The 144,179-nt window shown below is 38.8% G+C and overlaps 5 protein-coding genes across 6 annotated transcripts; 2 read left to right on the top strand and 3 right to left on the bottom strand.

Moving 5' to 3' along the window:
• Positions 1-5,146: 5,146 nt before the first annotated feature.
• Positions 5,147-44,021, top strand: acsl1b (acyl-CoA synthetase long chain family member 1b). Its single transcript, XM_062990057.1, has 20 exons — positions 5,147-5,232; positions 13,627-13,839; positions 13,946-14,060; positions 15,566-15,630; positions 18,635-18,736; positions 19,721-19,820; positions 22,281-22,456; positions 23,719-23,751; positions 23,878-23,929; positions 25,231-25,304; positions 28,006-28,083; positions 28,230-28,364; positions 29,200-29,334; positions 30,553-30,648; positions 33,293-33,365; positions 33,439-33,644; positions 36,245-36,388; positions 36,612-36,713; positions 37,014-37,085; positions 40,698-44,021. The coding sequence occupies exons 2-20, from the start codon at positions 13,645-13,647 to the stop codon at positions 40,836-40,838; spliced, it is 2,094 nt and encodes a 697-aa protein (XP_062846127.1). The 5' UTR covers positions 5,147-5,232; positions 13,627-13,644; the 3' UTR covers positions 40,839-44,021.
• Positions 44,022-46,852: 2,831 nt separating this feature from the next.
• Positions 46,853-50,663, bottom strand: LOC134312319 (coiled-coil domain-containing protein 81-like). Its single transcript, XM_062994212.1, has 7 exons — positions 50,547-50,663; positions 50,189-50,337; positions 50,027-50,105; positions 49,003-49,235; positions 48,511-48,609; positions 47,983-48,075; positions 46,853-47,230 (listed from the first exon to the last, which is right to left on the bottom strand). Exons 1-6 carry the CDS (start codon positions 50,661-50,663, stop codon positions 47,991-47,993), a joined length of 762 nt encoding a protein of 253 aa, XP_062850282.1. The 3' UTR covers positions 46,853-47,230; positions 47,983-47,990.
• Positions 50,664-57,511: 6,848 nt separating this feature from the next.
• On the bottom strand, positions 57,512-72,269 carry myoz3a (myozenin 3a). Its single transcript, XM_063000713.1, has 6 exons — positions 72,200-72,269; positions 71,642-71,755; positions 67,146-67,306; positions 65,918-66,008; positions 60,934-61,114; positions 57,512-58,258 (listed from the first exon to the last, which is right to left on the bottom strand). Exons 2-6 carry the CDS (start codon positions 71,715-71,717, stop codon positions 58,075-58,077), a joined length of 693 nt encoding a protein of 230 aa, XP_062856783.1. The 5' UTR covers positions 71,718-71,755; positions 72,200-72,269; the 3' UTR covers positions 57,512-58,074.
• Positions 72,270-76,356: 4,087 nt separating this feature from the next.
• On the top strand, positions 76,357-106,065 carry LOC134312387 (soluble guanylate cyclase 88E-like). Its single transcript, XM_062994335.1, has 18 exons — positions 76,357-76,476; positions 78,464-78,604; positions 78,721-78,860; positions 80,065-80,199; positions 80,369-80,492; positions 80,578-80,697; positions 87,569-87,653; positions 87,758-87,844; positions 88,071-88,188; positions 89,476-89,605; positions 92,230-92,376; positions 92,466-92,612; positions 92,737-92,893; positions 95,085-95,194; positions 95,661-95,750; positions 101,803-101,949; positions 102,073-102,210; positions 105,931-106,065. Exons 1-18 carry the CDS (start codon positions 76,357-76,359, stop codon positions 106,063-106,065), a joined length of 2,271 nt encoding a protein of 756 aa, XP_062850405.1.
• Positions 106,066-117,928: 11,863 nt separating this feature from the next.
• LOC134319508 (uncharacterized) lies at positions 117,929-134,166 on the bottom strand. Of its 2 annotated transcripts, XM_063000736.1 has the most exons (10): positions 134,044-134,166; positions 131,119-131,208; positions 130,941-130,991; positions 130,823-130,849; positions 129,539-129,784; positions 126,293-126,382; positions 123,927-124,172; positions 121,600-121,698; positions 119,524-119,599; positions 117,929-117,948 (listed from the first exon to the last, which is right to left on the bottom strand). In XM_063000736.1, coding segments are annotated over exons 1-10 (975 nt in total). In that variant the 5' UTR covers positions 134,093-134,166; the 3' UTR covers positions 117,929-117,947. The 2 variants fall into 2 exon arrangements, with proteins under 2 accessions (XP_062856806.1, XP_062856797.1); XM_063000727.1 differs by lacking the exon at positions 117,929-117,948 and having other exon boundaries at positions 119,397-119,599.
• Positions 134,167-144,179: the final 10,013 nt, after the last annotated feature.

The following is a 144,179-nucleotide window of genomic DNA, read 5'->3' on the forward strand; positions in this document are numbered from 1 at the left end:
CAGGTGCATAGGATAAAAAAAAAGAACAATAATAATAGACTGCCAATGCATTGCTATGCAATATGTGTGATAATAATATGCCATTCTATAGTTAAACCATCTGGTAAATCTGCCATGTCTTATTGTCTAATTTGACCAACATGAGTCGTTTTTTTTTTTTTTGCAATCACGCCACTAACACAATGAATGTAAACACACACACACACAGCTTATCTGGTCTTCTGATTGGTCACAAAACTCACGCTACACAATAAATTGTTTTGCAAAGGACACTGTTGTGATAACAAACAATATATTGTGCAGCCATATTGTACATAAGTGAAAAGCCTTTTGTCTCCGTGTTAGCAATGACTCCTGTAACTGACCTTGGTAAAATGTCTGAGGAGAAGAAGGAAACAAGTTCATAATGTCAGGCTGAATCAATATAAGAAGTGGGCCGTATGGACTTGGATTTACATTAGAACGTTATCCTTATGATCCGGATGATAGTAAGGATAGTCCTGTTTAGCAAAACAGGAAGAAATTAAATACAATTGCATTATAACGTATACCATCCTATAAATATCCTGCAAAACTTACACAACCCAAAATCTTTAGCCAAAGGTATGTGGACACACCTAACTACAAATGTTAGGGATGTCCCGATCACGTTTTTTGTTCCCGATACCGATCCCGATTATTCATTTTGATCCCGATCCGATACCGAGTCTCAAACCGATACTTGTATTTTCTAGATATTGTCTAGATAGGAACTGGATAATACTGTTCACATAGTCAAGTCAAGTCAACTTTATTTATATAGCGCTTTTTACAATATACATTGTCTCAAAGCAACTTTACAAAATCCAGGACCAACAGATACAAAAACCCCTTATTTAAAGGATACTTTAAATAAATACACGATTTACACAAATCATACAAACACAGAATTGAATGATCTAAAAGTCATACAGTGGTAATAAATAGATAAATAAACAATTAAATAATAATAGAGTTGTTATCCGCTCTAGTCTTCAATAAAGTCTGTAGTGATTTCTTGTCGTTGCAATTACTCCAGACCCGTCACATCTGACAGGAGCAGCATCGTTGTCCCGGCAGTCTCGACTTTAATCCTTAACCTCGGCGGGTAAACAGGTTTCCATCAGAATGCCCTCGGGGTAAAACAACAGAGAATGTAGTTAATAATGTACAATGCTAGTTGACAAACAGTTTTACAGAGAGTTTTAGACTCCGGCAGCCCTAATTATTACAGCATAACTAAAAGGGAGAGCGAGCAGGTAACAAGGTCATGAAGGCTTTCACAGGACATCAGCGCCCACCTCTCCTACCCAAACCAGAGTGATCGGACAAGAGAGGCAGAACGACAGCAACCCAACATCCCTGATCACCACAAGTTTCTATGACCAAGAACCCCCAAGCTCTGCGCCTTTGTCTATACTAATCAAAAGCCTGAGAAAATAAATATGTTTTCAGTTTAGACTTAAACATTGAGACTGTGTCCGAATTCCGAACAGAGGCAGGAAGATTATTCCAAAGTTGTGGAGCTTTGTAAGAAAATGCTCTTCCACCAGCTTTGGTCTTTTTAATTTTAGGAACTATAAGTAACCCTGCATCTTGTGAACGAAGTGGACGCGCTGGGTTGTAGTAATTAATAAGCTCACTCAGATACTGTGGAGCCAGACCATGTAGCGCTTTATAGGTTAGTAAAAGTATTTTGTAATCAATGCGAAATTTAACTGGCAGCCAGTGTAGAGATGATAGAACAGGAGTAATATGATCAAATTTTTTAGTTCTAGTTAGCACTCGAGCTGCTGCATTTTGAACTAACTGGAGTTTGTTTAAGGATCTACCAGAGCATCCAGTTAGAAGAGCATTACAATAATCTAACCGAGAAGTTATAAACGCATGGATCAGTTTTTCGGCGTCATTAACAGATAGTATATTTCTTATTTTAGAGATATTACGCAAATGATAGAAAGCAACTCTAGTAATATTATTAATGTGTGTATCAAAGGAGAGATCTGAATCTATTGTGACACCTAAGTTTTTTACATCTGGGCTGGGAGTAACAGAGAACGTGTTTAAGTTTAGCACCAGGTTAGACAACTTGTCTCTTGCAGCTTTAGAGCCAACAAGTAAAACCTCAGTTTTATCTGAATTAAGTAAAAGAAAATTACACGACATCCAGTTTTTTATGTCGTTTACACAATCTTCTATCTTACTGATTGTGTCAGTATCATTTGGTTTGGCTGATATATACAGCTGTGTGTCATCTGCATAGCAGTGAAAGTTTATGCCATGTTTATGAATAATTTCACCTAGTGGAAGCATATAGAGTGTAAATAATAGCGGTCCAAGTACCGACCCCTGTGGAACACCACACTTTACTTTTGTAGTTTCTGAGCATTTATTATTTACATAAACGAATTGAGAGCGGTCAGTCAAATATGATTGAAACCAAGAGAGTGCGAGTCCTTTAACACCTACTGTATTTTCTAGCCTCTCCAGTAAAATGTTATGATCGACCGTATCAAACGCTGCACTAAGATCTAATAGAACAAGAAAAGAGACACATCCATTATCAGAAGACATTAACAACTCGTTAACTACTCTAATTAATGCGGTTTCGGTACTATGGTTGGGTCTAAATCCTGATTGAAATTTTTCATGAATACAATTTTCATTCAAATAAGAACATAGCTGTTTGGAAACGACTTTTTCTAATATCTTTGAGACAAAAGGAAGGTTTGAAATTGGCCTATAATTAGATAAAACATGTGGATCAAGATTAGGTTTTTTAATCAGGGGTTTAATAACAGCACTTTTAAACAATTTAGGTACATACCCAAGGCTAAGGGATGCATTGATTAATGTAAGCATGGGCTCTACAATAGCTGGGAGTAAATCTTTAAGTAAACGAGTTGGAACAGGATCGAGTATACACGATGATGACTTCGATGATTTAATCAACACAGTTAGTTCCTTTTGGGAGATTGGATTAAAGGAATTTAGTTGGATTAACTCGTTACTATTATCACCAATGCTGCTCGGAGTGAGTCCATACTTAACATTGGCAAGTGACACACTCTGACTCTGAAGTCGTATTTTTTCTATCTTGTCATTAAAGAATTTTAAAAAATCATCACTGGTACAGTCAGGCGGTATATTAGATTCAGTTTCATTGACGTTTTTAGTTAATTTGGACACTGTCTCAAAAAGGAATCTGGGATTGTTTTTATTTTTCTCTATTAGGGACGAATAATATGAAGATTTAGCTTTAATAAGGGCATGTTTATACTCAGTTAGAGCATCTTTCCAAGCAATCTTATACACCTCCAGTGTAGTGTGACGCCACTTACGTTCTAATTTCCGTGCTGCTTGTTTAAGTGCGCATGTGTGGTCATTGTACCATGGAGCAAGTTTTTTCTCCCTAATCAGTTTAGTTTTGAGTGAGGCTACGTTATCTAAGGTTGTGCGCAGTACGGTCTCTAGGTTTTGAGTTGCCTGATCTAGTTCTTTAGGTTCTGATGCTGATATATTTGGTAATTCTGGTAGGCAGTTTATGAACGCTGCTGCAGTTGCAGATGTAATAGTGCGCTTACATTTAAAACGATTTGGTTGCTGTATATTATTGGACAGGGACACTTCATATATTAGTAGGGAGTGATCAGAGATTAAGTCATTCTGTGGTATAATTTCCAGGTTGTCTATGTTTATACCATAAGTAAGTATTAAATCTAAGGTATGTTTACAGCAGTGAGTGGGTCCTGTTACATTTTGGGTGATGCCTAAGGATTCTAAAATAGAATCAAACGCAATTTTGAGTGGATTACACTTATCCTCATAATGAATATTAAAGTCACCAACAATTAGAGCTTTCTTAGTTGATAGTTGATAGACATAGTGCACACTTCAAGTACATTACAGTTATTCAAATTAATCCAATGTACATGTTTAACAACTGAATAGCTCTGCAGTGCTGTAGGGAAAAATGCTGCATCCAAGCTATTGCTTAATGTTTTGTATTTTTACAAAATCAATCAAAATGAGCGAGATAATTACAGTTTTACTTTAAACTTTACATTCGAAGAAAAAAAAAAATCTGTTTAATGCAGTGATACACTAAAAATGAACAGAAATCTGTGTAGCAGCTTAACTTGAATATACTGTATATATTGACAGTGGTTTGATGGACGTTTCTATGCAAAGTGAGTGTGTTTTGACCCTTTGGGGCTTCCATAGTGCATGGAATAGCGTGCTTGACTCTAGCTGTCCGCTATTCGGTACCGTAACAGAAGAAATTAATAAAGTGTCAAATGCTCCCGACAATATGTGAATATACTGTGTATTTATATCTTTATTAAACGAGTGCATCACTACGTTGTTTTGTAAACCGGAGTTATCCTTGACTCACACACCATATAAACAGTAAAATTCTACAGTAATGAACGCAGCTCTGCTCCCACCGCCTCGTGAAACGCTCGCATTACAGACATTACACTTCGCTGCTGGACTTGTTTCACTTTCCAATTGAAAGTATTTCCACACAGCAGACATGCTGATGTAAAACAAAAGATCGGGATTAGGATCGGGTTTAGTAAAGCCGATTCCGATCAGTTAAAAAATGCCTTGATTGGCCCCGATCCCGATCTTTGAGATCGGATCGGGACATCCCTAACAAATGTTAATTGTTTTATTCACACCCATTGCTAACAAGTTGTATAATCCAAATTCTGTACCAGCATGTTGCAGCAAAGTCAAATGCATATAAATAATTTCATAAAATAAGTGTTATACAATAACAATACAGGTTGAGGCAAAAGATCTGAATTTGATTATTAAGTACACAAGTGCCCTTGTAGTCATATAGCTTGTATATCACTACGTGTCTTAAACAGCAGCTGACATGTTTCTTCACGTTATCGTGTTTTACGTTCACTGTTTAAAATAGCAGACTGTGTGGTGGGATGAGGGGGGTTGTGGCTTTTGCCTGCTTGGCTGGCCCCCATTGGGCGACTGAGCTTGGGCCCTATCATTGGTCTAACCAATCTGACAGACCAAGTTTAGACAGCCCTGGCCTGCTCAGGTTACCTTTGCCCTAGAAAGCTTGAAGCAACATGTGATTGTGTGCAGAACTTTAGCAGCTGCCATGCTGACCTCTGAGCGGGTGTGATCACACAAGTGGAGGTCTGCAGGGTGATGATGGAGTCACATTGATAAAATCACTCCAAGGTAATCAATAGAGTATACAGCTTGGGTGTTTGGCATGAGCAACTGAGTGACTCATTGATCAGTTGAGTTGATAAGGAATTAATAATGAAGATGCAAATGATCAAGGGTGAGGTTAGGTGATTTGCATAATGCTAGAACTTGATGTGTTCTGGGCCTTGCATGCGTTTTAACAGCCATCAGTTAATCATAGAATCTGAAAGTTACCTGTGACCCAGCATTGGCTGACGAGGCACATTTTCAAAGCAACTCATCCAATGTGCATTAAGAAGGGGCAAGTCCCAGTTTGACCTTCGGATTTGCATGGTCTCCCGCCAGCGCACATAAACTCAGCCTGCTCAGTGCTTCCTGTTGTCAGTAAATGCAACCTGTACCTGCTCAGACCGTCCAGGAATTTCTAATCCTCTTTTCTTGTGCTTGTATTTGGTGTTACCGTGTCTCTTACAACTCAGGTAAATATTATTTACTATTTTGTGTTTTGTGTGGATTATGCAGTGTTGAAGGGTTAAAATCACATACAGTTGGTTGTGGGTGTTTCTGTTTTGGGTCACATTGTCGCCAAACCAAACACTGACCAAATGATTGTGTGTTTGTTAGTATCTATGGTGTAGTGTGTATGTGGTGTATGTGGTGTATGGACTTGAGATAATCCAGAATCCTGCTGTAGTTCTGCATGTTCTGATTTAGTTGTAACTGACTGTGGAAAAGCTTTTAGTTATGATATCTACAAGCTAATTGGTCTAAATAACCAAATAATAATGATTTTAATTCAATTCACATTTATTTGTATAGAGCTTTACAGATTCTAGTACCAGAAACCACTAATAAGTAAGCACAGGGCAAGGAATAAGGAAGGAACCTTGATAAGTGCCAGACTTAACAGTAACCTCCATCCTCCTTGGGTGTTCTAGAGGATATTTGGGGAAAATTGGAATTAGAATAAATAAACAGCTACTACTTAGGTACAAAGTTAACAAATAAAAAGCATAGTGAAAGTAATTACAATTCATTATCCTTCAGTTTTGTCTGTGGAAAAACAAAGTCTAATAGTGAGTCCTTGACATTGTAAGTGCAGTCACTTCAGATTCCCATCACATCCAGCAGGAACAGCGTTATTAGCATGACAGAAACAAACAAACCAACCGGCTTTACCCTCAGGTGGGTGAATTCCTTTTAAAACCACCTTGGCAGGAAAACACTAATTTGTGTTCATGATTTATTATTATTATTCAGGCTTCTGCTTATTAAACTTGTGACATTGTGAAACGTTTTCTTTATTAGCAGACCAGCATGATCAAACCCCAAGCCAGACTGTCATAGTAAAACTAGGTGAATGGTTAAAGGGGTACTGTGTACTGACTAGGTCATATTGAACCCATGTTTTGTGTCAACACACACTGTCCTAGGTGACATTAAAGCGTTTGACTTTGTGTAACGGCCACCGGACTGACTTGTTCCAGATCCCAGTTTTTGGCTAGTTAAGTTTTCTTTTACGATTGTATTTGATAATCTGGTTTATTTAGTTAGTTTCTGTTGTGTTTGTTAAAGTGTAACAGCAATTTGAATGCTACAGTTGGGTTTATAAGTTGATTGCCTGGTTATCTGTAATTTTATGGGTGGTTTATCTGGCAAAGCCAAATGACACAAATTAAATGTGATTTGTGGCTGCCGGCCAAGCAAGTATAAAAACAAAGGAAAATATGTAATAAGTAATGGAAGAAATGTTTGACAGTGTACTGATAAAATAGCTAAGACGGGGATCTAATGTTAATTTGAAACTTTAAACTAAAACATTTTAGTGACTTTTAGTCGGTTTAGCAAGCTTCAAGGGTGTAAAAGCTTGGTGTAATATTTTTAAATGGGACAAAAACACTAAACATAATCTGCATACAAAATACAAGATAGATTGCCACTCTAAAAATCCTTACAAGTTTAACACTTAGTGAAACTAGATTAAAATTAATAAGACCTCATTTGCAAAACCTCATTTGCAAAAAAAGTTGGGACACTTACTAAAAATACAATAAAACTTTTTACAATTAACTTTTATTTTACTGATAAAAGTACAATTTAACTAATAAAACGTACAAAGTATCATTTTCAGTTTTCACTGGCAAACCTAATTGTACTTTGTTAATACAAAAATAATAAAATGTGACACCTGTAACACTTAAAGTTTGGACAGAGGGAAACTATGACCGTATACATGTAACACTGTTCTGAAAGGTTTCATAATTAGTAGTTTAACTGGTAACATCTGAGATCATTAAGATTGAGTATACATGGAGCATCCACCAAAGTCTTAGTCTTTGCAAACGAGGATGGGTCGTGGTTCAACCCTTTGTGCCAAACTTTGTGAGGGAATTATTAGTCAGTTCAAAGACATAGTTATTCAGCGCAAGACTACAAATACTTTAGGTCTTTCAACATCTACAGTTCATAATATGATGAAAAGATTCTGAAAGTCAGGTTTGCTGAATGTACGTGACCATTGAGCCCTCAGGCGGTATTGTTTGATTAATATAGTCATGCTTCCATGATGGACATAGCCACATGGGCTTGGGAGTACTTTGGAAAATCATAGTCACTCAACACAGTTCATTGCTGAATCAAGAAATAGAAACAGAAACTGCCCAAAGTCATCTGAGATAGACCAAAGGACAGTGGATACTTGTTCTGTGGTCAGACAAGTTCACATTTTAGGTTGTTTCGTGGGAAGAACTGATGCTGGATTCTCTGTCCCAAAGATGAAAAAGACTATTCAAACTGTTACCAAAGAAAAGTGCAAAAAACAGCATCTGTGATGATATAGTGGTGCATCAGTGCCCCTGGCATGGACGACATTGACGGCTTATTTTGCTGTTTTGGAGAGACATGTACTGCTGTCAGGATGACGTCTTCTCCCAGGAATTCCATGTCTACTTTTGCAGGACAATACCAGGCCTTATTCTTCATGAGATCTACAGCATGACTTCTTAGACGTGGCGTGGGTATGCTTGACTAGCCTGTCTGCAGTTGAGAAGACACGAATCAGACAATGTTGACTGTTGAGTAGCTTAAGTTTGGTATACAGCAGGAATGGACAAAAATTCGATTAACTTGAAGAAAAGGTAATGTGGCATTCTTTAATTAGAGAAAGATAAAAGGACATGTAGGTGACCGAACTAATAAATATCTCAGTTGCTTATTTCTTAAGTACAGTGCAAGTGCTGATTAAATTTAGTGTTTTGATGATTGACTTTGTTGGCTTTACGTTGTCACTGAATATAATCAGGAACTGAATCGAAGCATCTCAATCGTTGCAACTTTTGGGGTTGAACAACCAGTTAAAGCACTGGCGCTAACTGATTATTTGAAATGATCACGGTTACTTGGTGACTTATGATCAAACTGCTGTGTCATCATATTTTTATCTTTATTCCCAGTCAGGTATTTGAACTATGAACTGTGTGTGATTAGGGTTTGTTGGGTAACAGCATCTTAACACTGTTGTTAAAGCTAGCTATAGTAGATAAGGAGTTTGAATTGTTTTTGCCATGTGACACTATTCATGTCTGTTATATTTTGCTACAGAGTAATTCCTGTAAAATGCATGTAAATTTATACTTTTATACTCCACTTACCTTATAGAAGCACTTTATAGTTCCACAATTACTGACTAGTCCATCTATTTCTCTACATACTTTTTTAGCCTGCTTTCACCCTGTTCTTCAATGGTCAGGACCCCCACATGGTCACCACAGAGCAGGTATTATTTGGGTGGTGGATGATCTCAGCAGTGCAGTGACACTGACATGGTGCTGGTGTGTTAGTGTGTGTTGTGCTGGTATGAGTGGATCAGACACAGCAGCGCTGCTGGAGTTTTTAAATACCGTGTACACTCACTGTCCACTCTGTTAGACACTCCTACTTAGTAGATGTAAAGTCCACCTTGTAGATGTAAAGTCAGAGACGATCGATCATCTATTGCTGCTGTTTGAGTTGGTCATCTTCTAGACCTTCATCAGTGGACACTGATGCCTACGGGGCGCTGTTGGCTGGATATTTTTGGTTGGTGGACTATTCTCAGTCCAGCAGGGACAGTGAGGTGTTTAAAAACTCCATCAATGCTGCTGTGTTTTATCCACTCATACCAGCACAACACACACTAACACACCAGCACCATGTCAGTGTCACTGCAGTGCTGAGAATCATCTACCACCTAAATAATACCTACTCTGTGGGGGTTCTGTGGGGGTCCTGACCATTGAAGAACAGGGTGAAAGCAGGTTTAAAAAGTATGTAGAGAAACAGATGGACTACAGTCAGTAATTGTAGAACTACAAAGTGCTCCTATATGGTAAGTGGAGCTGATAATATGTACAGTGTGTGTAGAAACAAGGTGGTTTTAATGTTATGGCTGATCAGTGTGTAAATTCTTTATCAGAATAGAGTATGTCAGAATGACACTGTTGTCAGTGTGCTCAGACATAGTGATAAGCTCCTTTTAAAACGCAACCAGAGTTGTTTTTACAAAGACTTTTTGTATGTTTACACGCTGCCTTGGGAATCATTTTACTTAGTCACATGTTGGTGACTGGTAGTCCTACAAATACACAATGAATAAATAGCCTGAGGTTAGCTGCATCTTGTCCAACTTGTCCAGGTATAGAGCATTTGTTTAGTTCCTCTTTGTAAGTTTTGTGCCGCATCGTTGCTTTGCAAATAATTGGTGAGGCGATGTCACAAATTTACATACATATACAACTTGTACTTCTTTAATGGACCTCTATGAATAACATTAGTTTAAATGATTTGTTATTATTGTGCCAAATTAACAGATGAACATTTTAATGATTGGTGATAATTTACCATGTCTCAGTCAAATAAATAGGCAGATTTGATGCTTTAGTTGCTTTAGGTAAATACTGGAAGGAGCTTGAACAAGAAACTACAAACCATTGCTTGTGTGGTGCAACTGTTAGTACTCAAGCCCACCACAGCTGGGACACAGGTTTTGGCACCACAACAGTGACTTCTACTGTCTGTTCAAGGTAGCAAAACAGCAGAGAAGTATTTGTATGCATGTTCCTCTGTGTTTATTATGATTCTATTTAGGAATATTTTGCTGCCTGTTTAGAAAAGGGCCAGTTGAGGTCAAGTGTGTTGGAGGGGGCATGTGCTAGACCAGCATAAATATTTACATTTACATTTGCGGCAGTTAGCTGACGCTTTTATCCAAAGCAACTTACAATTATGACTGAATACAATTTAAGCAATTGAGGGTTAAAGGCCTTACTCTGGGGCCCAACAGCACAACTTGGTGGCAGTGGGGCTTGAACCCAAAACCTTCTGATTACTAGTCCAGTACCTTAGACATTAAGGTACCACTGCCCTGTGCATAAGAAATGCAGACTTCTTGCCGCTCAGGTGGCGCAGCGGTAAAAAGAGACGCGCTGCAACCAGGGCTGGATTCTGAGAACGTGGTATCGAATCCAGCCTTGCTTTACCGGTTCGAAGCTGAGTGGCTATATGAGCAACGATTGGCCGGTTGCTCATATGGGGGGTGGGACAAAGAACCGGATGTGGGTCTCTCTCTGTCAGAATGCGATTGTGTCCTCTGCCGGCTGATTGGAGGAGCTTACACAGAGATGGGAGGGGGTGCCCTTAGGGTGTGTCTCTCCGCATGCAGCGCTGGGTGGCGCCAAAACTCGTCAATGTGTGGGTGGCAAAGATGCATCTGGCTGCTGCTCGTGTTTCGGAGGGGATACGGGTTAGCTTCAATCACCTCCGTCAGGGCAGGGTTCGGCATAGACAGAGAGGAAGCACGATGCTAATTGAACAATTGGATGCGCTAAAAGGGGAGAAAAAGGGGTAAAAATAAAAAATAAAATAAAAAAAAAAGGAAATGCAGACTTCTTATACAAGTTTATTGGAATGTGACGACAAATATTTCTGTATGACAAAATAGATGACGATTGTATTTCTCAATGACTGAAAACACAATAAGTTTTCTTTGTCTTTATACTTTATTATTTTTTATTTGTGTATTTGTAGTTTTGTCAGTTTGTATAATTAGGTTTTAGCCCCTTTCCTCCAAAAATCCACTATATTGGTTAATACTAGTCCAAATATTTATGTCAAAGGTGAAATACTACATGAGAAGGACCGAAAGTGTGACGGATTAAGATAACCTTACAAAACACCTGATAACTTAATCAGTAATGTGACCCTTGCTCACTGAACCTTAACTTCTGCTGAAGGTTACAGTCGGTCACAGATATACAGATCACTTCTGGTAGGTTGCAGGGCCACCCTGGTCTTGTATGCCAAGAAAGAAACAGGAGTAATTGACCGGTATTAAACCTTAATGACACACTATGTGAGAACTGAGAAGTGTGTGAATGTGTATTGTGTTTCTGCATAATCACACTGGTCACTTGTGAGATTTGATCGTTCCACTCTTAAGTTTATGTATAATGGCTCCTAAAATACCCAAAACATTTTGTTTTGTGGAAAAGTATCCAGTTTGTCCATTATTGTCTAGAATCTATAGGTCAGAAAATAGTGTGGAAATGTTTTAACCAAGGAAATTATTTAGCTTGTTGCTAACTAACTAGCTTAATTAGCAAGCATGACTGAGTTTTATAAAAAAAATAAGCTTTACATGACAATGGAAATGTTTTAACTAAAGAAATAATTTAGCTTGTTGCTAACTAGCTTAATTAGTTAGCATGACTGAGTCTTGTGAAAAGCTTTAAATAGTCGTGAAAATGTTTTAACTAAGGAAACTATTTAGCTTGTTGCTAACTAACTAGCTTAATTAGTAAGCATGACTGAGTTTTATAAAAAAGCTTTACATGACTATGGAAATGTTTTAACCTAGGAAATTATTTAGCTTGTTGCTAACTAGCTTAATTGGTGAGCATGACTGAGTCTTGCAAAAAGTTTTAAATTATTGTGGAAATGTTTTAACTAAGGAAAATATTTAGCTTGTAACTAACTAGCTTAATTACCAAGCATGACTGAGTTTTATAAAACCAAAGCTTTAAATGGTCGTGGAAATGTTTTAACCAAGGAAATAATTTAGCTTGTTGCTAACTAGCTTAATTAGTGAGCATGGCTGAGTGTAGCAAAAAGCTTTAAATGGTTGTGGAAATGTTTTAGCCTGGTGTTTACTGTTAAATGCAAAGCAGCTTTTAAGTCATTATTATTATGTTTTTCTCCTCCTCTGCTTTTAAGGGCTGTTTTGAACTATATACAACCACACTACATAGTTTGTACTGATAACAGCAGTAGAAATACAAACTGAGGTTATATTGCTGTTATGTGTGTGCTAAGTAGTGTAAATACAGGGCTAAAATCCAAGTGTCCTCTGGATAACTTTCTTTATTGCAGTTTGTTTTGGGGAATTTTTCATTGTCAGAGATAAACTGCAATAAATGTGGAATGTAATAACAAGATGACTCACATTGAATTTATTTATTCATTTCATGTGATTGTTAAAAGACTATTTCAGCATTGTTTTAATTAATACAAAAAAACCTTTGGGTGCTCGGGTGACACAGTGGCAAATTATGCTATCCATTTACCACTGGGATCCAGGTTTTGAATCCCCAGTGGTGCTATCGGCCAGTCGGGTGTCTACACACAGATATGATTGGTTGTGTCTGAGGGGGAGGAAAGCGGCCCTGTGATGGATTGGCGTTCAGTTACTGCATTGCACCCAGTGATTTCGTTAAAATCCGACCCATCACAACCCTGATCAAGAGAAATCAGTGCTAAAAAAACCAACACAAACCATCACTGTCTTTATCATTTAAATGGTTGCAAAGTTTTTCATTTTAGAATGCACTTTGACTGAAATAAATGATTTTAACTTTTGAGTAGATTGTTATTAAATAAAAATAAATAAAACTAGCATTAAAAGCAACTTGTAACAACAAGCATAGCCAGCAAAATTAAGACATGCCTACTTGTAGTCTGCATAGATGTGATCTAAACTACTGTCCAAAATGTACAAAATATTATGTTTTAAACTTTTGGCTCGGTCACCCATCTATAGTGCTGACCTCACAGCAAAAAGGTCCTGAGTTTGGTTCCCAGTTGGAACTGTCTGGGTCCTTTCTGTGTGGAGTTTGCATGTTCTCCCCGTGTCTGTGTGGGTTTCCTCCGGGAGCTCTGGTTTCCTCCCACAGTCCATGCAAGTCATGCAAGTGAAGTGAAATGGAAATACAAAATTGTTCATGACATGAATGTAAACAAAGTGTGTAAATCATGACATTAAAATCTTAATAAAATAAAGAATAATAAAATATGATAAAATAAAAATAAATAGCACTGACCTATACAAGCTTGTTAACTTTGTATATTAAAATCAATAGTGTGCCTAATGTTGAACCTTGTTGCACTCCACAGATTCATTAGCATAGAAACATGCAGGCCCAGGAGCTGTTGAAGCACCTGCGCGTGCCTGAGCTGACTGAAGTAAGGGATTACATCCGCAACCTGTCCACTGGCACTCTGGTGGGCGTGGGGGCCTTTGCAGCCCTTACCACCTTCTGGTACACCACACGGCCCAAAGCCCTCAAACCACCATGCGACCTGCGCATGCAGTCCGTCGAGGTGCCGGTAAGTCAGTGCTAGGTTTGAATAGAAAAAAAAAACCTCTTTTAATCTCTGAGCCGTTAAAAGTAGACATTTTTTGTTCTGTTCTGGTTTTTGTGCTGTTATTAAGGGAGGAGAGTTGGCGCGACGTTCAGTGCTAGTGGATGCTGACAAGCTTTTGTCATTTTACTATGACGATGCTACGACGATGTACGAGGCCTTCACGAGGGGCCTGCGGGAATCAAGTGAGTATAAAGTACTACTTTTGTTTTAGGACTGATGCTGATCGAGGCTCTAGGTGGGGCGTTTTTGTCAGAAAATAATAAGATTTGAACATGGTCTCCTGACATAATACACTGGTAATTATGTTAAATAGGTAAGTTTGCAGCAACAGCTGTTTTAGTAGATGGACAAAGCACCACAGTAGAGTGCTTTATTTATATTTCCACAGACCATGAGTTCTAGGAAAAAGTGGAGTTCTTTTTGTACTTCCTTGTGTGCTATTGTGTTAAATATTGTTTTGTTTAATGTGACCAGCTGTTTTAGGTTTATTAGGGGAATTATATACGGTTGATGTCAAATATTTGCATACACTTATAACGAACAAGTATAATTGCACTCCTTTGATCTTAATAGTTAAAATTTAATTACAAACACATACTTTCTGACCTGAATATTAATCTGCTGGGTCAAAAACTACTTGCATTATCAATTTGGTGGTAGAAAAAGTTGTTATTTAACTGTCGCATGGCCTATTAATTCCCTGATTAAGGTTGACTGTAGCTGCTGACCTTACTTCAGCCATCAACCTAAGCCTAAATATTAAAAAAAGACTCTACAAAGCTTTGTACTAATCTTACAACTCATGCATTCTACTTGGAGCCACTTTTAAGCAATTTAACAATTGTTTATAAGTACATGGAACAGTGGTCCCTATTCTGAAGTTAGGGGAAAAAGCCCAAACTCTTCCCTTATGCAGCACCAGGTACAATTTGTTCAGATTGTCAAAATGTATGTAAAGAACCACCAAAAACCGATCTGCCATGAGTTACAAAAAATGCTTTTATTGCTGAAAAATGGATGTAAGTGTCCAAATGAGTTTAAATCACCATAAAGACTGCTGTGCAGGAAAGGATTCCCTACTCTACATCGGTACTTTTTTGTTGCTGAACTCAACAACACTGTAGCTTTTGTTAAGTGTGGTGGTTATGGTGGTGTTCTGCTCTGCTCTGGAATAGGGTTCCTTTGCTGGCAAAAAATGACCAAAAACACCCCTAAAATTGACCTTGCAATGGCTAAATCAGGTTAAAATAAAGCCTTTGTGATAACCTTTTCAGGTTCTGTCCTCAACTCAACGGATATGAGGTTAACTGTCCTGAAATGATAAGTGCATTGTAAAACAAATTTCGTTACATTTTGCCAAGAATAGTGTTTATGGATTCAAATAGTTGTACCAGAAGCTTATTTATGTCTGATCAATGTAGATTAAAGCAGCTGATCAATGTAATAAACAAAAATCAGGATATACACAATCTGATAATTGTCATTTTCAGGTTAAATTAAATAAAACTATGAAAACTTTAAATACAAAATGTTGGTCTAATTAAATGAACCCCTTGTCTGCCTTCCTCATGTGCTGTACTTTAAGAGGAGTTGTGTCATCATAGTTACAATATCAACTAAAACAATAGATCAGTGTCATACTTTTGTTAATAATATATCTTTTGTTTTTCCTTCATCCTTTCTTTAGATAATGGGCCTTGCCTCGGGTTCAGAAAGCCAAAGCAGCCTTATGAATGGCTGTCCTATTCAGAGGTAAGAAAGCTGGAGATGTCTCCGCTTTTGTTTACATAATTACTCTCATTCATGCTTTTTTTCCACCAAACCCTACAACTGAGATTCATTCATTCTCAGCTTAACATGATGTGTGCCTAATCCAGTATATAACTAATCGCGTTTGATTGACATCCACATGTTCCAATTGTAGACACTTAATATGACACGCCGTAAAACAGTGTTTTTAGATGTGGCAGTAGTAGTAGATGATTTTTTAAAATGCTAAAAGTTTAAGTAGATCAGTGTGTTTTAATTTCTGAATGGCCTTATTTACATTAAGTGTTATTTATTTTAAGCAACAGTATCGGATCGGATTACACGTTTTTTTCCTTCTGATATCCGATCCAGTGATTTGGGCCAATACCGGACCGATACCGAGTATCGGATCGGTGCCAGCCTTAGTGCAGATATATAACCCTTAAATAAACGATTTTTGTCAGTAAAATAAAATTGCATATTTTCTAAACCCTATTTTCACTTTGTAATTATTGGTGATTGTGTGTAGATGTTTGAGACAAAAATGAACTCGATCTATTATAGAATAATATTATATATAATATAACTATTATATATAATATTACTATAATATTATATATAATATAATAACTATAAAAATTATTATAGTATAACGTAATACAATGTGGAGAAGGTGAAAGGGGTGTGCCGATTTACAAATCCCCTTTTCATAAATGTTGGGACATAAAAATATGCAAAATATGATGTGAACAAGAATCATTGATTTGTTAATTCTCTGACACATACAAATAAAAAAAAAGCTTAAATGTGTTTTGTAAATATGAACACATTTCATGCCTGCAACAGACAAAGGCAAAAATGACTAAAAGGTTTATATATACAGTCATGGCCAAAAGTGTTGGCACCCCTGAATTTTTTCCAGAAAATGAAGTATTCCTCCTAGAAAATTATTGCAATTACACATGTTTTGTTATACACATGTTTATTTCCTTTGTGTGTATTGGAACAACACAAAAAAGCAGAGAACAAAAGGCAAATTTGACATAATTTCACACAAAACTCCAAAAATGGGCCGGACAAAATTATTGGCACCCTTTCAAAATTGTGGGTAAATAACTTTGTTTCAAGCATGTGATGCTCGTTTAAACTCACCTGTGGCAAATAACAGGTGTGGGAAATATAAAAATCACACCTAAAACCAGATAAAAAGGAGAGAAGTTGACTCAGTCTTTGCATTGTGTGTCTGTGTGTGCCACACTAAGAATGGAGAACAGAAAGAGGAGAAGAGAACTGTCTGAGGACATGAGAACCAAAATTGTGGAAAAATATCAACAATCTCAAGGTTACAAGTCCATCCCCAGAGATCTTGATGTTTCTTTGTCCACGGTGCGCAACATAATCAAGAAGTTTACAACCCATGGCACTGTAGCTAATCTCCCTGGACGTGGACGGAAGAGAAAAATTGATGAAAGGTTGCAACGCAGGATAGTCCGGATGGTGGATAAGCAGCCCCAATCAAGTTCCAAAGAAATTCAAGCTGTCCTGCAGGCTCAGGGTGCATCAGTGTCAGCGCGAACTATCCGTCGACATTTGAATGAAATGAAACGCTATGGCAGGAGACCCAGGAGGACCCCACTGCTGACACTGAGACATAAAAAAGCTAGACTGCAGTTTGCCAAAATGTACGTGAGTAAGCCAAAATCCTTTTTGGAAAACGTCTTGTGGACAGATGAGACCAAGATAGAGCTTTTTGGTAAAGCACATCATTCTACTGTTTACCGAAAACGGAATGAGGCCTACAAAGAAAAGAACACAGTACCTACAGTCAAATATGGTGGAGGTTCAAAGATGTTTTGGGGTTGTTTTGCTGCCTCTGGCCCTGGGTGCCTTGACTGTGTGCAAGGCATCAAGAAATCTGAAGATTACCAAAGGATTTTGGGTCGCAATGTAGGGCGCAGTGTCAGAAAGCTGGGTTTGTGTCCTAGGTCATGGGTCTTCCAGCAGGACAATGACCCCAAACATACTTCAAAAAGCACCCAGAAATGGATGGAAACAAAGCGCTGGAGAGTTCTGAAGTGGCCAGCAATGAGTCCAGATCTAAATCCCATTGAACACCTGTGGAGAGATCTTAAAATTGCTGTTGGGAGAAGGCACCCTTCAAATATGAGAGACCTGGAGCAGTTTGCAAAAGAAGAGTGGTCCAGAATTCCAGTTGAGAGGTGTAAGAAGCTTGTTGATGGTTGTAGGAAGCGATTGATTTCAGTTATTTTTTCCAAAGCGTGTGCAACCAAATATTAAGTTGAGGGTGCCAATAATTTTGTCCGGCCCATTTTTGGAGTTTTGGAGTTGAAATTATGTCAAATTTGTGTTTTCTTCTCTGCTTTTTTGTGTTGTTCCAATACACACAAAGGAAATAAACATGTGTATAACAAAACGTGTAATTGCAATAATTTTCTGGGAGAAATACTTCATTTTCTGGAAAAATTTCAGCGGTGCCAACACTTTCGGCCATGACTGTATATATTTTTTGGCTGCTCCCGTATTCAGGGGTTGCCACAGCGGATCTAGTCCGCATACCAGTTTTAAGCTGGATGTCCTTCCTGACACAACTGTCCCAATTCTATCTGGGCTTGGCCCTTTCAATCAATTAAAATAGAAATATTTAAACATACAAAATTAAATTAAATTAAACATACAAATTTTTTTTTTAAACAATTTGACTTTTTTTTTTTTATCTAAAGCAGGTTACAACTGATACAGAGTATAGTTCCAGCAGCCGTGGGCAGCTTGGCCGTAATAGTTCAATAGTCCAGTGCTTTAACAGCTGAGCCATTAATTTCCCAACCTCATCATAAATCATAATGTGATTTGTAATATGTCTATTATTATGTTTCTGTCCTACAATAGCCATGATACTGCTCTACTAGGCAAAATGCCAGGGAACACATGTCCTTGTGTAACAGTCAGGTGTACAGGTTGTTTATTTTTGTTTTTGTCCTCTTCTCAGGTTGCAGAGAGAGCTGAGAACCTGGGCTCCTTCCTGCTGCACAAAGGCCACTCCAAAGACAAAGACCAGTTCATTGGCATCTTCTCTCAGAACAGACCCGAGGTGAGAGCAGCAGTGCAGATCAGATGCGCAGGATTTAAACTTGTTAAATGAAAATGAAAATGTGCATGGCAATGTTATTTCATAACAGTTGTGCCTCCATGCACTGGTCAGTGATATACTGGGTTATACTTGGTAGTTACTTGTAGTACACATGTTGAATGCAGCAGATAAGATCAGCATAAAGACCCGAGTGACTTGAATAAGGGCCAAATTGTTATGGTCAAACCTTAAGGTTGAATCAAGGGGTACACAAAGACAGCTGAAGTACCCACCGACAGTAGTCCAAGGATAGACAAGCCACAAACCACCAAAAGGTTGAAGAAGAATGCTTTTATTTGTCATATATACAAATACAAGTGTAAAGTACAGCAAAATTCTTTTTTGCCAGCTTGTTTGGAAGCTAGGGTCATAGCTCAGGGTCAGTCATTGTATGGTGACCCTGGAGCCGAGAGGGTTAAGGGCCTTGTTTAAGGGCCCAACAGTGGCTGCATGTCAGAGCTCAGATTTGTACTCTCAACCTTTTCATTGATAGCCCAAAGCTCTACCCACTAGGCTACCACTGTCCTAGGTTGCTACTGCTGGGAGTTAGTGATAGCAGAGGACCTGAAGACTATGGTGTCTGATACAGACTAACAGAAGAGCGACTGTAGCGTACATTGCAGATCATTGTAATACTGGTAATGAAATAAATGTGGCAGATGCACAGTGAAACAAACAAAACCTGTGTAAAATGTGCCATAGGATTGGTCAACCAAACCAAAATGTATTCCCATCTTTGGAGTCTCATTATTGTTGCCTTCTGTTGTCACCAGAACCAAGGTTTTGTTCTTAGACTCACATAGCTCATGAATGGTCACCTGTGGCTCTGTACAGGAATAAACAGAAACCCATAATTTGTTTGTTGGGTATTTTATAATGTATGTGCAGTAAGAATTGTTAGGTTGACATTAACAGCACTGTTGTTTATTTCTCATTTTTCTACAGTGGACTATCTCAGAGTTGGCTTGCTACACATACTCGCTGGTATCGGCGCCTCTTTATGACACACTGGGAAACGAAGCCATTGATTACATCATTAATAAAAGTAAGTTATTTTAATCAGCAGCTGTTTTTATCTCTCAGTTTAAATGTAGTTTGCAGTTAAGTTTATGATTTGTAAAAAGTTTAATATTACACTGGCACATAATGCCAGTACATGTTTGTTTTTTAGGGGGTTTTATATGTAATTCTCTACTGGTGCTTTAAACCTGTTGTAGCTGACTGGGAGGTTTATAGCTTTCCATTGATCATTTTAAAGTGCAGACTGTCTGTAATAGTACAAATATTTAAACCTTCAAAGTCTTTCCTCAGAAGACATTGTTTGGCAACATAATACCACTGGAACATTACCAGCGAAGAATAGCACAAGTATGTGTATAAAATACACACACTGGCAGGTTTATTATGAGGGTTCTTAAAACTCTATTTATTAAGAATTTTAAAAACAAATGACATCACTTGTCTACATAGTCACCTTCTGATGCATTTTTCCCAGCGCAAAAAATGTTTTTGGTTGAGCGTGTAGCCACTGATGCACCGCTGCTTTCACATCATCGTCACATGAAAATCTTCTTCCCCTTAAAGCTTCTTTGAGCGGTCCAAAAAGGTGGAAATCAGATGGCGCTAAATCTGGACTATAAGCTCTCTCAGTCTCTCAGACACGACCAATTACTACTCCTCCCACCCTCACCGTTTCCAACTAAAATCTAAAACTGTGGAAACTTTTTGAAGATCCCTCCTAAAGAGCACCATACTAATTCTGTATACTCTGCCACTTTCTTTGTGGCATGAATTCCTCAATGTTTTGGAAATGAAAGCACACTGAACTTATAGTCATGGTCATTCCAACGTTGATTAATCAGTTTTGGAAGCATGTGCATGCACCAAGCAAACATTCCACTTACCATTATGCCTCTACCTCAACCAACTCGAACTGTTGACACAAGCAGGTTGAGTCCATCAGTTCATTCTGATTATGGCATTGTTGTAGCCTGGATTGTAGTCTAGATGCCCCAAGGTTCTATGTATTGTGTGTTTAAGATGCTTATCACCGTTCATCACGGTTATAAGGAGTAGTAATTTGAGTTACTACAGCCTTGTCAGCTTGGACCAGTCTGGCCATCCTGTTCTGACCTCCATCAACAAAGCTTTTCTGCCTGAAGTTTGCCAAGAGATCAGCAGTTTCCCTTCTTGTACCAACACACATACCATGATCAAAGTCACTTGAAAGGAATTTTTCCCATGTTAATGCTTGATGTGAACACTTGCAAAAGCTCTTGACTCTTTCCATATATGTTTACACATTGTGCTGTTGCCTACTGACTGACTGATTTGATGATTACATTAATTAGCCCGGGTAATATTTTATATTTGAAAATATTAGTCCCTGAATCACAATGATCAATTTTATATTGAGCCTGACTCTAATGCTTGTGTGGAGTAACAGCAAACTATGTGCAAAGTCAAAAACCACAAGTCTGTTTATTAAAAGAGACGGTGTGGTTTGAGGCAAGCTTGCAGTTTGCTGGGTGAACCTATAAGCTTCCCTAATTGCTAGCTGTGTCAGCGTTGTTGGCCTTTGTTAGCAGAAAACTTTTTGGCTGGATAACTACATACACCGATCAACCATATCATTAAAACCACCTTCTTGTTTCTACACTCACTGTCCATTTTATCAGCTCCACTTACCATATACCCATCACCCGGACCCCCACAGGACCACCACAGAGTAGGTATTATTTGGGTGGTGGATGATTCCTAGCACTGCAGTGACACTGACATGGTGGTGGTGTGTTAGTGTGTGTTGTGCTGCTATGAGTGGATCAGACACAGCAGCGCTGCTGGAGTTTATAAACTGTCCACTCTATTAGACACTCCTACCTAGTTGGTTCACCTTGTAGATGTAAAGTCAGAGACGATCGCTCATCTATTGTTGCTGTTTGAGTTGGTCATCTTCTAGACCTTCATCAGTGGTCACAGGACGCTGCCCACAGGGCGCTGTTGGCTGGATGTTTTTGGTTGGTGGACTATTCTCAGTCCAGTAGTGACAGCAAGGTGTTTAAAAACTCCATCAGCGCTGCTGTGTCTTATCCACTCATACCAGCACAACACACACTAACACACCACCACCATGTCAGTGCCACTGCGGTGCTGAGAATGATCCACCACCCAAATAATACCTGCTCTGTAGTGGTCCTGGGAGAGTCCTGACCATTGAAGAACAGCAGGAAAGGGGGCTAACAAAGCATGCAGAGAAACAGATGTACTACAGTCAGTAATTGTAGAACTACAAAGTGCTTCTATATGGTAAGTGGAGCTGATAAAATGTGGACAATGAGTGTAGAAACAAGGAGGTGGTCATAATGTTATGGCTGATCAGTGTATATTACATGAATAGCCCGATTGTTAATTTTTTCTGGCATGTCTTTTTTTGATTTAACCATTTGTCTTAATCAGATGTTACAGTGAGGTCCATAAATTAATTAACCTGTGTGTGTGTGTTTAGCCGATACCTCCACAGTGGTGTGTGATGTGGCAGAGAAGGCCTCTTTGCTGCTGGACTCTGTAGAGGGCAAACCGCACACACTGAAAACACTGATTCTGATGGAAGAGTTTGACTCTGAGTTGGTGGCTCGAGGGCAGAAGTGCAACATAGAGATTATCAGTCTCAAGGATGCAGAGGCAAGTCAATTCAAATAATGTATTTTTTTATGTAATAATCCTGTATAGATAATCATATTAAAGCTGCAGAGCATAATGTTTGGGGATTTGGAGACCTCTCTGGCAGAAGCATACATTAGAATATTAAAATACTGATGTTTAGGAGCAGTATAGTCCATCTTATGCACGTTTCTTGAACATGGCAGTAATTATATCAATACATGGGGTCATGCTAAACTTACAAAACATTTGTCAGGGGCATAATATAGTTTCTATCAGAATACATCAACACACACAAGCTTTACAGTATTTGTGACCTTATCGTCCACGCCAAACCAACAATGCATTGCAACTCTCTCTGCAGAACAGACAATCCCTGCTGGTCTTATAGCCCAATCCACCTCTTTACCCAGATACTTGTCCTTTTCCTCCTTGCTTTTACACTGCATATCAGCATTCAAACAACTTTGATCGCTCGCATCTTGTTGACGTGCATTTTGGACATGGTATCATTACACCCCTCGTCACTTCTCATGTGTGTTTGGGAGACTGGACAGACTCGTCTGTGATTCCTCCTGGTGATAGATCATGTAGTGTTTGACCCCCTATCGCTGATCAATTGTGTAGTGTGAAAACCACAACGACTTTAAAGAATGACTTTGGTTGAAGCATCTACAAAACAGCAAGGGATGCTCATGGGCAAGCCATATGTAGTATCAACCAACAGTGGTTCATGCTTCCAAATTTGTGACAACAGTTTGAAGAAGGTTCCTTTCTATTCCATTACTGCATTACTGTGCTCCTGTGAATGACCCAGTTCCATAAAAAATGTGGTTTTGTGAGTTTGGTTTTGTGGAACTCCAGTGGTCTGCACAGAGCCCTGACCTCAACCCCATTAAACACCTTTAGATCGATTGGATCGTTGATTGTAAGACAGGTGTTCTTGTCCAACATCCATGTCTGACCTCATAAATGCTTCCTCTCAGGTGTCCACATAGTTTTTGCCATGTAGTGTATTCGTGGAGTACTGTGTTTACCAGACTACTAGAGGAAAGGTTCTAAACTGAGAGTTTGTTATTGCTGGTTGTCTTCAGACTGCATTCTAAATCGCACATAAAGGCAAATCAAATGCAAAACTTACTCTCAGTACAGCTGTGGCTTTCACTCTGACTCTTTAACGTTCTGGTTTTCCTTTTTCATACTTGCACAGTAGCAGACAAATGACTCCTTACCTCAAAAAGTTACTGTAAAAATGACTGTATCTGTATGTCTTGTTTTCTCAGGCTCTTGGTAAAGCACACAGACAGCAGCCGACAGTGAGTTTCAATATCTGTTCCTGTCTTTGATCTCCCCTGTTGTCTGATCACTGTTAAATTTGCATACTTTCATCAGAAATCTGTTGTTATAATCATGCATTAAATATTTTTCTTTTTCCTTTGTAGCCTCCTAAATCGGATGACTTGGCTATTATTTGCTTTACCAGTGGAACGACAGGTAAAATGTGTATAAGATTTGTTTTTAAGTATGGGAATAGGTGAGGTGTGTAAGTATGTGTATCTGTGTGTTTGTCTTCATAAGTGTGTCTGTGTGTATCTGTAGATGTGTGTATGTATGTATATGTGTTTCTGGGTAAGTGTGTGTGTGTGTGTGTGTGTATTTGTATATCTGGGTAAGTGTGTGTATCTGTGAAAGTGTCTGTGCATATCTGGGTAAGTGTGTATATCTGTGTCTGTGTATATCTGGGTAAGTGTGTGCGTATCTAGGATAGTGTGTTCGTGTATCTGGGTGTGTGTTAGTAAAACATGTATGTGTATCTGGGTAAGTGTGTACATGTCTGGGTAAGTGTGTTTGTGTATATCTGTGTTGGTGTGTATCTCTCTGTGTGTGTGTGTGTAATGATGTGTATCTCTGTGTGTGTGTGTGTGTGTGTATCTGTGTGTGTGTGTGTGTGTGTATCTGGGTTAAGTGTGTGTGTGTATCTGGGCAAGTGTGTGTGCTTATCTGGGATAGTGTGTGCACGTATGTGTGTATGTAAGTAAGTACATGTATGTGTATATAAGTGTGTGTGCATATCTGGGTGTGTGTGTGTATGCGCAAGTGTAGGTATGGGTATCTGTGTGTGTGTATCTGGGTAAGTGTGTGTGTGTCTGGGATAGTGTGTGCGCATCTGGGTAAGTGTGTGTATCTGGTTAATTGTATGTGCATATACAGTATGTGTAAGTGTATGTGTGTACCTGGGAAAGTGTGTGTGTGTGTTTTCCGTGTATCTGAGAAAGCATGAGCACATATCTTCGTGTGTGCATGTGTCTGGTTCTGTGTGTTGTACATATTTGGGTAAGTGTGTGTGCTTATCTGGGTGAGTGTGTGTAAGTATGTGTTTCTGAGTAAGTGTGTGTGTATCTGGGTAAGTGTGTGTGTATCTGGGTTAAGTGTGTGAGTATCTGGGTAAGTGTGTGTATATCTGGGTGTGTGTGTATCTGGGTAAGTGTGTGAGTATCTGGGTAAGTGTGTGTATATCTGGGTGTGTGTGTATCTGGGTAAGTGTGTGTATCTGGTTCATTGTAGGTGCATGTGTGTGCGTGTGTGTGTGTGTGTGTGTTTTCCGTGTATCTGAGCATGAGCACATATCTTTGTGTGTGCATGTGTCTGGTTCTGTGTGTGTACGTATTTGGGTAAGTGTGTGTGCTTATCTGGGTGAGTGTGTGTAAGTATGTGTATCTGGGTAAGTGTGTGTGTGTGTACATTCATATTATTCTGTCTGTACTCGAAATTTACAGTCATTCTGTCTCTCTCAGGAAACCCGAAGGGGGCGATGCTCACCCACAGAAACATTTTGTCCAACGTCTCAGCCTTTATCAAGATTACAGAGGTGAATGCAAACAATATGCCGCGTCACCTCCTCTCACACTCCTCTACACTCTTTTCTTTCTGTGCTTCTTTATTATCCCAGTCTGATTGGCAGAGTTCCACATTGTTTTCCGGTGACCAACAGCTATGACGTTCTCATGTATTCATTCTGCAGAGGATTTTATAAAAGAGATTCAAGTGCTGCACATTTTATTTGACCTGAAACGTGTGGAAAACATTTACTGTCCACAATTCACCAAACTTTTGAAAATGAGAACATAAACAAAGGAAGAAACAACTGATGGCACATAAAATGCTAAAAACATGCTATGAACAATTTTTATATTTATATTTGTGGATTAACATGGTCAATAAATAACAACTTTTATTACTTATTATTTGATTAGCTGTAAGAATACATTGTTTCAACTATTTCTAGTGGCTTTTCTAGCCTCTGCCACAATGTGTGTGCACGTTCTTGAGGGTGCCGAGGTGTTTGTTTAGGATTGTTTCCAATTCACTGTGAGCTCAAATCTTTAGAACTAAGGGATTTGAAGAATCACCACAGAATCTTCTAATATTTTATAATGACTTTCTTGTACCCAGTGCAACTTTAAGTATTCGATAAATAGATATAAAAACAATATTTAGCAGAATACACAAGTAAGGTTATGCTGTATCTACTTATCAAAGTAAAATATACAAATTAAGGGTGCAAACCAGACCAGAGGAATGTCATTATCAACATTGCTTCGTGTAAACAGGGGTGTCCAATCTTTCCTTGTTGGGGGCCAGATTGAGTAAAAATATGCAAACACAGGCCAATTACACTTCCTTTTTTAAGTGACTAAACAATTATATTTGACAGTGTTGTGTAAACTAAGATTTTGCCAATTTCACTTACCAGTTCATAATCGATTTAAATTAAACATACACACTTTTGTAAACTGTACCCACGGATTTGTAAAGTGTACCCACAAATTTGTAGTGTACCCACAGTTTAGCAAAACTATACCCACAAATTTGTAAACTGTACCCTTAACTTAGCAAAACTGTGCTCACGGTTTTGTAGATAGTACTCTCAGATTTGTAAGTCTGTGACCTTCATGAACAGCTGGTTCTTCTAAGATTTCAGTGCATCCGTTGCCACATACATATGTATAACACCCTAATATTTGATGATGCGTGTATTTTTTTGGTATAGATTTATTATTGTTTACGGATTTATTAACATTAGACCACTATAACCACCATGCGAAATTGCACCATGCAAATTGTTTTGCTAAATTGTGGGTACAGTTTACAGATCTGTGGGTACAGATTTGCTAAATTGTGGGTACAGTTTACAAATCTGTGGGTACAGTTTTGCTAAATTGTTGGGTACGGTACAGTTTACAAATCTGGGTACAGTTTTGCTAAATTGTGGGTACAGTTTAAAAATCTGTTGGTACAGTTTTGCTAAATTGTGTGTACAGTTTACAAATCTGTGTGTACAGTTTGCAAATCTGTGGGTACAGTTTACAAATCTGTGGTAACAGTTTACAAATCTGTGGGTACAGTTTACAAATCTGTGGGTACAGTTTACAAATCTGTGGGTACACTTTACAAATCTGTGGGAACAGTTTACAAATCTGTGTGTACAGTTTACAAATCCGTGGTAACAGTTTACAAATCTGTGTGTACAGTTTACAAATCTGTGGTAACAGTTTACAAATCTGTGGGTACAGTTTACAAATCTGTGTGTACAGTTTACAAATCTGTGGGTACAGTTTACAAATCTGTGGGTACAGTTTACAAATCTGTGGGTACAGTTTACAAATCTGTGGTAACAGTTTACAAATCTGTGGGTACAGTTTACAAATCTGTGGGTACAGTTTACAAATCTGTGGTAACAGTTTACAAATCTGTGGGTACAGTTTACAAATCTGTGGTAACAGTTTACAAATCTGTGGTAACAGTTTACAAATCTGTGTGTACAGTTTACAAATCTGTGGTAACAGTTTACAAATCTGTGTGTACAGTTTACAAATCTGTGGTAACAGTTTACAAATCTGTGTGTACAGTTTACAAATCTGTGTGTACAGTTTACAAATCTGTGGGTACAGTTTACAAATCTGTGGGTACAGTTTACAAATCCGTGGGTACAGTTTACAAATCTGTGGGTACAGTTTATAAACTGAGAGTATAAATTACTAAACCGTGGGTACAGATTTTGCTCTTCACATGTTTTTTCTCGTTAATGATTTTCTAGTATTTTCTAGTTGTAGTTGTTTTGGAGCCGCCATGTTTATCCAAACACTCGGGGACATAAACGTAGATGTAATGTTAATGTTTTGAGTTGAGGAAAGAATGTAAGCAGCGTTGTAGCTTTGTTTTATGCAATAGCGACACCCAGAGTTCAAACTGTTCAAGTAGGTTTTTTTTTAAACCTGCTCAATATCGAGCCAGCTTTAATTTTATTTCTAAAATACCTCGTGAGTCGTTTCAAAAATGGTAACGGCCACGAATTAGCCTCGTTTGGACATCCCTGTTGTAGAGGGTCTCAGTCATGTTATCCACAAATTGTTGCTAGAAGCTGGAAATGATTATATAATGTAATTGATGAATATAATTGAACAACACCTGACCTAAGCAGAACAAGACTGGACAATAAAAATTTATTTACAAAACGTTATTTTATTTTGCTTGGCTAATTCTGTCTTTTTTAAACTCATATCTTCCAGACCAGCTGTCCTCTCACTTCCAGTGACTCACACATCTCATACCTTCCTCTAGCACACATGTTTGAGCGAGTGGTACAGGTAAGGACGTGAACAAATATCAGGTTACATTAAATATGGAGTGTATTGATTTTCTATAATAACACAGAGTAATAATAATAGCTTCTTAATGTGTACTACGTGTAATTAGTTAACATGTTTTCTTGGTTTTTTTTGTGTGCCATCAGGGTGTGATGCTGATTCACGGGGGTCGTATTGGTTATTTTCAAGGCGATATCCGTGTGCTGATGAACGATCTTACAGCTCTGCGGCCTACTGTCTTCCCAGTCGTGCCCCGTTTGCTCAACAGAATGTTTGATAAGGTTAGTGAAACATACCTAGATGACAATACAGTAGTTATCTTTCTGTTGTTTTTGGGGAGGCATTAAAAATCAGTTTGAGGGCGGTACGGTGGCTAAGTGGGTAGTACCGTCGCCTCACAGCAAGGTTTCTTTCTGTGTGGAGTTTGCATGTTCTCCCTGTGTCTGTGTGGGTTTCCTTTAGGTGCTCCAGTTTCCCACAGTCCAAAGACATGCAAGTGAGGTGAATTGTAGATACTAAATTGTCCAAGACTGTGTTCGATATAACCTTGTGAACTGATAAACCTTGTGTAATGAGTAACTACCGTTCCTGTCATGAATGTAACCAAAGAGTGTAAAACATGACGTTAAAATCCTAATAAACAAACAAACAAACAAACAAAAATCAGTTTGTATTTATTTTGTCAGTTTGTGTCATTAGCCAAATAGCATTTTTGGCAGTGCTGGGCTGCCTTTTGTGGAGCTTCTGTATTTCATATCTGGCAACCCTTATTATTGTGGCACTCAAAGGCTTAAGATGATTGAGGAAAACTTTTGTTGATTGTTATAACTTTTATTATCATAAATAGGGGGCATAGTTTCAAAAAATGAAAATCCCACTTGTTATATGACAGTTATGTATGCAATGATGTTTTCATCTTGCTTTTTATTAAAATATAATTCATATTAAATGACTTGACAGATGCATCTGTGTCTGTGTTTAGCACCACAGATATAAATAAGTGAATAAAGAAAAGCTTAAAATGTCAATACATACTAGATACTACTACATCTATATAAGAGATTACAATAAGAGATTATAATAATATAATGTGATGTACATATATTTGTATTTCAGATCTTTGGGCAGGCTAACACTCCTTTAAAGAAGTGGATTCTGGGATATGCCTTCAAGAGGAAGGAGGCTGAGATGATGAGTGGAATCATCAGGCGAAACAGTATATGGGACAAACTCATTTTTAAGAAAGTCCAGGTAAATATTACTCAGAGGGAAATGAAATTTAGCTCTATTTTCTAATTTAATAAGAGGAAAGTTGGAGATATGTTTTCCCTCTGTTTGTTCTTGTTTGAGAATGCCAAGGATCTTAGAACAGATGAATCAAAAACAAACAAATTTTCAGAATAAGTGAAAATGAAACCCAAGTTATTGACGTGTTATTGTCAATAACGTACACATATTTGCAGTCAGGGTTTATGTAGGTCCTGAAAAACTTAGTAAACAGTTATGTAAACAAGGTAAAATCCAGTCCTGAATTCTCCTTAAAAATGAATAACACTGTAAAACATTCACAGTCTTAAGGAAATATTTTTTTCATAATATTATTTTAAAGGTATTGTTTTTATTTATTTGTGTGTATATAATATTTGGTTTGTTATGACTATAAAATAAAATCATTACTACTAGCTGAAACATAATAATTACTGGAGTAAATATTTGCTTATTTAAATCCAAACAGCAGTTTTTATAAGATTGAAGACAATGCCTTAAGCACTTTGTAGTTCTACAATTACTGACTGTTTCTCTACATACTTTTTAACCTGCTTTCACCCTGTTCTTCAATGGTCAGGACCACCACAGAGTAGGTATTATTTAGGTGGTGGATCATTCTCAGCACTGCAGTGACAATCACATGGTGGTGGTGTGTTAGTGTGTGTTGTGCTTGTATTAGTGGATAAGACACAGCAGCTCTGCTGGAGTTTTTAAATACCGTGTCCACTCACTGTCCATTTAATTAGACATGGAATGATCCACCACCCAAATAATACCTGCTCTGTAGTGGTCCTGGGAGAGTCATGACCATTGAAGTACAGCATGAAAGGGCATGCAGAGAAACAGATGGACTACAGTCAGAAATTGTAGAACTACAAAGTGCTTCTATATGGTCAGTGGAGCTGATCAAATGGACAGTAAGTGTAGAAACAAGGAAGTGGTTTTAATGTTATGGCTGATCAGTGTATATACTACTAGTAGTACTTAGTAGCACACTTTTAGAACTGTAGCTCTACCTGAATCTGCAAGTTTAACCATATTGATCTTTAAAACAGTAATTAATAGCACTGAAACTGTCCATAGGAGTAAAGTAGGCACAAAGAAGGCACCAATTAGCATTTAGTGATGCACCATCAAGAGCTTCTGTTCCTTCTTTGCGTGTCTGTGCCTCACACTTGATGTTTGTGCTGCCCTCTGTAGGCCAGTGTTGGAGGTAACGTGCGCTTGATGCTCACCGGTGCTGCTCCAGTCTCTGCTCATGTACTCTCCTTCCTACGTGCTGCTCTGGGCTGCCAGGTATATACAAAATCCTCCCAAACACGTACACACATAATGATTTAGCACAGGGGTGCACAACATACGGCCCGGCAAAACTCTCGATCCGGCCCGCCAAATGAAGTGCTGATGCATTTTTAAGTAAATGATGCTGTCACTTTAAATTCACCGGGTAATTCCATGAACTTGAGACTGAAAATTAAATTATGTAAATACAAGTTACTTCAGCGGTACCATGTGTTTGTCCAAACCAAGTACGAGTAAAAAAAGAGAAGTGGATCTCGAGCATATGAAATTTAACCCTGAATGGACATACAAGTATTTTCTCATGTCTGCTGTGCTTGTGACCACATTAATCAGTTGGTGTCAGAAAGATGCTGCAGTATCTCCCACTGACCAACACATTTCTTCTAACTACCTGATGTTATGTAACTGTATTTAGGGCTGGGCGATTTTCACGATTAATTCGAATGAACGTTTTCACATGATGTTAGAAATGTGACAATCGCAATTGTTTACATACTTTATATTTTAATTAAAATACCAACATGTCACGAGGCAGAAACTGACCAGATGCCCGCGGAATATAAATCAGGGAAAATTTAATATTAAAAGGGCAAAAACAGTGTACAAAACCCTGCAGAGTCCAAAACCAGAGGATAAACAGACAGGCAGGAAACGGAAGACAACAAGGATCATACACGGTAACGGTTAGATTCTGAAATAAAGACACAAACACGATCAGCAAAACTTCACAACGAGACTAAAACAGAAGAGTTTAAAACTCCGAATCAAAACTCCGGAGACGGTGAGCGCGATCAGGATTGGCTGACCGGGGACATGTGGTATTCACGTGACAGTCCGGGGGAGCATGGGAATTGTAGTCCATATGGTTAGTGCAATGTGCCCCCTCCATCCACCCCCCAATCACAAGAGGACAAAATCAAAGCTGAGCTGAGTGCTTATTCGATGTCCCCCAGTGTAGATACTGATACAGACTCACTTATATGGTGGAAACAGTAAACAGGCTCGTGTTCCTTTTAAAAAACATGTAAAGAACTGTTTGTGGTTTTGCACTTTTCTTATGCTGCACATTATTTAAAGTGAGTTGTTAATGAGTTTTTTATATAAAGGATATAGCTAATTAAGATTTCTATTTTGTTCAAATTATTGTTAATTATTGTTAATGTTATAAAGTTATAAAGAGTTCCTTGAAAGGATAATTAGGTGGTGCTGTTACTATTTTTGCATTTCTGTAGTATTTTAAATAAAAAAATTTCAATTGCATTATAAAAAAAAAAAAAAAAAAAAAAAAAAAAAAAAAATCAATAATAAATTTGAAAATAATCGAATTTTTTTTTTTCAATATCACCCAGCCCTAACTGTATTACACATTCATGTGGACAGGTCTGTAAAAATGAAATGTGTGGCCTTCTGGTTTAGGTGTTTATGTGAAATCGGCCCTTGGTAAAAAGGGAAGTTTAATAGCCTTGTGATCTGATTCACTTAGTTTTTAAACAATTTACATACAATCCTGTAAAAAAAACTGCCCCCCTTGTATTATTATTGCATATGTTTTACACTGAATTATTAAGATAATGAAGAACTGTCACTTCACAGCATTTCTTTCGGTTTTAAACCAGGACTTTGACTATGCAACCACGAAACTATCATTTTTTCAGCCTTTGCATGGGACTTTTTATTTGTTTGTTTTGGATTGTTATCCTCCTGGGTGCTCGGGTGACACAGTGCTCTATTACAGGTTCGAATCTCAGCAATACTCTTAGCCAGTCGTGAATGTCAATGTCTGTTTGGTGTTCAAACCATGCATGTCCAGGTGGAACCAAGCCCGCTGTGCCCCCGACCAGGATAAAATATATATCTTATGTTCATACATTCATTTTAAGTTGTTTTTCTTGTTCTTATACCATCACACTACCCCCGTCATGCTTTTCCTGTTTTCTACTTTTTTATTCTTGCTATTTTTAAAGTCTATTTGTATTGTGGAGTCATGATATTTTCCCCTAATTTGTAAAATTGTTGCTTAAGATATATTATATATTATTAGCAGGCTGAACCTTTTTGGATTTACAGCTTTTTCAGGGTTTCTCTATTTGTAGACAATTGTTCTCACATTTGGTTTGGTGCTTTAAAATGACTTTCTAAACATTCTCAAACAAGTTTTCTTAGTTACTCTAAATTAATATAATAATATTAATTAATATAAAATCTAATACTCTTCCATATATTCATTTTCACCCAATCCAGTTGCATCAATTTAGAGCTTATGTCTTTCTCTTTTTACTGTAGGGTAGGGTGACTGCTTTAATAAAGAAAAGTAAAACTGATGTTCTGCAAGACTGGCTAATATACATTTTGTTTGTTTAAATAGCTAAACTGGCTAAACAATTAAATTTAGCAAACTGCTTTCTTACGTAGCTTATATGTGTATTTGGTAACTTTTTTTTAAACTATTTACAATATCTGTAGGTTTTTTTTCTGTAATTTACTTATCATCATGTTTTGTTTAATGATCTGACATCAGTCAGTCTAAAATATGCAACAAAGGCACTTTTTCACAGTACTATACTATACTTAATGTTATATTAATGTAATAGAATGCTTTCATGTGGTCCAGCTACTTAACACTATTTCATCTGCTCAGTTTTATGAAGGTTATGGACAAACCGAGTGCACAGCTGGCTGCGCGGTCACGCTGACAGGAGACTGGACAGGAGGTAAGACCTGTTCACAAATAAGTATTTAATTTTTTTTATTATTATTTTTACAACATTTTATTTTTCTCTATAGGCCACGTTGGACCTCCTCTGCCCTGCAACTTGATCAAGCTAGTGGACGTTGCTGAGATGAATTACCTAGCTGTCAATGGAGAGGGAGAGGTGTGTGTAAAGGGGCCCAGTGTGTTCAAAGGATACCTTAAAGACCCAGAGAAGACCGAGGAGGCCATTGATAAGGATGGCTGGCTTCACACAGGAGACATTGGAAGATGGCTTCCGGTGAGTTTTACTTTAAAATCTGGGAGATCAGGTCATGTCATACAATAAGCTGCAAGCTAGATGGATGAATGGGTAGGTGAGGTAGTGGGTTAGATGAGTGGGTGTGTAGATGAATGGTAGATGTACAGTGGGGCCAAAAAGTATTTAGTCAGCCACTGATTGTGCAGGTTCTCCTACTTAGAAAGATGAGAGAGGTCTGTAAAAAAAAATCCAGGAAATCACATTGTAGGATTTTTAAAGAATTTATTTGTAAATTATGGTGGAAAATAAGTATTTGGTCAATAACAAACAAGCAAGATTTCTGGCTCTCACAGACCTGTAACTTCTTCTTTAAGAAGCTCTTCTGTCCTCCACTCGTTACCTGTATTAATGGCACCTGTTTGACATCGTTATCTGTATAAAAGACACCTGTCCACAGCCTCAAACATTCAACCATGGCCAAGACCAAAGAGCTGTCGACGGACACAAGGAAGAAAATTGTAGACCTGCACCAGGCTGGGAAGAGTGAATCTACAATAGGCAAGCAGGTTGGTGTGAATAAATCAACTGTGGGAGCAATTGTATGAAAATGGAAGACATACAAGACCATTGATAATCTCCCTCAATCCCATGGGGCCAAAATGATCATGAGAACGGTGAGCAAAAATCCCAGAACTACACGGGAGGGACCTGATGAATGACCTGCAGAGAGCTGGGACCAAAGTAACAAAGGCTACCATCAGTAACACACTACGCCGAGAGGGACTCAAATCCTGCAGTGCCAGGCGTGTCCCCCTGCTTAAGCCAGTACATGTCCAGGCCCGTCTGAAGTTTGCCAGAGAGCATATGGATGATCCAGAAGAGGATTGGGAGAATATCATGTGGTCAGATGAAACCAAAATGGAACTTTTTGGTAAAAACTCAACTCGTGTTTGGAGGAAGAAGAAGAACCCAAGAACACCATACCTACTGTGAAGCATGGGGGTGGAAACATCATGCTTTGGGGCTGTTTTTCTGCAAAGGGGACAGGACGACTGATCCGTGTTAAGGGAAGAATGAACGGGGCCATGTATCCTGAGATTTTAAGCCAAAACCTCCTTCCATCAGTGAGAGCATTGAAGATGGAACGTGGCTGGGTCTTCCAGCATGACAATGATCCCAAACACACCGCTCGGGCAACGAAGGAGTGGCTCCGTAAAAAGCATTTCAAGGTCCTGGAGTGGCCTAGCCAGTCTCCAGACCTCAACCCCATAGAAAATTTGTGAAGTCTGTGTTGCCCAGCAACAGCCCCAAAACATCACTGCTCTAGAGGAGATCTGCATGGAGGAATGGGCCAAAATACCAGCTACAGTGTGTGCAAACCTGGTGAAGACTTACAGGAAACGTTTGACCTCTGTCATTGCCAACAAAGGTTATGTTACAAAGTATTGAGTTGAACTTTTGTTATTGACCAAATACTTATTTTCCACCATAATTTACAAATAAATTCTTTAAAAATTCTACAATGTGATTTTCTGGATTTTTTTTCACATTTTGTCTCTCATAGTTGAAGTGTAGCTATGATGAAAATTACAGACCTCTCTCATCTTTCTAAGTAGGAGAACTTGCACAATCAGTGGCTGACTAAATACTTTTTGACCCCACTGTATATAGACGAGTGCATGGGTGGATAGATGGTTTGGTAGGTAATCAGATGAGTAGATGGATAAATAAGTGCATAAAAGAACACATGACTAGATGTATAGATGAATAAATTGATGTATGTGTGCATAGATGATCAGTGGAGGAAAATGGGGAGATGGCTAAATTAGTCGGTTGGTGCATAGGTTGCCAGATAATGGATGAATAAATAGGTGGTGTAAATAGATAGGTATGGCTGGATAGCTGGATGCATGAATGGATGCAGGGGTAGATGGCTGGCTGGGTGCATGGGTGGCTGAATATATGCATGCTTGGATGTACGGAAGGCATCCAGATTAGTTGACAGCTGAATGTTGGAGTTAGATAGGCTTTTTATATTTCTTTCTACTAACAATAGCATGGAATCAGCTTCATGGCCTCCTCTAAATAAACATATGTAGCCGCTCAGGTGGCGCAGCGGTAAAAAGACACGCGCTGCAACCAGGGCTGGATTTCGAAGGAGCGTCGTTTCGAATCCAGCTCTGCCTTCACGGTCGAGGCTGGGCGGCTATGGACAACGATTGGCCTGTTGTCCGGGTGGGGGGCGGGACTTGAGACCGTAGGGGATGCTCTCTCAGGAACGGGGCGGTTGCGCCCTCTGCTGGCTGGTTGGTGGCGCCTGTATGGAGACGGGAGGGGGTGCGGCGGAGTGTGTGATCCTCCGTGCACAGTACTCTGCCACGCTACACTCGTCAAGTGTGGGTGATAAGACGGTCGATTGGCTGTGCACGTTTCGGAGGAGGCGTGGAACGGCCTCTTCAGCCCCAATCAGGAGCAGGAATCCGCACTAATGAGAGGATGATAGATGGGATGAAATTGGACACGCTAAAATTAAAAAAAAAAAAAAAAAAAAAAAAAAAAAATTAAAAAAAAAAAAATTAATAAACATATGTAAACTCTGCTCTTTATAAACTCCTCTTTGTTTCATCTTCCGCTGACAGAACGGCACACTGAAGATTGTGGACCGTAAAAAGCACATCTTTAAGTTGGCACAGGGAGAATACATCGCCCCGGAAAAGATCGAAAACATTTACATCCATAGTGAAGCTGTTGTTCAGGCCTTTGTGCATGGAGACAGCCTACAGGTGAGACAGGACGTACAAACATATATATAAAGTATTTCACATGCAGAATAATCGGTAACCGACATCCAATATATGAGTTACAGCTGCCAGTGATTCAGTGTAATCAAAGCTGTTTTATTAGTTCAGTATGATGCTTGATCAAATTTAATTTCTCATTTTTACTCTTGTGGTGGAATATCTGTTTACCTGTTGCATCAGGGTTTGTTGATTGGATGTCTTACAGGCCTGTTTGGTAGCGATCATTGTTCCTGACCCAGACTTCCTGCCTGTTTGGGCCAATAAGAAAGGATTTCACGGCTCTTATGAGGAGCTCTGCAGCAACAAGGTAAAGAGAGCAAATCTAAAAACTTATTAATCATTAAAATAATTATAATAATTAAAATAATAAAAAATAATTTTTATTATCTTATGTTAGGGTTGATCTTTGTTTAGAAAACCAGCTGTTCAGTCAAAAGTTTAAGGACTATGTTACCAATTAAGGTTAGGTGTTTCAGCTACACCCATTGTTAACATTGTATTCAAGATACTTGGTGTAGCTTTGAGTTGTTTAGAGTGTAAAAAAAACTCAAATATGTTTACTAAAAGTGTTTATCTGTAATATGGTGAAATTGTATTTTCTTTGCAGGATGTGAAAAATGCCATTTTGGAGGACATCGTTAAATTGGGCAAAGAAAGTGGACTGAAGTCCTTTGAACAAGTAAGCCTCATTAAAAAAGACTTTTTGCTTTTCAAATAGAATGTTCTTATTACATGCTTAATAAATCACATCATTTTATGCAATTTCAGTTGTTAAAGTAGCCCAATACATATTTCAAATCAAATAAAATCAAATCAAGGTTTATTTGTCACATACATAGTCATACACAGTACAACTGTCAGTGAAATGCTTTTGTGACTGCTCCGCCACAGTAATTAAAAAATCTACAAAATAGTTAAAATAAATATTATACAAAAAATATAGAATGTTTTTAAATGTAAGAATGTAGAAACATTAGAAAAATTAACAATATAATTTAAAAAGAGCAATTTAAAGTGAACAAGTGTGTAAAAGTGACAAGTAGTGCAGAAACTGTGCAGCGTAATGCTATACAGATGTATACACGCATATATTTATATACATTTATATACATATGTCCACATACAGTGGTGTTCAAAAAAATAGCAGTCCAACACCATTAACCTGATAAATCACTGTTTTTAGTAGAAGTGATATTTGTACATAGCAAAAAATTTACTTGAAAGTGTAGTAGAGTAATGAAAACAAAACAAACCCAACAATTAGGACATGCATCCCACTCATTCTGAGTAATCGAAGCATTGATTGAAAGGGGGTTGTTCAAAATAATAGCAGTGAGGTGTTTAATTGGTGAAGTCATTCATTCTGAAGAAGAACGGGTGTCAATTTTGGCCCTTATTTAATGTAGGAGGGTGGCAAATGTTGCACAGGTTGGTCATAGCGCATTTCCTTCTGAAATACTGGGTAAAATGGGTTGTTCCAGACATTGTTCTGATGAACAGTGTACTTTTATTAAAAAGTTGATTGTAGAGGAAAAAACATACAGAGAAGTGCAGCAAATTCTAGGCTGCTTAGCTAAAATGATCTCAAATGCCTTGAAGTGACAACCAAAACCTGAAAGACGCAGAAAGAAGTGTGGAACTACTGTTCGAAAGGATCGAAGATTAGCCAAAATAGCAAATACTCAGCCAATTATCACCTCCAGAAAGATCAAGGAACATCTGAAGTTAGCAGTGAGTACAGAAGATGATTAAGTGAAGCCAATTTACCAGCAAGAACTCCTTACAAAGTCCCGTTGTTAAGAAAAAGACATGTCCTGAATGGGTTCAAATCTGCCAAGGAACACATTCACTGGTCCAAAGAGAAATGGCTCAACATTTTGTGGACTGGTGAAAGCAAAATTGTTCTATTTGGGTCTAGTGGCCGTAGACAGTATGTCAGACGACCCCCAATCACTGAATTCAAGCCACAGTACACTGTGATGACAGTAAAGCATGGTGGTACAAAATAATGATATGGGGATGTTTTTCATACCGTGGTGTTACACCTATTTATCACATACGAGGGATCATGGATCAGATTAAATATATCAGAATACTTGAGGAGATCATGTTGGCCTATGTCGAAGAAGAAATGTCCTTAAAATGGGTGTTTCAACATGACAGTGACCCAAAACATCTTGGTTACAGACAAACAAGACTGAGGTAATAGAGTGACCAGCACAATCCCCTGACTTCAATCCCATAGAGAACTTGTGGGCTGATAGCTGAAACACATTTTTTTGAGGCAAAACCCAAAATTGCAGAAGAACTGTGGAATGTCGTCTAATCATCCTGGACTGGAATACCTGTTCAGAGGTGCCAGAAGTTGGTTGACTCCATGCAACACAGATCTCGGAAACAATTGTTATGCCACTAAATATGAGTTATTATTAGTTAAATATTAAAGTAAAGTGAAACCTCAAACATTTTTTTCAGTTTATAGATAAATGTTTTTGAGTTTTTAAAGAAAAATTCTGGCACTGCTATTTTTTGAACAGCCTAATATTCATTTTTCTTAACTTTCTGTAAAGGATTAACACAAACTGGCTACATTTTGTTAATGTTTTGAATTAGAATTGAAAGTGTAGTATTTTCAGTGCATTTGCATTTATGGAAATAAAAGTTATTATAATGATTTTGTGCTTTATTCACTTTTTTAAAAACAATTCCATTTTTTTGAACACTACTGTATATACATACGTATATGTATACATATAAATTAGATTGTGCAAGTTGTGTAAATTAGTCCTGAATGCTATTTTCGTTGAGGACTCGAATAGCTTGTGGAAAAAAGCTCCTGTTACTTCTACAAAAAAGTAGTTGTATACATACACTGTCAGGCCAAAAGAATATCTGACCACCAAAACTGATGCATTAATTTGGAGTTGCCTTTCCTGTCTTTGAGGCAATACACTTTTTGTTAATTTTTATTCACCTGTTTGCAATTGCTGAAAGGCCTTAAATTAATAATAAGGAGAAGGGTCTACATACTTTTGGCCATAGGTACTTTTACTTGAATTGATAAAAACAGATTTTTGACCCACCTCCATCATGTGTTTAGTGAAAGTAAAAAAAAAAATGTTAAAAGGAATAATAAAGAAATAACAAACAGTTTAACATATTTTAATAATTTGATATTTACAACATATTGTTGGCTAAAAAAGGTTTAAAAGGAAGCAATTGTTTATTAATAATAAAACTGTTCATTCTGTCAGCTGACTGTGACACTGACGTTGATCAGTGCTGTAGACGCACTGACTTTCCTTTATACATTTAAAAAAGTATTGTGATGCAATATAGGGTCTGTTTGAAAACCTAGTGAGATGCCTTGCTGCCTACTGCCTACCTAGGCAGCTGCCTAAGTAGAGATGATTCTAATAAGACATCAAACTTATAAAGCAAGTTATTCAGACGCACTACCTGGACAGGGATTACTTCACCACAGTTTTCGCTTACTAAGCTAACACAATTCTAACCAATGGACTGAGGCCGCCTAACCGGCTGGCATGCCAGCTAACCTTTTTTTCCTGAAAACTGTCACTTTTACTTTGTACACCTTTATACAACTTAAACATCAATGAGAATTTATTTAGATTTAAAAAGAACTGTTTGATCATTGGGTGGCACTGTCGCCTCACAGTGAGAAGGTCCTGGGTTCGATCCCCACGCGGGGCGGTCCGGGTCCTTTCTGTGTGGAGTTTGCATGTTCTCCCCGTGTCTGCGAAGGTTTCCTCCAGGAGCACCGGTTTCCTCCCACAGTCCAAAAACACGCAATCAGGTTGATTGGAGACACGGAATTGCCCTATAGGTGAATGGGTGAGTGTATTTGTGTCTGCCCTGCAATGGACTGGCGCCAGGGTGTTACTGTGTGCCTTGCGCCCATTGAAAAGCTAGAATAGGCTCCAGCACCCCCCTGCGACCCTGATTGGAATTTTTTTGTGAGAAAAATTTTTCTGCACTGAATGCTGGGATTGCCTTCACTGCTAAGGAAACATTGGGTGCTCCGTCGTTATTCAGTCTGATTATCACCTTGAAATAAGGCACCTTAGTAGTCAGCATTTTAAGGCATCTAAGAATTCGGACAGCCTAGGATGATGCAAAATGCGTCTATGTAGAGAGCTCACTAGGTTTTCGAACAGACCCATAGTGTAATATTATGATGTCATCGTCTATTGTTAAATGCATTGTAGAACCTGCATTATTTTTAAAGCGCTCTTTAAGCTTGTATAAAATCTGTTCATTCATGTTGCAGGTGAAAGACATCGCCCTGCACGCAGAGATGTTCTCCATCCAAAACGGCCTTCTCACCCCAACCCTCAAAGCCAAACGCACTGAGCTCAGGAACCATTTCAGACAGCAGATCGACCAGCTCTATTCCACCATCAAGATGTAAAACCATGATGGGACACGTTTAAAGGAACGCTGACAAAATGTTAGCCAGTAGGTGCCAGCTAGCATCATCTCAGTCTGCCCCCTACTAGCTTTTCTTAATCGTTAGCCAGATGAGTACTTTTGGGTGAAGTTTTCCTTTAAAGAACTGTCCTTCAGAATGGAGCCGTGCCTTATCCACACCAGACGTCCACTGCCTTTCACATGTATATAGGAATGACAAGAATGGATCAAGAACTCCATCATCTCAACGGTTACCCCACAGGACCTCATACCTCAGAGCCAACAAACATTTCAAATGCACTCAGTTTGATGCAACAAACAGCAAAGGGAGGCATTTTAATTGCTTTTTTTGGAGACTTGGTTATGCCTTTCACCCAAGAGACTTAAAATAACCTTGGGCCTTTTGATAGCTTTTTGAAATTGCCAGAATGATTGCTTGGGTGCTAGAGTATGCCAGTACTATGACTTGCCTCCTGTCTGGAGACTTATTACTGCTGTTACGTTATACAGATAGCATATGAACAAACATGAACACTCCAATTAGCATAGCCAATGATCCAGTGGCTATCCATGATCAGCTGCTGAGCCAAAAAGATCAGATATAATAAAGTGGGAAAAACTGAAAGGCCACACCCATTGCTAACGGTTGTATAAAATCACTTAAATGAAATAAAATACATGCTTCCAACTTTGTGGCATTAGTTTAAGGAAAGTGCTTTCCTGTTCCAGCATGGACAGGACAGGATCCAGGAACTGTTGTGGCCTAGTGGTTAAGGTACTGGACTAGTAACGTAAAGGTCCCTGGTTTAAGCCCCACTACTGCCAGGTTGTCACTGTTGGGCCCTTGAGCAAGGCCCTTAACCATCAATTGCTCAGACTGTATACTGTCACAGTACTGTAAGTCGCTTTGGATAAATGTCTGCTAAATGCTGAAAATGTAAATGTCAGTATCCTTGTACACAAAGCGAGGTCAAAAAGTACATGATTTAATGTTTGGTGTGAAGGAACTCCAGTGGCTTGCACCAGACCCAGACTTCAAGGCAGTTCCTGACCTTACAAATTGCTCTTTTGACTAAATGGACAGAAGTTCCCACAGACACACTCCTTGTAGAAAGCTGTTCCAGAAGAGTGAAGTTTATTGCTGCAAAATAAAATTGACATTTAAACTAGTCCTGACCTCAACCCCTTTGAACACTTTTGGGATAACCGTGAGCCAGGCCTATTCATCCATCAGTTCCATCATGCTCTTTTAACCGAATAAGCAGAAATTCCCACATGCACACTCTTTTTTATATTCCACTTATGCATTTTCCCTTTATCTCCCAATCTTGCTTGATCCAGTTACCCAGTTGTATCTCCTCCACTGCTGCAGACCCCTATCCTGATCAAGGAGGGTTATACCTCATGCACGCTGACACCTTTGAACAGCCAGCGGGGCCGCAATCACAGCCATAATGAGAAATCCTTTCAACCATTACTACTGCCACACATAGCCAATCCAGTCTGTGTAGGCACCTGGTCGGTTGATACAACAGCTGTGATTCTAACTTAGAAATTAGCCGTGGTGGGTGGCTAGTGGCCTCCACAGACACACTCCTTGTACCTAACACATGCCCCTTCCAACACTCTGCACAGGCACCTTTAAACAGCCAGCAGAGACCGCAAACACAGCCATAATGAGAAATTGCTTCGACCATTACTACTGCCACACATAACTGTAGTATCAACCAACCAGGTGCTTACACAGACTGGATTGGCTGTGAGTCTACCTTGGAAATTAGCGGTGGTGGGTGGCTAGTAACCTCCACAGACACACTCCTTGTATTTCAGAAGAGTGGAGGCTGGTATAGCTGCAAAAACTCAGAGAGAGGAAGCGATCGAGAATTGAGAATAGATTAATTACATTTTCGAATTGTAGGATAGGAGGTGAGTCAATCAGACAGTACAGTCATATTCAGTTATCCAGGCAGGTTACCATGACAATAAGCCATTAAATATTGTGCTTTATAATCTCAACATGTAAACTCTATGGACAAAAGTATTGGGACACCTGTTCTTATTATTAAATTCATGTGTTTCAGCCATACCAAATTGCTAACAGGTGTAATAAATCAATTATATCAAGGGAAAGTATATGCTTTCACCTTTGTAGCAACAGTTTAGGGAAGGCCCTTTCCTGTATCAGTATTACTGTACAACTGTGCACAAGACCAACTCCAGTGACCTGCACAGAGCTCTGACCTCCGCCGTACTGAACAGCTTTGGAATGAACTGAAACATCAATACCCAGACTTACAAATGCTCTTTTGACTGAACTGGCACAAATTCCCACAGATAAACTTTTCAGATGAGTAGCTGCTGTTGTAGCTTAAAATATCACATAGGGGTAACTGAAATGTGATGTCCAACAAGCTCATGGTCAGGTGTCCAAATGCTTTTGGCCATATAGTATATCTAGCTAGATACTAGCCATGTGTTCATACACTATCTATAGAAACTGAGTGGTGATTTTATGTTCTTTTGCTGCTTTAATTAAAGAAGAACCCTCAGCTTGAATTCCTAATGCTAAACCAAAACCTCGCTATTGTGTCACTGTAAGAATTTTGCTCAACGTTTCCTATTTATATGGTTTTATTCATGCCAAGTAATGTAGAGTCGATGTTGAGTTTTAAAGTCGTTTTATAAGTGCATGGTGTGCAAATGGGATCTCATGTTAATGCAGGTATTTATAGGATCGTTGGTATTTTTAACGTTTCTTGTCTGACTTGATCAATTTGATCTGTATTTCTTGCCAAAGCCATTTTATTGATCACACATAGACGAGGTACAGTAAAATAATGCAGAAATAATGCACAGTTGTCTACAGTAATGATTTGTAAAGGCTGTCTGACACCAAAACCTTACTGTCCTATTGCTATTCTTTATTATGAAGGTTTTTGTTAAAATCTGAGCATGTGTATTAAGTGAGCTTGTCAGCTGTGTTATTTGATTCATGTGTATGTGTGCTGGGGAGTGGGAATATGTTTGATAATATTAAAGGGAAATGTTATGAATTTTATTGCCTATATGGTAATGCAAGCCATCAGTGCTGTGTGTATGTAGTTCTTTGTGTAAAAGATGTACATGACTGGAATTAAGTGTGTATTAATGTATTAAACTCCAACTGACTGCAAAATAAACAAGGTTAAGATAGAAAGAAGGTTTAGTCTATGGACTACATGGCCAATGTGTTTATGGGGACCCCCCTTTTCTTATTTATACATTTTCCTCCCCAATTTTTTCCCAATCGAGTCCTATCTAATTACCAATACTGCTGCAGACCTCCACTCTTGACTGAGGACAGTCACACTTGTCATATACCCCCTCTGACACGTGTGCAGTACAGGCGGGTTCATATGGGAATCCGTTTGGTGTACGGAGAGTCAGGCACCAATCTGCATCATCCCCCATCTCATTGTGCAGAGCCATCAATCAGCCAGCAAAGGCCACAATTGCAGCAATTATGAAGAACCCCTATTTCAGCCACTGCCCCACCCCTTTACAGACACAGAGCCAATCGTGTGTCTGTGTAAGCACCCAGCCGGCTGGTAGCAGAGCTGAGAACTTGTGTTACACGCCAGACTAGGGTATCTGCGTATCTCATGCACCAATCCTGCACAAGGCACCTACCCACTTCCAGCTCTTCTGAACCCACATAAACCCCACACTCAATATAGTGGTACCTTGAAACGTCAATTGGTTCTGGGACTCGTGTCAAGTTTTAAAAGCGTTGAGTTTCAAGGTATTTTTTCCCATAAGGACGTATGGAAACCTGTTAACGCGTCCCATGGTCTTGTGGAACTGCATATATTTTAGGCTAATGTAAAATAATGGGGTTGTTTTGACACTTACACACTTAAAAATAACACAAGTATAATATAAAAACACTGAAATACAGTAAAAATCAATATAAAAATACAATAAAACCTGCTCTTTACCTTTACTTCTTTATTATTTCCTTACACTTCTTAATCGCTTCTTAAGGCTTGATCTTGAACTACCGTGATCCCTTCAATAAAGGCGTATTCACATGAGCAGTGACAAAATGTAGCTTTTGCACTTTTCCCGCTTTTTTCACCATTTGTGCACCGCCTGATAAAGCGCCTTTACTAAACGGAATACAGTATTCCAAGATCAAGCATCAACACGAATAAGAAGCGTAAGGACACAATAAAGAAGTGCCGGTTTTATTGTAGTTTTATATTGATTTTTAACAGTTTTTCATGTGTATTTTAGTGTTTTTAAATAGACTTATTGTACTAAAACAATGAGAGGAATTTCATTAGTGGAGAGAACTTATGAGCAGTAATAATTAAGAGAGGTTTACTGTTCCTGTGTTGTTCTTTTAGTACATTAATACATGTTAAGCTTTTTTATGATAAGCGTTTTAGACTTGGAAAAGCTGACTCTTACAATTTCGCAGAACTCTGAGCTCTACCACAAGTTTGTAAGTGAAACAGTAAGGAAATCCAGATAAACACAGATACATGTGGACGTTTTCAGAGTGGATTTGACAGTTATTCCACACAAATGCAGATTCGTCTCATATTCGCACTTTGATGACATTTTACTGCACTGCTCAAGCCGAGCGCTTCATTGTTAATTTAAGATTAAATAAACAAATTTTATTTTAAAAAAGGCTGAACACGTTGAATGTAAAGTAAACGTCGAGTTTAAGGGCACAGTGTGTCGAGTTTCAAAGATTTCAAGTTTAGGGGACGTCGAGTTACAAGGTACCACTATTTTATTTACTTCAGAATAAAAGTATACCTTAACTTCCTGTTTTTCTAGACCTGATTCTTTGTAGTGCATAGCAATATATTTCTCAGCCATGCACTTATCTCTGTTTTTCGTATTTTTGGGTGGAGGCACCATCAACCACCAACTGGTGCTCCCGAACATAAAGTGTTTTTATGGGTGGGTCCACTCTGAAAAAGTGACGTCACGCTGCCACTGGGGCAATCCAGTCTATTTGATGTAAGATTGTAGGTATAAATGCCCTTTTTTTTAAAAGGTATAAATGGATTTTTTTTTAAAAAGCAACAGTAATTAAACCTTTGATTAAAAAGCAATAAAAAGTGGTTAATTAAAGTGCTTTTATTTTTAGCACAAAGATATTTCTCACTAAACTAACTAAACTTTTTATTGATCTTTCATATCTACACATGGGAACGATTGGATGGTTAATAATGTTACAATGTTATTGCGAGAAGTATGTGATTACATTACATCCATTACATGCAACTCATTTCTGAGTAAATACATGAAAAGAGCATTTAGTTTCTCCTTTGCTGCAACAGTGGTGTGACAAAGTACACTATATGACAAAAAGTATTTGGACACCGAACCATGAGCTTGTTGGACATCCCAATTTAAAAACATATGCTATTAAAACAGTGACCTCTCTGTGATCTTTTCAGCTATAACAACAGCTGCTCCTCTGAGAAGGTTTCTCACAAGACTTATGTCTGTGGGATTTTGTGCCGGATCAGTCAAAAGAGCATTTGTACGACTGGGCACTGATGTATATCAAGAATGGCTCTGCTGATGTTCCAGTTCATTCCAGAGCTGTTGAGTGCGGCTGAGGTCAGGGCTCTGTGCAGGACACTGGAGCTTCTTTGAACTGAGCTTTCCTTCATGTCTTTATAGAGCTTGCTTTGTGCACAGTGATACAGTCATGCTGGAACAGGAAAGTGCCTTCCCTAAACTGTTGCTGCAAAGTTGGGAGCATACAATTTCCTTTACATTATTGATTTATTACACCTGTTAGCAATTGCTGTGGTTGAAACACATTAATTCAAGAATTAGAAGTGGTGTCCCAATACTTTTGTCCATGCAGTGTATTTGCTTTCTTATTTGTAACAATGTTTAATTTTAGATTATTAAAAACACACTTTTTGTTGTACCCATTGAAAGATCAGTTATGAAATATGAAATTACTTTTTTTGTGTGAATAAATGACCTGCACAGTATTGTGTTTCATATTAAACCAATAAAAGTCAGACTCATTGTTGGTCTGCTTACATTTTATTGATATAAAATCAAGTCATTGAATCTGTTGTGTTCTTCGACTGTTGTTTACCTAAACTTGAGAAATGAAATGTTCACTTTGGAAGCACTTCTGTAAGTCGCTCTGGATAAGAGCGTCTGCTAAATGCTGAAAATGTAAATGTCCTGTGCACATCCATCATGGTACGGTTCAGATCAGCCATGAAACAGGACAGAAGCAGAACTGCGACAAGTTGTGGGGACAACAGAGAAAAATCATCGGTGCTCCTCTTCCCACCATCCAAGACTTTTATTTATCAAGAACCAGGAACTGGACTTCTCACACAGTGGACATGAACTTGAAACCTGCAAACAAAATCCAACACACACAAGAACAGTTTTTCCCCCAAATGCTATTAAACTCACAAGTAACTGCTCTGTTGTTTACATGCCACGATACACTTTACATTTACTGTTTCAATTATACAGTATATGTACACATACATTTCTATTTGTGTATATATGTACATGTTTTGTTTAGTAAATAATCTGTACATCGTCTGTATGCTGTATTGTCTGCATATTGTAGAGCTGCCAACAGCTGGAAACAAATTGCTTGAGTGTGCAAACATACCTGTTGAATAAAGCTGATTATAATGATGCTTTTGATGAGAAAAGAACTAAAGCACCAACAACAGATACAGCAGCATTTAAGTTACAGTGGATATCAAATCTACACACCCCTGTTACAATGGCAGGTTTTTGTTACAAATAAATCCAGATTTATTGTGAACTGTGTCATTTAAACTGAAGACGGCTGTGCAAAGGAGAGTAAGCACTCGCAATCTGATAGACCCTGGTGCAGAAGAAAAAAATGCTTCAGTAAAGTATTAGTTTCAGGGTGTGCATATTTATGCAACCACGTTACTGTAAGTCTTATATTTTTACCCCAGTTTGTTTATCAGTTGACTTGTACAGATTACAGCTCACATTAAAGGTGGAAATGAATCTGAAATGAATCATATTGGTCTCATATTTTGCAGGGGTGTGTTGACTTTTTTTTAGATCCACTGTATAAGGTGTCAGATTTTCAGGTTTTACTCCCTGGATCAGTCAACCATTTAGTTTAATTCTTGATGTTGGAGTCGATCAGGCGCTGGTAACAGGAGCGATATTTCTGAGACTGTTCCAGAAGCAGCTCGTCACTGAACCTAAACAGAGTTATAGAATGATGAAATGATTAGGCTAGAATTAAATGCTAAGCATTCTCTGTGATCATATAAAAAGGGTTAGTTTGATTAAACTTGGATTTAAAAAGTAGCCTACTAATACAGAGGGGGCAAAAATGTGCACCCACTTTAAACTAGTACAGTGTGTATACGTCTATTAAAGTGTGCATACATTTTTGTTTATTATATTATTTCTTTATGTCTTTTTCTCCAACAACCCAAAACCAAGTACAGACAGTTCAAAGTGCTAAACAATAAAACTAAATATCTGGTGTGCACACAAATTATCCACACCTTAAAAACGTTTGCTTCCTAATAAGAATGTTTTAAATATGTTACAAATGTTACAAAGCTGCTCTTGATTTTAAACATTTATATGACTTTTCTTTTCCCTTTCTTACCATGGTTCTATCTCACCTGATAAAAGCTTCCTCCTCTGGATCTCTGATGAGTCTCATTTTAGCATCGTACTGCCACGACTGCAGTTTGAGACCAGCGAGCTGTTCTGCTGTAAATCTGTAAAGCAGTGAGATATGAGATCACAGCTTCATACCACAGCAGAAGATCTAAGCACACGTCAAGAAAAGTGTGCAGGTGAAACAAATCTTGTACTTTATGCTCACTGTGAATGTGACTGCTGTTACTAATTTAAATTAATTACAGCAAACAGTGCAGATCAGCCATTCTGCAATTCAAATAATAAAATATCTACTCATTCATTCATAACTACAACTCCATACTGTTCATGACTTCCACTTTATTCCTCTCACTTCTCTATCCTCCTGTCCACCACGTCATATCTTGAGGATTTCTAAACATGTGGCTAATTTGCGTCTGACTCCACAGATATTAAAATGACGTTCAGATATATTGGGCTTCCACAAAGCGTCTAACAAATTGCTCACTTACCCCATAAGGTTGGGCTGCAGCGTTTCTGTTTCTTTGTTCTGCTCAGTCAGCTTCACTGATGGTACCTCATATTTCTTTACTGTCTTTACTGGTTTTAGATTCTCTGAATGAATCCTCTGTACTTTCTGCTTTACTTCAGCCCGGACACCTGTTGTAGTAACAGGTCTTACACCAACCACCGAACCATTATAGACAGGTCGGCGTGTAGGGACGCGTGGGTGCGGGAGCTCCGGCTGGACAGAACACATATAGAAATAGGTTGATGTTGTTTTTATGTACGGTGCACATGTAAATGGTGGGAAAGTTGAAAAATGAAACCTCCATCTGATGCCATAAAATAAAAAATGTGTGAAATTCAATAGATCATCAACTGCTTTATCTTAGTCAGGGTCACAGTGGGTCCTGTTTTGGCATGAAACACCAGGTACAAGCAGGAACACTCTGGACAGGGTGCCAATCCAGGACAGCGCTGCGACTACGCAGCCCCATAAACAGAAGAGCTTGACAGAAGGGTGTTGTGTGTTGTGACACATTCACTTCATCATTAGTATTAAAATTATCTGCAGTTTGAGCTACAGTAGCCACTCTGGTGGTCAGCACCACACACCATAGCCTTTATTTCCTTTGGTATCAATTAGTCTCTTTGGGACCACTGTGAAAACCTCTTGCTTTTTCTGAGATTATTCAATCCAGTCGTCTTTTAATAACGATTTTGCTCTTTTCAGGGCCACTATGGAATTTTTGCTGATCTGCTGCATTTAACACGTGAACTACGAGGAATTCCCATCAGCCTAACATTTAATTTATCCCTGACTGTCTCATGCACAATTGTTCTGAAAAAGGGGTGGGGTTATTATTTTGGCTAATCAGTGTACAAGCGTTTATCATTTCATTGGGCTCTGTTACATAATAGAACCTAGACAGAACATAATAGATATTGTATTGTACATGTGGGTATTTCTACATCATAAACACCATTAACTATTACTATGAACAAAATATGTGTGTAATTCTGTTAACTCACCTGGTGATCAAGGGTCTTCTGGTGCTTTTTGTCATTCTCCTTTTTCATCTTAAGCTCACGAACCTTTTGTCTAGCCAATCTGAGGAAGACAAGACCTCATCTCCTAAACCTCAAGAATCATTAAAATACCTTGAGCACATAAACAGACCTTCGTGAACTTACTCTTCTGCTAGCTGGACCTGCTGAAGCCTAGCGTTACGCTTCTCCTTCAGACAGCTTTGTTTGTGCTCCTGCTCTTTCAGCTCCTGTATGTTTTGGCTCTGCTTCGGGAGTGTGGAAAGGGTAATCGGGCGCCCTTTGAGAATGTAGTTCTGAAAATGTGTGTTTGGATTTTACTGTTATTAAAATGGTGAAACATTAATAAAATAAGAGAATCAAAATGCTACGCTCTTTAAAAGCTCCTTGACCTGAGAAACATCTACTATTGGCTATCGCTCCTGCTATTGCTGTCTACTGTTTTACTCTTATTGGGAAGTGGATTTAGTTATTAGATTAAGGTCAGAGTTAGGGTTAGACTCACTTTAAACTGTGAAGATCTAGATTTCTTTTTAGCCTTCAGTTCTTCAGCAGTACTGAGACTGAGAGCTGCAGCTTTCTTCTTCTCCTCCACGTTTGACTTTTGCTTGGCCTGTTTCATTTCACAGAGCCACAATTGAAATGCACAATGTGTGTGTATGTATACTTGAGAATTAAACATAGTATACTATCCACTGGATTAATAATACATATCCAATTCTAAAAACTAGTAGAAAGTAATTCACATGTACAGTGTATCACAAAAGTGAGTACACCCCTCACATTTCTGCAAATATTTCATTATATCTTTTCATGGGACAACACTATAGACATGAAACTTGGATATAACTTAGAGTAGTCAGTGTACAACTTGTATAGCAGTGTAGATTTACTGTCTTCTGAAAATAACTCAACACACAGCCATTAATGTCTAAATAGCTGGCAACATAAGTGAGTACACCCCACAGTGAACATGTCCAAATTGTGCCCAAATGTGTCGTTGTCCCTCCCTGGTGTCATGTGTCAAGGTCCCAGGTGTAAATGGGGAGCAGGGCTGTTAAATTTGGTGTTTTGGGTACAATTCTCTCATACTGGCCACTGGATATTCAACATGGCACCTCATGGCAAAGAACTCTCTGAGGATGTGAGAAATAGAATTGTTGCTCTCCACAAAGATGGCCTGGGCTATAAGAAGATTGCTAACACCCTGAAACTGAGCTACAGCATGGTGGCCAAGGTCATACAGCGGTTTTCCAGGACAGGTTCCACTCGGAACAGGCTTCGCCAGGGTCGACCAAAGAAGTCGAGTCCACGTGTTCGGCGTCATATCCAGAGGTTGGCTTTAAAAAATAGACACATGAGTGCTGCCAGCATTGCTGCAGAGGTTGAAGACGTGGGAGGTCAGCCTGTCAGTGCTCAGACCATACGCCGCACACTGCATCAACTCGGTCTGCATGGTCGTCATCCCAGAAGGAAGCTGACGCACAAGAAAGCCCGCAAACAGTTTGCTGAAGACAAGCAGTCCAAGAACATGGATTACTGGAATGCCCTGTGGTCTGACGAGACCAAGATAAACTTGTTTGGCTCAGATGGTGTCTAGCATGTGTGGCGGCGCCCTGGTGAGAAGTACCAAGACAACTGTATCTTGCCTACAGTCAAGGATGGTGGTGGTAGCATCATGGTCTTGGGCTGCATGAGTGTTGCTGGCACTGGGGAGCTGCAGTTCATTGAGGGAAACATGAATTCCAACATGTACTGTGACATTCTGAAACAGAGCATGATCCCCTCCCTTCGAAAACTGGGCCTCATGGCAGTTTTCCAACAGGATAACGACCCCAAACACAACCTCCAAGATGACAACTGCCTTGCTGAGGAAGCTGAAGGTAAAGGTGATGGACTAAACCCAATTAAGCACCTGTGGCGCATCCTCAAGTGGAAGGTGGAGGAGTTCAAGGTGTCTAACATCCACCAGCTCCGTGATGTCATCATGGAGGAGTGGAAGAGGATTCCAGTAGCAACCTGTGCAGCTCTGGTGAATTCCATGCCCAGGGGGGTTAAGGCAGTGCTGGATAATAATGGTGGTCACACAAAATATTGACACTTTGGGCACAATTTGGACATGTTCACTGTGGGGTGTACTCACTTATGTTGCCAGCCATTTAGACATTAATGGCTGTGTGTTGAGTTATTTTCAGAAGACAGTAAATCTACACTGCTATACAAGTTGTACACTGACTACTCTAAGTTATATCCAAGTTTCATGTCTATAGTGTTGTCCCATGAAAAGATATAATGAAATATTTGCAGAAATGTGAGGGGTGTACTCACTTTTGTGATACACTGTATTTCATAGAACACAGCACAAAGAAATCTTTCATGCTTTTATTTTTCCAGCCTTATTCATTTTTGTAAATACAGATTCCCAAGTTTATTCCTGCAACTCTTTCCAAAAAAGTTGGAACAGGGCTAAAATTAAAACCCAAACACTGTAAAATGAAAACATCATTTATAACAGGTGATGCTGTCTGGATTGATTAGCATGAACAACTTTCATTCCAAGACACAATCTGTGTGGCTTCACTGTAAGAGTGCAGATGCTAGACTGACCCGCCAACATTTCACATGAAGCAATGACGAGCAGTGATGAGCAAATGTTGGCACAGGTCTCAGGAGTGCATTTTCCTAGCTTATGCTACTTTTCGGAACCTTGATTTGTTCTTACAACCATTAAAAAGAATTTATTTCCAAGTGTCTGTGTGTGTGTGTGTCTGTGTGTGTGTGTGTATTGATTCTCACTTGCTCTCTCTGCACCAAATACACAGAGCTGTTGCGCTTTCTCTTCTCAGTGCCTTCTGGTGTTTGAGAGAATGCAGCAGATCTAAAAAATCAGAAGGACCACTGGTCAGGTTAAGCAATTTCATAAAATGATGCAAAATTAGAGACATTGTTGTGACAATGATCCAAAACATATTCACATCCACTAAGAAAACTATTTGATAGAGACAGAATTACACTATTAAGAGGAGAAACCAGGTAATCATTCTCAATACACTATGGATTTGTCCAAAACCACACACCATACTCACTATGCAGGCCTTATTTTTACACACCGTATCTGTCTGAGTTTAATTTATTCTGGATTGCTCAAATCCCACAGATCTAAAGTTCTCAGTCTTCTGCACTTTCATTACCTTTCTGCAGTACTGACAGCTGCTACACGTTCTTCTGTAGGTGTTTTTTTCTTCTTCTACTCAGGAGAACATAAACAAACACCTGTGTTCAGTTTTTGTGTTTACTATTTACCAATAAGTTGATGAAGTTCTTGTATTTGAACATGATCTTTAAGCTTTGTTTCATAAATGATTGTTCATCATGACTTACCCTGAAAAGACATTTAGAAAACGTGTTGTCAAAGAACCAGCTTCTGGTTGAGGTTTCTGGGGGATGCTGAAGTTTCCCCTTCTTTTGCAGCCTTCCAGTGATTTGGAAAAAAAATAGTAGTCATTAATAATGCTTTTGGTGTATAGTTAGCTTTACAATGGTTCACAGTATGCAGTTTATGTAGTATACAGTATATACTGGTATAGAATTAAGTACACACTGTACACTAGTGCACTATTTAGTATATACTGGTGCAGTATGTAGTATGTACTATACAGAATATGAGTATATGAGTATTCTGCACACAGCTAAAGTGTAATTGTTTAAAAGAATTAAATGTCCACTGATTAGTTCTGAGTCTGCTGAGTAACAAATTAGAGGTAAGATTTGCCTTACTGAGTGATAATGGGTGAAAAAACAAAAAGGATATGATTGTTGCATTTTATTCTGATATTATAATGAATGTAATTATGTAACAATCATCAACTGGGTCTAGAAAGATAGATGTTTTACAAGAATAATCCTGCTGTTCTGAAATTATTTTTTTAAATGAAATCATTTCACATTTTCACAAACATTTCACTTCTACACTGATTTGATGTTTATTATCCATACAGTTGTTTTAAGATGTAATATCAGTTTATGATTTTTTTTTTCTTACTTCTTTGTAGTGCTGACAGCCTCCTCGTCATTTTTTATCGGATGCACTTTATTATACTGCTCATGACAACAAACACACACACACACACACACACATTTTGATTAATGCACATAAATGCAGCATCATACTATACTAGTTTTAATTAAATAATTAAATAATACAATTTAATTAAATAATGAAACAAATATTTTTTGTGCCCATCCACACAAATGCTGTCATCTTTTGACAGAATGGGCATAGATTCCCACATACATATTTCAAAGTCTTGTGAGAACCTCCCTCAAAAGAGCGGCTGCTGTTCTAGTTGAACATATCTCATAAAGGTCACTTTTTTTACTAAAATGTCCAACTAGCACATGGTCAGGTGTCCAAATACTTTTGGCCATACAGTATATGTAAAGCACCAGCTTTCTAGAGACCTGGGTTCACACTTTTTTATGTAGTTAATGTCTGTAGGACATTAAATCATGATCATGAAACAAAGTATTCTTTTCATTTTTGAAATGTAATAAACAAAATAGATATTAGTAAGCTATTATATAATAAAACATTAAAAAAGAATGAATAAATCACATTTATTTTTTATCTTACCCGATTAAAAAAAGGTAAAAGAGGCATCTTGTGTTGCAGCGTAAGTTAAAGGTGTTTCTGTGTTAAGCGTGATGCTCTTAATGTGATGTAAATAGAAGAAAAGCTTCTGCTTAACATTCTTATTCACACAGAGCAGGAGAACCGACTGATGACGTCATAATAAGCCAGTGCGCTTGATGGTGCCTCAGCGGCTCTACCTGCTGCGCATGCGCTCTTTGACTGAGCATGTAAACGCGGACCGTTCACTCTGCCGTCTGCGCATGTGTAAACTTTCTCAGCACATGTAAACCGTTTATTTATGTAAATACAGACTGTCACACAAATATCATTAAAACTTCACAACAGAAACTGCTTTACAGAGCTTTTATTATTGTTTTTGGAGATATTTCATGTGCATAAATACTTCTCAAAGCTGGATTTACATTTCATGTTACCTACTGTAACATGACAACACTTTAATGCCAGATTTATACTAGAAGTGTTTTTCTTTGTCAGTAACACAAGTAACTTGCACATCTGTAAAGGTAATATTACTGCTGAGGAGTAGATACGCATTTTGGTGCAACTTACATGCACCGAGATCAGGATCATTTAAAGTTGGATGTTCAACGTTCGCTGTTTGTGTCGCAAAGTTAGGGACCGTCTCAAAAGTGATCACAAAATCCGTGCATTTGCTATTCAACAACTGCATGATCTATCACCAACTGGATTCACAGACGAGCTTCTCCGGTCTCCCAAATATCGCTTTGTCGTGAAAACAAACGCGAGAAGTCACGAAAGGTTTAATGATACCACGTCCAAAAATGCACGTCAACAAGTAGTGAGCGATCAAAGTTTTGTGTACGTAAAAACAAAGAGAAAAAAACAATTAAGTCAAGTCAAGTCAAGTCAACTTTATTTATATAGCGCTTTTTACAATATACATTGTCTCAAAGCAACTTTACAAAATCCAGGACCAACAGATACAAAAAACCCTAATACAAAAGATACAAAATCCACTAATATCTTTGCAATGCAACGTTGGTGTTTTGTAGAGAACAGTCAGGTCAGAAATACTGTAAAACTTGTTTGTGTGTGCCGGTGTATTATGATATAAACTGTATTAAGCCCCTGTACAGCCACACTCCTCCACTGTGTTTCTCCTCATGCTGTATCTTGTGTTCTCATTAGCTGTTCGACATAGCAGTTGTGCAACTCAGATTGAGATATCTGACATGCTAGAAATCTCGATCCGGCGAGCCGCTCGGATCGAGTTGTTGAGTAGTTCACACATAGCAATTGAGAGCCAAGTTTCGATCGCCGAGCAAATGCCGAGTTGCTCCAGAGCCGGCAAATCTAGCGCCGACCAGTCGCCGAGCGAAAATCTGGGCAAAAGTCGTGTAGTGTGAACTAGGCATAATCCAAAGCAAGATATGCTAATTCTTTTTGGATTTTTTCCAATGTGTGTCATTTAGGTGAGCTGTCAAAAAAAAACAACCTCTCATTAATGGTTGTAGAGGTATAAATGACAGCTTAGTCAACGAATTACCAGTTTCAGCTGGTTTTGTTCAGATGTTAACCTCTGTGCTATTTGCTGTTCTCTGCTGGTTGGTGGTTGCATCTCTCACTCTGAACTATTGTCTTAATTTTTGTTACTTAGTTTTTGCTGTTCATTAGGAGAGGATGTGTAGGACAGGGGGGATGATGTAAGTTTTCTGCAGTTGACTTCGGACTGCAGTCCAACAGTGATTAGTCTAGTCCAGTGGTTCTCAAACTTTTTAGACCGAGTACCACCCATTATCAAACCGAAACTTCCAGGTACCACCTATGTTTCTCATCTCAGAACCACATAAGGCTCACATTAATTAGGTGTGTGTGTACTATATATATATATATATAAATATATATATATATATATATATATATATATATATATATATATATATATATACTGTATATATTAGTGATGGGAATTATGGCTTCTTGACGGGAGCTGGATCTTTTGGCTCGGTTCCTTTCAAAGAGCCGTTCAAAAAGTGACTCTTCACGCTACTAGGTAAGACACCCTCGATATTAACATCAAATTTGCATTAAATGTAGGGCTAATTCAAACATCACTTAAATAAGAAAGATTCATTTCAAAAGGCAAAAACACTACAGGGAAGAGGCAGACTGTGGTTGCATTTCATTAAGTTTCAGAAAAATCCTCTCTTGTACAGAGATGTGACTGTGTTTGTTTCTGCTTTAAAACATAAGCACAATGAAATAATCAGATTTAACAGAATTAAACAAGTTTATAGTTTATTTCTCAATTATTTGTAATTTATACTACCAGCTCTCTCTCTCTCTCTCTCTCTCTCTCTCTCTCTGTGTGTGTGTGTGTGTGTGTGTGTGTCGCTCTCCGCAATACTGAAAGTGTTTCGGATTTGAATATCGACAATACACAGCCTTTATTACGATTTACGATTAATTCCTCTTTACTGATGGAAGCTGAATGGGTGGATTACAGCCGATAAGAATTGTGCAGAAATAAAAGATTCGGCTCCTTTCGTTCATTTCAAAGATCCGTTCAATAGAATCGGCATGTGAGTGAGTGGGATGCGTCTGTTTAGCGGAGCAGCCAGGAACGAGATCAGTGAGCTTCAAACGCAGATCTGATCTGATAAAAGCGAGAGATCTACTGATAACTTTACTGATAACTTTACTGATAACTTTACTGATAACTTTACTGATAACTTTACTGATACCGTTTCGGAAATTTCCAGATGGAAACCGCGAACGTGAAGTATAGACGTAATGAAGTACGGTGTCTGCGTAGCCCCGAATGTTTTAAATAACACATTAGTTTGAATACGATTTGTTTTAATTAAACTGATTTTATTAAAACAGAATTATAAGAATGTTATTAGTAATTTACACATTTTGTTATTTTTGTATTTATTATTATTAATTTTTTTTTTCGGTGCATGTAATTACTTTTCCGAGATTATCTGGCAATTATTGGAGATTATTACGCGTACCACAGTTTGAGAACCACTGGTCTAGTCTGTTTAAGTTCATTTCATTTATCACTGTACACAAATACACAAATAGAACAAACAAACACATCTCTAAAGGTGTAAACCACAAGTCTACTATTGGTGTGGCAGACATATGGACATTCTGTGCAACACTACCTCTCAGCTTCTTTTTTAATGTAACATTTTGTTTTCCATAACCTGTATCTCTGATATTAATCTTATTGTATAACATTGTGTACCATTGGTGATAAAATCCAAACTGCGGCAAAATCCAAAGTTAGCCAAAGTCTCAGCCAACTGCAGCAAATCAAAACACTGACTACAATGGAAAGGCATCTGAATAGTGTGCCACAGTCTATACAGGTAAATGGCAGGCAAATGGCCGATTGGCCCTGATAGGTTCAGAGTTCATTCGATTCAGGTAGGTATGTGTTAGCCCATCCGCGAGGTGCTCTGTTGAAGTTGGGACGTTTCACCATCCTGTCCACTGGTGAGCCTGGCATTTTCTGGGACTCCAGCACCTCAAAGCCAATTATGGGGATCACCCTCTTACTTTGCACGGGACCCCCAAATGGCATTGCAGCTCTAGAAAAAGGAGTGATTTCAATTATTAAATCATAAAAACATTCAGACAATGATACTGTGCATTGCTTATCATATTCACTGTTCCAGTCTTGGACCAGAAATTACCTTTAGACATTATTTGACTGAGCTTATACACATTACACTTGCTTTTAGTGTTGCTTTAAATGTTCTGGGGTTGGCTTGAGATCCTTATCAACCATTACCAGCAACCCTTATTAGGAAATAGTTCATTCATTCAAAGCCCACATCAAGTGGTACTGCAGTTTTAGTCCGGAGCAGGGACATTTAATAAGCTTTATGTTCCCAACCATCACTCCAGATGCTTTGAAAAACATGAAACGAGGATCCTTTGGTGCTTCCTTCTATTCTTTTTTTAAACAGAAAGTCCTTGGCCCAGATCTGCCCCATTTTTAGAAGATCAAAATTCCAAATAAAGGTTAGGATACCCTGTAAAACAGGAAGCTCAACACACAATCTGATTGTATCTGGTGGCACTGGTAACTGGTGGTCTATTTAGGGGGATAAACCCTATTAACATCATGCTACCAAGCCAAAACCTTTAGCTGACCCCTGTCATCACTAGCCTCACGCTATCTGCCTTTGGCTTATGAATAAACCATGACCATATACACTAAGTCTCATTTGATGAAATGTATTTTAAGAGTGTCTATGCAATGGTTTCAGATTCTTTAGCCAAATATGGAGGGTGATGAAATTGTACTCATGAGTCTTCTTTATATGAGGTTTGTATTTCCTGGGACAGCTTCTTCCCAAGAACTGTGGCCTCTATTACACCCCACTGACGTATACACAACCCACAGACTGTCATACTGCACATTACGCACACCTTGCATATCTTGCACAGTCACTTGATTGTACTTTACATATTCATATTTTAATGCACTTTAGACATTATTCATCTGGTACATTATGCACTTACTGCACATACTATGCACAGTAGCTCTACACAGTCAATTTACAGTGAAACTTATACAATTCTTACAGATTGAGTGTACTGTTTCTTTTTATGTTCTTTTGTATATATGCATTATATCTTCTTTCCTTAGTCCTTCTCCATCCATGTGTCAGTTGTCATAAATGCCGTTTCTGTGTTTATGGTTTCCAAAAGAGAACCACAATAGAATCCATCGGATGCCATTAGTTTCTGCTTAATTATAGCTATGTGTGTGTGTTGGGGGGTTCAAAGTGGGGTTATGGTAGGCTAAGTTGTAGAGTGGTGCAGCACAAAACATGTGTCCTTCTTGGAGTCAATGGATGTATATTACAAATTTTTACCCAGTGTCCACATAAATGTAGATGATGCAAATGACTTTGCACACCCCTTTCACATTCTATAATGACATTTTTTGTCACAAAATTCTACACAAAATAGCCCACAATGACAAAGTGAAAGCAGGTTTTTTCAAAAAGTAAAATATCATATGTACACAAGTGTGCACACCCTTTGATACGACACCCAAAAGTGAGCTGAGGTGCATTTTGTTTTCACTGATACTGCTTGAGATGTTTCTACAATTTACCTGGAGTCCACCTGTGGTAAATTCAATTGATCTGACATGATTGGGGATCGCCAACACCTGCCTATATAAGGTCCCACAGTTGACAGTGGCATCCAGGCAGCACTCCACAAATCACTCCTTTATGGTAGAGTGGCCAGACGGAAGCCACTCCTTAGTAAAAGGCACATGACAGCCCGCTTGGAGTTTGCCAAAAGGCACCTAGAGGACTCTCAAACCATGAGAAACAAGATTCTTTGGTCTGATGAAACCAAAATTGAACTGTTTGGCCTGAATACCAAGCATCACGTCTGGAGGAAACCAGGCACCGCTCATCACCTGGCTAATGCCATCCCTACAGTGCATAGTGGTGGCAGCATCATGATGTAGGGATGTTTTTCAGCAGCGGGACCGGGGTGACTAATCCTGATAGAGAGAAAGATGAATGCAGCTAAGTACACCGAGATCCTTGAAGAAAACCTGCTCCAGAACGCTCTGGACCTCAGACTGGGGTGAAGGTTTACCTTCCAACATGATAACGACCCGAAGCACACAAAGGTGCATCAACCAAGTATTAGGCAATAAGGGTGTGTACAGATATGTAACCCCTAAATAAACCATTTTTGTCAGTAAAATTAAACTGCATATTTTATAAACCCTGTTTTCACTTCGTAATTATTGCCGATTGTGTGTAGATGTTTAAGGCAAAAAAAAAAGAACTCAATCTATTATAGAATGAGTCGGTAACGTAATAAAACGTGGAGAAGGTGAGAGGGGTGTGCAGACTTTCTGACTTGACTGTATACCTCTATGTAAGGGTGAGCACAAACCCACTGTTTTAATGAGGCAACTGTGAGAAAGCTTGGACTACTGTAAATATTCCAATTATGCCACAGATTACCTGCCACTCTGGATAAGTACATACACATTGAATTCACATCTGAAGATTGAGGGTCCTTCGTGATCAGAGAGTGACTTCAATCAAAAAGCAAAACACCATGACATTTACCGTACAGTCTTGTTTTTAATATATTCGTTGTTAAATTACATTTAATAATATGGAATGCCACAGCGTGGTGAAATAGCTGTTGCTATGAAAACAATCATTGTTAGGACAAAGCACATTAGTTAAGTGGCTTAGTGTGGTAGGTCACTTACCTGTTGAAGCATCTGTAGTTAACAGGCTGAAATTTCTCTGGTTGAGGGAGCTGTGGATTAAAGGAAGTCAGAAGATCCTCGTTGTTCCCCAATGCCTCTCTCCATGGTGAGCAGTAGGATCTGGGAATTACTGTGCTATTGAACTTTTCACGAGGAATTTCTTTTAGAGGGCCAGAGTAACCTGCAGGTTTAAGAAAAAGCAATTTATGTTAGGTATATTTACCAGATACACACCTAGAATTAAAATCAGTTTATTTATTACATTACATTTACATTTACCAGACACTTTAATCCAAAGCAGGTTACAATTGTGACCAATGCTATACAAGCAATTGAGGGTTATGGGCCTTGATTTTGGGACCCAACACTGGTAATCTAGCATTAGTGGGGCTTGAACTGGCAACCATCCATTTGCTCCAGTACCTTAACCACTGAGCTACCACTGCCAATTAACATTTTATAATACTTGAAGTAATAATTGAAGACCCCATCCACATAGTCCGGCATCCCACCCTGCAGGCACTGCCAATTATGTCCGCTAGATGGCGCCCAGCCGACCAGTTGCAACGCCGAGTTTCAAACCCATTCTTGCTTGATACAAGACTTCGACTGTGATCACTTTTGTCTGGTTCTCCTCTTCATGCACCAAACAGGTCATTCAATCAACATGGACTTCTTGAGAAAAGATGCTGTTCCGATGGCAGCAGGTGTCTCTGTCGAAATTCAATATACACCACTGCGTCAGCGGCACCTTCACACATATGCAAGTCCCCCATACCAAACAGAAGACAGGATGTTCTGGAGAAACACTATCAACATGGGGTCCGAACTGATGAATAATCATGTTGAAAGACCTACATTATTTGTAATCTTGAGAACATTTTTTCCCACAAAGTATGGCACACAGTGGTGAGCCACGACCCGCCACCAACCAGGCTCTAATTCATAGAAGTCCTGATTCTAGTGTTCCTTGGATTACATACACTGATCAGCCATAACATTAAAACCACCTCCTTGTTTCTACACTCACTGTCTTTTTTTATCGGCTCCACTTACCATATAGAAGCACTTTGTAGTTTGTTAGCCCTCTTTATGCTGTTCTTCAATGGTTAGGACTCTCCCAGGACCACTACAGAGCAGGTATTATTTGGGTGGTGGATCATTCTCAGCACTGCAGTGACACTGACATGGTGGTGGTGTGTTAGTGTGTGTTGTGCTGGTATGAGTGGATAAGACAATAATTATAGAACTTCAAAGTGCTTCTATATGGTAAGTGGAGATGATAAAATGGACAGTGAGTGTAGAAACAAGGAGGTGATTTTAATGTTATGGCTGATCAATGTACGTATGTACTTAAAGATTTGGTTTGCAGCGAGAAGACTGAAGAATCGCGAGCATTTTTCCCACAGTGAAGCGAGTTTGCATGACAGAATGTAGTGAAATTTTATTCAGGACATGCAATTTCAATTCTTGACCAGCAGATGGTACAAGACATTTACAATTGTACTTGATTGCTCTGGGACGTGTTCACAAGCGCAATGATCTCGTTCTTAATGAGAACGGTGAAAAACGGTACACACGTTTATAATTTAAAAACGTTACCAGGTACTGTGATTTGATGGATGGATGGATAGATAGAATAATATTTTTTTATTTTTTATTACTACTTAAAATGTCTAAAATTAGACATGAGATTGCACCACATCAGCTGCAATGATTATACCATCGTTAGAGGACATTGGAGTTTTAATGTATTTAAACGTCAGACATTATTTTTGTTTGCTCTTGATTGTTGAAGTGAGTGTTATCACTATGGTGAGATCTAAAGAGCTCTCTGAGGCCTTTAGAAAGAAGGTTGTAGATGCATATGAGTCTGGGAAGAGATTTAAAACGATCTCAAAACAATTAGAAATCATCACTGTCCGGAAAATCATTTACAACTGGAGAACATTTAAAACAACTGCTAACATGGTCAGGTCAGTCCATCTTAGCAAGTTCAGCCCAAGAGCAGACCTACAATGCTACAGCTCTTGCCACAGCTGATAGCAAGGTACATGCATCTACCATCAAAAAGAGACTGCACAAGTTTGATTTTCATGGGAGGTGAGCAAGGAGGAAACCCTTGCTGTCAAAAAAAAAAAAACATCAGGGCAGGACTAAAATTTACCAGAGAACACCTAGACAAAGACCAGGACTTCTGGAACAATGTGCTTTGGACAGATGAATCCAAAGTTGAATTATTTGGGCACAGCAACAGAACACATGTCTGGCGCAAACCAAACACAGCATTTGAGCACAAGAACCTCATACCAACTGTGACACATGGAGGTGAAAATTTCATGGTTTGGGGCTGCTTTGCAGCAGCAGGGCCTGGCAAGCTCTCCATTAGCTCTTCACCACTTCTCTCTTTGCCTTACTCTGCATATCCTTGTACTCCTTTTTACTTTCTTTATCTTTTTAAAGCATTTCACTGCCAGTTTTACTGTGTATGACCATGTATGCGACAAATAAACCTTGATTTGATTTGATTTGATTTTGATTATAGAATCCACCATGAATTCTTCAGAGGGTGCTTGAGAAAAATGTAAGAACATCTGTCCAAAAAGTGAAGCTGAAGCGGATTTGGACCATGCAGCATGACAACGACCCAAATCATTCCAGTAAATCCACCAAGGAATGGCTCAAAAGAAAGAAATGGAGAGTTCTGGAATGGCCAAGGTAAAGCCTGAATCTTAATCATATTGAGATGCTGTGGGGTGATTTGAAACGGGCTGTGCATGCAAGAAACCCCTCAAATCTCACACAGCTGAAGAAATTCTGCATGGAGGTTATTTCAGCAAAAGGGGGAAATACCAGCTATTAGGGCATAGTGTGTCCTAACTTTTCCTCACAATAAATTACCATTTTTGTTCATTACATTTTACAACTTGTGTTTAAAAGTAATTTTTTCAGTTTTATTTGTTTAGTTATATAAACTCCATCTCTCAGTACTGTTCAAATGAAGCTCAAATGTCCATATGTTTAAATATGTTTAAAAAGACAAAGGTTTTCATGGGGTGTCCTAACTTTTTCACATGACTGTATATACAATATATTGCAACATTTTGGTTTCTTAAACAAAAGTAACTGGGGCCTCAGGTTGCTCCTAGTAAACATGATATGGCATTAGGTGCTTCTCTAGAGGATCAGCTGGGCTTTGCATGCATACTGCACTGGCTTAGCTTATGGGTTGAGAATGAGGTCATAGATCCCCTGGTGGGAGCACATATAGTTTAGCACACAGAAAGAGGAGATGATGGTTTATTTAAGGAGTGAGAAGGAGAACATTAATTAGTTTTGACAGTGTCAGTCAATGAGGTAATTATTTATGCTCATATTACAACTATGCACTGGAGTGTAAACTAATATAATGACTTGATAAGCATCTTCCTTTTCATTTAGATTTGCAACATTTTGCAAGTGCTCCTATCCAAATGGACTTGAAAAGGTGCTTATATGTAAGCTATATACTTATATATGAAATATGCTTAAATATTAACATAGTACATCACTATATATTTGAGCACATTATACTGACTGTGAATTGATGACTATGTCACAGCTTGAACAGGGAACCCAACACTGTATTCTGCACAGGCCTAATGTGATGTTGCACAAATTAGAATTAAATAAGACATCAACTTCAAAGTGTGTTACATCAGAAGAAGCATAATGGTTCTGATTTTTAAGAATAAGGGTGATGTGCAGAGCTGCAGAAACTACATCAAATTGATAAGACACAGTATGAAGGTCTGGTAAGGAGTAGTGGAAGCTAGGTTGAGAAAAGAGGTGAGAATTTGTGAGCAGCAATATGGTTTCATGCCAGCAAAGCGCACCAATGTGATGTCTGCTTTGGGAATGTTGATGAAAAATTATAGGGAAGGCTAGAAAAAGTTGCATTGTGTGTTTGTGGATTTAAAGACAGATTATGGCAGGGTGATAGTAGATTTCGTTTTAGATTTTTCCCCCAATTTTCTCCCCTAATCTAGTCGTATCCAATTACCCTGATTGCGTTACGCTTCACCTCTACTGTTACAACCCTCCACTGCTGACTGAGGAGCTTTGCAACTGACACACACCCCCTCCGACACTTGCGCAGTACTGATTGCCTCTTTTCACCTGCACGAGGCAAGTTTATATGTGGACCAGCCTTGTGCACAGAGAGTCACACCCTGATCAGCATTATTCCTCAACTCTGCTCAGGCACCATCAATCAGCCAGCAGAGGTCGTAATTGCACCAGTTATGAGGAACTGAGTTATGAGTACCCACCCTGTGAACAACAGCCAATCGTTGTTCATGTGGCCGGCCATCCCAGCCGGATGGTAGAGCTGAGATTCTAAACGATGTATTCTAAATCCCAGCTCTGGTGTGCTAGCGTGTTTTACCGCTGCGCCACCTGAGCGGCTTCGTTTTAGATTTTTAAACTTTTTTTAACAATATATAGCATTCCTGTCTTAATTTACCCCATCCCAACTTTTTATGGAATAAAGAATATCAAATTCGTACTTTTATTTACAAAAATAGTTAAAGATGATCAAGTAAAAATGTAATATATTTTTGTGCTGTTTTTAATTTTTTTTGTAATGTTTTTGTAAAATATTATGTGGTTTGAGCTGCATTGAGGAGAAAATGAATGAAATGCAATGCTGATCCAAACCAAACCAACCCAAAGCATCAATGGGACAACCTAATCTTTCAGTAGCTAGAGATATGAAAAACATTAAAGTAATACTTTACCCAAAATTGCTGATGATAAGTGAAGGCTAGTAGAGGACAGGCAACATAATATAAAAGCCTGCTATCCATCATAAATCATTCTTGATTACTGCTTTTTGGTAAAGTATTTCTTTAAAGCAGATCCATTGCTCTACCTGGAGCAAGGACACTAGGGCTGCCTTTCTTGGCCACAGTTTTCTTCAGAGTGGTAACCAGACTGTGTTTACCAGCAATAGGGTGCGCCATGTTCTCCTTCCCTCCATAAGCTTGTGACGCTGACTGTGCCTGGTTCTGGCTTTGCTTCTGATCTAGGCCATCCTAAAAACGAACAAGACAAGCAACAGTTTAACTATAACTTCTATAGAAATGGCTAAATTTACCCAAGCAAGCTACCACATACCAAGTGGAAAAACACTGCTGTTATTGAACACACTTCATTGTGAGGTGTGGGGTAACAGATAAGTTCATGTTAAAACTAGGGCTGTCACGCAATTAAATTTTTTAATCGTGATTAATCGCGATTAAATAACCCAATAAATCGCAATTAATCGCTAACTAATAACTAAGCACAGTTTGAACAGTTATGCACGTTTTTATTGCAAGAACGTGTTTACCAATAAAAAAAAAATCATAAAATTATGATCAAATTATTAAATCTAAATTATTTTTTTAGAAGGCAGTGAGGTGAGTGGTTGAGTTCATTTACGTGGCACAAACATAGCCCAATTAAATTTGTTATTAATAATTTTTTTTTTAAATAATTTTTTTAATCGCGATTACAATTTTAACGCGTTAAACCCCCTAGTTAAAACATGAAATGATGCTATAAATCAGACAATTAATTCCAAGATTCTGATACTGTATCACTGATATGGTGCATTTAAAGGCTGAATTTATATATATATAATTATATATATATATAATTTATGCATTTTCTCCCCTTTTTCTCCCTTTTAGAGCATCCAATTGCTCAATTGCATCATGCTTCCTCTCCACCAATGCCGATCCCTGCTCTGATTGAGAAAAACGAAACTAACCCACGCCCCCTCCGACACGTGGGCAGCATGCCGTATGCATCTTATCACCTACACTTTGACGAGTGCAGTGCAGCTCAGCACTGTGTACAGAGAGACACAACCTGATGGCACTCTTTTCTCACCTCTGTGCAGGCGCCATCAATCAGCCAGCAGAATAATTGCATTAGTTATGAGAGAGAGACCCTATCCGGCTTAATCCCACCCATATCTGAACAACAGGCCAATTGTTGTTCATGTGGCTGCTCAGTCTAGCCGGCAGGCAGAGCTTCGATACGATGTATTCGAGATCCCAGCTCTGGTTCCAGCGTGTGTTTTTACCGCTGCGCCTCCTGAACGGCCAAGGCTGAACTTTTTTAAGATGCAGCAAAGCATTTGTTTTCAGGATTTGGAACAAGGCATTGAAGCTAAGTGTGCCTACATAGATCATAATGGGTGCATCAGCTGTGTTCTCCACTGTAAACATTTCCGCTCTTTTCTGCCTCTCCTGGAACATTCTGGAGCCTCTGTTTGATGTCAAGTTCAGCTCCTCGATCATCACATCCTTTGGTACACTAACCTTCTTCCCTAGATTTAGGCCCTCTGTAATACACACAACAAATAAAAAATGGATTAATAATTTTCTTAAAGTTACTGGCCTCCCGAACCTTCTCACCCTTCCTGATGACTACAAAAGAACTTGAAATGGTGACTGTGCTCCATGTACTTCTGTTAGCCCAATGCTGCTTAGATATGTAAACATTAATCCAGGTTAATTGGATTTGACTCGATTGGAAGAAATAGGAAGAAAATGCATAAATAAATTGATAAAAAAACAAGAATTTTGAACCTTTATTTAACTGATGAAAGGCCAATTTGAACTATGTTTCTCTTTTTAAGTTAATTGCATTTTGTAAACAAATGTAGAATTTGATGGCACTTTATGAAGCCTCTATTTTAATTAATTACACATTGTGATTGCTTGATAACTGAGGATACTAAGACTTTAGTTGCTCAACAGTCTGTTCTTACATATGTTTGTTTCTCCTCGTCATGGCATGTAATACATTTTCAGTAGGAGACAGATCTGGACTGCAGACAGTCCAGTCAAGTACATACACTCTGTGTCGTCTGGCATTGTCTTCCTAAAATTACCAAGGACCTCCCAAAAGAAATGTTGCCTTGATGCCAGCATGTGTCTCTCTAAAATCCTAATATATCTCCCTGCATCAGTGGAACCTTTACACATGTGCAAGTCACCTATGCACACCCATGGGCACAGATGCACCCTTATTCAATAAAAAAAATTAAAAAGTGGACTCTGACCATGGTATGTTTCCCTTGTCTTTCGGTCCATCTGAGATGAGCAGAAACCTAGAGAACTTAACGTCATTCCCACTTATTGTTTGATGCAGGTCTTTCTCATTGTGTAACTGAGTTTCAGGTTGCATTTCTTATGCAGTAACAGACTATGTTAAGTGACACAGATTTCCAAAGTACTCCCGACCACATGTTGCTATATTTATCACATTAGCATGGTGGATTCTCATGCAATCTGATGACTCAAATGTCATTCTCACATGTAACAGTGGTTTCCGGCTGTCTTGTACACAGACTTAGATTTCTGTCTTGTACACAGACTTAGACTCTTAGATTTTACAGAATGTATAGCACCATGCAATACTTGTGACATAAATGGAAATATCCCAGACTGTTAGTTTATGCTAAAAGCTACTTAGTGTAAATAGTCAAATCTAGCTAAAACACAAGTCTTTCATATATTAGTTGCTGAAACACAGGTCACAGTCAAGCCGGATTAGCGGCACTACTTTGAAGCCCCAGCTCAGTTTGTTGCCTCTTACCAGGACTATTAAAAACAGGTATTGCTGTCTATATCTTACTTGACTCTGGACAGTGTCAGAATAATGTGTAATTAATAGAAGTTTCTGATGGTTCTTGGATTGTTGGATGGTTCTCTGATGGTTCTTGGATGGTTCTTGGATTGCTTAAATATTTGGTCTGTAGTGAGGAGACCTTTATTGCTGTTATGTTGCATGGGTAAACGGAATATAAATAGGTTTTGAGGAAAGAAACATTAAGGAGTGGAAAATGGCTTCACAATGGTGTTTCCAGTTTCTTGAGGACTCACTTCAGGCAAAGTGCATGGATACACGTTCCACTCTGGAGTCAGATTTAGCTGACCTAAAGGTGCTGTACAGCATTGAAATTACACACAGCTGAGGTCACTGGAAACTAATGCAAACAAACACACAAATGTAATAAGTGTTTCCTTGGCAGTGCTAGAATAGCGGCAGCTCCGTCTTAGTTTACAGGGTGTCGTGGTACTGGGGGTCTGCCGCTCACACGTTTACAAGTATGCTTTTGATCTTGGGTCTGCCACTGTCAATCAAAGAAAGCACTGCTACTGGCTCTTGAATATAGGAGGCCTTGGACAGGAGTTTACTCTACAGGCTTCCCCACTTTAATAGTTTTATTATTCATTATACATTTACTTGTAATCTTGCTTCTTTGGAATAAGGTTTTATTATACTGCATAGTTCCAAAAAGTAATGAAATAAACAGATACAGTTCTGTTTAAATTCAATTTGTGAGTTTTATGTTTACAATGTTTTTTTCTGTATTTAATCTAATCATAGCTTGCTTTTTCATAATTCATTTTTAACAACCATTCCATTCCAATCAAGTCAAGTCAAATTTATTTGTATAGTGCTTTTTACAATGGACATTGTCTTAAAGCAACTTTACAGAATCCAGGACCAACAGACCAAAAACCCCTGTTGAGTAAGCCTAGGGCGACGGTGGCAAGAAAAAACTCCCTTAAAATTACAGGAAGAAACCTTGAGAGGAACCAGACTCAGCAGGGACCTCCATCCTTCTTTGGTGGCCTGGATAATTTAAAATAAATAGGATTTACACAAATCATACATACACAAAATTAAATTGAACTAAGTTATAACTAGCAAAAAAAAAAAAATCAGTGTTATAGTGGGTCTGGAGCTAGTCATGCTGGGCCATTCTGGGAACATTTTGCAAATTTGACTTTGTGACAGCACTGGAAACCAGTACCCACAGACCTTTGTAATCCTGTCCCTGTTCAACTCATAATTGATGTCTAATTTGACAATTAAATTGATTCTGACTCCTGACAACCATATTGATAGTGTTTCCCCAGAATATCCTGTCTTCTGTTTCTTAATGCCTCGTTTATTGTTCTTCTAATTTGTTTGTTTGTTAATTAGGATTAGCATGTTTTACACTTTTGGTTGCATTCATGACGGTAGTTAGATACACAAGGTTAATCAGTTCACAAATTTATATCGAACACAATCATGGACAATTTAGTATCTTCAATTTACTTCACTTGCATGTTTTTGGACTGTGGGAGAAAACCAGAGCACCTGGAGAAAACCCATGCAAGCACAGGGAGAACATGCAAACTCCACACAGAAAGGACCCAGACCGCCCCACCTGGGCATCGAACCCTGGACCTTCTTCTGTAAGGAGACAGTGCTGCCCACTTAGCCACCATGCTGCCCTATTGATCTTATGATTATTTTTGTATTATTTTTCTTTTATCTTTGCCAGAACGCAATACCACACTATTTCCTATAGTTTTGGAATAGGATATCCAACAGACTTATGATTAGCTGTAATTTCTGGCCATATAGAGTATGCATTATAATGTTTATTTTTTAAAATGCATTTTCATACCCGATTGCATCCAAGGAAAGCATGTCGCTGTATACACCTTCCAACACGTGCACAGCCCTTCTCTTCTCGCCCCTGCATTCTGCACAGGTAGTCCGGCCCCCACCCTGCAGATACGGTGGCCAGTTAGTATCTGCTGCAGGCACTGCCAATTATGCCCGCCAGATGGCGACCAGCCGACCGGTGGCAACGCCGAGTTACAAACCGAGGAGTTCAGAATCTCGGTGCTGGTGTGCTCGCGGAAGCTCCCGCTGTGCCACCTGGGCGCCTATTATAATGGTTTTATGTTCTGTGTATTATGATGTTGGCAAGGTAAACATTTATTATATCATTTTTGTGTTATGTTTTCATTTAAATACTGTACAGGCCAAAGCATATTTTATTATCATTATATACTGTCCCAACTTTTCTGAAGTTAAGATTTGTATTTTACAGTTTAAGTCAAAAGTTTAAATACACTCCTAAAGCACATGTTTGTATGACATGGTAAGTTTATTGTGGGTTTCTTAAAAATAGGAATATCTTCTTGGTGATTATGATTAATTACAGCTGGTGATTTCTGTTTCCGTATAAATATAGATACTGTGCCTGCACCCATTAAAATGTAAATGGAACAGAAGCTTATTGCCAAGTTTAGGAGAATAAGTGAGTGTAATCTCGAAAAACCTAGTCTGCCACGGATTAGAAGCTGCTAAAACAATTGTTTTCAATCAAGCAAGATTTACATTAGCATGGGCTTGGCATGGCATGCAAGAAAGAAGCATGTTTATATTATATGGGTTCAGTCAAATTAACCTTATTTGTATAGGTACATAGAAGTCAACAGCTATGGTCACTTGTAATTACTATTGAGTTTATAGTTCAAGTTGCTGTATGTATATTTTTGACCCAGCTTATTTTTCAGAAAACACATAGTTTTTCATACAAAACACAAATGAACCCAAATTCAAAATCCTTTTTGTACAAACTTTAATCATACTTTAATGATTTAGTCCAAGAAAACACAGTTGCAAAATTCACTAAAATTGCCATGACATTCGACCATATACAGTGTTGTCACTCTGGCCTAAATGTTGATCCAGAGACCACTAAAGTATGCTTTGGTCCAGGACCAAGAGGCTGTAATGTTATCCCTGTTACTTATAATTTTTTGTTTCCATAATTTTTGACCTAGTATTCGATTGTCCTTTGTGTGTGTATAAGTCTCACCTCCTCTAGCTTCTCTACTGAGGGCCCTTGCCTGCTGCTGCCACTGTTTGGTAAGACTGTCTTGTGGGGTCTGCATCCTTTCCCTTTCTCACACACACACACATACACTCACACCTACACAGACGCACAATAAAAACATACAACACAATGCACACAACACCATAAATCATTGTTCTTGCAATTCACTGTAGACATTTTAAAGACGTTTGTGCTGATATTAAATATTAAAAAGAAAAGAATTAGTATCAAACAAGCAAATGTTTCAAAATAAGCAAGCTAATTTTTGTCTTTAAATTAAACAGTGTTGTAATTGTATACAGTCATTTTCGTGTTTGAATCACTGTGGTGCTATCAGATAGATAGATAGACAGATAGATAGACAGATAGACAGACAGACAGACAGATTCAAACCCAACAACATATATACGTCCCTGTTACTGCCAGCTCTTACAATACTCACAACACATTAAAAAATAATTGCAATTTTAACACTTATAATGCTTTTCCCCCACTCATCACATGCACATACAATATCTCCTCACAGTATCTTCAGCTTACCTGTGTATAATAGCAGGGTATAAATAAGGAATACTGGACACTGAGATGCTGCTCGAGGTCTGTTTGTATCTTTGACTTGGGGGAAATTAAGGCTGCTCGTATAAACTCAGTCTGGCCGATCCTTATGCTTACATCACTACAGTAATTTTAGCCAAGCAAGTGAGTGAGATAGGGCTATATGGGGTGAGGATTTACACCCCGACCCACCCAGTATCCAGCATGATAAAAACTTGATCCCTCTGTGTGGGATATATACCAATTAGAGTGTGTGTGGTTTGTGTGTGGTGTTGTGTTTGTTTGCTAAACTACACTGGGGTGATTTACAGGGTGTGCCTATGAATCCTGGGGTTCGGTGCCAGTTCTAGAACATTTAGTGATCTACTCCTAGAACATTAAGTCATTTTATTTTCAGCCCCTTATTGATTTTGCCTTTTTATTTTGAATGTTCCTGCCTATGATCGAAATTTCCTTAATGAAACTGGAGTGCATGGCATATAGTAAGGGCTAAAGTGACGTAGAAGGGCAGTTCCCTACACTATATGGTCAAAAGTTTGTAGACAAACATGGGACTGCACCTCCCCTATTTGCCCCTATGACAGCGTCCCCCCCTGGGAGTGATTTCCACAAGATTTAGAAGTGTCTAATTCATACCCATATAGTAAGAAGTGTATTTGTGAAGTCAGGTACTGCAGTTGGATGAGACATTCCCTGAATGGCAATCATTGTTCCTAATCCCAAAGGTGTTTGGTGGGGTTATGGTCAGGTCTCTGTGCCAAATGAATTGTTCAGACCATGTCTTCATGGATTTTGTACTTTTGGACTTTGTATACAGGAGTATAGTCGTGCTGGAACATTAAAAAAGCAAACCTTGTAGGGTGATTTTTGTGTTGTCTCACGGTTTCTACATTAAAGCATAAAATTAATAATCCACATACTTTTGTCTGTATAATGTATCTAATAGACAAAAGTTTTATTGTATTTCAAATAACCATTTATATACTGTATATAAACTGGTACAGGTTTATGGTTATTAAGCTTAAAATTATTTGCCTGATTTTTATTAATTTATTATTAACTATCCATGTGTGTCACAGTTATTATTACCCTTAACACTGTTATTAGCACTGTGGATAATTTTACTCCAATCATACAGTCCCATCAAAGACTGCTGCTTCTGGCAGAAGCCCAATCATGCCAGCACCAGTTGACATATGAACAATGAGTCAATCCTGCCACTCAAGAGTCCTCATAAGTGGGTCAGGTTTTAAAAAACGAGTCCTGACCCACCTGGTAGATTCTTAACAGCACCACCATCACAGAAGGAGCATTAGTGACTTTAGAGTGGCATACAAGTCAGTTTCCACTCAAGAGCAACATAATTTATTAGGATTTGCCTTTTATACACACACATGTACTGCAGAAACAAAGAGAAATTTAAGGAATTTAATTTAACAGTTGAATATAGGTTCTCCACAAATTGCTAATATCTTTTTTTCCTTGTAAGGTTTGGTTTTCTTTCAACAAGCTTTTCCTCATCCTGTGTCACAAATCTGCTTTTCAGAGAGAAGTAAGTATAAACTAACTTTGACTTTATTAAGTGTAAGTAACATACCGGGTGTATTTCTACTCAGTTGTTCAGTTGTTGTTCTACAGAAATACTGTAGAGATAGAAGTGTTTGCTCAGTAGAGTGACAAATCTTAATTCCTGTGTTTTAAAAAAAAGAAAAATAATAAACGTAATTATATACAATGTTAGTAGTTAAAATAAATATTGATCAATACATTTGAGATGGAAGTTTACAACTAGTGGCATTTAGATTTGGATGTTACAGCTACAGTGTGGTGTAACTTTTAGTAAAAAGAAAAGACTGTTGTGTATTGCCTACACTGTTAAATTCATAGTTTACTGGTCATCATGGATTTGTATTTCTTGATAAATGCTGCAACTGTCAGATTATTTGGCAACTCACAACTAGAGCTTCAAATTTTTTTGGTGCAAGTCAGAAAAAATTTAGCTCTGTAAACAAAATTTGAACACTGCTGTTTTAACCAAAGATGGCACAATCACACAAATTACAAATCAAGAAAAGCTTTTACATTTTTTACTTATAGAAGTTTCATAGTAAACATTTCACTACTCTAGTTAAAGTAAGCAACAGTCCAAGGATACTAATATGCTGAAACTGCTTAGAACAAATGATAGGTAGAAGAGTTTTTTAATGATGCTATAGAAGATTAGTAAATGCATGTTAGCTCTCAGCTTAAGTGCTTAGTCTTTTATAATCTTTTAAAGATGGTGCATGTACATGTTGAAGATGGTAAATTTACACTGAAAAATGTAAACATGTAAAAATGCTTCAAAATGCGTCATAAATGTTTGGGAATTTGTCTAAAAAACAAATTTTGGCATTTTGGTTGGTTTGATAGTGTAGGGAAGACTGATATTCTTTTTCAAGTGGAAAGAGGGATTCAAAAGCTCTATTATACTTTTATTCATTTTATTATTTACCTTAATAAATTTGGTGCCAGATGGCATGCTCAGATAAGGCTAGAAAATAGAATCAGCTGGTTTCATTCTACAATAACAAGGCTGCTTTGAAAACATCATACATACAAAGTTTATAATTTATTGTTATTGATTAATTAAAATATTAATTTTTTCTAAGATGTAAGTGAATGTAATATGAAGTAACTAAATCACAATGACAAAAAAACGCTAAGTATGTTTTATAAGTAAGCTCTCATTTCAATTATGTTTAAAAGGCTTTTTATGTTTAAAAGACATGTTTATGTCTTTAAAAGCCAAAGCAACATGTGTCAGGTATTTGCAATTAGTGGGTTGCAAGCCCGCTGACAGAAACAGATGACGCTTAACAGGATACCACTGAAAGTACAATACCACCTTTATGACCCATTCTTAACAAAAAACTGAAGAGATTACATTTTTGGTACTGCTGCAGTTTAAAAACAAAAACCCAGTGTGTAAGTTGGTTTAAGAAGCATAAAACCTGGTCTTTTGAACAATAAGAAATTTGTATGAGCGGATGAGTCAACTATCATTATATTTTCTCTCTGGATGGATACATGTATGAAGAAACTGAAGGATGTTATTAACTTACAATGCCTGCTGCCAACTGCTGGATACAGTTAGGGATTCATTATAGTACATGCAGCAATCTGGTGGAAATCATTATATTCAGTGACTACTTTGCATTACTGGTGCAATTTTACAGGAACAGGTGCACTGTATGACACACACTTTCTTAATACTGTTCCAATATTGTAGTACAATACTACTTTTACACATACTATTCATATTATTTAGGTGTGGTGATGTTCAGGATAATCAGACTTGATCGTTAGTAAACCTTTAGGAAGTTCTGGAGTGCAGACTGTGAAGCAGAGCTGGAAGGTTCCTACATTCTACAGGAAACTAATTAGGACTTGTATAATAAAGCAATAAGCCACGAGAGGCCGTGCATTACTGTGATTTTAGCACGGGGACGACGTTTTTGGCATGACGCGAAGCGGAGTGCCTAAAACTTCTTTCCCAGTGCTAAAATCATAACAGTAATGCACGGTCTCGAGTGGCTTATTGCTTTTATAAAACGGCGGTCAACATAAAATATAATAAATACAACAATGTTTAATAAATGTATTTATTGTGTATAAACTTACAATAAAGCATTCTTCCGCGACGCAAAATAGTTCGATTAACAGGCTAGGGAACATGAGGGCGAAAATAACATTAATTTTTTCTATTCAGTGGCGTATTAATATGGAATGATGTGAGGTGGTCCTAGGTGTGCGTTTATCGGGGATTTTACAACGGCTTCGAACGCGGCTCAGCCAATCAGATTTTTTTTTTATTCAATGATTCAAGCTGTCCAAATGGCAGAAAATGCATATCCTACATAGCATTTTCCAATATTGTATCCACCCACTTTTGGTTTTAACATACGTTCTTTACCTATTTTTAATCATTAAGGAACATCAGTGAAATGCTAATTGCCTTGCTATAAAGTATATAAAAATTTTTTTAAATTGGGAATAAAATATAGTACAGAAGCTTTTTCTGACAAAGACAATTTGCTGATTTAACTGAAGACACCTGGCTATGTATGTGTGTGTGTGTGTGTGTTTATGATGTAGTCAGCATGTACGGCTTGCTGTGTGAGAGTCTGCATGACTTCATTAAAGAGTCATATGGAGACGACGTGTGGAAGCTGGTCAGGGAGAGAGCAGATGTACGACTCCATTCTTTTGTCACACATCAGGTAGGAGATTACTTCTAAAAAAACTCTTAATTTGATGTGTGGACCTATTTTAAAAAGGTAGTGCCACCAGTCCAGCCATGAACTCTTACGAGCAAGTCTTAGCAAAGGTTTACCATAAACAGTACTTAAAAAGAGCACACTTTCGCTCATAATGTCTCTAAAACACAACCTTGTTTTAACTAAAGGAGTTTAATTCATAATTTAATTTAATTATAATTATAATTCATAAGCCAAACAACATTTTATGCTTTTAAAAAAGGTACTGTACGTCTATTAAGTTTCAGAAGTAGTTGTGCCATTTGATAAGATTCAGAGATGTTTTAAAGCACAGGAGCATCCTTTTCATGAGTGGCAGCACACCCTTAGTTGCACTGACTTTATCTGCTAATTTCTTTACTATAAATTAATTCTGACTGTATTGTATTCACCATAATTTAGAATTAAGACACTTGTTTCTGGGAATGTAAACATGGTCACTGGGCGAGGACCTCCTGGAGAGTGAGATAGGAAAAGAGTTCTCCCATGTTTACTCCCATTGCCCTTCCATCTCCATCTAGCTCTGAGAAAGAGGCCATGCAGATTGGGAACACTCATTTCCCACATGTCAGAATGTGGGGTGAACAGAAATGCCCAGTGGCAGGGTCAGAGTTTCCAACAACCTAACATGGGGCATACTTTGAAAAGGCAGTGTGCATCCCAGAGAGAGGGACCTGTAATGGATCAGAAATCTGCCCAAGGGATCTCAGGGGTATTTCTGAGGGGGGGCTTCTTTTGAAGAGTCCAGCAACAGAAATGCCCCATGACTAACACTGAGTCTGGCTCGGCAGGTATTGTAATTGTTGCTACCCTTGTAAGAGTAACAGCACAGAGAAGATATCTTTTCTTCTTACTCAGGCTTGGATTTGCCTTTGATTCTGTGGTGTCTTTAGCACCAACAAAACCCCAGGATCAACAACAAAACAAGCTCCATAATATGCCTGAACATTAATACCAACAAAACAACAAATTAGACAAAAGTCAGTGATCAGGTGGCCAAATCAGACATACTCTTTCAACACACTCTCACTTAATAAGAAGAGAAGACGTATGTCTTCATCAGGAATGCTCGTATTGACTGTCCCAAGTATTTACAAGAGCGGCAAAGACTTGCTTTTTTGCAAAAACCATAAAATAAATCTTCAACAAAGTTAAAGCTGGAACAGCACTGAAACTCTCTCATTCTAGTTTGGCAGGGAGAGGAATGAAAGACGGTGTTCATCACGCCTTCAGGTCACTGTGAGTACCGGGTGATGCAATTTGGACTTATGAACACCCCCGCTATCTACAAGCCACTTATTATTGATGTACTCTGGGAGGCACTGGGGCACTACATGTCTACCTTGACAACGTATTAATCTAAAGCAGAAACCAGGACAAACTTGTAACTCACATTCAACAGTTTGGTAACTGCAAATGGATCCAGCTAAGACTAGGGCCATCACTAAATGGTCTGGTCCCACCTCGGTCAGGCTGGTTCCACCCTTCCTAGGCTTTGACAATTTCTTTATCTAGTTCATTTGTAACTTCAGCACCATGTTAGCACTTAATACTTTTCTAAACAAGAACATTGCAGGCAGGTTTCAGTGAATGAACAGCCTTTAACAAAATAAAAAAATGCCTCATTATTGCCCGGTGTTCAAACTGCCTGTTCCTAAGGTCCCTTAATTGTAGAAGTCGAAGCCGTTGATGTAGGGGTCATTGTTTTTCTGTGCCAATGCGCAGGACCTGACATCATACAGCACCCCTGTGCCTACTTCTCTAGTCAATCCGGCTCTGTCTGACAGAAATTATGATGTTTGGTCAACAATGGAAATATTTTCTTTGTACTTTTGTCAGTTAACTAAATGTTTAAAGATGCTAACAAACATATAGCATAAAAATGTTACAACTTTTCTGGAAATTATTCAAATAAGGCATTTTATGTGTGTGTTTGTTTGTGTGTGTGTAGGTTTACAGTGAGAGTGTAATCCCCCGCATAGCAAAGGCAGCTAGTGGTGTTACAGGCACTCCCTATAATGAGCTGATGAACTCTTGGGGTGTTTATTTCCTGGGTTTTGTGGGAAAGTACGGGTATGACCGCATCCTCAAGGTATGTATATTAGCCTTGTTAAATAAACATTGTGAATGCAAATATATAGTGCATTTGTAAGCTATATGTCTATGCTAACTTGTCTGCACTTGTCTATACAAATGTGCATGTGCTAGGTATTGGGGCGTCATGTCCGTGACTTTGTGAATGGCTTGGATAACCTACATGAGTATCTGCGCTTCAGTTACCCTAAAGTGCAGCCACCCACATTCTTTTGCCAGGAGGAGTCTGCTACCGGAGTTACACTGCACTACAGGTGACAGTGACTAGAACTTCTTAAGGGGTTAATAGACTAATTAGGAATTCCAATTATAAGAATAGCACAGTAAAAGTATGATTAATAAACATATGGCAGATTTTTAAGGCTGTTAAATAAATACCCCATGAATTCTACTGAACAATTGTGCTAGTATTTTTTAAGAAAAAATGATAGCTATATGATAATTGTACTCAATTAACTGTAATTGTAATAAACTGCTTGTTTCCAGTTTTTATTTCCCATTTGTAAGCTAGGCATATCCTACAGCTTAACAGCTATTAGTCTGAGCAGAAAACAAAAAGTTTTCAATTCCAACATTTTAGCTTAACAGATAAAGGAGCTGGGATAGGTGGACATTTTCAATTAAAGGAATTAAACAAAACCTTAAATTAGTGAACATATGTAATGATGATTAATGATTGATATGACAGAAGCACCAGCTGTAACCCCACAATATTAGAGGGATGAAACCAATCGCAGGAGGCTTAACCAAGACAGAACAATACTGTGACTAAAAAGCCACTAAAACAGATGAGCTATTATAAAAATAACTTAATGAATAAACAAATAAAAAAATAAACCCCATAAATAAATGAAACAAAACCAAACCTTAAGCTGCAGTCTAATGCAGGACTCAAGCATAGAAAGGACAGGAGACTAGAGCGGCACTAGAGCAGAAACACTACAAGTAAATGTGGTAAACACAGATACAGGCTTAAGAGGAAACAAAGACTGCTTGGGTGTAACTCTGCTAGCTACTCAATCCACCAGCAAGTTACAACCCAAGTGCTTCCCAGAGAACCAGACAGGGAAAAGAAAAAATGATAGCTGCCATGCCGCACATGAACAAAACTATAACCAGCTATAACCAGAAAAAGAACACCAGCAAGAAAACACCCTTTAGGTCTACTTGATATTTAGATTGTGATTATTGTAAAAGGGTTTTTGGGGGGTGTTAGGTAAGGAAAACAAGCATGACCAGGTGGGGCCAGGAGGACAGCTACAGAGAGCTGAGTGGTGAAGTAACTAGTTAAAGAGGCAAGGTCAGGTAGATGTTTGCATTGAGTTGTGGGGTGAGCTTAGATTGTTAAGAGATTAAGTGATAAGAGATTTCTTCACAAAGTCTAAACTAAACTGATACTAACTTGTGAAATAAATAGCTGTGGTAGGTATAACAGTGTGTGTGGGTTTTATGTTGCAGAAGCAAGAGGAAGGGCTACCTGCACTATGCTATGGGACAGCTCAGACAGATGGGCAAACAGTTCTATGATACAGACATCCATGTGGAGGTTCTTTCTGAGCAGCTGGTGGGAGATTACTCCCATGTTACAATGAGGTATGACAGCATGCATCTATAATCACTAGTTAGTTCATTAGCATGGTGGGTATTCATCAGATCTCTTTGGACTTTGGGTTTAATTAACAGTTCAATCATTTTTCACATACTAGTAGTTCCTTGTTTGATTGTCTCCAAACTACATTTTGAGAAAATTGATTGTTTTTAGATTAAACTTCGATAACTCGGCATATCGCTACATCCAGAAGGAGGATGATGAGGAGCAGGAGATTCTGCCCATCACCAGCGACTTTTTCTTTGAAGTGTTTCCCTTTAACATCGTCTTCAGACAGGTAAGACTGTTCTGACTTCCTTGTCAGCTCATCTTGACTTCTGTTGTTTTATGTCCTGTAAAACAATGTTTATTGTCTTTGAAAGGACATGGTGGTGCACAATGTTGGCTCAGGTTTGGCTACTGTCTTCCCTGATTTGGATGGCAAGAAGATCAATGATGCTTTCCTGCTGGCTCGCCCCCTGGTGGAGTTCACCTGGAACATGGTCTGTAAAGCCTGTGGCTAATTGGCTAAATTATCTAGCCAGTCAGTATTTTTAATAGGCAAAATGGTCATCTTGCTGACTTGGATGTTTTATGAATTCTGCTGAAGTATTAACCACACATCAATTTCCCTTGGGATAAATAAAGTATCTGTCTGTCTGTCTGTCTGTCTGTCTGTCTGTCTGTCTGTCTGTCTGTCTATCTATCTATCTATCTATCTATCTATCTATCTATCTATCTATCTATCTATCTAACTACATATCTATCTATCTATTTATCTGTCTATCTATCTATCTATCTATCTATCTATCTATCTATCTATCTATCTATCTATCTATCTATCTATCTATTCACTATCTATCTATCTTGTCGGTCGGTCTGTCTGTCTGTCTGTCTGTCTGTCTGTCTGTCTGTCTGTCTGTCTGTCTGTCTGTCTGTCTGTCTATCTATCTATCTATCTATCTATCTATCTATCTATCTATCTATCTATCTATCTATCTATCATTGTACTAGGGTGATGTGGTTGACAGATGTGGATTGGAGAGGTATAAGATCTAATTAAAATGCAACTCAGTCCACCTTAAGTGTTGTAAATGATTATAAATAAATCTTTCCACATTTTATATGGTTAAAATTCTTATGCTGATCAAATGTAATCAGGGATGTAAACGGTCTCCAGTTTTAAAAATTATTGTACCAATTGCTGTACAATTCTGCTTTAACAGAACATGAGCTTGTTAACTGGGTCATACTTTTACTAGTCATGACCTGTCCACCTGTGCTTCACTTCCATTATCATTTTTCTTGTTTGCTTTCTCATGTATTATTTGTTGTCTGTTTTGTCACCGTTTGAGCAGCAGTTTTCAAACCAACTGTATGTCATCAAATTTGACTTAACTAACCTTCTTATAGCTGAGAACAGTAAAATTACTAAACTGTAAATACAAAATACCTCAGTTTATTGTCCAGGAATTAAATCAAGCCTTTATTGAGGCTATAGTATTAGCCAAGGTAAAACATACACCAACTAGGCATAACATTATGACCACTGACAGGTGAAGTGAATAACACTGATTATCTCTTCATCACAGCACCTGTTAGTAGGTGGGATGTATTAGGCAGCAAGTGAACATTTTATCCTCAAAGTTGATGTGTTAGAAGAATTTGAGCAGGTTTGACAAGGGCCAAATTGTGATGGCTAGACAACTGGGTCAGAGTATCTCCAAAACTGCAGCTCTTGTGGGGTGTTCCCGGTCTGCAGTGGTCAGTATCTATCAAAAGTTGTCCAAGGAAGGAACAGTGGTAAACTGGCGACAGGATCGACCAAGGCTTATTGGTGCACGTGGTGAGTGGAGGCTGGCCTGTGTGGTCCGATCCAACAGACGAGCTACTAGTTCAATTTGCTGAAGAAGTTAATGCTGGTTTTGATAGAAAGGTGTCAGAATACACAGCGCATCACAGTTTGTTGGGTATGGGGCAGCAAAAGGGGGACCAACACAATATTAGGAAGGTGGTCATAATGTTATGCCTCATCGGTGTATATACACTGTAAGAGTCTTGGCTTGTCTATTTTAATGTAAATGGAGGCATTATCTAAATCTCAGACTCACTTTATAGATTCAGTTTTTTCAACCAGTGTTTAAACTAGCCTTTGCCAGTAGACACAGTAGGCATAATTTCTTTTTCCCTTTTGCAGGCACATTATCTCCTTGATTTCCTACCAGTAGTATCTTTGGTCTTTTGTTAACTTTGGTTAATTCACTCAGCCATTAGCTCAGAACTTTAAGCAGAAGCTGCCCATGGCATTGGCTGCTCTCATGAATATACCAGTTTTACAAACAACATTATTAGCCCACACTCTAAAATATCACCTCACAATGATAATAATAAAGTAGCTCTAGAAATTCGTAATAATAATCACAAAGCTCTAAGTGTGAAAATATTAAGGACAATATACATAACCAGCTAAGAGATACACCAGTGGTAAAAGTGTTGAGTTGTTCAGAACATATACAACACACCGATCAGCCATAACATTAAAACCACCTCCTTGTTTCTACACTCACTGTCTATTTTATCAGCTCCACTTACCATATAGAAGCACTTTGTAGTTCTACAATTACTGACTGTAGTCCATCTGTATCTCTGCATGCTTTGTTAGCCCCCTTTCACCCTGTTCTTCAATAGTCAGGACTCTCCTAGGACCACTAAAGAGTGTAGGTATTATTTGGGTGGTGGATCATTCTCAGCACTGCAGTGACACTGACATGGTGGTGGTGTGTTAGTGTGTGTTGTGCTGGTATGAGTGGATAAGACACAGCAGCGCTGCTTGAGTTTTTAAAAACCTCACTGTCCCTGCTGGACTGAGAATAGTCCACCAACCAAAAACATCCAGCCAACAGCGCCCTGTGGGCAGATTCCTGTGATCACTGATGAAGATCTCAAAGATGACCAACTTAAACAGCAGCAATAGATGAGCGATCATCTCTGACTTTACATCTACAAGGTGAACCAACTAGGTAGGAGTGTCTAATAGAGTGGACAGTGAGTGGACACGGTATTCAAACACTCCAGCAGTGCTGCTGTGTCTTATACACTCGTACCAGCACAACACACACTAACACACCACCACCATGTCAGTGCCACTGCAGTGCTAAGAATGACCCACCACTCAAATAATACCTGCTCTGTAGTGGTCCTGGGAGAGTCCTGACCATTGAAGAACAGCAGTAATGGGCAGTGATAGCTTAGTGGTTAAGGTACTGGACTAGTAATCAGAAGATTGCCGGTTCAAGCCCCACCACCACCACCAAGTTGCCACTGTTGGGCCCCTGAGCAAGGCCCTTAACCCTAAATTGCTCATAGTTGTGTTCAGTCATAATTGTAAGTCTTTTTGGATAAAAGCATCCGCTAAATGTCGAAAATATAAATGGAAAACAGCATGAAAGGGGGCTAACAAAGCATGCAGAGAAACAGATGGACTACAGTCAGTAACTGTAGAACTACAAAGTGCTTCTGTATGGTAAGTGGAGCTGATAAAATGGACAATGTGTGTAGAAACAAGAAGGTGGTTTTAATGTTATGGCTGATCAGTGTATATATACAGTGTATCACAAAAGTGAGTACACCTCTCACATTTCTGCAGATATTTAAGTATATCTTTTCATGGGACAACACTGACAAAATGACACTTTGACACAATGAAAAGTAGTCTGTGTGCAGCTTATATAACAGTGTAAATTTATTCCTCCCTCAAAATAACTCAATATACAGCCATTAATGTCTAAACCACCGGCAACAAAAGTGAGTACACCCCTTAGTGAAAGTTCCTGAAGTGTCAATATTTTGTGTGGCCACCATTATTTCCCAGAACTGCCTTAACTCTCCTGGGCATGGAGTTTACCAGAGCTTCACAGGTTGCCACTGGAATGCTTTTCCACTCCTCCATGACGACATCACGGAGCTGGCGGATATTCGAGACTTTGCGCTCCTCCACCTTCCACTTGAGGATGCCCCAAAGATGTTCTATTGGGTTTAGGTCTGGAGACATGCTTGGCCAGTCCATCACCTTTACCCTCAGCCTCTTCAATAAAGCAGTGGTCGTCTTAGAGGTGTGTTTGGGGTCATTATCATGCTGGAACACTGCCCTGCGGCCCAGTTTCCGGAGGGAGGGGATCATGCTCTGCTTCAGTATTTCACAGTACATATTGGAGTTCATGTGTCCCTCAATGAAATGTAACTCCCCAACACCTGCTGCACTCATGCAGCCCCAGACCATGGCATTCCCACCACCATGCTTGACTGTAGGCATGACACACTTATCTTTGTACTCCTCACCTGATTGCCGCCACACATGCTTGAGACCATCTGAACCAAACAAATTAATCTTGGTCTCATCAGACCATAGGACATGGTTCCAGTAATCCATGTCCTTTGTTGACATGTCTTCAGCAAACTGTTTGCGGGCTTTTTTGTGTAGAGACTTCAGAAGAGGCTTCCTTCTGGGGTGACAGCCATGCAGACCAATTTGATGTAGTGTGCGGCGTATGGTCTGAGCACTGACAGGCTGACCCCCCACCTTTTCAATCTCTGCAGCAATGCTGACAGCACTCCTGCGCCTATCTTTCAAAGACAGCAGTTGGATGTGACGCTGAGCACGTGCACTCAGCTTCTTTGGACGACCAACGCGAGGTCTGTTCTGAGTGGACCCTGCTCTTTTAAAACGCTGGATGATCTTGGCCACTGTGCTGCAGCTCAGTTTCAGGGTGTTGGCAATCTTCTTGTAGCCTTGGCCATCTTCATGTAGTGCAACAATTCGTCTTTTAAGATCCTCAGAGAGTTCTTTGCCATGAGGTGCCATGTTGGAACTTTCAGTGACCAGTATGAGAGAGTGTGAGAGCTGTACTACTAAATTGAACACACCTGCTCCCTATGCATACCTGAGACCTAGTAACACTAACAAATCACATGATATTTTGGAGGGAAAATGACAAGCAGTGCTCAATTTGGACATTTAGGGGTGTAGTCTCTTAGGGGTGTACTCACTTTTATTGCCGGTGGTTTAGACATTAATGGCTGTATTTTGAGTTATTTTGAGGGAAGAATAAATTTACACTGTTATATAAGCTGCACACAGACTACTTTTCATTGTGTCAAATTTTCATTTTGTAAGTGTTGTCCCATGAACAGATATACTTAAATATCTGCAGAAATGTGAGGGGTGTACTCACTTTTGTGATACACTGTATACAGTGTATCACAAAAGTGAGTACACCCCTCACATTTCTGCAAATATTTCATTATATCTTTTCATGGGACAACACTATAGACATGAAACTTGGATATAACTTAGAGTAGTCAGTGTACAGCTTGTATAGCAGTGTAGATTTACTGTCTTCTGAAAATAACTCAACACACAGCCATTATTGTCTAAATAGCTGGCAACATAAGTGAGTACACCCCACAGTGAACATGTCCAAATTGTGCCCAAATGTGTCGTTGTCCCTCCCTGGTGTCATGTGTCAAGGTCCCAGGTGTAAATGGGGAGCAGGGCTGTTAAATTTGGTGTTTTGGGTACAATTCTCTCATACTGGCCACTGGATATTCAACATGGCACCTCATGGCAAAGAACTCTCTGAGGATGTGAGAAATAGAATTGTTGCTCTCCACAAAGATGGCCTGGGCTATAAGAAGATTGCTAACACCCTGAAACTGAGCTACAGCATTTGGGCCAAGGTCATACAGCGGTTTTCCAGGACAGGTTCCACTCGGAACAGGCTTCGCCAGGGTCGACCAAAGAAGTTGAGTCCACGTGTTCGGCGTCATATCCAGAGGTTGGCTTTAAAAAATAGACACATGAGTGCTGCCAGCATTGCTGCAGAGGTTGAAGACGTGGCAGGTCAGCCTGTCAGTGCTCAGACCATACACCGCACACTGCATCAACTCGGTCTGCATGGTCGTCATCCCAGAAGGAAGCTGACGCACAAGAAAGCCAGCAAACAATTTGCTGAAAACAAGCAGTCCAAGAACATGGATTACTGGAATGCCCTGTGGTCTGACGAGACCAAGATAAACTTGTTTGGCTCAGATGGTGTCCAGCATGTGTGCCGGCGCCCTGGTGAGAAGTACCAAGACAACTGTATCTTGCCTACAGTCAAGCATGGTGGTGGTAGCATCATGGTCTTGGGCTGCATGAGTGTTGCTGGCACTGGGGAGCTGCAGTTCATTGAGGGAAACATGAATTCCAACATGTACTGTGACATTCTGAAACAGAGCATGATCCCCTCCCTTCGAAAACTGGGCCTCATGGCAGTTTTCCAACAGGATAACGACCCCAAACACAACCTCCAAGATGACAACTGCCTTGCTGAGGAAGCTGAAGGTAAAGGTGATGGACTAAACCCAATTGAGCACCTGTGGCGCATCCTCAAGTGGAAGGTGGAGGAGTTCAAGGTGTCTAACATCCACCAGCTCCGTGATGTCATCATGGAGGAGTGGAAGAGGATTCCAGTAGCAACCTGTGCAGCTCTGGTGAATTCCATGCCCAGGAGGGTTAAGGCAGTGCTGGATAATAATGGTGGTCACACAAAATATTGACACTTTGGGCACAATTTGGACATGTTCACTGTGGGGTGTACTCACTTATGTTGCAGCTATTTAGACATTAATGGCTGTGTGTTGAGTTATTTTCAGAAGACAGTAAATCTACACTGCTATACAAGCTGTACACTGACTACTCTAAGTTATATCCAAGTTTCATGTCTATAGTGTTGTCCCATGAAAAGATATAATGAAATATTTGCAGAAATGTGAGGGGTGTACTCACTTTTGTGATACACTGTATATATATATATATATATATATATATATATATATATATATATATATATATACATATACAGTATATATATACAGTGTATCACAAAAGTGAGTACACCCCTCACATTTCTGCAAATATTTTATTATATCTTTTCATGGGACAACACTATAGAAATAAAACTTGGATATACACAGTTGTCAGTGTACAACTTGTATAGCAGTGTAGATTTACTGTCTTCTGAAAATAATATATGTGTATCTCACTTTTGTGATACACTGTATATACCACACATCACACATTTTATTAACAAGTGAAGTTGGTGTATCTAGTTAATAAGTTAGTTGATGCATCACTGGCAGAATTTTACTGCATTTGATTGTTTGGGTACCTTTTAGGTCTTATTGGTTGATAAGGTAAGGAATTATTGTTTTGAAATAGTATACAATACTAACTACTAACTACAGTGCACTGTATCAAACTAAAACAGGGTTGTTTTATGGATAGTGCACAGTTTTAATTATCCAAAAATCCCGTCATTTACTTATTTCCCCCAGATTATTTCCCATCCCAACAACCTGTTTGAAATCATGTCCAAGGAGCCGGTGAAAAGGGAGCGCAACCTTCACAACAGAGTCCAGAGTAAGTCAGGTTTACCTGTTGCACAAATTTATCTGGAATTATGTTCTAAGCTTAAGATAGAACAGCATAAGTGCTGAATCAGCTGTGTTGTCTGTACATCACAGACTCTGATTATGAGAATGCAAATCGCTCTGCTGATGTAGATGTGGAACTTATGGCCTTCCAGTCCATCATCGGAGATGATTATAAAGGTAAAAAAATTCATATACATGCAAGAAACAATGCAATATTAATATTAATCAATATAATAAGGGCCAATGCTTTTGTAATGTAATTAATGCCTAAATATGATTTATTGTTTGTTTTGTATGATCTGGTTTTATTATTGTTTTAATGTATGTTGGCATGCAAAGATACAGCATATGTTGACCAGTCTGGGTAGTAAATAATTACACTATTTGACTTTTACTGTGATAGATGGGAACAGTGCCAATGCTATGGAAAGCTGGGGTGATGGTAGTCGCTGCCTTAAACTGAAAGGCCAGATGAGATACATGCCTGAGTGGGAATCCATCATTTTCCTGGGAACACCCGTGTAAGAGTTTCTTCTTGATCCAAGACTTCAGCTGCTGAACAGTCTGTGGTTGTCATTATCTGATTTTTCTCTTCAGAATACACAAACATTTTCAAAAAGAAACAAATATGGATGGTAGGAAACAGACAAGTATATACATTTAGTGTTTACAAAGCCACACTGTTGTAGTGCATGACGCCAGAATGACGCCTGGCATTGTCTTGCAGGAAAAGTCGTCACCTTGATGGCAGCATATGTTTCTTTAAAATCCTAATACACGGGCGCTCAGGTGGCACAGCGTCATAAGTCACTAGCGCACGAGTGCCAAGATTCCGAACTCCCAGTTTCGAGTCTTGGCTCTCCTACCAGTCGGCTGGGTGCCCTCTAGCAGGCATAGAAACAATGGCCTCTGCTAGGGTGAGAAATGACCAGATTAAACAGAGGGCTGTGTAAGGATCCTGGTTGGCAGGGTGCCTGCACAGCAGAGATTGGGGTGGAGATTAGGGCATGGCTCTCACATGCAAATCCACCAAGGTGAGGGGTATAAGAAGGGATCCGTGTGTCAGTCAAGTCACCCCCTCCTTGGGCACCACTAGGGATCCCCGGCAGCAGATTGACTACACTAAGTTGTGTCATGTCAGTGGGACTTTCACATATATGCAAGTCAACCATACCAAGAGCACTGATGCACCCGCCATACCATGACAGATGTTGGTTTTAGCACAGTTTGCTTATAACAGTCTGGATGGTCTTATTAGTCTTTGACAATGCTTTTACAAAGTACTGCCAAGCCCACATGGCTATATTTACCATGTGCAAAATTATAACATGCCTCAGTTACTGATTTATCCATATTGTATTTTATTAAATAATGATAAAACATACAGTTGAGTTTATTTTATTTTTTTTATTTAACCTATCACTTGTCCCAAACTGCAGTGATGTGGGAAGTAACACTGGTGGTGTCAGCATACAACTGGTTTAAACAAAACTGTTTAAAATATGAGCTAATGTTTAAAAAAAAAATCTAGGGTTCGGTCACAAAAAGCAACATCAGTGAAGTTTGCAGATTCCAGAACTCTTGGGAACTGTCTTAGAAAAATGGAACACCATTTCACCAATGATTTTCAAGTAATTGTTAACTTGATTATGCGCATTATCATCTAACACATTAATTAAATTTGTACTTCATTGTACTGACCCTTGCCTCTAAGGGGACAAGCAGACCCAATCCATGCAGCACAGCTGTTTAAAAGCATTTACAATTGTTATGTTCCACTAATTGATTTAGATCTTTTTTTTGTGTAGAATGGAGAGTCTGAGTGCTATGTTCAAAACTGGGCTCTACATTAATGATCTAAGCATGCACGACTCCAGCAGAGACCTGGTGCTTGCAGGAACCCAACAATCTGAAGAGCTTAAGAGAGCACTCATACAGGTGCCAAAGTGTGTGTCTGTGTTAAATGAGTTTTGATTTGTATATAATTTATTTAGATATTTTAGTTAGGCTGGGTTAGTTTTAGTGTGGCTGTTTCTTTTTTAGGTTTGGTATATATAACTCTACTGAACATCAAATAAGAGAAAAATAAGTGGAATAAGTGGATTTTTTCTGTGTGGTCAAATGTAATACATGAGCCTCCACAAATCAGGTTTGCCCCAAATTGGATGCTGCAGAAGATGGATTATATTGTTCACAGTCCAGGGAGCTTGGAAAGAAAAATACCCTGTTCTTGTTTTCTGTTTGTTTATGTAATCAGCAACACATTTAATTTAGGATTTAAAGTGCCAATTATGAAGCAAGGGATTTTCTTCTTGCTAAACAGTTCCTTAGGTTCATGACAATGTAAAGCTTCCTTGACTGTGGAAACTGACAATCATGTTCCATCAGGTTCTTATTTATGGGAAACTTGATTTTGGTGTACATCTGACTATCAGCAAATGTCATGTCAGCATATGGTGAAAGTTTGCGTTGAAATTTGAGTAATCAAACTAACCCTGTTTGGGGGCAGAAAGAAGACCAGTAACAGTTATAATAAATGATGACAAATTAGGAAATCATTTTTACATGACCAAATGAATAATCTTACTTGCTGTACTGTATGTACTGTGATTTCACAAAGTATTTAGATCCCCTGACTTTTTGCACATTTTATTTTTATTTTAAATCCATCCAATTTCCATTTTTACCTATGTCTACACTTACTCACCCATAATAATGAAGTGAAAACCCCCCAAAATTAAAATCTCTTATTCACAAAAATATTCAGACTTCCAATTGCAGTCCTGTTTGCTTTTGAGCTCATTAAGACCAGAGATAATGACATGCATATTGAATTGGTAAGAAAGGCTTTCATAAAACATTTAATACACACTTATCCATTCATTAATGAGAATCTGGATTATAAAGAGAACACACTACACATAATTATTACCTGAGTAAGTGTTTGCTCATAATATTTTAAGTTCAGACTCAATTATGAGTAGTATTTTAACTGTGAATACATTTTCTTAATTTTGACTTAATTTACAAAGAAGATGTAATTAGGCTATAATTTTTTTGATCCCCAGGCGGGGCGGTCCGGGTCTTTTCTGTGCGGAGTTTGCATGTTCTCCCCGTGTCTGTGTGGGTTTCCTCTGGGAGCTCCGGTTTCCTCCCACAGTCCAAAAACATGCAGTCAAGTTAATTGAAGACACTGAATTGCCCTATAGGTGAATGGGTGTGCGTATGTGTGTCTGCCCTGCGATGGACTGGCGCCCCATCCAGGGTGTTACTGTGTGCCTTGCGCCCATCGAAAAGCTGGGATTGGCTCCAGCACCCCCGCGAGCCTAATTGGATACGTGGTTAAGAAAGTGAGTGAGTTTGGCATTTGGTTGCTACACAGTGCAACTGGTAGAGTATGGCACATACAGCAACATGGACCTGGGGGTTGATTCTATTCTCTGGTCTGTAAGCAGTTGTTCTCTCTGTGTCTGTTTGTGTTTCTGTTTGTTATTCTGGTCAGTTCTTATCTCTCAGAAGTATGCAGAAGGTGGACTGGCTATTTTAAATTTATGAGCGAGTGATTGAGTAAGAGAATATGAGGTTCTATTTGATGGACTGGCATCCCATCCAAGGTGTATTCATGTCTCATCCTCTCTTTATGTTCTAAAGCCACCATGACCCTAACCTGAATTCAAATCAACTCAAATTTATTTGTATAGCACTTTTTACAATAGACAATTTCTCAAAGCAACTTTACAGAATCCAGGACCGACAGACCAAAACCTCCTGTTGAGCAGTGGCAAAATAAAAACTCCCTTAAAATTACAGGAAGAAACCTTGAGAGGAACCAGACCAAGCAGGAACCTCCATACTCTTTGGGTTTGCACAGCAATATATACACCGACTAGGCATAACATTATGACCACTGACAGGTGAAGTGAATAATGATTATCTCTTCATCATGGCACCTGTTAGTGGTGGAATATATTAGGCAGCAAGTGAACATTTTCCGCAAAGTTGATGAGGAAAAAAATGGACAAGCATAAGGATTTGAGCGAGTTTGACAAGGGCCAAATTGTGATGGCTAGACAACTGGGTAAGAGCATCTCCAAAACTGAAGCTCTTGTGGGGTTCCCTGTCTGCAGTGGTCAGTATCTATCAAAAGTGGTCCAAGGAAGGAACAGTGGTAAACCGGCGACAGGGTCATGGGCAGCCAAGGCTCATTGATGCACGTGGGGAGCGAAGGCTGGCAGACGAGCTACTGTAGCTCAAATTACTGAAGAAGTTAATGCTGGTTCTGATAGAAAGGTGTCAGAATACACAGTGCATCACAGTTTGTTGTGTATGGGGCTGCAAAGCCACAGACCAGTCAGTTAGGAAGGTGGTCATAATGTTATGCCTCATCGGTGTATCATTTTAGTATTAGTATTATAAGCAGTGCTTAAAATTTCAACATATACATATCGTTATATGCAACTTCTAATCAAATAATTTCACTAAATTGTAATGTTATAAGCCATACTTGTCACTGTGCTATTACTTCACTGTTAAATTTTTTTACCCCATGTTGATCCTTACAGGAGCAAAAGAAATCAAGTAAGCTGGAGGAAAGCATGAAGATGTTGGACTACGAGATGAAGAAGACAGATGACCTGCTGTACAGGATGATCCCTAAACCTGTAGCTAAGAGACTGCGCAAGGGAGAACCTGCAGTAAACACATGTGAGGTCAGTATACATGTCAGGTGAATCTCATTTTATGATTAATTGTCCTTGCTTACATCCTTAAATGTGTTTGCATCTTTGTCTTCATGCAGGTGTTCCCAGATGTGACTATTCTATTCAGTGATGTTGTGGGTTTCACCCGCATCTGCAGCCACATCACTCCCATGCAGGTGGTGTCCATGCTCAACACCATGTACACACTCTTTGACACGTTAAGCGAGAAGCACAGAGTCTTTAAGGTATCTGTTTCGTTTTAGCACCTGTGAATTTATGTAAATTATGTAAATTAGAGGTTTCTTTGATTTCACTGCGGCTAAACACAGGCTTTGTACATAAATTAAATCCAAAATGTGCGTATCGCAGGTTGAAACTATTGGAGATGCCTACATGGTTGTAGCAGGTGCACCAGAGAAGACGAAGTACCACGCTCACAATATCTGTGACATGGCTTTGGACATGGTACGATCCATAGACCACCTTAAAGACCCATCTAATGGCAACAACATTCAAATCCGAGTGGGTATGTGCTCTCCTCGTCTTTCTGTAATTACACAACAAACTGTGATGCACTGTGTATTCTGACACCTTTCTATCAGAACCAGCATTAACTTCTTCAGCAATTTGAGCTACAGTAGCTCGTCTGTTAGATCAGACCACACGGGCCAGCCTTCACTCCCCACATCAATGAGCCTTGGCCACTCATGACCCTGTCGCCGGTTTGCCACTGTTCCTTCCTTGGACCACTTTTGATAGATACTGACCACTGCAGACCGGGAACACCCCACAGGAGCTGCAGTTTTGGAGATGCTCTGACCCAGTCGTCTAGTCATCACAATTTGGCCCTTGTCAATTTCACTTAAATCTTTTACGCTGACCCATTTTTCCTGATTCTAACACATCAACTTTGAGGATGAAATGTTCACTTGCTGCCTGATATATCCCACCCACTAACAGGTGCCGTGATGAAGAGATAATCAGTGTTATTCACTTCACCCGTCAATGGTCATAATGTTATGCCTAATCGGTGTATGCTCACATATAACCTGGAACATTCATTCAATTTACAGTGTATCACAAAAGTGAGTACACCCCTCACATTTCTGCAGATATTTAAGTATATCTTTTCATGGGACAACACTGACAAAATGACACTTTGATACAATGAAAAGTAGTCTGTGTGCAGCTTATATAACAGTGTAAATTTATTCTTCCCTCAAAATAACTCAATATACAGCCATTAATGTCTAAACCACCAGCAACAAAAGTGAGTACACCCCTTAGTGAAAGTTCCTGAAGTGTCAATATTTTGTGTGGCCACCATTATTTCCCAGAACTGCCTTAACTCTCCTGGGCATGGAGTTTACCAGAGCTTCACAGGTTGCCACTGGAATGCTTTTTCACTCCTCCATGACGACATCACGGAGCTGGCGGATATTCGAGACTTTGCGCTCCTCCACCTTCCGCTTGAGGATGCCCCAAAGATGTTCTATTGGGTTTAGGTCTGGAGACATGCTTGGCCAGTCCATCACCTTTACCCTCAGCCTCTTCAATAAAGCAGTGGTCGTCTTAGAGGTGTGTTTGGGGTCATTATCATGCTGGAACACTGCCCTGCGACCCAGTTTCCGGAGGGAGGGGATCATGCTCTGCTTCAGTATTTCACAGTACATATTGGAGTTCATGTGTCCCTTAATGAAATGTAACTCCCCAATGACAAGCAGTGCTCAATTTGGACATTTAGGGGTGTAGTCTCTTAGGGGTGTACTCACTTTTGTTGCCGGTGGTTTAGACATTAATGGCTGTATATTGAGTTATTTTGAGGGAAGAATAAATTTACACTGTTATATAAGCTGCACACAGACTATTGTGTCAAAGTGTCATTTTTCATTGTGTCAAAGTGTCATTTTGTCAGTGTTGTCCCATGAAAAGATATACTTAAATATCTGCAGAAATGTGAGGGGTGTACTCACTTTTGTGATACACTGTATAAGGACACCTACCATAGAGATAGACTTTGTGAGTATACAATTACTAACTGTAGGCCACCTGCTGCTTTGTACACTTTGTCACCCTCCTGTACTCCACATATCAATCAAAAGGGACCCCCAATATTGTCCCCAATGACCAGATGTTATTTTGGACGTTGTACAATCATTAGCATTAACTTATGCGTTAGAGGTGTGTTTGTGTGTGGTGTCCTTTTATGAATGTATTAGGTGCAGCAGTGTTGGGGAGATATTCAAACAAGGAGAATAGTGATCCAACCAAAAACATAAAGCCAACAATAAAGTGTCCTGTGATGAGAAATCTAAGCAATTTTAACACTTCACTTCAAGTTTATGAAATACTAACTAATTTAAAATACTAATTTCTGTGTCCTTGTCTTTTCATGCTCTTTTTATCTCTTTCTTGTCTATTTACTTACATCTAGGGTTAATTTAACGTAGTCAGCTGATCCTTTTTAAACTAATACAGTCAGGAGAACATGTAAAACCTTTCACAGACTGTGACCCAAGACAAGGATTAAACCCAGGCATGAAGGATCCCAATGATGTGTGACCTTCTGGCCTCCACAGTCTTCATTTAACTGTAGCCAAAATTTTGAATATACAATAATAATGTAGATAACAATAACACAGTGCTGCTTCCTTTTATCTTTCTGCATAATTTGTGTTTGATCTGATATTGTAGCTTTATATCTACTGTGGTTTCAGGAATCCACTCTGGCATGGTTGTTGCTGGGGTTGTAGGTCACAAAATGCCACGCTATGGTCTTCATGGTGACACAGTGCATACGGCATCTGCCATGGAGAGCAACGGAAAGGTGCGGACAGACAGTGCTTTAGAAGTGTGCTTATCTTGGAAAAACAACCAAAATCCCAGATTGTATTTAAAATAATATAGTTAGTTTTTATATATGTTAGTCTGATACTAATGAATTAAATTGTATGTAAATATTGCCACCAGCATTTTAAAATGTTCCATTTCAGATAAAAAAAACAGGTTTTATTTTTTAGATTAATAATTTAGGTTACTCATTTTATTATTATTCACTTTGAACTGGCTGAATCTTAAACTCTACAAAGTCCCAGGTTTGGGAGTTAAAGCCGTGAATAGTTTAGCTCTGGCATATCTTGCTGGCCTTTCGAGGCAGTATAGCCCATCCGAATTACTTCATTCAGAGTAGTAATTTTTAATTTGCTGGTGTATTCAAATCCAATCTGTGTTGTTGCATTCCACTTGTATTAACTATTTAGATGGATTAATGATTGTTTGTCTGGGGGATGTAGGAGATGCACATTCAGCTTAGCAGCGCCACATACGAGCACCTACAGGGCAGTCACTTCATTTTTGAGAGACGTGGAACTATAACTATCAAGGTAAGCAACTACAGCTTGAAATAGCGTTACATACACTGATCAGCCATAACATTAAAACGTGGGGGCCTGTGGTAGCCTAGTGGGTAGGGCTTTGGGCTATCAACCGGAAGATTGGCGGTTCAAATCCAGGCTCTGCTATGTAGCCACTGCTGGGTCCTTGAGCAAGGCCCTTTACCCTGTCTGCTCCAGGGGCGCCGTAAGTTGGCTGACCCTGCACTCTGACCCCAGCTTCCAACACCAGCTGGGATATGCGAAGAAATAATTTAATTGTACTGTACACCTGTATATGTATATATGACAAATAAAGGATATCTTTCTTTCTATCTTTCTTTCTTTAAAACCACCTTGTTTCAACACTCACTGTCCATTTTTTCAGCTCCACCTACCAAATAGAGGCACTCTGTAGTTCTACAATTACTGACTTTAGTCCTTTTTTTAGCCTGCTTTCACCCTGTTCTTCAATGGTCAGGACCACCACAGAGCAGGTATTATTTAGGTGGTGGATCATTCTCAGCACTGCAGTGACACTGACATGGTGGTGGTGTGTTAGTGTGTGTTGTGCTGGCATGAGTGGATCAGACACAGCAGCGCTGCTGTAGTTTTTAAACACTGTGTCCACTCACTGTCCAGTCTATTAGACTCTCCTACCTAGTTGGTTCACCTTGTAGATGTAAAGTCAGAGACAATCGCTCATCTTTGCTGCTGTTTGAGTTGGTCATCTTCTAGACCTTCATCAGTGGTCACAGGATGCTGCCCACAGGGCGCTGTTGTCTGGATATTTTTGATTGGTGGACTATTCTTAGTCCAGCAGTGACAGTGAGGTATTTAAAAACTCTGTTTTAAAAAGCTGTGTCTTATCTACTCATACCAGCACAACACACTCTAACACACCACCACCATGTCAGTGTCACTGCAGTGCTGAGAATGATTCACCACTCAAATAATACCTGCTCTGTAGTGGTCCTGAGAGAGTCCTGACCATTGGAGAACAGCATGAAAGGGGGCTAACAAAGTATGCAGAGAAACAGATGGACTACAGTCAGTAATTGTAGAACTACAAAGTGCTTCTATATGATAAGTGGAGCTGATAAAATGGACAGTGAGTGTAGAAACAAGGAGGTGGTTTTAATGTTATGGCTGATATCAAAAGGTAGAACATTTAAAACATGGATATGAAGGAGTGGTGGATTTTGGAGTCCATATAATCGTAAATGGAGATTTATTTTTAATGCATAATACAGTATATGGTCAAAATGATCTTTACAGTTTTATTTTATTATTCAATTTACATGGTTTTGAAAAGGAATGTCCAACCAGCTCATGGTCAGATGTCCTCCTTTTGTATACACAGTGTATATGAATAGATTAAAGAACATATAATGAAAGAGGTAATAACAGAGATCCTCATTTTTCTTAATTAAAAGCCTCACTTGTGCAAAGGTGTTGTGTTCTGAGTGAGGTTAATAGAAGCACAAGTTCTAACCTTTTACATGACCCACACTGTTCTCATTAGAGCCATTCTCTCCTCAAAGACATGTTCTCATTAAGATGTTTCTCATTAAATAGATAATCTCCCTAAATACAGAGCCTAGCTTGTTATTTCACTGCCTCACTAATGACTATCAGCAACAGCCTAGTGCCTCAGCTCTGTGAAGGCCAGTTCTCTGTTTCTCATAACAACAGCCCCTACCAATAATCTTATTCTGATTTTTTATGTAAACTGAAGCTCTTGAACTGTTTTTTTTATAATTTTATGCACATACAGTGTATCACAAAAGTGAGTACACCCCTCACATTTCTGCAGATATTTAAGTATATCTTTTCATGGGACAACACTGACAAAATGACACTTTGACACAATGAAAAGTAGTCTGTGTGCAGCTTATATAACAGTGTAAATTTATTCTTCCCTCAAAATAACTCAATATACAGCCATTAATGTCTAAACCACCGGCAACAAAAGTGAGTACACCCCTAAGAGACTACACCCCTAAATGTCCAAATTGAGCACTGCTTGTCATTTTCCCTCCAAAATGTCATGTGATTTGTTAGTGTTACTTGGTCTCAGGTGTGCATAGGGAGCAGGTGTGTTCAATTTAGTAGTACAGCTCTCACACTCTCTCATACTGGTCACTGAAAGTTCCAACATGGCACCTCATGGCAAAGAACTCTCTGAGGCTCTTAAAAGACGAATTGTTGCGCTACATGAAGATGGCCAAGGCTACAAGAAGATTGCCAACACCCTGAAACTGAGCTGCAGCACAGTGGCCAAGATCATCCAGCGTTTTAAAAGAGCAGGGTCCACTCAGAAAAGACCTTGCGTTGGTCGTCCAAAGAAGCTGAGTGCACGTGCAGAGATTGAAAAGGTGGGGGGTCAGCCTGTCAGTGCTCAGACCATACGCCGCACACTACATCGAATTGGTCTGCATGGCTGTCACCCCAGAAGGAAGCCTCTTCTGAAGTCTCTACACAAGAAAGCCCACAAACTGTTTGCTGAAGACATGTCAACAAAGGACATGGATTACTGGAACCATGTCCTATGGTCTGATGAGACCAAGATTCATTTGTTTGGTTCAGATGGTCTCAAGCATGTGTGGCGGCAATCAGGTGAGGAGTACAAAGATAAGTGTGTCATGCCTACAGTCAAGCATGGTGGTAAGAATGCCATGGTCTGGGGCTGCATGAGTGCAGCAGGTGTTGGGGAGTTACATTTCATTGAGGGACACATGAACTCCAATATGTACTGTGAAATACTGAAGCAAAGCATGATCCCCTCCCTCCGGAAACTGGGTCGCAGGGCAGTGTTCCAGCATGATAATGAAACCAAACACACCTCTAAGACGACCACTGCTTTATTGAAGAGGCTGAGGGTAAAGGTGATGGACTGGCCAAGCATGTCTCCAGACCTAAACCCAATAGAACATCTTTGGGGCATCCTCAAGCGGAAGGTGGAGGAGCGCAAAGTCTCGAATATCCGCCAGCTCCGTGATGTCGTCATGGAGGAGTGGAAAAGCATTCCAGTGGCAACCTGTGAAGCTCTGGTAAACTCCATGCCCAGGAGAGTTAAGGCAGTTCTGGGAAATAATGGTGGCCACACAAAATATTGACACTTCAGGAACTTTCACTAAGGGGTGTACTCACTTTTGTTGCCGGTGGTTTAGACATTAATGGCTGTATATTGAGTTATTTTGAGGGAAGACAAAATTTACACTGTTATATAAGCTGCACACAGACTACTTTTCATTGTGTCAAAGTGTCATTTTGTCATTGTTGTCCCATGAAAAGATATACTTAAATATCTGCAGAAATGTGAGGGGTGTACTCACTTTTGTGATACACTGTACATATATACAGTGGATTTAGAAGGTATTATATAGATAAAATTCAAGAAGTGAGTCTAGATGTGCTTCGTTGATTACAGCAAAGCTTTCAACTGTGTTGGACACACAATGTTCTCAAGAATACCAAAGCATCTCATCGTTCTAATGAGGAATCTATACACTGTTTAATAAGGTTTCACAAATTAGTAAAGGCTGCATTCTGTCACCATTTCTGTTCAACCTGTATGCTGGACATATAATAAGAGAAACAGGACAGGAGGGAGATGATCGATCAGAAGACTGAGGGAAGGAACATCAATAATCTTCGATATGCAGATGACACATTTAAATTTACATTTTAGGCATTTAGCAGACGCTCTTACCCAGAGCGACTTACAGAAGTGCTTCCATAGCGAACATTACCTTACTCTAGTTTAAGTAGACAACAGTCAAAGACTACAAATCTGCTGAAAACCCTGAGCGTTAGTAAGTACATGTCAGCTTAAGTGTTTGGTAAAGAGGTAATGAAGGGTTTTAATCGTTTTTTGAAGACAGCGAGAGACTCAGATGTTCAGACAGACAAGGGAAGCTCGTTCCACCACTTGGGTGCAAGTACAGAGAAGAGCCTTGATGCATGTCTTCCTTGAGTTCTGGGTGAAGGATCAAGTCGAGCGAGACTAGTGGCTCGGAGGTTGCTTGGTACAGAGTGGGGTTTTATTAGACCTCGAAGGTAGCTTGGGGCTGGTCCGTTTTTAGCTTTGTAGGTGAGCATCAGTGTTTTAAACTGAATGCGTGCAGCTACAGGAAGCCAGTGAAGAGAACGCAGCAGTGGGGTGATGCAGCAGTGTTTAGGTTGGTTAAAAACCAGGCGAGCAGCTGCATTTTCAATGAGTTGCAGGAGTCAGCAGATGGTCTGATCTGGGAGTCATTAAGAGAGATGACTAGGTCCTGGGTTGGAGATTGATCTCCAGGAATAAGTAACAGCTCGGTCAGCAATAAGATGGATGAATACAATTAGATTAATAGCATAATGCATGAATTTTTGTTATTGAATATGGATATTGCTCATGCTTAGAAGGCTTGTTAGTTGTAATAAAAAAGAGCACCATGTGTACCATAAAAAATAATCAAATGTTCTTCCCCTTAAAGCAGGGGTGCACAACATACGGCCCGCGGGCCAGATCCGGCCCGGCAAAACTCTCGATCCGGCCCGCCAAATGAAGTGCTGATGCATTTTTAAGTAAATGATGCTGTCACTTTAAATTCACCGGGTAATTCCATGAACTTGCGACTGAAAAGTGAATTATGTAAATACAAGTTACTTCAGCTGTACCATGTGTTTGTCCAAACCAAGTACGAGTAAAAAAAGAAAAGTGGATCTCGAGTATATGAAATTTAACCCTGAATGGACATACAAGTATTTTCTCATGTCTGCTGTGCTTGTGACCACATTAATCAGTTGGTGTCAGAAAGATGCTGCAGTATCTCCCACTGACCAACACATTTCTTCTAACTACCTGATGTTATGTAACTGTATTTAGGGCTGGGCGATTTTCACGATTAATTCTGTTAGTTAGAATGAACGTTTTCACATGATGTTAGAAATGTGACAATCGCGATTGCTTACATACTTTATATTTTAATTAAAATACCAACATGTCACGAGGCAGAAACTGACCAGACGCTCGCGGAATATAAATCAGGGAAAATTTTATATTAAAAGGGCAAAAACAGTGTACAAAACCCTGCAGAGTCCAAAACCAGAGGATAAACAGACAGGCAGGAAACGGAAGACAACAAGGATTATACACGGTAACGGTTAGATTCTGAAATAAAGACACAAACACGATCAGCAAAACTTCACAACGAGACTAAAACAGAAGAGTTTAAATAAGATTCATGGAACCGAACACAGCTAAACTGAATCAAAACTCCGGAGACGGTGAGCGCGATCAGGATTGGCTGACCGGGACATGTGATAGTCACGTGACAGTCCAGGGGCTCATGGGAATTGTAGTCCATATGGTTAGACGTGCAATGTGCCCCCTCCATCCACCCCCCAATCACAAGAGGACAAAATCAAAGCTGAGCTGAGTGCTTATTCGATGTCCCCCAGTGTGGATACTGATACAGACTCACTTATATGGTGGAAACAGTAAACAGGCTCGTGTTCCTTTTAAAAAACATGTAAAGAACTGTTTGTGGTTTTGCACTTTTCTTATGCTGCACATTATTTAAAGTGAGTTGTTTGTGAGTTTTTTATATAAAGGATATAGCTAATTAAGATTTCTATTTTGTTCAAATTATTGTTAATTATTGTTAATTATTGTTAATGTTATAAAGTTATAAAGAGTTCCTTGAAAGGATAATTAGGTGGTGCTGTTACTATTTTTGCATTTCTGCAGTGTTTTAAATAAAAAAATTTTAATTGCATTATACAAAAAAAAAAAAAAAATTGCAATCACAATCGAGAATCAATAATACATTTGAAAATAATCGAATTTTTTTTTTTCAATATCACCCAGCCCTAACTGTATTACACATTCATGTGGACAGGTCTGTAAAAATGAAATGTGTGGCCCTCTGGTTTAGGTGTTTATGTGAAATCGGCCCTTGGTAAAAAGAAGTTGTGCACCCCTGCCTTAAAGCTTCTTTGATCGGTCAAAAAAGGTGGATATCAGATGGCACTAAATAGCAAAAAACAGAAATAAAAAAACTGATTGTTCCTGCAGGGTAATGTGGAGATTGAGACCTACTGGCTCAAAGGGAAGAGGGATAAAGACGGCAACGCTCAGGCTGCCTGCCCTCAGTTTGAGGCTCAAACCATCAGCAAGGCCTCTATCTCAGCTGCTGAGCCTCCCATCGATGAAGAGGAACTGGTATTTTGCTCTGCATGTTAAAAGAAACTCTGCAGCTGGATACAGTCAATTAAGTCAAATTTCCTACTTTTTAGGTTACTTGTGTCTTTTTCTGCTTTAATTGGTTTGGCTTTCCTCCTGCAGGTGTTTCCATCTGTAACAGGTGAGGATGAGGATGATGTGAAGTCTATCCACTCACACCGCATCAAAATGGAAACGTCTGGCAACTCTCTGGAGGAATCCATGGAGGAAGGCAGAGTGGAAACGCTGTCTGTCAGCAAGGTGAATTAAAACACAGGCATTTATCCTAGTAATTTGACTGCATGTATAAAAACTATTTTGGTTTTTAGGCTTAAAAGAAATGTATTAAAGGAGTTTCACATTTACTTCTTAATTCTTACTCAATCTAATTTTTTTTTTTAACAAGAGGTAAATTAAGAAAAAAAAATGCAGTGCTGTTCTAAAGATCTGTTTTAGCCTCTAAAGAAGAAGGACCTAAAACTTTAAAAGTATCAGTATAAGTAAACTGATCTATCAGACACAGCATTTTAGCTTAGACATTAGAACTTAGCATCCCAGCTAGCCAAAGTGCCATTCCTCTGTCCAAGTTTTCCTTAGTACGGTGGTACCTTGTAACTTAATGTCCCCTAAACTCAAAATCTGTAAAACTCAACACCCTTTGTCAAGAAATTTGTACCCTTAAACTCAATGTTTCCCTTAAACTGCTGTTTTGTTCAGCGCTCAGCTTGAGTGGTAAAATGCCATCAAAGTGTGAATACAAGACAAATCTGCATTTGTGTGAAATAACTGTTAAATCTACTCTGAAAGCGTCCACATGTATCTGTGTTTTTCCTCACTGTTTCACTTTTAAACTTGTGTTAAAGCTCGAGGTTCTGAGAAATTGTAAGAATCAGCTTTTCCAAGAGTCTAAAACGCTTAACATGACAATGTAATAAAAGAATGACATAGAAACACTAAAACTCTCTTAATTATTATTACTCATAAGTTCTCTCCACTAATTAAGAAGCATAAGAAAACAATAAAGAAGTAAAGTTAAAGAGCAGGTTTTATTGTATTTTTTATTGATTTTGAACTGTTATTTGTATTTCAGTGTTTGTATATTATATTTGTGTTATTTTCAGTGTATAAGTGTCAAAAACAACCCCATTATTTAACATTAGCCTTAATTATATGCAGTTCCATGACACCATGGAACACATTGACAGGTTTCCCATAAATCCTTATGGGAACAAATGCCTTAAAACTCAATGCCTTTTAAACTCGACACCATTTCCAGAACCAATTGACATTGAGTTTCAAGGTACCACTGTAATCCTTTATCAACTGAACAGCAGATACATTTCTAAATATACCCCACACAGTTATTACACAATTAACAGACTAGCTAGTTTGGCTGTTGTGCAATATAGCCAGCTCCAGCTCTGAGAGAGAGCTTTCATTAAATAAGCCCTCTCCATTAGGCAGCTAATTGCAATAAACAAATAATAGTTAAGTATCAGAGAATCAGAGTCTCGATTTGCATCCATATGATCTGCTGTAGGTAACATTAGCACACAGCTAGCATGCTGGCTAGACTGATTTAGCTTATTAAACCAGTCACTTTCTTGTATTCTTGCCCTGAATGCCCTTTCTACTAAAATCACTCAATGTATTCAGATTGTTCAAACTACTGTGTCAGAGATAATGTTTATTTGTTTATTTGTATAATGTATCATGTAAAAGGTTCTCCTCACTAGGAATACACAGCTACATGCTTAACTGGGGCCTTAATACTATTCAGCCTGGCTAACTTTTTTTCCATAAACACAATAAGGTTGTTGTCAGTCAGTGCTGGCAAGTGCACTCAAGCATTTGCCCATTTCAGTCACCACTTTAAAATTTTTGCTTCTGGTTGGTCAGTTTACTTACTAGAGGTGACTGTCAGCCTCTTAGGCATTTAGATTAAGTTATAATAGAGGTTATTTATTATTTTCTAATTACACCGATCAGGCATACCATTATGACCACCTTCCTAACTGACTGGTCTGCGGCTATGCAGCCCCATATGCAACAAACTGCAATGCACTGTGTATTCTGACACCTTCCTATCAGAACATATCAGGACGTCTGTTGGATCGGACCACGCAGGCCAGCCTTCGCTCCCCACGTGCATCAATGAGCCTTGGCTGCCCATGACCCTGTCGCTGGTTTACCACTGTTCCTTCCTTGGACCACTTTTGACAGATACTGACCTCTGCAGACAGGGAACCCCACAAGAGCTGCAGTTTTGGGGATGCCCTGACCCAGTTATCTAGCCATCACAATTTGGCCCTTGTCAAACTCACTCAAATCCTTACGCTTGCTCATTTTTCCTGCTTTTAACACATCAGCTTTGAGGATAAAATGTTCACTTGCTGCCTAATATATTCCACCCACTAACAGGTGACATGATGAAGAGATAATCAGTGTTATTCACTTCACCTGTCAGAGGTCATAATGTTATGCCTGATCGGTGTATATTTCATGAAGTAATTTGTAATTGTAATCCACATTAAAAAAGCACATTAATATTCATCTTTTATTTAATTGCATTGCATCTTTTTTAAACTATTTATGGGTGATTCTTCAATTGCTTCAATTCTTTTGACCATCTTAACTTTTGAAAAAAAAAAAATTTGGAATAATTTAGTTTTAATTATGTCAAGATAATGCTAGCAAAGACTTAATGATGGCTACAATTGAGCTTATATAGAATTGTAATATTTTATATTTATTTGCAAAGTGGCATAGCAAAATGTCATTATGTGTTGGTAATGACGTGTTGCGGTAATGACAATTTTTACTTTTTTAAAGAAAAAAACTAGATAGGCCATGGATTTGCTAAAGCTAGTCAACAGCTAGTACAAGATGCACTTTAAATACATATACATAATGTGTAAATTTCTTTTTTTTTGGTAAAGTACTGCCATATTGATGTAAATGGTAATGACGCTGAATACTGTAAATATACTCTATGATCAGGAGGAATACATGATTAAATTACTCACATTTCCAGACATTAAAATGTTAATCTTCTCTCATGGCTGGCATGTGCTTCCTTGCAAGTCTTTGTTTCCATGGTTACAACATAAACAAGTGTTACCTTCAAATGATTCCCTACAGAAACCATACACTGTTGCGGTAATGACGATAATGCTGGGGACAGTAATATATTGCAAAAATATGCATAGGTTGTACAAATATGAAAAAAAAAATTACATTTTGTTTCTTTTTAAATTATTATAAAACTCATATTGTGATTTTTATAATGAATTGATCATTTTTTAGCATTTTATTAGAGCAGAGAAGTTTTAAAGTCTGGGTTGGGGACAAGGCCAAAGTAGCAAAATATTGATGTTTAAATCATCATAAAAAATGAAAATCATAATTATTTTGGTATGTAATTTTTTTTAGTGATGCAATGAATGATCTTTTTAATACCTAAAATATTTGTTTTGTTATAAAGTATTTTTAACACAAATTTATAACTTAGGGATGTAAAAGTTCCCCCAATTGAAGAATCACCCTTATACCAAATGTTTGGAGGGCTCAGCTTTCTGGCCTTCTATAATGAACCAGCACTTCACCCGAAGAGGACAGCGGTCCCTGCCAAGTCTGGTTCCTATTAAAGTTTCTTCCTGTAATTTAGAGAGTTTTTTTTGCCTATGTCACCCTTGGCTTGCTCAACAGGGGTTTTGGTCTGTTGGTCCTGGATGCTATAAAGTAGCTTTGAGACAGCGACTATTGTAAAAAGACTTAACCTGAGTTGACACTGCTAATAGGCATTTATTATTAACCTTTGAGACAAATTGTGCATGTATTTTTATAAACATGTCTGACATGGCATAACTAACATACACACATGACTAGTTTATTGTACAGTACTAGAATAATCAATCAGTCACTATATTTCTTCTTTTATATATGCCCATTCGTCAGTCTAATTATTACAATGTGTCACAGGATGGTGGTCTGCAGGACCCTCATATCGAAATGGACTCACCAGACTTTGATGGCCGGGACTCCATAATGCAATCTCCAGAAGGTTCCTGTGACTCCCAGTGTTCAGAAAAGAGCGCCATGTGTACCATAGCCTAAGCAAACTTCAATACACACATTCCACTACTTTACACAGAATTAATAGCAGATATGTGTGTTTGCACCATGAATTCATGCTCAACCCTCTGAGTTGTTACACTGATAACTAGATTAATGGAAACTGCTTCCTAATGAAGATTTGTATATTGGAGTGGTCATAGTTTTCAAAAGTATGTGGACACTTGACCATGAGATTGCTGGAAATCTGATTCCATTTCCTTCCACTTCTCACTTTCCACTTCTTTACAGAGCAGGTATTATTTGGGTGGTGGATCATTCTCAGCACTGCAGTGACACTGACATGGTGGTGGTGTGTTAGTGTGTGTTGTGCTGGTATGAGTGAATCAGACACAGCAGTGCTGCTGGAGTTTTTAAATAGTGTCCACTCACTGTCCACTCTATTAGACACTCCTTCCTAGTTGGTCCACCTTGTAGATGTTAAGTCAGAGACGATCGCTCATCTATTGCTGCTGTTTGAGTTGGTCATCTTCTAGACCTTCATCAGTTGTCACAAGACGCTGCCCACTGCCCGCTGTTGGCTGGATATTTGTGGCTGGTGGAATATCAGTCCAGAAGTGACAGTGAGGTGTTTAAAAACTCCATCAGCACTGCTGTGTTTTATCCACTCATAGCAGCACAACACACACTAACACACCACCACCATATCAGTGTCACTGCAGTGCTGAGAACGATCCACCACCTAAATAATACCTGCTTTGTGGTGGTCCTGGGGGAGTCCTGACCATTGAAGAACAGCATGAAAGGGGGCTAACAAAGCATGCAGAGAAACAGATGGACTACAGTCAGTAATTGTAGAACTACAAAGTGCTCCTACATGGTAAGTGGAGCTGATAAAATGGACAATGTGTGTAGAAACAAGGAGGTGGTTTTAATGTTATGGCTGATCGGTGTATATTGTTTAAGATTTTATGTTTAATAAACGGTAAAATAAAAAATTATACACAAACTGAGATTTATTATTGCCACTTGATGTTTTAAGTAGTTCTAACCTTCAAAATATACAGGTCAATAGTTTACGCACACTTGTACAAGGCGTGTATAAATAATGTGAGCACACTTAGGTCAATCTAGAGTATTGATTAATGCAGGTGTGGAAGGTTCTAATATGTCATTTAACTTTGAAGCATGGTCACACAAATTATTTTGTTAGTTATCATAATTGACTATAGCATTGGAGTTTTCTGCACCCATGTAATTAGGGCTACAATAGGGCCTATTGTACGGCCCGCGGGCCACATTCGGCCCTTTGGCTGTTCACAACTGACCCGCATGAGGTCAGTGGCAAAAATCAGACGTAAATAAATGTACATCACACATGCAGTACAACAGGATTGTTTTTATTGTGAATGGACTGCTTTTTCTTCACATTTTTTTTTTAAGTTTAACTGAGTGCGTTTGATAGAGACGGTCGAGTTTTAACAAGACAAGAACTTCTATTTATTTACTGAATTCAGATGTAAAGCTGTTTAAAGATCACAGTTTAAATTAAACTTACAATTAAATTGTGAAGTAATGTTGATGTTGTTACTCTGCCTGCTTCTAATTTTCATTGCCTGATTGTAACGTCTACTCTTAACAGTAACAGCTTATCAGAACTGCACAATGTACTGCTTTTTATAAAGAGATACAATTAATATTCAGCAAACTCAAGTTTGCCCTCCACTACAGTCCCAGTTTCTTATGTGGCCCCTTGGAAAATGTAATTGCCCACCCCTGCATTAAACTAAGCCACAAACGTGACGTACAATGGTAAAATCTAAAAAACTTTGTACAGATCTCAGAAAGTGGATTATAGATTTTGCAACTCATAGTGACAGTGTTTTCATTATAACTTTTCAAGAGAACACTGTTCTGTTAACTTTATTAGTTTAAGTGCAATAAAACTAGCTTTTTGATGTGAATAAAAAAATCATAAGCTAATGTCAACACGCTTAGAACTAGTACTACACTATTAGATGTAAACACCATTTAATGAAAAGTTGGGACGTTCTGTAAAATGCAATAAAAATAAAAATCTGTGATTTGTTAATTCTCTTGAATCTCTATTTAACTGATAAAAAAGAAATAATGTCACTGATCTGCTTCATTTGTATTTTGTAAGTATAAAGACATTTAGAATTTGATACCTGCAACACACTCCAACAAATTGGGACAGAGGCATGTTTAGCACTGTGTTCCATTACCTTTCCTATTAATGCAACTTTTTAATAGTTTGGTAACTGAGGACACTAATTGTTGCAGTTTTACAGGTAGAATGCTTCTCAATTCATGCTTGATACGAGACTTCAGCTGCTCAACAGTCCGTGGTCACCCATGTTGTGGGCACTGATGCACCCCCATACCATGACAGTTGTTGGCTTTTGCAGCTTTCACTGAAAACAGTCCTTTTAATCTTTGTCATGAAACTTATTGTCAATTCAATGTCCTTTGTCCAGAAAACAAGCTAAAATGTGGACACATCTGACCACAGAACACATGTATTTCAGTCCATCTGAGATGAGCTCGGTCCCAGGGAACAATTATTAATTATTATTATTAATTATTATTATCAATTATATTATAATTATTATTATTATAACAATCTATATGAATATATAGATTGTCATTATTATTTGTAATTATTATTATTATTATAATAACAATCTATATGAATATATAGATTGTTATTATTATTAATTATTATTTTTAATTAGAATTATCAATTATTATTAATAATAATAATTATTATTATTATCAATTATTATTATCATTGTTATTATTATAATAATAACAAGCTATATGAATATATAGAATGTTATTATTTTTAATTATTATTTTTAATTATTATCATTAATTATTATTTTTAATTATTATTATTAATATTATTATTAATTATTATTATTACTATAAATTATTATTATCAATTATTATTATTATTAACTATTATTATTATTATTATTTATTATTATTATTTATTATTATTATTATTAATATATAGATTATTCTTCTATGTCTCAACTTTTCTGAAAATGGGGTTTGTAGTACAAAAACTGTGGAGGAACTCCAATAGCTTTTATAGAGCCAAGATCAGTAGGACAGTGGTAGCCTAGTGGGTAGAGCTTTGGGCTATCAATTGAAAGGTTGAGAGTTTGAATCCCTGCTCTGCCATGCAGCTTCTGTTGGGACCTTGAGCAAGGCCCTTAACCTTCTCGGCTCCAGGGGCGCCTGACATTGGCTGACCCTGCGCTCTGATATGTGAAAAAAGAATTTAGAATACAGAAATTTAGAAAATTTTGAATACAGAACACCAATCCATTATCCACTACAAGTAAAGCGGTGGATCATACACAAAGCAAATGCATAATTACAAGCAACAGGATGTGTAGCTTTTTTCAGATAGCATTTCCGAGAGATGTATTGGAAGAAGTGTGTCTGAAGGTGGCATCCTCTCTTTCCATACTGAAACCGGTATCGGTGCGTCTCTCGTTCGGCAAGTGCCACGACGTACAGTGGAAACAGAAAGCAGAGAAACAAGCCACCACCAGCAGAAAGCACACCAAACAGAAGATGGTAATGATAATGATATTGTTAACGTTCATGTGATCGTTGCTGGAGGGAACATTTGGAAAAGCAGAAGGAATCATGGTCATATATCCTGTTTTATAGCCTGAGCCGCTGGAGCTTGTGAATGCTGTGATTGTTGAGGGGTCAGCTGAAGTTGACGTCTCCATATCCTGAGATGGAGGCAGAAGTGGCCTGTCCACTCTTTTTATTTAGACACACCTTTAACAAATGCACACAAAATATTTATAGCAATTTAAAGCTTTCATCCATCCCCCCTTTCTTCCTTTCTTTCTATACATTTATCCATCCACCCACCCAGCCCTTCATCTGTCTGTCCGTCCATTCCTTTTTACTTTCGTACATTCCTTGCTTTTATTAAGCCATTTGTCCATCCTTTTTCTTCCCTCCTCCCCTTTTGTACATCCTTCTTTTTTATTAAGCCATTCATCCTTCATGCGATCCTTTATTCCCTCCTCTCTCTCCTTTTACTTTTATTAAGCCATTCATCCTATACTTCAGTGTTTTTTTTCTCCCCTTCTGCCTTTGTACTGATTTTCTTTCATAAAGCCATTCATCCTTCTTTTCAATTTTATTAACATCTTTCTTGGTTATGATAGAAACAATGATAATCGCCACATATTTATAGAAAATAAATCTGAAATTAAATTTTTTTTAGTAAAGTAGAGAAGAGAAAATCAGTTCACAATGATTTGCATCTCTAAAATGTATTATATACAAAATGTATATATTTTATATATATTATATTTAGTAAGACTAAAGTGCTCATCCTCAGAAATTTCTGTTTAACTGGGGTATAAATATAAGGGTAAAACAGAGGCCAATGTCCATGGCATTTGTCTTTATTAGGAAGATAATATAAAACTTTATAAATCAGGCAAGGTGTATAAAAAGGTCTCAAGTATGCCAGTATTTACTGTAATAAATCAGCTGAAACTACTGTATTTAAAACACATAACAGCCGAAGTAATAGAATTTTTACAAGTGTCACGATTAGAGTTTCTGTGCTCTGGAGGGACTTATTTAAGTGCCACGCTCACCTCTCCGGGAGCACTCAGTCACCTGCCACGCCCCATTTGTGATTGGTTCCTTCAGCTAATGAGCTCCAGCTGTCCCTATTTAAGAGGGGAGCTGGCGAACAGACGCTGGAGACTATTTTCTGTCTAACTCTGTCAGTTTAATTTGGATTTTTGTTTGTTTAGCCATGTTTGCCCTAGTTAGCCCTCTTAGCCTTCTTAGCCTTGTTTAGCCTTGTTTAGCCTTGTTTAGCCTTGTTTAGCCTTGTTTAGCCTTGTTTAGCCTTGTTTAGCCTGTCTTGTCTGTCTTGTCTGTTTAGCTCTATTTTGTCTTGTTTAGCCTGTGTTTGTTAGCCCTGTTTAGCCTTTGTTTAGTCCTGTTTTGTCTGGTTAACCTGTTTACCCTGTGTTTTTCCTAGCCCTAGCCTGTTTGTCTTATTCAAACCTTGGTTAGTTCTGTTCCTGTTTAAGTTCATTCATGTTTAGTCCTGTCTAGTTCTTGTTTAGCTTAGGGTTTAGGATTCTTGTATATTTGGATTAAATTAGCATTTAGCTTTGTTCATGTTTAGTTTGTATTTAGCTTAGCATAGGTACCACATGTCTGTGTCTTGTCTTGTGTAGTCCCATCTTGTCTTTTATTATTATTAAATATCTTTGTGTATACATCTCTGCGTGTGTGTCCACCCCGCAGAGTTCCTTACATTTACTTATTTGATTGCAGACAGTTTGAACCCAAGATATTTCATGTTTTGTCTGCTCTACTTCATTTCATTTATTAATAAACATCCGTTCCTGCATTTCAGGCCTGCAACACATTCCAAAAAAAGTTGGGACGGAAGCAATTTAGGGCTAGTAAAGAGGTGAAAAAACTAAATAATGATGTGATTGTAATCATGGTTTGGTACAAAAGCAGCATCCAGGAAAGGCTGAGTCTTTGATAAGCAAAGCTGATCAGATGTGTGAGAAGATAATTGAAATGATTAAAAACAATGTACCTCAAAGAAAGATTGGAAGGGATTTGCATATTTCTTCCTCTACAGTGCATAATATCATTAAACGATTCAAGGAATCAGGAAAATTTCAGTGCATAAAGGCCAAAGGCGCAAGCTTAAGCTGATCGTCTGTGATCATCAATCCCTCAGACGGCACTGCATCAAGAACCGCCACTCAAGAGTAGCTGATATAACCACATGGGTGAGGGATTACTTTAGCAAACCTTTGTCAAGCACTACAATACAGAGTTACATGCACAAATGCCACTTAATACTTTACTGTGCAAAAAAGAACCTTATGTTAACCATGTCCAGAAGTGACGTCGACTATTCTGGGCTCGGAGGCAAACTAGGATGGACCATCACACAGTGGAAACGTGTATTGTGGGCAGATGAATCAGCATTCCATGTTTTTTTTGGAAAAAAATGGACGCCGTGTGCTCCGGACCAAAGACGAAAAGGACCATCCAGACTGTTATCAGCAACAAGTCCAAAAGCCAGGCTCTGTCATGGTATGGGACTGTGTCAGTGCCCTTGGCAAAGGTAATTCACACTTCTGTTATGGCAGCATTAATGCAGAAAAGTACATTAAGATCTTAGAGCAACATATGCTGCCTTCAAGACGTCATCTTTCCCAGGGACGTTCATGCATTTTTTAACAAAACAATGCAAAACCACATGCTGCACACATTACAAAGGCATGGCTGCGGAAGAAGAGGGTACGAGTACTGGCCTGCCTGCAGTCCTGACCTGTCCCCAATAGAGAATGTGTGGAGAATTTTGAAATGAAAAATGCAACAACGACGACCCCGTACTGTTGCACATCTTAAGACGTGTTTGCAAGAAGAATGATACAAAATAAAAGCTGAAACACAATCACTTGGTCTCCTCAGTGCCAAAACGTCTTTTAAGTGTGGTGAAAAGGAATAGCAACATCACAAAGTGGTAAATGCTTTACTGTTCCAACTTTTTTGGAATGTGTTGCAGGCCTGAAATGCAGGAATGGATGTTTATTAATAAATGAAATGAAGATGAGCAGATAAAACATGAAATATCTCAGGTTCATCCTGTCTGCAATCAAATAAAAGTCAAAGTAAATGTAAGAAAAACTCTGGTTTTTTTTCATTATTTGCATTTTCCATGCTGTCCCGACATTTTCTGATTTGGGGTTGTTGTATTATTAGAAGGGTTTTTATTCAGATACAAACTTCAGTTCTGAAACATCAACTGAATGTTGTATGGTGATACAGTATAAGGAAAAAGTATTTACCAAAAACTTTATAGACACTAACACTTAATGTGTTATTGGAAATATTAAGTATGATAAAAACATATTTTTTGTTGTTATATTTAAAAGGGCCTGTAATTTTGCTTAAAACATACAGTATATCACATAAAAGACTCAATGTACTAAGGTACTTAAATAAAATAAAATCTGGCTGCCTTAACCAAGGAGCTGAGAATTTGTTGTAGCCTTATTTTCCATAAGGATGATGATTAAAACTATCAACCAGTTTCACACAACACAGTTGGATGACACAGCATCAACAGTTCAACAGTGTCATCATCATTCCAGTATCGTGACCCTATTCAAATTTGGAGTCGTGAGTCCACATGAAAGAATCTAAGTGATGTTAATGATGAATGTTCATTATTTAAAGACCAGCCTCAACATAAGTACTTACTACTTAATCACTCCCTGCCTTTATTGTATGTAAAAACAAAACAATAGTACTCACACAATGTCCTGCTAAAGGTTAAATTCCAGTCAAAGGCACTGAGTGGTCCTTAGTCCTGTCGTCTCATGTTGAAGACAATTTGACTGCTGATGTGTAAAAGGAGAGGGAAGAAGAGGAGAAGGAGAGCACAGGAGCTACAGATAAAAAAGTGTCTTCTCTGCTGTTGTTGCCATAGTAATATTGGAGGATAACAGCTTGAGTATCTTAGAAGGTGAGATGCAATTATAGTACAGATGAAGCACATCATGCAAAGTAGAATTATCAAGTTAACTCATTATTTATAGTGTGAGTCTGAGAGAGAAATCCATCTCATCTCATCTGCACTATGTGGGGGGCGGCATGGTGGCTAAGTGGGTAGCACTGTCGCCTCACAGCAAAGAGGTCCTGGGTTCGATCCCCAGGTGGGGCGGTCCGGGTCCTTTCTGTATGGAGTTTGCATGTTCTCCCTGTGTCTCCATGTTGCTCGGGGTGCTCCGGTTTCCTCCAAAGACATGCAAGTGAGATGAATTGGAGACACTAAGTTGTCCATGACTGTGTTTGATATAACCTTGTCACCTGATGAATCTTGTGTAATGAGTAACTACCGTTTCTGTCATTAATGTAACGAAAGTGTAAAACATGATGTTAAAATCCTAATAAACAAACAAACTGCACTATGTGGACTCAAATTCAAACAGATATTTGACGTTTTCAGAGGGGCTCAAATTTGATGCCATACATACACCAGTTCAGTTATGAAATAGCTAAAGGTCTACACTGGGTTGCATGATTTGAACATCTTCTGACTGAAACTGAAATTACATTGCATTTCATGTCATCAGACATGTCATTCATACTTAGATTTAGTGCTCAATTCCAATTTTCTGATCAACGTTTGGTTGTTCATTTAACACTAACCTAACCACATATTAGAAAATGTTGGGACTTTTTTTGTCATGTAAAAACCCCATTAATTAAAATTAAGGACCTTTTGTAAAATGCAACAAAAACATAAATCTCGCTCACTCACTTAACTGCTTACCCAATTAGGGTCGCGCGGAGGGGTTCCCAGCTTTTCAATGGCAAGTAACACACAGTAACACCCTGGATGTGGCGCCAGTCCATCGCAGGGCACACACACACACATACACCTATAGGGCAATGCAGTGTCTCCAATTAACCTGACTGCATGTTTTTGGACTGTGGGAGGAAACCGGAGCTCCAGTAGAAAACCCACGCAGACACGGGGAGAACATGAAAGGACCCGGGCCGCCCCACTTGGGGATCGAACCCAGGACCTCCTTGCTGTGAGGCGAGAGTGCTACCCACCGAGCTGCCCTAAAACTTAAATCTGTGTAATCTTGGTGATTCTCCTGAACCCTTGTTTAGGAAACAAAACTACAAAGAAAAGATTTCCAATGTTTTAAATGACAACTGTATTTTGTAACTATAATCAAATTTCTAAACGTTAAAAATAAGTTGGAAAACAAGTGAAAGTTTATTATTGATAATAATTAATATTATAGGTAGGTCCCTACTAAATTCATGGATAAATGTGCTTAATTTCATGGACCTTGTTTTTCTCAGATTTAAAAAAAAAAAAGTGCCACATTTCACGGCAGTTATTAAATTACACTCATACCTCATAATGCTCTTTTAATGGACTAGGCACAAATTCCAAAAGGCCCCATGTAAATTTTTTATACAATGCCTGATCACCACGATGGCTCGGTGGGTAGCACTGTCGCCTCACAGCAAGAAGGTCCTGGGTTTGATCCCCAGGTGGGGCAGTCCGGGTCCTTTCTGTGCAGAGTTTGCATGTTCTCTCCGTGTCTGCGTGGGTTTCCTCCGGGAGCTCCGGTTTCCTCCCACAGTCCAAAGACATGCAGTCAGGTTAATTGGAGACACTGAATTGCCCTGTAGGTGAATGGGTGTGTGTATGTGTGTCTACCCTGCAATGGACTGGCGCCCTGTCCAGGGTGTTACTGTGTGCCCCCCCCATGATTGAGTATGATTGAGTATGAAAGGAGGATCCACCAAAGGCTCAGTCTTAGCAAGTAAAGCTATTTAAAACTCACTACTGTGTGCCAAACTCGAATAGTTAAAAAATTCTCAAAGCACGATTGCAAATTATTGAGGTATTTCTCGATGGGTTCTTTTGTTCGTTTGCTAATGTGTTCTTCGTGAAATTTTTATTTTCCTCCCAATCTAGTCGTATCCAGTTACCTGATTGCATTATGCTTTCTCTCTACTGATGATCTTTACCCTGGTTGACGAGCGCCCTCCGACACGTGTGCAGTAGCTGACTGCATCTTTTCACCTGCCTGAGGTGAGTTCACCTATAAGGATATAAGGATCAGCTTTGTGTATGGAGAGACACACACTGATCATCGCATTATTCCTCGTCTCTGTGCAGGCGCCATCAATCAACCAGCAGAGGTCGTAATTGCATCTGTTATGAGGTCCCGTCCGGCACCTTCCTAGAACAACAGCCAATCGTTGTTCATGTAGGCTCCCAGCTTGCCGGATGGCAGAGCTGAGTTTTTAACCAATGTGTTTAACCGCTGCGGCACCTGAGCGCCTCTTGGTGAGATTTTGATCCTTCTTTAAAGGTTCGACACTGTCTAATTTTAAAAGTAATTTGATAATCTTGAACATAGAGTGTGACAATAAGCAAAATATAGAAGAAACTGGGCCGCTCAACACATGCTGGAACCAGAGCTGGGATCTCAAATACATCGTATCGAATCTCAGCTCTTCCTGCCGGCTAAGGCTGAGCGGCCACATGAACAACGATTGGCCTGTTGTTCAAATAGGGGCGGGACTAAGCCGGATGGGGTCTCCCTCACATGACTGGTGCAATTACTACCTCTGCTGGCTGATTGATGGCGCCTGCACAGAGATGAGAAAAGAGCTCTCAGGGTGTGGCTCTCCATACACAGTGCTGAGCTGCACTGCACTCGTAGATGAAACTGGGAAACTTTTCCACAGCACTTTATGACTGCTAAAATGTAGTAATCTAGAATTATTTTGGTGAGAGATTTTTTTTACATTCTGTTAAATTGGAGAAATAAATTCATTTTGCTTTAAATGTTTGTAATATATGATATACCACGCTCTATGAGACCTTGTCTCAGGCAGGTAATTATGAGCGACCAGCGACTGCATGTTGCTACCAATAGTGTATATATTGTGTATATACTGTCTATGTCTGTACCCTGTTCATCATTGCATTTCACCCACAGTCTGCCACCCAAACTAACAGATATTTGAATGACAGGCTATTCTTTGTGTTGTCATTAATCTTCTATTTATGTTCAGTTATAATGGATAATTTGCATAATACATTTCCTGCGTAGCATCAAAGTGGAAGGCCCCTTATTTGCGTGATCGATGAAACATTTCCTTGTACTGTGCAACAACACAAAAGAAGCAAAAATAACATTGCAGCTTATTCAATAATGCGTTTATTATTTAATATCAGCTGTGAGAGAGTTTGCTTCCAAGGTGTTCAACTAACTTTTCAGGATTGAAAGTGGAGGCATTTTAAGGACAATATAGTATACTATTAGTATACTACATAGTTCTACAATTACTGACTGTAGTCCATCTGTTTCTCTACATCCCTTTTTAACCTGCTTTCACTCTGTTCTTCAATGGTCAGGACTCTCCCAGGACCCCCACAGAGCAGGTATTATTTAGGTGGCAGATCATTCTCAGCACTGCAGTTACAATGACATGGTGGTGGTGTGTTAGTGTGTGTTGTGCTGGTATGAGTGGATCAGACACAGCAGCGCTGCTGAAGTTTTCACATACCGTGTCCACTCACTGTCCACTATTAGACACTCTTACCTAGTTGGTCCACCTTGTAGATGTAAAGTCAGAGACGATCACTCATCTATTGTTGCTGTTTAAGTTGGTCATCTTCTAGACCTTCATCAGTGGTCACAGGACGCTGTCTATGGGGCGCTGTTGGCTGGATGTTTTTGGTTGGTGGACTATTCTCAGAGGTGTTTAGAAACTTCAGCAGTGCTGCTGTGTCTTATCCACTCATACCAGCACAACACACACTAACACACCACCACCATGTCAGTGTCACTGCAGTGCTGAGAATGACCCACCACCCAAATAATACCTACTCTGTAGTGGTCCTGTGGGGGTCCTGACCATTGAAGAACAGCATGAAATGGGACTAACAAAGTATGCAGAGAAACAGATGGACTACGGTCAGTAATTGTAGAACTACAAAGTGCTTCTATATGGTAAGTGAAGCCAATAAAATGGACAGTGAGTGTAGAAACAAGGAGGTGGTTTTAATGTTAAGGCTGATCGGTGTATATAACAAGGTTTTTTCTGATGTTTTTCATTGTAATAACACCAGCAATTGGTGAGGCACAGTATAGCAGAAAATCTAATATACATTATATGATCAAAAGTATTTGGACACGTTACGATGAGCTAGATGGAAATCCCATTCCAAAACCATGGGCATAAGTATACTGTCTGCCCTCATTTTGCAGATGTCACAATTTACTCTTGTTCTGAGAAGCCTTTCCACTGCATTTTGAAGTGTGTCTGTAGAAATTTGAGCACATAAGGTAAGATCATCTCTAAGATAAGGCATTAATACTGGACAAAAAGGTTTGCAGAGTAGCATCTTTGTATTTAATCCCAAAACTATTATTACATTTTTGTTAAAAGAAAAGGTAAATGTGACAGTGGTAAACATCCTCTTTTTCTAACTTTTTTGAAAAATTATACAGACATCAAAATTTGTATACAAATTATTGATGTTTTATAGTTTTAGTTTATGTATTTGTTTTGTAAGTTTTTACAAAACAAATACATAAACTAAAACTATAAAAACATCAATAATTGTGTTTTGTTCTTTTTGAATAAAAAAAGATCACTGATTTCTGTTTGTATTCAATTCTCATTTGCACTAGAACATCTATAAAATTAAGGTTTTACAATGTAGAAAAAAAATCTAATATGCTTACAGTATATGATTACAGAAGATAATATGAGTTGAAATTAACCTAATTATTTAACATACACTGATCAGTCATAACATTAAAACCACCTCCTTGTTTCTACACTCACTGTCCATTTTATCAGCTCCACTTACCATATAGGAGCACTTTGTAGTTCTACAATTACTGACTGTAGTCCATCTGTTTCTCTACATATGTTTTTAGCCTGCTATCACCCTGTTCTTCAATGGTCAGGACTCTCCCAGGACCACAACAGAGTAGGTATTATTTAGGTGGTGAATCATTCTCAGCACTGCAGTGACAATGACATGGTGGTGGTGTGTTAGTGTGTGTTGTGCTGGTATGAGTGGATCAGACACAGCAGCGCTGCTGGAGTTTTTAAACACCTCACTGTCACTGCTGGACTGAGAATAGTCCACCAACCAAATATATCCAACAGCGCCCCATGGGCAGCATCCTGTGACCACTGATGAAGGTCTCGAAGATGACCAACTCAAACAGCAGCAATAGATGAGCGATCGTCTCTGACTTTACATCTACAAGGTGGACCAACTAGGTAGGAGTGACTAATACAGTAGACAATGAGTGGACACGATGTCTGATCCACTCATACCAGCACAACACACACTAACACACCACCACCATGTCAGTGTCACTGCAGTGCTGAGAATCATCCACTACCTAAATAATACCTGCTCTGTGATGGTCCTGTGGTGGTCCTGACCATTGCAGAACAGGGTGAAAGCAGGTTAAAAAGGGATGTAGAGAAACAGATGGACTTCAGTCAGTAATTGTAGAACTACAAAGTGCTTCTTTATGGTAAGTGGAGCTGATAAAATGGACAGTGAGTGTAAAAACAAGGCGGTGGTTTTAATGTTATGGCTGATCAGTGTATAATATTGGTATAAAATACAGTATACAGGGCCATTGGGTACTTAATATAAAGAGGTTACTAATTCTGCACTAAGTGACATAAAATAGACAAAAACTGTACAGAGAAAATTAATCCTAATTAAACAATTATTGTGTAAGTGAGTAATTTACAGTAGCTAAATGTGTACATTTATTAAATAATGAAAGAAAAAAGACTAGGCAATAGACAAATATTTAAATGATCTTGGTCTTTGAGACCAGCTCTGTAGGTCGCGTCTCTCACCAGTAGCCGGTGCTGGTGGTGGTGGTGACTTCACGTTGCGTTTCTTGCCTCTGGCGCCGCATGGCCTCACGATGTACTATAGACATACAAACATAGACACAATTAATTTTAGGAAATTGTACACACACACAATATTCCACTATGTTACATGCTGGTACTGCAATGTGATCCAAGCTGATCTTTTAGCTGATTGAAGCAAGAAGCAGCAGCTAATGCCTAGTTCACACTACACGATTTTTGACCTGATTTTCGCTCGGCGACTGGTCGGCGCTAGATTTGCCGGCTCGGGAGCAACTCGGCATTCGCTCGGCGATCGAAACTCGGCTCTCAATCACTATGTGTGAACTACCCAACAACTCGATCCGAGTGGCTCGACCGAAGAGAGATTTCTAGCATGTCAGATATCTGGATCCGAGTTGCCCGACTGGCAATGAGTGCTATGTCGAACAGCCAATGAGAACACAAGATACAGTGTGAGGGGAAACGCAGGGTAGAAGATGTAAAAAAGTGGGGCAGGGGCATAATATAGTTTATATCAGGATACATTGGCGCACAGACACAAGTTTTACAGTATTTCTGACCTTATTGTTCTCTACAACACATAACACCCACATTGCATTGCAAGAATATTTATTAACCTCCAACTCACTATAGAACAATCCATGCTGCTTGTGTAGCCAACTCCACTCAGATTCATTTATTTTTTCTCCTTGATTTTACGCTACACATCAGCGCACAAACTTTGATCACTCGCTACTTATTGACGTGCATTTTTGGACATAGTATCACTAAACCTTTCGTCAATTCTTGCATTTGTTTTCGTGACAAAACGTAGTTTGGGAGACCAGACAGACTCGCCTGCGATTCCTGATGGTAGGTCATGTAGTTTGAAACCCCCTTATCGCCGATCAGTCGTATAGTGTGAAATACACAACGACTTAAAAGACTCCCAATTGCAAGAGATCCAGTTGTGTAGTGTTAACTGTACAGCGATCTGACAACTTGGAAAGTCGTGTAGTGTGAACTTGGCATTAGCTGATTGAAGTAAGAAGCAGCAGTTTACACTGTTAAGCTTTTTGAATTCTTGTTACTGCATTTTGTCACACAATAATGATTTCAGATTATTAAAGAAAACATTTCGTAAAACGTAATTCTATTAATTCAAACAATCAAATTTATCCAACTCTTTTGGCAATTTAACTAACTGTTAGACATGGTGGTAGATGGTGTGATGATCTAAAATGTTACAGGTCCTAAATGTCTTTCTGTTGTTGATGAAACAATAAATTCCACTCTATATTAAAATAATAATTAAATAAATAAATAAAAAAGACAATGCAAAACTTCATTTACAGCAAAAACTAGAGTCTAAGGTGCCCAGGCGGCACAGCGGGATATTCCGCTAGCACACCAGCACCAAGATTCTGAACTTCTCAGTTTGAAACTTGGCGTTGCCATCGGTTGACTGGGCACCATAATTGGTAGTGCCTGCAGGGAGGGATGACCGGAATATGTGGGCAGGGTCTTCAAACGCTGTGTAAGGACCCTGATTGGTAGATAGAGTGCCTGTGCAGAGTGCATGGGTGGAAAAAGGTTCCATTAAGGGCTGCATGTGGGTCGTCGGAGGCGTGAGCAGCAATATACCCACCTCGACTTCAAAAAATCGGGGAACTCTTTTAAACCTTTGACTGACAAAACTACAAAGAATTCCAATATTTTCACTGACCAACTTAATTGTATTTTCTACTATATATAAACACATTTAGAATGTCTTGCCTGCAACACACTCAGAAAACTGAGACAGATGCAAGTTAACCACTGTGTCACATCATGTTCTGCATTTATTAAACTTTTCAATAGCAAACTGAGGATTTCTTTGCAAATATTTTGCCAATTACTGGTTGATACATAACCTGACCTGCTAAACAGTCCACAGTCACCACTGCCTGATTCTTTTTTCATGTTTAATACATTTATCCCTAAATCTCTTTTCTTTTTTTCTTGTGTAATTTGAAAGTCTTAAGATTTATTTTTTAATTTAAGGTAAAACATGTTTAAGATTATGGTTAAACTTACGGTTGGTTTGCCTTAGCTTCATCTTCATGGCAAAATAGGCAGATAAGATGACAAACACAGCTCCAATTGCACAGATGACCAGAATCAGTGTTATCTGATCTAAATGCAGCAAGAGAAAAACAACATTATTGGTGTCAGCCGGTAACACTGTGTAGGTGACAGTTTAAAGACAATTTAAGCTGACAGGAAGGCTATGTTAATTTATATGACCACTTTTAACCACTATACTGAGAGGAAAAGGACCTTAAAACACACAACATATCAAACTTTGAGATAACTGGACTAGAACAACAGAAGACAAAAGTAGGTAGCTAGACAGACAGACAGACAGACAGATAGATAAAAAAACAGAACAAACATAACAACCAAGATTGAATGGAAGCTGAATTTTACAAAAATTGCAAAAAGTTATCTACAGTGCAGTTATTAATAATGAAGGAAGAAGTAAATGAACATCAAGAACCACCACTCAACAATAGCTGATGTAACCACATGGGTGAGGGATTACTTTGGCAAACCTTTGTCAAGCACTACAATACAGAGTTACATGCAAAAATGCCACTTAAAACTTTACTGTGCAAAAAAGAAGCCTGTTAACCATGTCTAAAAGTGGCATCGGAGGTCCAAAAGCCAGGGTCTGTCATGGTATGGGGCTGTGTCAGTGCCCTTGGCAAAGGTCATTTACACTTCTGTGATGGCAGCATTAATGCAGAAAAGTACATTGAGACTTTAGAGCAACATATGCTGCCTTCAAGACGTCATCTGTTCCAGGGACGTCCATGTATTTTTCAACAAGACAATGCAAAACCACATGCTGCACACATTACAAAGTCATGGCTGCAGAAGAAGAGGGTACGGGTACTGGACTGGCCTGTCTGCAGTCCTGATCTGTCCTCAATAGAGAATGTGTGGAGAATTTTGAAACAAAAATTGTGGCAACGACGACCCCGTACTGTTGCACATCTTAAGACGTGTTTTCAGGAAGAATGAGACAAAATAAAAGCTGAAACACTAAATCACTTGGTATCCTCGCTGCCAAAACGTCTTTTAAGTGTGGTGAAAAGGAATAGCAACATTACAAAGTGGTAGATGCTTTACTGTCCCAACTGTTTTTGGAATGTGTTGCAGGCCTGAAATGCAGGAATGGATGTTTATTAATAAATGAAATTAAGTTGAACAGACTATATCTCAGGTGCATCCTGTCTGTAATAAAATAAATACAAGTCAAAGTAAATGTAAGAAGCTCTGTATACTGTATATCAGCTATAGTTGAGTGGTGGTTCTTGATGCAGCACCGTCTGAGGGATTGAAGATCACGGGCGTTTAGCTTAAGCTTGCACTGAAATTGATTCCAAGCATTGCTCAATACCACTAAATCTACTATAATTTATGAAATTTTGTATTAAACATCTAGTGTGACATTTCTTATGCATTTTTATTTGTGGCATTGAGCAGACGTTTTTATCCAAAACAACTTACAGTCATGACTGAATACAATTTAAGCTATTTACAGACATTCCAAGTCTCCCGGAAGTTCCGGGAGTCTCCCGCATATACATAGCTGCTCCCTGATGCCCGCAAGTCAGATAAAATCTCCCGGAATCTAGAACGAGCGGCCAAGAGCGACACAAACGCGCATGCAGGTGACACAGACTTTTTTCCCGATCGCGTATTAAATCCGGTATCTGATATACAATCTAGCGCATTGTGTAGGGAACATGAATTCATATCTAAAATACTATCTAGTGCGCTATGTAGGGAACATAAATCCGTTATCTGATATACAACTTAGTGCACTATGTAGGGAACATAAATCCGTTATCTGATATACAACTTAGTGCACTATGTAGGGAACATAAATGGTGGTGGTGGGGCTTGAATCTGTAATCGTCTAATCACTAGTCCACTACCTTAACCACTGAACTATCACTGTCCTGTGTCAAGTCAAGTCAAGTCAACTTTATTTATATAGCGCTTTTTACAATAGACATTGTCTCAAAGCAACTTTACAAAATCCCAACAGATACAAAAACCCCCTGTTCAGCAAGCCGAGGGTGACTGTGGCGAGGAAAAACTCCCTGAAAATTACTGGAAGAAACCTTGAGAGGAACCAGACTCAGCAGGGCCCATCCTTCTTGGGCCATCCTTCTGTGTGACTAAGCCTTAAGCTCTTCTTCAATACACACACATTACACAAGTAACCACTCCCCCTCCCAAACCCCCCAAAACACAGATTTTTTTTAAACCCAAAAAAGAACAATAGAAATTAAGATTGAACACACACTCATGAAACATGTAGACAAATACAATGTACTGTAAATAATTACCATCTAAAGATATCATGTGATCTTCAGAGCTGAAGTTTCCACATTGACTCAGTACAGTGCATTTCAGCGTCACCCTCTCCTTTATCCTTAAACTCATGGTTTTGTTCTGGCTGTCTGACTTGTTGTTTAGTAGCCACTGGTAGCTCACATTCAGGTATTGAGGCAGGTCATGTGGTGCGTTACAGGTTGCGTTGAATTCTTTATCATACTTAACACTAGTAGGAGCATCTACATGTACTTTAAACTCTGGGAAAGTCAACAAAAAGTCAAATGTCAATCTGCAGAACTTCTGTTAACTTTGTTACATTGTTTATTGAGCAGATAAGACCACAGTTGTTGCTTTAAATAAGAAGTTATTGGACAATACTGTTTTGCCATGCTTTGGTGTCCAGCTGTTTGGTGTCCAGCTCTTTACACCAAAGCTGCTGTTAGTACAACATAACTAATATTACATTGAGCATTAACATTCTTATCGTGTATTTGTTAAGTAGGAAAATTTGTTTTCCAGATGGTCACAAACTAAGAAACTGTTTATGGATCTAAGACAATCGTCTTTGCAGCACTCTTTTAATTAGGCCTTTATGATAGAGTGGCAACATGGCATGTACAGTCATGTAAAAAAGTTAGGACACACCATGAGAACCTTTGTCTTTTTGAACATATTTAAACTATGGACATTTGAGCTTCATTTGAACAGTACTGAGAGATGAGCTTATATAATTAAACAAAATAAAACTGAAAAAATTACTTTTAAACACAAGTTTTAAAATGTAATGAACAAAAATGGAAATTTATTGTGAGGAAAAGTTAGGACACCCTATGCCCTAATAGCTGGTATTTCCCCCTTTGGCTGAAATAACCTCAATTAAACGTTTCCTATAACCATCTACCAGTCTCTGACATCGACTGGGAGAAAGTTTTCCCCACTCCTCCATGCAGAATTTCTTCAGCTGTGTGAGGTTTGAGGGGTTTCTTGCATGCACAGCCCGTTTCAAATCACCCCACAGCATCTTAATAGGATTAAGATCCGGGCTTTGACTTGGCCATTCCAGAACTCTCCATTTCTTTCTTTTGAGCCATTCCTTGGTGGATTTACTGGAATGTTTTGAGTCGGTGTCATGCTGCATGGTCCACACCCGCTTCAGTTTCAGTTTTTGGACGGATGGTCTTACATTTACCTCAAGCACTCTCTGATACAGTGAAGAATTCATGGTGGATTCTACGTATAATGGAGAGCTTGCCAGGCCCTGCTGCTGCAAAGCACCCCCAAACCATGACATTTCCACCTCCATGTTTCACAGTTGGTATGAGGTTCTTGTGCTCAAATGTTGTGTTTGGTTTGCGCCTTCTGTAACTGTGTGCAAATAATTCAACTTTGGATTCATCTGTCCAAAGCACATTGTTCCAGAAGTCCTGGTCTTTGTCTGTTGTTCTCTGGTAAACTTTAGTCCTGCCCTGATGTTTTTTTTTTTGACAGCAAGGGTTTCCTCCTTGCACACCTCCCATGAAAATCAAACTTGTGCAGTCTCTTTCTGATGGTAGATGCATGTACCTTGACATCAACTGTGGCAAGAGCTAGCTGTAGGTCCCGTGATGACAGCGTAGGATTATTGACTTCTTTACCCACCTTGTGGTCTGCTCTTGGGCTGAACTTGCTAGGACGGCCTGACCTGGCCATGTTGGCTGTTGTTTTAAATGTTCTACACTTGTAAATAATTTTACGGACAGTGGAATGGCTGATTTCTAATTGTTTTGAGATCATTTTAAATCTCTTTCCAGACTCATATGCATCTACAACCTTCTTTCTGAAGGCCTCAGAGAGCTCTTTAGATCTCACCATAGTGATCTCACTTCAACAATCAAGAGCAAACCAAACTAATGTCTGTAGTTTAAATAAAACTTCAATGTCCTCTAACGATGGTCTAATCATTGCAGCTGATGTGGTGCACTGGATTCTAATTTTAGACATTTTAAGTAGTAATAAATGTGGGGGTGTACTAACTTTTTCCTCAGAATAAATTTCCATTTTTGTTCATTACATTTAACTTGTTTAAAAGTAATTTTTTCAGTTTTATTTGTTTAGTTATATAAGCTCCATCTCTCAGTACTGTTCAAATGAAGCTCAAATGTTCATATGTTTAAATATGTTCAAAAAGACAAAGGTTTTCATGGAGTGTCCTAACTTTTTCACATGACTGTACATGACCCTGAGGAAAAAGATTCTCTGGTCTGATAAAGAGTAATATTAAAATCTTTGGGCAGAAAAGCGAGCCCAATGTCTGGCTAAAACAACATCATAGTAATAGAGCCAATGTTAAAGCAAGCAAACTATTTATTTTTTGGTTGGGTAATTTACATTAACGTGCCTTTTCCTAGTGCATCTGAAGTACAGTTCAGGCAGTTAGAATTTATGCAGTCCACACAGTTAGGGCAGGTGGTGTTGGCCGGTGAATGGTCTAGAGAGACAGAGAAAAAATAACTCAAATACAAATAGATAATACACTGACAAACATCCATACGTTTATTATAAGCTAAGACAAGGCCATGTTGACCACTGTGTTACTTTTATAAACTGTAATCATTTGGGATCACAGGACACCAGTTGTTATACAACCCCAAATTAGAAAAAGTTGGGACAGCATGAAAAATGCAAATAATAATAAAAAAAAAACACAGAGTTTCTTACATGTACTTTGACTTTTTTTTGATTGCAGACAGGATGAACCTGAGATATTTCATGTTTTATCTGCTCAACTTCATTTCATTTATTAATAAACATCCATTCCTGCATTTCAGGCCTGCAACACATTCTAAAAAAGGTTGGGACACTAAAGCATTTACCACTTTGTAATGTTGGCATTCCTTTTCACCACACTTAAAAGACGTTTTGGCACCGAGGATAACAAGTGATTTAGTGTTTCAGCTTTTATTTTGTCTCATTCTTCCTGCAAACACGCCTGAAGATGTACAACAGTACGGGGTCGTCGTTGTCGCATTTTCGTTTCAAAATTCTCCACACATTCTCTATTGGGGACAGGTCAGGACTGCAGGCAGGTCAGTCTAGTACCCGTACCCTCTTTTTTCACAGCCATGTCTTTGTAATGTGTGCAGCATGTGGTTTTGCATTGTCTTGTTGAAAAATGCATGAACGTCCCTGGAAGAGATGACGTCTTGAAGACAGCACATGTTGCTCTAATATCTCAATTTACTTTTCTGCATTAATGCTGCCATCACAGAAGTGTAAATGACCTTTGCCAAGGGCACCGACACAGCCCCATACCATGACAGACCCTGGCTTTTGAACTTGTTGTTAATAACAGTCTGGATGGTCTTTTTTGTTTTTGGTCCACAGCACATGGCGTCCATTTTCCCAAAAAAGACCTGGAATGCTGATTCATCTGAGCTCAATACACGTTTACACTGTGTGATGGTCCATCCTAGATGCCTCCGAGCCCAGAGAAGTCGACGCCGCTTCTGGACATGGTTAACATAAGGCTTCTTTTTTGCACAGTAAAGTTTTAAGTGGCATTTGTGCATGTAACTCTGTATTGTAGTGCACGATAAAGGTTTAACAAAGTAATCCCTTGTCCATGTGGTTATATCAGCTATTGTTGAGTGGCGGTTCTTGATGCAGTGCTGTCTGAGGGATCAAAGATCACGGGCGTTCAGCTTAAGCTTGCACCCTTGGACTTTACCCACTGAAATTCCTCCCGATTCCTTAAATCGTTTAATGATATTCTGCACTGTAGAGGGAGAAATATGCAAATCCCTTCCAATCTTTCTTTGAGGTACATTGTTTTTAAACATTTCAATCATTTTCTCACGCATTTGTTTACAAACTGGATAAATAAAAGTAAATGTAAGGAACACTGCATTTTTATTTCATTTGCATTTTCCATACTGTCCCAACTTTTTCTGATTTGAGGTTGTAGTTGAGGTGGATTTTTTTTAAACATCCCAACTTTTCTAGGGTTTGTAGATGACTACAGTGTTGTACATCACTGCTGTTTAGTTACCAATTTAGTGGAACTTTAGCATTTAGCTATACATTACTCGAACCTGACAAACAGCTCTGTAAAGTTTTAGACATTAGGAGTTTGTAATCTGCCTTACCTGTCATGCATTGCAGTTAGCAAGCTAAGAGAATGTCCCCATAAACGATCAAAACACAACCATAAAATATATGTACACATTCTAATTAATCTAATTCAGGTTCTTGACTGATTGCAAATTATAAGTGAATAACCTACAATCTGGTTAAATAATAATAAATAATAATACTTTGGTGAATTCCAGATGTTACACTGCTGTAGTAAAGGCTTGCATCATTTTAGATCAGAATTTAGGAGAAACATCACCCATACAGATGTCAGAATTTGCCGAGTTCCTCATTTCACTGGCAAACATTACTTGCACCCTAATTTGACATAGTAAAATTGCATACAATCACTAAACCTGTTATAATTGATAGAATTTTGTATTAAACTTCTAGTGTGACATTTACTAAAGCAATAAGCTACGAGAGAGCGTGCGTTACTGTGATTTTAGCACGGGGAATGACTAAAACTTCTTTCCCGTGCTAAAATCATAGCAGTAACGCACGGTCTTAAGTGGCTTATTGCTTTTATAAAACGGCGGTCAACATAAAATACAATAAATACAACAATGTTTAATTCATAAATGTATTTATTGTGTATAAACTTACAATAAAGCATTCTTCTGCGACGCAAGGTAGTTCGATTAACAGTGTTGCTAGGCAACATGAGGGCGAACATAACATTAACTTTTTCTTTTCAGTGGCGTATTAATATGGAATGATGTGAGGTGGTCATAGGTGTGCGTTTATCGGGGATTTTACAACGGCTTCGAACGCGGCTCAGCCAATCAGATTTTAGGACCGGAACAATCCGTTTTATAAATGACATACACTTTGAGCTATGAAGGGTTAATGGCCTTGCTCAGGGCCCAACAGAGGCAACCAGTCAGTGGTGGGGCTTGAATCAGCAATCGTCTGATCACTAGTCCACAACCTTAACCACTGAACTATCACTGTCCTGTGTGATGGAGCCAAAAGCCCTTCCTCAACACACACACACACATTGCACAAACAACCACTCCCCCTCCCAAACCCCCAAAACACAGATTTTTCAAACTGAAAAAAGAACAATAGAAATGAAGACTTATGAAGCAGTAAAATACGCTAGCACACCAGAGCTGGGATTTCGAATAGATCGAATCAAGTAGGGCAGCTATATGAACAATGTTTGGCTGTTGTTTATCCAGGGAGGGAGCCGGATAGGGACATCATAACTGATGCAATTCCGACCTCTGCTGGCTGATTGATGGCATCTGCACACAGTCGAGGAATAATGCGATCAGGATGTGGCTCTCCGTACACAAAGCTGATCCGCAAATGAACTCGCCTCATGCAGGTGAAAAGATGCAGTCGGCTACTGCTCACGTGTCGGAGGGGGCGTGTGTCAGTTCGCTCTACTCAATCGGGGTGGTGGTCAGCACCAGTAGATAGGAAGCATAACGCAATTGGGTAAAATTTGGACGCGCTAAAAAAACTCGGGAGAAAATGCATAAAAAAATAAATAAATAATAATTACCATCTGAAGATATCATGTGATCTTCAGAGCTGAAGTTTCCACATTGACTCAGTACAGTGCATTTCAGCGTCACCCTCTCCTTAATCCGCAAACTCATGGTTTTGTTCTGGCTGTCTGACTTGTTGTTTAGTAGCCACTGGTAGCTCACATTCAGGTATTGAGGCAGGTCATGTGGTGCGTTACAGGTTGCGTTGAATTCTTTATCATACTTAACATGAGTAGGAGCATCTACATGTACTTTAAACTCTGGGAAAGTCAACAAAAAGTCAAATGTCAATCTGCAGAACTTCTGTTAACTTTGTTACATTGTTTATTGAGCAGATAAGACCACAGTTGTTGCTTTAAATAAGAAGTTATTGGACAATACTGTTTTGCCATGCTTTGGTGTCCAGCTGTTTGGTGTCCAGCTCTTTACACCAAAGCTGCTGTTAGTACAACATAACTAATATTACATTGAGCATTAACATCCTCATCATGTATTTGTTTTCCAGATGATCTAAATAGAAACTTCACTCTTAATCTGACAAAAAAGCTGTAATTGTTCTTAAGACGTGTCTAAAGGTCATTTGGAATCTACCTGTTGCAATTTAATTGACTGGACATACAGGTAGTTTGGAAAGGCACACACCTGAGTCTTTAAGGAGGAAGTCTGCGGAAGAAGAGGGTACGGGTACTGGACTGGCCTGTCTGCAGTCCTGACCTGTCCCCAATAGAGAGTGTGTGGAGAATTTTGAAACGGAAAATGCGACAACGACGACCCCGTACTGTTGCACATCTTAAGACGTGTTTGCAGGAAGAATGGGACAAAATAAAAGCTAAAACACTAAATCACTTGGTATCATTGATGCCAAAACGTCTTTTAAGGAATGGCAACATTACAAAGTGGTAAATGCTTTACTGTCCCAACTTTTTTTGGAATGTGTTGCAGGTCTGAAATGCAGGAATGGATGTTTATTAATGAATGAAATGAAGTTGAGCAGATAAAACATGAAATAGCTCAGGTTCATTCTGTCTGCAATCAAATAAAAGTCAAAGTAAATGTAAGAAACTCTGTGTTTATTTATTATTTGCATTTTTCGACGTTTTCTGATTTGGCTCTGAAAACATGTTTTTCATGATGTCAGTTGATTGAGGGGTAAACATAGCAATTATATCAATACAAAATCAAATCCACACCACAAAAAGTGTGCAAAAAGTCAAGGGATCTAAATATTTTTTAAATCTGCTGTATATACTGACCAGTTCACCATTAACATTATGATTTCAGTAATAAAATGAAGATACCTTTTAGTTTGCAGGTTTTAGGAATGTCTAAACAAAAAAGAAATATAATAGGTTATATCAATCAGGTATGCAGTTGTCATATATAAAAGTAAAAAAGGAAAAGAATCCTGATACAGACCAGAAAAACATTCTATTGTGTTGCTGAGACACTGCTGGCAAATCTCGTTAGCTGTAACACAGAAGCCACACATGAAACATCAGGACAAGTTACATAGTTATGCAATCATAATAATAGAGCCAATGTTAAAGCAAGCAGACTATTTATTTTTGGGTTTAGTACATTTATATTTACGTGCCTTTTCCTAGTGCATCTAAAGTACAGTTCAGGCACTGAGAATTTATGCAGTCCATGCAGTTAGGGCAGGTGGTTTTAGCCAGTGAATGGTCTAGAGAGACAGAGAAAAAATAAACTCAAATACAAATAGATAATACACTGTAAAACATTCATACCTTTATTTTAAGCTAAGACAGGGCCGGGTTGGCACGGTGGCTCGGTGGGTAGCACTGTCGCCTCACAGAAAGAAGGTCCTGGGTTTGATCCCCAGGTGGGGTTGTCCGGGTCCTTTCCGAGCGTAGTTTGCATGTTCTCCCCGTGTCTGCGAGGGTTTCCTCCGGGAGCTCCGGTTTCCTCCCACAGTCCAAAAACATGCAGTCAGGTTAATTGGAGACACTGGGTGTGTTCGAAAAGCTAGAGTTCGAATAACCTGCCTTATAAGTCATTGACTTATTAGAATCCTCTCTACTAAGGCAGCTGCCTATGTAGACAGCAAGGCAGCACCCTAGGTTTTCGAACACACCCACTGAATTGCCCTATAGGTGAATGGGTGTGTGTATGTGTGTCTGACCTGCGATGGACTGGCGCCCCGTCCAGGGTGTTACTGTGTGCCTTGCACCTATTGAAAAGCTGGGATAGGCTCCAGCACCCCCCTGCGACCCTAATTAGATAAGCGGTTAAGACAGTGAGTGAGTGAGTGAGTGAGTAAGACAGGGCCATGTTTACCACTGTGTTACTTTTATAATCGTATTGGGAACACAGGGCACCAGTTGTTGTAGTTGTAAAGGTGGATTTTTCCCCTTTTAACTTGATTTAAAATTTCAGCTGCTCAGTAGTCTGGGTCTCAGGTGTCACATATCTTGAGTAATAAGGTGTCTTCTAGGTAGCAGCAAATGTTGCTCCAAAATTCATATGTACACCCCAGCATTGTACAAATTACCCATGCCATTAACAACAGCTACCTCATAACTAGGGCCCTACCAAATTAATGGGAAAATTTACTTAATTTCACAGACCTTGTTTAAAAATTTTTTTTTTTTTATAGATTTTTAATGAGAAGTGCCACATTTAATGGCAGTCATTAAATTACACTCATAAATTGAATGATAGAATAAATGCTACATCTTGGACATTTTGTCTAACCGATTGCTAATGTAACCGAACGTCTTTAGAGTTTGAGTTTATAAAGAAAGAAATGAACTGTACATAGACAAACTATCAGAAGTGTAATACTTTACTGGCTTTTTTTTTTTTTCTTAATGCATTTTCTCCACTTTTTCTCCCCCTTTAGCGCGTCCAATTGCCCAGTTTGCATCACGCCTCCTCTCTGCCTTTGCCGATCCCTGCCCTGACCGAGGAGATCGAAGCGAACCCACATCCCCTCCACCATGTGAGCAGCAAGCCGTATGCATCTTGCCACCCACACATTGACGAGTGTTGAGCCACCTAGCGTTGCGTGCGGAGAGACACACCCTAAGAGCACTCCTTCCTCATCTCCGTGTAGGCTCCTCTAATCAGCCAGCAGAGGTCGTAACCGCACCATTCTGACAGAGAGAGACCCACTTCCGACCCTAGTCCTGTCCATCTGAACAACAGGCCAATCGTTGTTCATATAGCCGCTCAGCCTTGGCCGGTAAGGCAGAGCTGGATTCGATACGACGTATGGTTGCAGCGTGTGTTTTTTTACCGCTGCGCCACCTGAGCGGCAATACTTTACTGGCTTGTTCTTTTGAGCACAAACTACAGAGAGATGATCACGTGTGTAGAAAAGCGACACTATGGAATCCCCAAAGGGACAAAATGCACTCAGTACATAAACACACACATCAAACATTGTCAGCACACTACACCACAGAAAAGTCTGTTACACTAACGTAATTGCTGTATGATTGCTAGGACCGCCTCATATTGCATCTCAAATTTCATATGCTACACAAATGAAAAGTGTTAAATCGCTAAACACAAACCTTACATTTTGAATTTCACAGCAAATTGCATATTAATTCATAACTCATTTTTACGACTTTTAATTATGTAGAGCCTTATTTATTTATTTATTAGGATTTGAACATCATGTTTTACACACTTTGGTACCATTCATAACAGGACACATAATTACTGGTTACACAAGATTCATCATTTCAAATTTTAAATGTCAAACACAGTCATGGACAATTTTGTATCTCTAATTTACCTGATTTGCATGTCTTTGGACTTTGAAAGGAAACCAGAGCTCCAGGAAGAAGCCCACACAGATACGGAAAAAACATGCAAACTCCACACAGAAAGTACCTTGACCGCTGCACCTGAGAACTGAACCCAGGACCTTTTTGCTGTCAGGCGACAGTGCTACCCACCGAGCCGCCCCACCCATACCATATTACTGGTGACTTTTAAAATTTGTGTTGATAACACTCACTCATTTACTGACTCACTTTCTTATCCGCTTATTCAATTAGGGCTGCAGGGGGTGCTGGAGCCTATCCCAGCTTTTCAATGGCCCTGGACGGGGCGCCAGTCCATCACAGGGCAGACACACATACACACACACATACACACACCCATTCAACTATAGGGCAATTCAGTGTCTCCAATTAACCTGACTGTGTGTTTTTGGACTGTGGGAGAAAACCGGAGCTCCTGGAGGAAACCCACACAGACACGGGGAGAACATAAGACCCGGACCGCCTCGCCTGGGGATAGAACACAGGACCTTCTTGCTATGAGACAACAGTGCTACCCACCGAGATGCCCTGATAACAATCAGCATGGTCTTTTTTTTCTATTGGCCTATAAAGTTGGCCATGCGGTCAAGTTCTAAAGTCTAGTGGAAGGTCAGTCCAAAACAGTGGAGTCTGTTGTACAAGCAGGTAAATTGAAACAATGATGTGATTGGGTGTTAATACACTTTTGGTTATGTGGTGTATGTGTTATAATAAATACTCACACAGTGATGTAGAGATAATGAGAGTCAAGAATGTTCCAGTTACTCTCATCTTGCTGCCAGTCTTATTAACCTCAGTCCCACCTGAAATATAAAACACCTAAAAGGGGGCGTAACCTAGTCACTGAAGGGGTCGCAAGCATAGCGCTATCATTTAACATGTTACAGCTGAAGTCAAACGTTTTCATACACTAAGAAAAATACACCGATTAGGCATAACATTATGACCACCCCTTGTTTCTACACTCACTGTCCTTTTTATCAGCTCAACTTACCATATAGAAGCACTTTGTAGTTCTACAATTACTGACTGTAGTCCAGCTGTTTCTCTACATACTTATTTAGCCACAGTAGTGCTGCTGGAATTTTTAAATACCGTGTCCACTCCCTGTCCACTCTATTAGACACTCCTGCCTAGTTGGTCCATCTTGTAGATGTGAAGTCAGAGACGATCGCTCATCTACTGCTGCTGTTTGAGTTGGTCATCTTCTAGACCTTCATCAGTGGTCACAGGATGCTGCCCACAGGGCGCTGTAGGCTGGATATTTTTGGTTGGTGGACTATTCTCAGTCCAGCAGGGACAGTGAGGTGTTTAAAAACTCCATCAGCATTGCTGTGACTGATCCACTCATACCAGCACAACACACACTAACACACCACCACCATGTCAGTGTCACTGCAGTGCTGAGAATGATCCACCATCTAAATAATACCTGCTCTGTGGTGGTCCTGTGGGGGTCCTGACCATTGAAGAACAGCATGAAAGGAGGCTAACAAAGCATGCAAAGAAATAGATGGACTACAGTCAGTAATTGTAGAACTACAAAGTGCTTCTATATGGTAAGTGGAGCTGATAAAATGGACAGTGAGTGGTTTTAATGTTATGGCTGATCTGTGTACAGCTGTATAAGTACATACTGAAAAGAAACTACGTTTCTCCAGGAGCAGGGTGCAACACAGTACAAAAGTGCAAAACAATACAATATACACCGTGCAGATAAAAACAAAACAGCACAATAAATACAAGGGACATTTTTAATCCAAAGTCATTTAAAAGCCTTTGAATTTTGATTACTGAACTTTTTTTGCCTCAGAATTCAACCCACACATTTTACAATAACTCATTTTCACTTTCATTTTTCGATGTTAACAAATTCAAAATCAAAAATTCAAGTTTATAAAATTCAAATAATATATATTCAGGTTGCTCAAATTCGATAGGTCAAATTCAGATCACAAAATTCAGATTAAAAAATTCAGACTAAACATCCGGGACACGCAGGATGAGCAATCGATTCCAGAGCCGTAGAGAGAACAGAGTAGCGACACTCCCATAGAGAACCGCTGTGACGGGGGCGGGACATTTCTCTGCACAGCTCCGGGTGGAGCTCTGTTCATTTCCACTACTGAGCAGCATTTTCAGCTGTATGTTGCTTTGTTTTAAAAAAAATTATGAATTTGATGTCATTAATATACTTAATCCTGTTATTGTTTAGCATTTGCTCAGCACTAAATGTTACATGTTTATCTTAATTAATAGGTATAACCGAATTTAGCTTAGTCAATTAAGCTTAATTAATGACACTAGAGTCTTTTCACCTAAAATTGATTAATTAAAAGTTGATTAATCAAGAGTCTTGTTACAGAAATGATCATAAAATATTAGAGCCATAATAAATCATTATACTTTTACTTTCATACTTAAGTACATTTGAAGGTAAATACTTTAGTACTTATACTCAGTGAAGTGGAGGTAAAGAGTATTTTACTTTTACTACTACTTTTACTGGAGTAATATTTTACCTTGGATAGCTCTACTTCGACTCAGCTACATTGTTTGTGTACCTTGTCCACCACATACATTAGACAAAATGAACTAGTACATATTAATTATGAATTAATTCATGTATTACATGTAGGAATCAATTATTAATCACTCATGAAATAAGAGATGAATGAATCCTTTTTCATGTACCTGCACTATAATGTTTTTGGTACGGTAGTGTGTTTATTAACCTGTTCATTCAGTGCAGGTAAACCTTATGAATCCAGCCACATGGCTTAGTGTTTAACCAAAATGATGATTATTATTATTATTATGAATCCTCAGGAAAGTGAAGGGAGATTATAGTTTATGCAAAAAAAAAAAAAGCTCTTTAATCTCTGTACTGTATATCGTCTCTACTACTTAATGATATCACATTATGTAATGTATGATTTTCATACTTAAGTATGAAAGTAAAAGTATAATGATTTATTGTGGTTCTAATGTTTTATTATCATTTCTGTAACAAGACTCTTGATTAATCAACTCATTTTAGGTGAAAAGACTCTAGTGTCATTAATTAAGCTTAATTGACTAAGCTAAATTCGGTTATACCTATTAATTAAGATAAACATGTAACATTTAGTGCTGAGCAAATGCTAAACAATAACAGTATTAAGTATATTAATGACATCAAATTCATAATTTTTTTTAAAACAAAGCAACATACAGCTGAAAATGCTGCTCAGTAGTGGAAATGAACAGAGCTCCACCCGGAGCTGAGCAGAGAAATGTCCCGCCCCCGTCACAGCGGTTCTCTATGGGAGTGTCGCTACTCTGTTCTCTCTACGGCTCTGGAATCGATTGCTCATCCTGCGTGTCCCGGATGTTTAGTCTGAATTTTTTAATCTGAATTTTGTGATCTGAATTTGACCTATCGAATTTGAGCAACCTGAATATATATTATTTGAATTTTATAAACTTGAATTTTTGATTTTGAATTTGTTAACATCGAAAAATGAAAGTGAAAATGAGTTATTGTAAAATGTGTGGGTTGAATTCTGAGGCAAAAAAAGTTCAGTAATCAAAATTCAAAGGCTTAAAGTTCAGTAATCAAAATTCAAAGGCTTTTAAATTTCAAAATCTGATGAGACAGATTTACTTCCATAATGGTACTGACTAAATAATAAGTGAGGTAAAAAAAAAAAAACATATTCTGATATCATAAATGCTAATAGTCCACAACAGAAACCAAACCAGCATGTATACATAGAAAGAAAGAGAAAGAAGAAGGAATGTATAGCCATACCTGCAGACACGGCCTGTGTTTAACATGGATGTGCTGGCTGAGGGTGAGGCTGTGTGATAGTGAGGAAGGTTGCGGTACAGCATTTAAAACAGAAACCTTTTTGAACAGTATATCTTCTCTTTCACAGCCTGTTTGCCATGTAAATCACCATTAGTCTATTTTATATAAACTCTGCTACACCATGTATATTTACATCTGCTTTACATACTGTGGTCTGTATTTTTTTTAAATAATGTTCAGTAAGCAGTGTTGACCTTAGCACTTCTATAGCTGTTATAGTCTTTAGCACTGACACAGAACTTTTAGTTATATACACTAATCAGCAATAACATTAAAACCACCTCCTTGTTTCTACACTCACTGTTCATTTTATCAGCTCCACTTACCATATAGAAGCACTGTGTAGTTCTACAATTACTGACTGTAGTCCATCTGTTTCTCGACATACTTTTTTTAGCCTGCTTTCATCCTGTTCTTCAATGGTCAGGACCCCCACAGGACCATCACAGAGTAGGTATTATTTGGGTGGTGGATCATTCTCAGCACTGCAGTGACACTGACATGGTGGTGTGTTAGTGTGTGTTGTGCTGGTATGAGTGGATAAGTAACAGCAGCACTGCTGGAGTTTTTAAATATCGTGTCCACTCACTGTCCACTCTATTAGACACTCCTACCTAGTTGGTCCACCTTGTAGATGTAAAGTCAGAGACGATCGCTCATCTATTGCTGCTGTTTGAGTTGGTCATCTTCTAGACCTTCATCAGTGGTCACAGGACGCTGCCCACGGGGCACTGTTGGCTGGATATATTTTTGGTTCGTGGACTATTGTCAGTCCAGCAGTGACCAGCAGTATCCAGATGGTGTTTAAAAACTCCATCAGCACATACCAGCACAACACACATTAACACACCACCACCATGTCATTGTCACTGCTGTACTGAGAATGATCCACAACCCAAATTATACCTACTCTATAGAGGTCCTGAGAGAGTCCTGACCATTGAAAAACAGCATGAAAGGAGGCTAGCAAAGCATGCAGAGAAACAGATGAACTACAGTCAGTAATTGTAGAAAAACTCCATTAGCATTGCTGTGTCTGATCCACTCATACCAGCACAACACACACTAACACACCACCACCATGTCATTGTCATTGCTGTACTGAGAATGATCCACCACCCAAATAATACCTACTCTGTGGTGGTCCTGTGGGGGTCCTGACCATTGAAGAACAGCATGAAAGGGGGCTAACAAAGCATGCAGAGAAACAGATGGACTACAGTCAGTAATTGTAGAACTACAAAGTGCTTCTATATGGTAAGTGAAGCTGATAAAATGGACAGTGAGTGTAGAAACAAGGAGGTGGTTTTAATGTTATGGCTGATCGGTGTATAAAGCTGAAATGACAAAACTCTCTCTTGGATGTGAATGAGAGGATGTATTTCTCTGGATATGCAGTAGAGGGCGCTTTTACACTGTTTATTTCCTCTCAGTAATTAGCGCTCATTAAACACCTGCTGCTGCTCTTACAGGTGGAAAACTTTTAAACGTAAATCTGTACAAAAACACATCAGTACTCAGTATTTCCAGCTCAGAAGCACGAGTTAAATAAACAGCAGCAGGGTTCGGAGTGAATATGGTGGCTATCAGAGTTTTGGCGGATGGGGTCGTGTGTCGGTGGTCCAAGGCAAAGCGGATTAAGAACAAACTCCGAGTGAAGTTGCTGTCTAAACTCATCCATACTGCCAAACATGTAAGTACACAAGTATTATCAGTCCCTGAACTCGTGTAAGGAATACATACCTGCTGGGATGCATACTACTGTATTCGGTAGTATTCAAAAGTAGTACACACGTGAGGTTTTGCTAAGTGGTAAAGAATAAACACTCAAACAAACAAACAAAAACTACTAATTCATTAATAATAATGTATTAATATTTTCTCTCTAATGAAAATAAAAGTCTGACTTACAAAGTCATGTGAAAAAGTTAGGACACCCCATGAGAACCTTTGTCTTTTTGAACATATTTAAACATATGGACATTTGAGCTTCATTTGAACAGTATTGAGAGATGGAGTTTATATAACTAAACAACTACAACTGAAAAAAATTACTTTTAAACACAAGTTGTAAAATGTAATGAACAAAAATGGAAATTTATTGTGAGGAAAAGTTAGGACACCCTATGCCCTAATAGTTGGTATTTCCCCGTTTGGCTGAAATAACCTCAATTAGATGTTTCCTATAACCATCTACCAGTCTCTGACATCAACTGGGAGAAAGTTATTCCCACTCCTTCATGCAGAATTTCTTCAGCTGTGTGAGGTTTGAGGGGTATCTTGCATGCATAGCCCATTTCAAATCACCCCACAGTATCTCAGTAGGATTAAGATCCGGGGTTTGGCCATTCCAGAACTCTCCATTTCTTACTTTTGAGCCATTCCTTGGTGGATTTACTGGAATGTTTTGGGTCGTTGGCATGTTGCATGGTCCACCTTCGCTTCAGTTTTTAGACAGATGGTCTTACATTTTCCTCAAGCACCCTCTGATACAGTGAAGAATTCATCGTGGATTCTATAATGGAGAGCTTGTCAGGCCCTGCAGCCCTAAACCATGACATTTCCACCTCCATGCTTCACAGTTGGTATGAGGTTCAAATGCTGTTTGGTTTGTGCCAAACATGTCTTCTGTTACTGTGCCCAAATAATTCAGCTTTGGATTCATCTGTCCAAAGCACATTGTTCCAGAAGTCCTGGTCTTTGCTTAGGTGCTCTCTGGCAAATTTTAGTCCTGCCCTGATGTTTTTTTGACAGCATGGGTTTCCTCCCTGCACACCTCCCATGAAAATCAAACTTGTGCAGCTTATGTTTAAAAGTATTTTTTTTTCTTTTTTACTTATATAAGCTCCATCTGTCAGTACTGTTCAAATGAAGCTCAAATGTTCATATGTTTAAATATGTTCAAAAAGACAAAGGTTTTCATGGGGTGTCCTAACTTTTTTTCTTAACTGTACATACAAGACACCGCATATTATTTCTGTAGAAATTAAAATGTATTGATTGTTTCATCAGCATTTGTGCTGAATTTTGATGTGATATCAACTCAAATATGCCAAAATTATTATATCTGATGGCTCAAAATGAATATTTCAAGATTTTAAGTCTAAAAACCTGAAGAACTCAAAGGCAGCAGGGTGTGAAATCACTGTTAACGCTAACAGGCCAAAAACATCTACCAAATTCTGATCCAGGTTTGGTTAATTTAAATATTTAATGCTTATTTGAAGATATATTTAAGTAAATCCAAATAAAAGGCCAAATTGCAAAGTTATAACTAGGGCTGGCTTGATACCACTTTTTTTATGTCCGATACCGATACTGCAAATTGAGTATCTGCCGATACCGATACCAATCCGATACCGTCATTTCTCCTCTCAAACAACTAAGCATGTCTCAATGCACCATGGTTAAACTAGCTATCTAAAAGGAATAAATACAGAACCTACAACATCACACTTCTGCAAAACTGCTGTTTTTATTTTAACTTTTACACACAGAACATTTAGCAGCATTTTTGGTTTCACTTACGTTTGAGCTGTTGTTCAAGTGACACATCTCGCTTTACGGTGTATCGTCCAAAGTGTCTACAATTGGAAGATGTGGATGTCAATTAAATGTGATGGACCAATTAGACTGACTAATGGATTAATCGTTGAGGATGTGAGAGATGTCCAAACTGGGACAAGATAGGTTTTTAGATGTGGCAGTAGTAGATGATTTTTTAAAATGGTAAGTTGAAGTAGATCAGTGTGTTTTAATTTCTGAATGGCTGTTGCAGATGAGTTGAAGATCAGTGGCACATGTTAATGATGTCATTAAGATGCATCTTGTTACGGCAGTTGCTGAGTGAGCTGGCAATAAACGGTGCTCTGTTGGAACGTATCTTCGTGTGTTATTTGCTTTATGCACAAACAATGGCCTTATTTACATTGTGTTATTTACATTAAGCAACAGTATCGGATCAGATTATAAGTTTTTTTTTCCTTCCGATATCCGATCCAGTGATTTGGGCCAATATCGGACCGATACAGAGTATCGAATCGGTGCCAGCCCTAGTTATAACTATTAGTAAAAATTAGGTTTCGTAAATGTCAAGATTTTAGGGCTTACTGCTGCCCATTTTCTTCCTCTAGATCAGGGGTGGGCAATTCAATTTTGCGAGGGGCCTCATGACAAACTGGGACTTGTAGAGGCCAATAGGGTGATCTTAATTCTTCTCAATATTAATTTTATGTGTAAAATGTATAAAACCAGTAAATTATATGTTTTTGATAAGCTGTTACTGGAAAAATAGATGTTACCATCAGACAATGAAAATGAGAAGCGGACAGAGTAAAAACATCATCATTTAACGATTTAATCAACTATCACGAAAACAGTATTAAACAAAATGTGCAGGTTTTAAACTTTACACAAAGTGCTAAGCTATTTTGTTTGCAGTCTAATTACTTCATTGGCTGTTTTCAGTCTGTTGTTCTTCTTGGATATTGTTTCTAGATATAACAAAGCTGGTTTTGACTGCTACAGTCCTGGATGTGTAAAACCTTATAAAAAGATTCCTTGATGCCTTTGCAGTTCAGCTGTGATGCTCTGCATCATACAAGCTCTTGTCTTTCTCTGTGTGTTTAATACCATTAATAGACACAGCAATCTGGCTGCCACAAACTAAACAGCTTTACATCTGATTTAAGTAAATAAATGCACGGTGGCTTAGTGGGTCGCCTCACAGCAAGAAGGTCCTGGGTTTGATCCCCAGGTGGGGCGGTCCAGGTCCTTTCTGTGTGGAGTTTGCATGTTCTCCCCATCTCTGTGTGGGTTTCGTCCGGGATCTCTGGTTTCCTCCCACAGTCCAAAGACATGCAGGTGAGGTGAAGATACAAAATTGTCCATGACTGTGTGTGACATTAAACTTGTGAACTGATGAATCTTGTGTAATGAGTAACTACTGTTTCTGTCATGAATGTAACCAAAAGTGTAAAACATGATGTTAAAATCCTAATAAATAAATACATATTTTTAATTGAGAAAATACTATGCAGTGTTAATAAAGCCTTGGAATTTTGTAGTAAAAAGGAATGAGAAATAGAAGCATGGGGACAACAGTTACAAAAAGCTGAGATGCTCAGGTGGAGCAGTGGTGTAATGCGCTATCGCACCATTGGAATCCAAGTGCAAATCTTAGCTGTGTCACCAACCGGCCTAGGCGTCCAACAAATAATTGGTCTGGTTTGTGAGAGGGGAGGTCGAATGAAGTGAGAGATGTGAACCCCGGAGCTGGATTGGGCAAGTATATGGTCTGAGGCTCTGCTGGGCTAAAACAAAGGTGGCAGCAGTTCTACAGTACATTACGGGCAATTGGAAATGACTACACTGGGTGGAAAATGAAAAATAAGACAAAGTAACATGTTAAGTGTACAATTACCCTTGTAAATAGGAACAATACAATAAACAAATTTGAGTCAGTAGAGTCAAATGTTAAATCTTTACAGATGTTTTAATTTGGTTTAGCTGGTCCAGAGTCCTTTACATTCACTGGCAGTTGGAAGACTTTTCAATTGCGTGTTAACCGATCACATGAAACATGAAAACACGCTAGCGAAGTCGTGCCAAAACTTGCTTTTTATGCAACTCAACTGGCTATGAAGGGTTTTGCGGCCCACAAGACTGTGGCTAGTATTTGACAGTGTTTGCTGGTCAGCTATGTCGCTAACACGTTTAGTAATGCACCGCAGTGGAAAAGTATTCATCCCTTCCCCTTTTTTGTACGTTTGTTACTCTTGCATCAGACTAATTTTCATATTAGACAAATAATTAAACACATTTTTTTTTTAAATAATAATAATTCCATTTATTGAAAGAAAATGCTGTTCAGCCCTACCTGGCACTATGTGAAAAAAGGAATTGCCCCCTTCAGCACTAAATCATCCATTTAAATGACTGATATCTGATTCAATATCACTAGCCACACCCAGGCATGATTACTGCCAGGCCTGTTTTATTTAAGTTCTGTTTAGATTCAACCTGTCTGACAATGTACAACAGGAGAACCCAGGCAAATATAGAACAGCAGGCCTCACCAGTACTGATTAGCTTGTCTTGAATTGGCCAGAAATTAGCTAGATAACCACCCATTGATAAAGAGTTAAACATGGTGCTGGTAGTGTGATGACTTGTCAATTGATGGAACTATTACCTAATGCTAAGTGCAGTTGGATTATACAGCAGGGCAATGATCCAAAGCACACAAGCATGTTTACCTCTAAATGTGCTGATTCAAGTCCTGACTTGAATCCTATTGAGATGCTGTGGCAAGACCTTAAACAGACAGTTCATGTTTGAAAACTGTTCAAAGAAGAGATGAAAGACTTCCTGCAAGTTAATTTACATATTTGGTTGCAGTTGCTGCTGCCAATGGGGCAATTACTTTTTTACTATTATGATCTCGGTTTTGGGTAGCGTTCTATAAATTGAATGATTTAAAATGCTGTATTTTATGTTTGCCAGTGTTGTCTTTTTCTTATATTAAAATTACTAGGAAGATCTGAATCATTTAAATATGACTAGCTAAAAATGGAAAAAATCAGGTGAGGGGCAAATACTTATTCACTCAGTGGTGGTGGGCTAGACTAATAGATCGCTTCACGACCCTAGCACACTTAGCCAATTTTCTGTGAGTAATGCATATCAGGATTATAGTCCAGTTTCTTGAGCTGCATTAGCGCTTGTCCACTGTTAACCATAAGCACAAAAGTTCTAGTACTACATTTAATTAAATCGTGTTTAGACTGGAGGTACTCCACTCTCATGATCTTTCATTTTTCTTTTTAATAAATTACATAATGGTTTTGTACAGTTGTGTTGCCCTGGATAAACGGCTATCCTTCTCTACTCATGTAGCCAAAATGACAAGATCGTGCCATTTCTCTCTATGAAAGCCACTCGGATTCTTGTCCAGTCACTTGTAATTTCTCAGCTGGACTACTGCAACTCTTCTCTGGCAGGTGC

Source organism: Trichomycterus rosablanca, chromosome 1, assembly GCF_030014385.1.
Source record: "Trichomycterus rosablanca isolate fTriRos1 chromosome 1, fTriRos1.hap1, whole genome shotgun sequence".
Taxonomy (NCBI): domain Eukaryota; kingdom Metazoa; phylum Chordata; class Actinopteri; order Siluriformes; family Trichomycteridae; genus Trichomycterus; species Trichomycterus rosablanca.

Excerpts from the sequence above, each read along its gene's own strand:
- acsl1b (XM_062990057.1), top strand. The coding sequence starts at position 13,645 with ATGCAGGCCCAGGAGCTGTTGAAGCACCTGCGCGTGCCTGAGCTGACT. Across the intron at positions 36,714-37,013 it reads AGGAGCTCTGCAGCAACAAG|GATGTGAAAAATGCCATTTT; the intron begins GTAAAGAGAGCA and ends TTTTCTTTGCAG. Across the intron at positions 37,086-40,697 it reads GACTGAAGTCCTTTGAACAA|GTGAAAGACATCGCCCTGCA; the intron begins GTAAGCCTCATT and ends TTCATGTTGCAG.
- LOC134319508 (XM_063000727.1), bottom strand. The coding sequence starts at position 134,092 with ATGAGAGTAACTGGAACATTCTTGACTCTCATTATCTCTACATCACTG. Across the intron at positions 131,209-134,043 it reads CATTATCTCTACATCACTGT|ACCATTCACTGGCTAAAACC; the intron begins GTGAGTATTTAT and ends CTGTCTCTCTAG. Across the intron at positions 130,850-130,940 it reads CACAATAGAATGTTTTTCTG|ACATTCCTAAAACCTGCAAA; the intron begins GTCTGTATCAGG and ends TTTTTTGTTTAG.
- LOC134312319 (XM_062994212.1), bottom strand. The coding sequence starts at position 50,663 with ATGAAACAGGCCAAGCAAAAGTCAAACGTGGAGGAGAAGAAGAAAGCT. Across the intron at positions 49,236-50,026 it reads AGAAGACCCTTGATCACCAG|CCGGAGCTCCCGCACCCACG; the intron begins GTGAGTTAACAG and ends TGTTCTGTCCAG. Across the intron at positions 48,076-48,510 it reads GAGGAGGAAGCTTTTATCAG|GTTCAGTGACGAGCTGCTTC; the intron begins GTGAGATAGAAC and ends AACTCTGTTTAG.
- myoz3a (XM_063000713.1), bottom strand. The coding sequence starts at position 71,717 with ATGCAGACCCCACAAGACAGTCTTACCAAACAGTGGCAGCAGCAGGCA. Across the intron at positions 67,307-71,641 it reads CAGTAGAGAAGCTAGAGGAG|AGGGCCTAAATCTAGGGAAG; the intron begins GTGAGACTTATA and ends TGTGTATTACAG. Across the intron at positions 61,115-65,917 it reads CATGGCGCACCCTATTGCTG|GTTACTCTGGCCCTCTAAAA; the intron begins GTAAACACAGTC and ends TTAAACCTGCAG.
- LOC134312387 (XM_062994335.1), top strand. The coding sequence starts at position 76,357 with ATGTACGGCTTGCTGTGTGAGAGTCTGCATGACTTCATTAAAGAGTCA. Across the intron at positions 87,845-88,070 it reads CATCGGAGATGATTATAAAG|ATGGGAACAGTGCCAATGCT; the intron begins GTAAAAAAATTC and ends TTACTGTGATAG. Across the intron at positions 88,189-89,475 it reads ATTTTCCTGGGAACACCCGT|AATGGAGAGTCTGAGTGCTA; the intron begins GTAAGAGTTTCT and ends TTTTTTGTGTAG.